The 107413-nt window shown below is 45.2% G+C and overlaps 5 protein-coding genes across 5 annotated transcripts; 3 read left to right on the top strand and 2 right to left on the bottom strand.

Moving 5' to 3' along the window:
* Positions 1 to 24798: 24798 nt before the first annotated feature.
* Positions 24799 to 35053, bottom strand: LOC132072087 (uncharacterized). Its single transcript, XM_059470085.1, has 2 exons — positions 34829 to 35053; positions 24799 to 28883 (listed from the first exon to the last, which is right to left on the bottom strand). Exon 2 carries the CDS (start codon positions 28871 to 28873, stop codon positions 26249 to 26251), a length of 2625 nt encoding a protein of 874 aa, XP_059326068.1. The 5' UTR covers positions 28874 to 28883; positions 34829 to 35053; the 3' UTR covers positions 24799 to 26248.
* Positions 35054 to 38140: 3087 nt separating this feature from the next.
* CD8B (CD8 subunit beta) lies at positions 38141 to 45243 on the top strand. The gene is made up of 5 exons (XM_059470843.1): positions 38141 to 38652; positions 41015 to 41365; positions 43248 to 43337; positions 44317 to 44406; positions 44525 to 45243. The coding sequence occupies exons 1-5, from the start codon at positions 38607 to 38609 to the stop codon at positions 44563 to 44565; spliced, it is 618 nt and encodes a 205-aa protein (XP_059326826.1). The 5' UTR covers positions 38141 to 38606; the 3' UTR covers positions 44566 to 45243.
* Positions 45244 to 58595: 13352 nt separating this feature from the next.
* Positions 58596 to 64731, top strand: LOC132072263 (T-cell surface glycoprotein CD8 alpha chain-like). The gene is made up of 6 exons (XM_059470429.1): positions 58596 to 58641; positions 59196 to 59558; positions 60104 to 60190; positions 60560 to 60676; positions 61719 to 61749; positions 64289 to 64731. The coding sequence occupies exons 1-6, from the start codon at positions 58596 to 58598 to the stop codon at positions 64332 to 64334; spliced, it is 690 nt and encodes a 229-aa protein (XP_059326412.1). The 3' UTR covers positions 64335 to 64731.
* Positions 64732 to 68161: 3430 nt separating this feature from the next.
* Positions 68162 to 70488, top strand: LOC132072082 (T-cell surface glycoprotein CD8 alpha chain-like). Its single transcript, XM_059470079.1, has 4 exons — positions 68162 to 68289; positions 68844 to 69206; positions 69771 to 69857; positions 70310 to 70488. Exons 1-4 carry the CDS (start codon positions 68244 to 68246, stop codon positions 70486 to 70488), a joined length of 675 nt encoding a protein of 224 aa, XP_059326062.1. The 5' UTR covers positions 68162 to 68243.
* A 5457-nt stretch (positions 70489 to 75945) lies between these two features.
* Positions 75946 to 103669, bottom strand: RMND5A (required for meiotic nuclear division 5 homolog A). Its single transcript, XM_059471440.1, has 9 exons — positions 103447 to 103669; positions 98412 to 98554; positions 90338 to 90472; positions 90081 to 90181; positions 84794 to 84960; positions 83971 to 84136; positions 81266 to 81368; positions 79136 to 79290; positions 75946 to 77682 (listed from the first exon to the last, which is right to left on the bottom strand). The coding sequence occupies exons 1-9, from the start codon at positions 103586 to 103588 to the stop codon at positions 77619 to 77621; spliced, it is 1176 nt and encodes a 391-aa protein (XP_059327423.1). The 5' UTR covers positions 103589 to 103669; the 3' UTR covers positions 75946 to 77618.
* Positions 103670 to 107413: the final 3744 nt, after the last annotated feature.

Raw genomic sequence — 107413 nt, 5'->3', positions numbered from 1 at the left:
TCTAGAAATCAAACAAAGCTGCTTTATTTTTACCCTCCAAGAGATGGACAGCGATTTCAGAGGCAGGGATAACAGAGAAACACGTGCCTTGACATTCTCAGCATCCTGTCAGCACCAGGAAAAGGGGAATTCACATCCCAAATGCCAGGGCCAGTGGGGAAGGAGCTGGAAGGACACCAAGAGTTCAGCACAGACTGCAGGACAAGCAGGACATCCTGACGCTCTCACCATCTTGGATGCACTAAACCTCTTTGAACCAGCACCTGAGAGCTGTGGAGGAGAATCTGAGCCTCCTGAGAGGAAAAGGATGGTCCAACAGAGAGCCCGAACTCAGGAGCAGCACGGCCCTTGCTTCACTTCCTGCACCAGTGCGAGCTCAGTGAGACACAAGGAAAGGCCCTCATGTGTAAGAGCGAACTCATTGTGGAAACTGAACCCAGCCCACACTGCCCTTCAGTGTGTTGAATGATGATTTCTCTATCATTTAACAGCATTCCCAGGGCTGCTTCCTGCTAATCTCACCCTCCACTGAGGAAACCTGATGCTGTGTCCTGCTCTAAGCACTGTGCAGATAACAGTGATTCAGTGCTCTTCCCACATCCCTGTGCTGCACAGGAAAATCTGCCTGGTCAACAGCAAAACTGAGTGCAGAGAAATAAGGAGGGCAAATCCTGTGCATCCTGTGGCAGCAAAATGAATCCTTTACATTTCCAAGGCGGTGGGAAGTATCACTGGGCCCTTTGAGACACAGAAGTGCTCAGCATCTCCTGCTAAAAGCCTCTGGCAGTGTTTCTTGCCTGCAGATGAAGTCTGGTGTCATAACAAATCCCTGCCTGAGAGCCTGCCTGTGCCAAGCACAAACAGCATCAATCTGCAGCTCCATAAATTCAGGGTGATCTGGCTACTCATGTGGCTGTGAGCAGTATTTCCACACCAACCAGACACCTGCACTGCTCCTGAGGAGGGCCAGAGCTGTCCCAGAGCCACCAGCACCAGGCTCCCAGCTCACCCTGTGCAGCCCAGCAAAGTCACTACAGGCAATTAAATCCTACCAGCAATTGCAATTTTAGCTGCAATGCTCTGCATGTGTGGTAGGTGATGGCAGGATGCTCAGGTCCCATCTCTTGTTCAGAGGTTATTCCCTTGGCTCTAGGCATCTTTTGGAAGGAATTCAGCACCTCAAAATCACTGCTGATTGGTTTTTTCCTCCCAAACTCACACAGCTTGGAGTGTGGCTGTATTGAACATAAGTCATTAATCACTCCAAGCACTGTTTCTGGTTCCCAAATAACAAATAATACAGAACAGAATAATAAAATTACAACAAAGAATCTGTATTTTCAAAGCAGGTGCTGGATATCAGGGATTCCTTCTTTATCAATCCATATTTAGGGCAGGGAACCTACTCTGAGCCCCTTGAAAAAACCATTGAATTTCAGAGACAGCTGGAGAAGAGCGCCAGTTTTGGAGCATGGAGCAGGGCTGAGCCCTGAGCAGGAGAATATTCTGGGCTTTGGGTCTGTCTGGATTCTGGGCTGGAGGGGTGAGTGGCCCCATCGTCCCCACAGGGGAACTAACAGCACCCTCTGCTGCCCTCTAAAAATTACCCAACGCGTGATTTTATCAAATTTAATGGCAGCAGCTTTGGACTGTTGTGAGCAGAGCTCAGATGAGCCATGAATTAGAGAGGAAGAAAAGGAAAAACCAGGAGGAAAAAAAATCCCAGGGCCAAGCAGGAGCTGCTGAGACTCCTCCAGCCACTGCAATCCAGCTTTGGCCACCCAATGTGACCCCTCACGGGTGAGGGGAGGCCCTGATCTCCATGAAGCCCCTTTTTGGGGAAAAGTGGGGGGAAAATCACTCTGCTCCTTCTCCTTGGGGTGGGAACAATGGGAATTCAGCTCTGAAAAGGGCTGGGATTAGGCATTCTATTAACTAGGCAGTTACAAGGCAGTTCTAGTAATTATTAGGCAGGTATTAAGTAGCTACTAGGAGCTCTTAGGCAGTAACTGTTATTTACCAGGCAGTTACAAGGCAGTAATTGGTAATTAGTAATTGTTAGATATTAGATTAGTAAATGTTAGATATATATTAGTAATTGTTAGGTATTAGATTAAAATATTAGATATTAGACACTACAAAGTCGTTACTAGTGGTTGTTAGGTACTAAGATGTTACCAGCAGTTACCACAAGTAATATTATATTATATTATATTATATTATATTATATTATATTATATTATATTATATTATATTATATTATATTATATTATATTATATTATATTATATTATATTATATTATTATAATGTTATTATTATTAAGTTATTGCAATAGACTCTTCCTCATAGTTACTGAGAAACTCTTCTTGCAGTTACTGAGCAGTTCCTAGGGACTTACTAGCTCCAGTAGTTACTGGGAATGACTAGACAGGTTCTACTAATTCTGAGGTAATTACAAGGCAGTTACTAACTAATTACTAGCAGTGATTGAATGGCTTTGGTCAGTGGTTTATAAGCACTGACTGATAAGTTGTATAATGAAAGTCAAGTTAAAAAACTTAAAACCCACACACTTAGCAACAAAAAAATGTGGGATTTATTTAAAATATGTGAGACATCCATTAGCAGCAGCTTTGCCCATTGTCTGTTAAGTTTATTAGTATTCTTGGGAGCAGAAATAACTCCAGTGGAATTAATCACTGCCTTTAGAAAGCTGACAGCTATTTTAAGCAGACAGCTTTCTGGAGGAAAGTATGAGAGCTCTCCAAAGGAATATACTTGGGGAAAGTTCCAATATGGCCTTGCTATGTTTAGGTTTAAATTCCTACTTTCGCACATATTTCCTAAATTGAATTGCCATGTTTCTGAACTCCAAAATCTGCTTTGGTATACATTTACAACTTCAGGAGCACTCTGAGCTCCTGGAAATTGCAAGGGTTTAGGAGTCTGAGGGTTGTGGGTTTTAACCTTTAGAGGTAGCTCACACTCTTATTTTTAGTGCAGGGCTGGTCCAGGTTTTGTCATGAGGCAGACACAGCAAGGATTGTTGGTTCTGTTTGTCAGTTCCTACCTCTGCCAAACAGAGGTGTGGAACTGCATTTTGTGGGCACTTTCTGGTCTGAGAATCTGCGAGAACAGAGGGTATCCTTTTCTTCAATGCAAAATCAGCAGTAACTTTCAGCTTTGTAAAGATTCAATGGCACAATTCTTAATGATTCTATCGCACAACACACACATCCTCCCTTTGGAGCATGTGTGTGTTATTTGATTAAATGATAAAGAATTTATAATTTTTGTTTCTTTTTGTTTGTTTTTGTGTAAGGAATTTCTTTTGACTCGGTGTTAACAAGCTAAAACCCCTTGGTGCCTGTAGGAATGCAGTCAAGCTGTAGTTAAAGTCATGCATCCTTTTTCAAGACTCAATAAATAGCTCTCAGATGTCAGAAATTACTCATTTTCCCCTCTCCCTTCTTCAGCACATCTTATTCACTCACTGGAGAGGAGAAAGAGTTTGGCTACCAATTTACTGATTGTGTTTCTCACCCAATATTCCACAAACCCCTCTGAAAGGGCACTGAGAAGAGCCTGGGAAATAGCACAGCACAAAATGCTCTCTTACAATCAAATGGGAGCATTTGTATGGCAGCAAGGAGCTGGGCAGAAGGACAAGAACCTTGTCTTGACCTGCCCCAGAGAGCCTGCAAAGTGAGGTGTATTTCTGACTGTGTTCTTAGGGCACAAGGAGCAATAAAACATGCCAGTGTGGAAAGGGAAAAGAGTCTATTATCCTAAGGATTCTTCTTTGGAAAGAATCAACCACTCAGCATAGACTTAATCAGCTTTCTGCTGCACCCTTGTCAAGTTTTTTGGTGTATTTCAAGAAGTAAAGCACAGCTGGATCAAACCATACTCACAGAAACTGAAACAAAAAAATCAAATACTTGTTTTCTGAAATCCTGAGCTACTGGTTTCAATGAAAATCTTTTTGACACTTTAAAAAAGTGCAACTTTTTTTCTTTATTTTTGCTTCTGATAGAATCAGAATAGCTGATTTCTGTCTGCTGCAGCACTGATAACCTGGCCCAGTTCTCATGGGTGTGATAGAAAGGAGGAAGCAGAGGACAGGCTTAGTCCTGGGTTGTAGCCAAATTAATGCTAATGTAGTGTTCAAAGACACCCATGAAAATTTGTAAATTAACTCTTGTTTCAATATTCTGTGGGGGAAAATTCTTAGGGTTTGAGTGATGAAACTAGTTTATGGAAACACGCAGTGCCAGCATTAACAGCATTCATTTCCAAGCAGAAACCAGTCTGGTGTTTCATTTTTGTGCATTCCCGTGAGCATTGAAAAGAAAACAAAAATCACTCACAATATATTCAGAGAGTAAACTCACCGAGAAAATGAAAATTTAATGCTACTACAATATTGTTTCCTTGGAGAAAAGTCTTTCACCTAACTGCAGAAATGGAAATCTCCCTGGGAGAGCCTCCCCTCCTCATTTGGAATACAGAGCTGTAACAGCACAGTCCAGTGTACTTGATAGGGGATTTAAAGTCTGTTAGCTTTGCCTGCCCTTTCTAAGATGAATTTCTGTGGGTATCTGAGTGAATTTCCATGTTTGCTGTCTGACTCCTCCTGTGCACTGCCCGCGCTTCCTGCTGCCCACAGCCAAAAGGGATTTCAGTGCTGCCCTTTGCCCGCAGCCTGACACATCTAATGGTCTCAGCATCCAAGATTTTGCTCATCTTTCCTCCCTTTATGGATGGCCCGATGACAAGCAATGGCGTTTTACCATCATGTGGATCTGCACGCAGCCGGCTGAGACAGGGGCAGCCTGCAGGCGCCTGCCTTTGCTGCTTGCGGGGTGAAACGAACGGGTGTGGATTAACGAGGTGCACGCGATGCAGATGGACTGCTCCGTGTGCTGCTGGGGCAGGCTGGAGCGTGCACAGCTCCAGTGGGGCTGCCAGGTGGTCCTGGCGGGGTTGGTAACCCCAGGATTGCCGGACAGGGGTCTATGTACAAACCACAGGCTGGACAGGGCTGCTGTGGGACACATCTCCAGCTGTTTTATTTTCCAGCATCAGCCTCATCCCATGGGTATGACAATGGGAAGATGCCAGCAGCTCACATCTCAGGTAGCAGACAAAGAACTCAATGTTACGACTCACTTTAGAATTTTTTTGACCAATCACACAAAGCAAAAGCAGATTGACAGTAGATTTACCCAACCACCACAAGCGCATGTATGTAGCCTCGTTTCTCTTCACAGAGAAAAGCAAGGCACAGCTTCCCAAGAATATTTCTGGGATTCACATTCTCTGAACCTCAGAGAAAGGAAAAAAATCAATTCTTACCTCATTTGCTGCTCCTGTGTTTGTTCACAAGTGGAATGCATCATGGAAGATTGTTCACCTGAAGGGAATTGGTGATTGGATTCTGGTGTGAGTGTTTTGATTCACTGACCAATTGAATCCAGGTGTGTGTGTCAGGACTGTGGGCTGACAGTCACAAGATTCTGTTCAGTGCAGTGGAGTTGGGTGCTTGTGCAGATTCAGATTATATGTAGTGTAATATAATATTATATATAGTATAATATAGTATAATATAGTATATATAGTATAGTATATACTATATATATAGTATATAGTATAATAAAGTAATATAATATAATATAGTAATAATGTAGTATAACGAAGTAATATATATATAGTATAATAAAGTAATATATAGTATAATAGTATAATATATTATAATAAAGTAATAGTATAGTATAATATAATATATATAGTATAATAAAGTAATAATTAGTCCTCTGATATTCATGGAGTCCTCATCAATTCTCTCCCCTCGTCGGGGTTGCCCTGCTTTCCGATACACCTACTTTATTAAAACAATTTAAAGCAATTGCTTATTTTGAATACAATACCTGCTTGTAACCTTAAAATACAATGCACAGAGTTCCATTATGAAGCTTAGAACTTCCTAACATCTTCGAAAATGTACTTTTCTGTAGTTTAGGGAGTTATTCTAGCCAAGCGTTAATACACAGACCAATGTTCTATTTGTCCTTACTTTCCACATCTCATATAACTTATCTGCTGACAAATCTTGTGGCTGCTGCTTAGCTCCAATCACAGCTCTCTGAGGCTGCCTTTTGCAGCTTTCCCAAAACCCTCTGATTTTAAGGATTCCCACAGCCATGGCTTGTGAGGCTGTGGAAGGGCTCACAAACTGAGTCAGTGTTTGCTCTTGAGGAACTGCAGTGATTGTTGTGCCTGGTTCATGCACATCCACCCACTTCTCATTGAAATGCTGAGTTTGCTCTTGGTGTCTGAAGGTACAATTTGGCTGGGTCATTTTGTGGGTTCAGTACCTTGAACTTGAAACTTTTTGCCTTTGCCTTAAGGGGTTTGTCCAGCTTAGACATTTTCTTTACTCCATTATTCTGTTTTCTGTCTTCTTCGCCCTGAAGTACTGGGAAAGAAAAGTTAATAATAGGCTAAAGCTGGGAGCATTTCCTTTTTAATCAAGAGGTAGAAAATCCTGGGGTGAACAGACTTTTTAAAATTACCTGGTTTCTGACATTTTAATTAATGTTAGTATTTTTCCTACCATGTTTATATTGCCCCCAGGGAACACTTTTTTCCTTGCCTTTCCTACATGGAATTCTACAAAGATTCCTCTACAATTAATGCAGCAAAAGTAAGGAAACAGACAGCAAAGGTTTAAAGTTGGAAAGACATTCTCAAACTTCTCTCAAGTGGTAAAATTTGCAACTATAATAATGCTAAAATGTCCTTAAGTGTTCTCATATCAAAGTTTTAGTGGCTTTATGGAATTGCTGTAACAATGAGGAAAAAAAACTTTTCAAAAAGCTGGGTTTGATTCTAAGATCACAATGAAGAATAGAGAAACAGTAAGCAAATCATTATCTTTCAATTCACACAGCAAGAGTCTGATTCATTATTATTAGGTAACTTGTTTGGTTTCAGGTTTTCAGAATCCACCTCAGTTACTTTAATTCTTTTTATTTATTTAAAGGGCTTCAGGTTTTTTGTTAAGAGAACCTTAAGAGAATCAGGTTTTTTGTTAAGTTCTCACTGCCTACTCAATATCCATAATTTCTGTATCTGAACATTGAAACAATGAAGTTGTTCTCTGTCTTCACTGTTATTCACTATTATCTCAGACTGCTTTTGATTTCACTTCATCTGATGTATTAGGTGCTGTGTCCTTCCTTCAGAATGCACAAGTCAGAAAATTACACCAATAAATAGCATGCTGGCTTTCAAGCATGCATTTATTGTTGTGATTTATTCTGTTTTAATATCAGTTTCTTTCTATTTATTCATGTCATTTTTAAGTCACATTGGAGATAAGAATGAGAAGTCATTTTTATGAGAGTAAAAGTGGATGTGTTTAAGAAAGTCTTCATCTACCAGTCTTGGTAAAGTTTGAGTGGTTTTTGGTAATTAATAAATTTTCAGTGACCCACAGCTTGTTTTAAGCTGGAGAACTTGTAAAACTGAGACCAACTCACTAAAACATTAGTTTTGAATCAAATTATTTCTTTACAAACCTCTGTCTCGAGCTTTTAAAATGGCATTGTAAAAAGTTAAACACTGGCTCAGAGGGACCAGTGATGCAGCAAAAACACTGACTGTGTTTGCTCAAAGGAGTCCAGCACTTTGAGCAGTTTTGAAACACCTGTTTTCTGATAAAACCAGTAATTCAAGCAAAGATTGTTCATACCCCAACTGAAAACAGTCATTTAAAGTGATGCTGCTTATGCCAGTGCTGCTGATTAGGGTAATAGTGAAAGGTCCATCAAAATTACACTCATATCTAAGAATTAAGTTTTAACTCATCCCTTTGCAGTAACTCATTGCTCCCGTGCTACCTTTGCAGGATCCAGAGATGCACAGAAGTGAAAACCAGATTTCAGACTTAAAAGCCTAAATACAAAAGTACCTACATGTGAGAATGTGTAGTGAAGGGTGTTGAGCAAGTGTTGTCCCCTGTCTCTGTGCAGAGCCATGAACCAACCTTCCAGCCTTCTTCTTTCCCACCTCCTCCCTCCTCTCTTTCTTCTCTGCTAGGGCTCCATAGCCTCCGGAGTACATTTGGAATTTAAGTCTGATTGTAAAGCAGCCCTTTATTAAAATACCCAAGTATCTCAGATGAGTGCTATAAATGAACAGTGTTACACACCCAGGAAGGAATACAGATTGACTTCTGCTTTTTTAGCATTTTGCAGGCATTTTGAGAGATAAAATCTTTTTGGCACCCATTCTTTGTCCTAGACTTTAAGTTCTTGAATCATCAAAGAGCTAAAGTAATCACGGGAAATACTTTATGGCTGCTGAGAGTTGGTAGTGAAAAGAATCATGTCATTCTGGGCAGCAGTAGTCTCCAGGGTCTGCTTTCCTTGGCCTTGACAATCCAACAACAATAATATTCTGGGGTTTTTGGCACAAATATCTGCTATTTAAAGGACAGCTTTTAGGTAGTACATTCATGGAGGCCTGGGCTGTATTCCACATTTACTTTCTGGGCACACAAGTGAAGCATGACAGAACAGGAAGATGTTGCCAGTTTTATTGCTGGATTTTCCCTTTATGCCTGGATGGTGCCTGAACACTCATCTCCCATTCTGTCTAATCAGCTTTGACAGGTGCTTTCTGCAGCCCAGTTCCCTCTGAAAAGAATTATTTCTGTAGTGCTTGGGAAGGATGGTGGGGCAAAGCCAATGGTACAGGCGAGGCAGGTGGTGTGAAACTGAAAACAGGGCCATAACTGCAGGGGGACCAATCTGTTCAGTGGGATTCTCACCCCAGGAGCCACAGGGAATTGTTACAGCTCCACACTTCCCGTGAACGTGAAATTAAATCTTGGAGGGATCTTTGCAATTCTCTTCATGGAATCCCATGCGTGTCTGAGGCTAAATATCTTGTGCTAAAATCACCTGCCAAGCCCTTCTTAGCATTCCAGTGGGATCAGATTCATAATTTGTTCTCTAGAAACTCCTTCTGTTTGCTGCTTCATTAATGCATTCCTTTGAGGTGCTTAAACTGCTGTTAATATTTGCTGTAGCCATGGTATGTCAGTGGACTTCTCGAGCCATGAACCCTCACAGCATGTTCAAATTCCAAAACACAGCTGAGGAACCTGTGGCAAGGACAGACCATAGGATTTACTAAAAATCACATGAGGAGGTATTGCCATTGGGTCCTGGTAAAAAGGAGATGTGGGCTGGATCCATGTCTCCAGTCTGGAAATCTGGTTTCCCCTCTGAAATTTGGCTGTTGACAAACAAATTGTTTAGACTAAAAATAAAGGGAAGGAAACACTGAAAATTGTTTGTTGACTTCATCATGTGTTATGAATGTTTGTATCTTTTATTAAAAAAATTAATATCTCATCTTACATTTCATAAGCATTTTTATCAATAACTTTTTATTAAAGAGCTGCACCTTTGTGACAATCAGTAGTTGGTCTGCTCTGCAGTGAACCATTTCTTAATGTCAGAAATGTGTTCCACTCCAAATTCACACCACCAGCACCATTAAATATTTTGGAGGCATATAAATGACAATGTCAGTTTGGCAGTTCTGCAGGGGCACAGCTTTTGATTGATTCTCTCAAAAGTTTCTGATGACGTGGTTACAAACTGTCAGGTAGCCTTGTAAAGAAGTTTTTCTTCATTGCCAGGAAAGATGTCTTGTGAATCTGAAAGCAAAAAAACCTAAAATTTTGCTTAATATTTCTAGAACTGCTTGCACACAGGCAGTGGGAGCATAGATGTCCCCATGCTCTGCCAATTTTGTGTATAGCAAATGGCCTTGAGGCAGAGTTAGAAGGAGAAAGGCCAGACTTGTTCATAGCCCCTCTCTGGGAGTGAGCAGGGATGTGTCATTTAGCAGCTGTGGATGTGTGTGGTGCCCTTGGGAAGTGTCCCAGAGCAAACTGAAGGCCATTTACAGCTCACTGCCTGGTTGGGATTTAAGTGAGAGACACATCAGTTCATTCCTGAGCTTGCCTCGTGCAGGTTTGTCAGAATAACACGTAGAAAAACCCTGCCCAGGTATTACATATATATATATATATATATATATATATATATATATATATATATATATATATATATGTATGTATGTATGTATGTATATGTATGTATGTATGTATGTATATGTATGTATATATATGTGTATATATACGTATATATGCATATATGTGTGAATATGTATATATATGTGTGTATATGTGTGTATATATGTGTATATATATGTATGTATATGTATATATATATGTATATGTATGTGTGTATATATATATTTGTGTATATGTCTGTATAAATATATATATATATGATAGATAAGATAGATATATATGATAGATATATATGATAGATATATATATGTCTATATACATAGCTATATGTACACATATATGTACATTTATTTATTTATTTATTTATATGCAACCATGTTTTTGCCTAAAGATCTGATAACTTATAAAAGTTGTTGGTTTTTCTGGGTCGGGATTAAAGGCACTTGAGACAGTAGCTCATGTTCAGACTCAGGTGTTCATTATTTCCTATCAGTAAAACAGTCTCACTGCTGTGAGTTCTGCAGCTTTTCATTAGAAGGCACAAAATGGCCAACAATCTCTTGGTACAAGGGCTTTTAACACTAAACCACCCAATTAAGAACTGACACCTGGATTATTTTCCCTTTTAACCCAATAACTGGTCCCACAGAGCCCACAATGCAGACTTTTCTGCCCAATTACAAAATGCCACCCAAACCCATGGAGAAGAAGAAGCAAGAAGAAGCATGAAGAACAAACCCAGGAAAACACCCTGTGCCCTGCATCTTGCTGCCATCCACAACATCCTAAAAATCCCAAACCCTCAATTTCTCACCCAGTGACACACCTACACTGCTCTCTATAATCGATTTCACACTTTTGTGCATTCCAGTCTATTCTGGAGTCTGGGAAACTTTCTCCATGGATGAGGGTCAGAGTCAGAGCTGCCCTGGGTGTCAGGGCACCCCAGAGCAGACACAGAAATATTCCCTGTGAGCCCTGGGTTTCCACAGGTTCCAAAACAGAGACAAATGTTTTGAATTCTGTGTATTTTGGTTTTGAGGCTGTTTCTCTCGTGGGACAAATGAATTAACAGCACTACAAGTGTTACACTGAGGTAAGAGGTCGTTGTAGCTCTGCATTCATCACTGCTGACTCAGCTGTAGCAGCTTAATTTTATATTGGCAAAGATTGAGCACAAACAGAGGCACTACATTGTTAAGAGGTGGGAAATTGACTCAACGAGCACGAGAAAAGACAGTAATATGAAAAGAGAACTAAAATACGATGAATTTACAAAGAAGAAAGAATCTTAAGTCCTGACAGCCTTTTTACAACACTGAGGATTGAAAATGGATCTTGTAATAACAAAGGGTAATACTTGAAGCTGTCCCTAGATTATATTTCTGTGCAATTCATCAGCTACTGTAAAATATTGAGGACAAGGTCACAGCAGGGTTCAGGATTGCTCCAGGAGGCACAGTAGATGCTACTTGGCCAACCAGCCTGTTACTCCCTGTAATCCAATCTTTCCAGTACAGTGGTCAGGAAGAAAAGGGTGAACTGAACCTCATTTTAAATTTTACTTTATAAAATTTTAGGGCTTTTTGTAGTGTGTTCTTGGGTAGGTTATGTCTGCCAAGAAGGCTGTGCAGTTCACTGCTAATTCAAGGAAAATACACAGAAACTACTGTCGTTAATTCATTCATCAAGAAGTCTGTCTTTGAAACAAATACATGTTTTCCAGTGAGAAGTTATGCAAATTGAAATAGAGTGAATACTGCCCTTGATAGTAACATTTCACAGACTTGTGCCTAACTGCAATTGGCCTTTTTTTAACCGGGTGGGAGTTTTTTAGTAGAGAATATTGTTCCTTCTATCTTTCTCTAGGTAGCTGTTTTTACAGGTCAGTACACTTGAGCAAATTGCAATTTTCCTCTGTAAATGCCTTTTCTGCTACAAACACTGGCAATTCATGTTTTTTGTGTGCAAGAAGGGGCTTTTATCTAATATTCAGAACTTAATCACTGGATTTCCATGTGTGAATCAACTCAAGTTGTTGTGTCCATCTTTCACTCCTCTGCTTGAAGGGGTTAAGCAGCATAAATCAGTAACAGTAGAATATTGAACTTTTATGGATGACTTACACCACAGCATACAGAATCTTTAAAACATGAGTCACCAGGCCCATTGTATGTCATGAAAATGAAGTTTTAATTGGAAAATTAATTCCTATATTGGAAACTAATGGCCCTCCATGCCACTCAGCAGCATTTTGATACTCAGTTTGTCATTCCTTGTTGGGGCCCCACTCCTGGGGTGATACTGTCTCACATAATTTTAAACTGATCTTATTTTAATTAAATCTGGACTGGCTAGATTGGTATCTACTGGTGCTTGCTTTGGGTTGAGTATCTATAATACTGTTTAAGTTTTCAGAATGGTTTATTCTCATCAGCACTTGACAACATTTTGCTGGAATTATCTTGCATCGCTTCAGACATCAGAAATACTCTTTGTTAATGTTTAAGCCATGGTTACACTGCAACAGGACACCTCAGCAGCTCCATTCATAAATACGAGTGTAAAATTCATCAATTCTGGTGCAAAACTGCAGCAGAGCTGTGTTATCTATAAATCATGTCATTGTGTCAGGACTCCTGCATTGGATGGGATCATGGTGTGTTTTGAGTTTTGTGCCTCTTTTACAGTCTCTAACCTACAGATTCCTTTTTTCCAGCACTTTGGGCTGGTTGTTCCTTGTGCCCTGTCTATAATGTCACACTTACTTCCATAGTAAATCCATTTCATAACTCCATTCTCACATGGAATGAAATAAACACCAGACTAAGTAAGTGAGTAACTCTTCTGTTATTATTCCTCTGCAGTTTGCACTTTCAGACTTTTTCATGAGCCCTGATGTCTGCTATTAACTGACTTGAATAAGTTCTTGGGGATTTTTTTTTCTGTTTGGTTTTGGATTGGGTTTTTTGTTGTTGTTTGGTTTAATGGTTTTAAGAGGCACTGTCTACTTAAACTGAGATGCAGTCCTAGACTTTTCATAGTTACATCTTCAGTGATAGCCCCAGAGAAGGTCCTTCAACCTCTGCAGATTTCCCACTGATTTCCCACTCTCTGGGGGTAGCAGCACCTATTTTGGCACAGCATCTGCAGTGCTCAGTCTAGAAGGAAGTGGGCTGAACTTTAAGATTCCCTTTGACAAGGCAAAAGTGACCTTAATCCTGAAAAGTGCCAACTCTGCATCAATTCTGTTGCTTTCAGGGTTCATTTTACATTTGGCATAAGAAATTTATTGAATTGAATTGAATTGAATTGAATTGAATTGAATTGAATTGAATTGAATTGAATTGAATTGAATTGAATTGAATTGAAGTGAATTGAATTGAAGCTCTTGTACCTTCCCTTTTACCCAGGAGAGGGCTGCTGAGTGTTAACTGCAAAATGGATTTTGTGGTGATTTCAGATGTACTTCTTAGAGAGTGCTGTGCAACTGGGCTAAATGTCAAAATTGCTTACATATTAAGCATTTTGATAAAACATTTTATAGAATTGTTGAGGTTGGAAAAGACTTCAAAGATCATCAACTCTGGCCAGTAAAAATTTTAAGTGAAGGCACAATAATAATAAAAGTACAAAAGACTGATGTAAAACTGATGTGAGTTTAATTATTTGTTTAGAACAGAATTAGAATTCCCAAAACAGGAGTATAGGAAACTGCTATAGGCCTATCTGCAGTTTAACAAAATTGTTACTCATGTTATTTGCTATTGGGGTTTTGGTTTGCTTTGCTTTTTTGGTTACCAGTTCTATGTGGAAAATGAGTCCATTAAACACGGAAATGGTTGTAATGTACACAATGCCTAGGAGATTTTCCTCCTGTATTCCTGATTTTTAAGGAATGAGAGCAGCCCTGCTGAAAACTGATCATTTAAAAGCAATATCATGAGAGGCTGTTTGGTGTCTCTCTTGTTGGAACCCAGGACATTCCTCTGGCTGCCCTGGAGGACTCCAGACCCTGGCAAGGGGCTCAGAGACCTTGGCACACAGTCACAAACACCTGTACCTTCAATTTTAGCCCATGGAAACAATTACCAACTTTGTGTGAAGATTTACAAGCCACAAGAGTTTGAGTAGAATGATAGTTAATTTATCACAGGGTGAAAAAGTAGAATTTTGGGGATTTAGAATGGGGTTTCAAGAGGCAAGATGGAGGATTTTGGGTGTGTCCTGTCTTTCTTCTGCTTCTTGTCCTCCATTTTCTTCTGTGATGGTGACACTTCTGGTTTGGTTTAGGATAGAGACAGATTGTCTAACATAGGTGATAGGTATTGGATAATTATTGTAAATAAAGTACACGTAGTTTTTAGTATAAAAAATAACACTGCCCCAAGGATGGTCAGTGTGCCACAACCCGACCTGCCAGACAGACCTCAGCAGGTCAGAGAAAGAATGTAATAGATAATAGAAAGCAAACAACCTTGAAAACTAGATCTGAGGAATCTCAACTTCTTCCTCGAGCACGGGGCTGGGGAAAAAAGACTTTTTAATACCTCAGGAGCCATTTCAGCAACAACAAACCCAAGATCTCTCATTGTCCTCAGGTCACAGGAGAGCTTCTGTAGGCCTTGATGTGGGCCCTGAAAGCCATCACTGTGTTGGTGTGCAGCACTCCAAGTGTGCTTTCCCCAGGGTGGGTCTGTTTGAAGAGCCACCTGTGCTGAGCTGCTGTGCTCAGTGAATCTGCCCAACTGAAGCCTTCTGTTGTGGGTTATTGTGCTGTGGGATAGAGTACAGACCAGGGCCCTCAAAACCTTGAATTCTGACTGATTTCTCTTAGTTTTGGTTTTGTGAGTATGAGAGGAGGGTTGAAAAGCCCTGAAAAATAATGTAGTCTGCTTTTTCTTTCTCATTTCTTTTTGAATTTGTATTTTGTTGTTGATTGCAATCTTGGCTCTAGATCTTTCCTGCTACTGCTAAATTATAAATCTGGGTAGTCAGAACCTGAGCTGTCAAGTAGTTTAGTCCATCCTCTAACAGACAAACTGAACTAAGCTAAGCTGAGCAGGGACTTGTAGGTGCCATTAACAATTCATTGGGCAGAAATCCCAGGAACCTCAACCCAAGGTCCGTGAGGATTCAGTTTCGAGTTCAAGGTGTCCATGGGGTTCTTGTTTCAGTCCCCTTTCCTCTTTCAGTCTTTATTTGAGACTGATGATGCCTCCGCTTTCTTCAATGTCTCTTTTCTCACTCAGATCTGATCTTCCCTCTGGATTTCTGCCACTCTGTCACAGAGGGCTGTGCAAATTTGGCCAGTGTCATTTATTACTAGGGAACCCTTGCTCCATGTGCTCCATAGACCTCCTTTGCTTAGGAAAAAGTCTGTAAAACTTCCCAGGAGATGGAAAGGCCATGATGGAGTACTCCACTTGAACACTGTGAACACACTAATTGAAGGGGAATAAGTGCCATTTGACTCACTTTTGAAAAAAGAGTGGCACTTCTGGAAGTCAGGAGGAGGAGATTAACGTCTCTGAAAATATGGAAAAGGTGTGATTGGGCAGAACAAGTAAATGGTTTTAGTTTGGTCATTCCCAAATGTGAACTCTGCTCACCCACCCACTGGACAGCGGTTGCAGAAACTGTGCTCTAAACTAAGGTTCTTGGTGTCAAACATGAAAGATAAGATCCCAAATGAAGTGTTCTTTTCACATTTCCATTAAAAAATGATGCATCTCTGACGTAAATGCTGCAAATGAGATGCAACATCTAGCAGAAATGACTTACAGCTTTAATTTAGGTAAGCAATAACCAATTTTCTATGTAATAAATAATGGTTATTGTTGGTGTGTTTCCTGCTCTCCTTGTTCCTGGCCTTTCGCATTTGTGCCAGTAGTTCTTTACTTTTAAAGTACTAAGCACAGAGACTGATGATGTTATTTACTCTTTACTTAAACACATCTTTTTTCACTTCTTAGAGACACATGTCAGTAATGAAACCTAATTCTGCTCATCTGTTCCTCCCATTTAAGCCAAGAAAGCATTACAATTCTGATTTGAGAAACAAATGGAGCCACAGATCTTTGTCACATGCAAGCAGAAAATCTTTCAGATCTTCCTGGAGACCCCTTGGAGACCACAGTGTCCAGGGCAGGTACAATCATTCCTCTCTGCAGCACTGAATTAGATCTGTTCCTGGTCTGGAAAACCTGTGTGCTGCTTGTCTCTGTGAGAGAACTGCTCTGTACATAAAGGACAAGGTAAAATTCTGTACATGTAGAGCACAAAACCAAGGTTAGAGCTGCTGTTTAAAACTCAGCTTGAATGGAAGACTCCTGCATTTCAATTTTCAGTTTTGCTCTGTCCCTGGTTCACCAGGTCACCTGGATTAAGTAGCTCTTCCAAGGCCTCTTGTTTCAGCTACAAATGGTGCAAAAATATTCTGGCAGATTTCTCCTGGCCATACTATGCCCCTGAAGCAGATTTTCTTCCCTTCCTTTCTCCTGAAGGAATTCCATTCCAATTCCTTGGACATCCTTATGTCCCTGTGTCTGCTGCTCTCCCTCTCAGGCAAACAGATCTGCTGGAAGTCTCCAAGAAGGGCAGCCAACACCAGAGGGAGGCAAGACACCCTTCTGAGGGAGCAGGAGTAACAGCAAATGCCTGCAAGCAGTGGAATTGCTTGTTCAGTGAACACAGTGGAGCCCAGATAGCTGTGTTCATCTCTGAACACAGCTGTCACACTCATTGCACTGTGAAGAGTGCAATGAATTGCAAAATACTGTCACTATTTTATAGTTTGTTCTCCCTTTTATGACTTTTTGTGCGTTGATTTCGTGACTGGCTGCAGAATGTGAATAATTTGTGGCAAGATGCTGGTTCACAGTCTGCCTGAAAAAGTGAAACAGAACATCTCAGAGTGAAGTGAGCAAAAAGTTCTTTCCACAGTGGAAGGTTCTCACCAAAGGAAGGGAGAGCCACTGAATCACCTGAATTACCTTGTGTGCCCTGAACTTGGGCTGTGGTTTCAGAGAGGCACAGGGAGCACCAACACCTGCCAAGTGAACCCCACTGCTGGCTCATGAGCCACATCCCTGTCATATTTAACCTTTCAGCTTTTCCAAGCATGTCTCCTTAAAGGTTGAGAGGCGTTCAACCAAAATCACTACAAATTACCCAATACAACACCTTGTACTGCATCTCAAATGTGCCATTTATATATGGCACATTTGACCACAGTGTAGAACACCTGCAGCTTTTTTAACCACAACCTGTGGTAACTGATGGTTCTTCTGGACCTGCAGTGGTGGAAATGGCTGAGGGAGGAGGTCAGAGCCCTGCCAGGTCTGCTTGTGTCTCTCCAGCTGTATGTACCTTTTTCCCATCCTGCTTCTGTTTTCAGAGCAAGGTGTTGGGCAGCCAAGGATGGCATCTTCTTAACCCTGACCAGCTGTAAGAGTTCTTGAGTGTACCCTAAAACAGGTGTCAAAAAAAATCCCCAATGAATAGGAAACTATAAATAAGTGCAGTGCCATAAACCTGTGGGACAGCTTTGGAAAAGGAGCACCAAGGGCTCTTCATTTCCCTTTCAGAGCTCAATTTACAGTTGAAAGCAATGATTTCAACCGGGTTGTGCTGGTTTTTGGGGTTTTTTTTTCTGGCAAAATGAAGGTTTAGGCATTGATTCATATTGAATTTAAGAAAATCCTGCTTTGATTTCAGAGGGCTGCAGAAAACTGCCTGCCCAGATTTGCTCCTAGGGGTGTGCTGCCAGTCACTCCTGCTCCAGGGTGGAACACAGAGAGTGGGCATAAAACTTAAATCAAAGTTTCCACAGGGGACTGACATAGCCACAAGTCCTGAACACCTGTGGGAGAGCACCTTGCACAAGTTGGGCTTCATTGCAGAATTGATGCTTAGCAACACCTGGCAAAACCACAGATCCTCAGGTCCCCGACCTTTTCTTCCTGCATTGGCAGGCTCAGGTCCTTGCTGCTTCTGTACTTGAGATATAAAAGTTTGAAAGAAAACTAGATTCTCAGTGGGGGGATTGTGAAAGAAGTAGTACATTGTGGGGTTTTTCTCTGTGAGAGCTGTGGAGAAAACTGAAAATCTGTTTGTGTGGGAGAGGGGAGATTTAAAAGACACCTTTAAAGCGAAGTAGGATTCCTTAGAATTAAGGAGGAAACAGTTCCAAGCACTAACCTAACAAAGAGTTGAAATGAAGTTGTTTTCCCCAAAGCTAAGTGCTAGATGTTTCCAAACCATCTGCATTATAAATTCAAGCTCAAAAACTGAGCCACAGTTATCAATAATATCATGATATGTGAGAAATACATTGGCTGTGATACCTCTTGCATTTTGGTAAGCTTTTTCCCTCAAAATGTTTATTTTGGAACTGTATTATGTCAGCCTAAGTGTGTAGCTTCTTTAGGTGATAGAAGATGCCAGAAGGTCTCCCTGGAGCCTTCTCCAAGCTGAACATCCCCAATTCTCTCATCCTGTCTCCACAGCAGAGGAGCTCCAGCCCTCTGAGCATCTTCACGGCCTCCTCTGGACTCCCTTCAGCAGATCCACATCCTTCTTCTGCTGGGGGCATAGCCAGCTGCTGTGCTTAAAAAACCACAACAAATCGCTCTGCCTTGCTCAGCTGCACCCCACTAATGCCCCCTCTCTTGCTTTGCACTCCCCCTGTTGCTGCAGCACCAGGAAACTGCATTTCTGCCTGGACAAATGAGTCAGGCTGGGCAAAGTGATGTGGTGTGTCACCACTGAACATGAGACTTCTCAGCAGCTTGCAAGGTTTGGCTCTTTTGCCCATTTCTTAGAGGCCAATAGAAGTTTTGGTGCTGTAGTTTCATGCAAGAACAGATCAGGGCACCGTGGGCAGAGATTTTGTGGGTTTCTCTCAAGCAACACCTGGGCTCCACTTCAGGAGCAACATCTGGGCATGCACAGGGTCTCAGGGCCTTAAGCTCATGTCAGTGGTGCTTGTGGTGCAGAGAGCTCAGAGCCCCCTGGGAAGGCACCTTTTTCACCTGTATTGTGTGAACTGTTCCAATTTGAGTGTGCACCAGCAGCTTCTTCACATGTGAGCTCCATCCCTGCTCCATGCTGCCATACTCAGCGTGGAAAAGGATAACTGGGAAGCTGATGTGAAATCAGCACCCTGAAAGCAGAGTTGTATCCTGCAAAGCAGCATAAGGTCCCATCAGATATAAATAAATATGAATTTATAAAACAATGTAAATCAATATATATAAATATAAATTAATATGAATAGATATAAATTTATAATTATAATATAAATAAAGTCTGCATTTTGGAGCTGTCTGTGAATGGCCAACAACATGGCATTGCTGGCATTTGTGTCTGTTCAAGCCCTTACAATTCTGTGATATTTTTTAAAAACTCTTGGGATGAACATCTCTTTCCTGCTCAGTTATTCCATGTCACTCTCTGAGGGTATCATAGCCTAAAGAAGGAGATGGACTCATTTCCTTAGAATTGCCCTTAAAATTAGGAGATTTTATACAAGTGCTCTGCTTTAAGAAAACTCCCTCTCAAATCAAATGGAGAAGGTGATGCCAGCTGTTCACTGCCTGCCGTCAGGTTTGTTTACAGCTCTTTTTAATCTCTTCTTTGTTTGTTTTTTTTTTTTTTTTTCCTGAGCTCAACAAGTGCAGAAATCTGACCGCATGTGTTTGGGGTGTCTGTGGTGGAGGTGTTGTGGCACCAGCCCCTGCCTGCCCTGCCCTGTGAGCAGGGGGGTTCACAGCCTGCCTTCCATCTCTGCACCCTGCTCCAAGCAGAGAGAAGCAGCTGCTGGCGAAGGAAAGGAGCTGAGCGACCCCCAAGGTCTGTCCATCTGTCTCACCCTGTGTGGCATTATCTGCTCCCAGCGCCCATCTCACAGCTCCCTGCTCCCAGCACCCATCTCACAGCTCCCTGCTCCCAGCACCCATCTCACAGCTCCCTGCCCATCCCACAGCTCCCTGTCCATCTCACAGCTCCCAGCACCCATCTCACAGCTCCCTGCTCCCAGCACCCATCTCACAGCTCCCTGCCCATCTCACAGCTCCCTGCCCATCCCACAGCTCCCTGCCCATCTCACAGCTCCCAGCACCCATCTCACAGCTCCCAGCACCCATCTCACAGCTCCCAGCACCCATCTCACAGCTCCCTGCCCATCCCACAGCTCCCTGCCCATCTCACAGCTCCCTGCTCCCAGCACCCATCTCACAGCTCCCTGCCCATCCCACATCTCCCTGCCCATCCCACAGCTCCCTGCTCCCCAGCACCATCTCACAGCTCCCTGCCCATCTCACAGCTCCCTGCCCATCTCACAGCTCCCTGCCCATCTCACAGCTCGCTCACCTCCCAGTGTGATTTCACTGCTCTGGCAGCTCGCTGGGTTAAGGTTACAGACGAGGTTTCAGATGAAGTGTGGAGGAAGTGGGGACACACACACCGCTGCTGTTGTGGTGGTGCTCTCTTGTTCACTGGTGGGTGGGCTGTTAAAACAAATGAACCTTTGTTTCTTTCTCTTTTTTTAGCAATTTTTAATAGATTTCCTGCCATTTGCTTAGGCAAGCATAGGCAAGCAGGCATCTTTGCAGCCTTACAACAACATTTGTTCATGGAGAGCAAGGATAACTTAAAGGTTGTTAAGGCAGATATTTTCCCCCCATATCTTCTAGCCTGCACTATTTCAAGTAACTTCATGATTTTCTATTCTCTTTCCAGATACCTATGACTCTTCTCCACTGGTGAGGATGCTGAGAGCAGCAAGAGGAACGAGAACACTTTGTCCCATGCTGTAGAAGGCCTAATTCTTAATTACACTCTTTTGTTAGCTATGCCAAATCCAACAGTCACATTAGTGATAGGCATCTCTCAAAATTGGAATTTGTTTCAGTTGTGTTTTATTTTTAAGAAGATGAGTGAGCCCACAAGAATGCCCTCTGCAGGATACATCTTCAGTCATTTCAGCACTCCTAAGAGTAAACTAACTCCCTGCTGAGTTATTCATGACCCTTCTCAGCCAGCCTGATGCAGATCTGATCACTTCCTGAGGCTCTTGTGAGGAATAAACCAAGCATCTCCCTTCATGCTGAGTGCTGGCACATCACAGAATTTCTCTGAGACTCTATGAAAGAATACAAAATCAACACAAACCATAATCTGTCCCACATCCCAGATAAGCTATCCAGCATTTTAGCTCTCAAACCAAATCTCCTTATTGTGCTTCTCAGTCCTGATGCTCTTCCTAAAGCTCATTTCTTCCATCATGCCCATAAGCTGTGGTCAGCCAGGTTGTATCACTGCCCTTTTATCACTGTCCCTGGGGCTTTCTCACTCCTGAGGGATGATCTGGAGTGACAGTCACACTTGAGAAGCACGAAAAATGGTATTAAGGAAGGTGGAAAGCAGCTGGTGCAGGGAGAGGTAAAAGTTGGAGATGGGAAAGAGGGAAGAGAGAGAAGGAAAAAGGGCCATGGCCAAGCCTCAAGTCTGAAAAGCAAAGTTCACAGCAGAGGGTGGCTGTGGTTAAAATGCTGATGACGGATTTGAGAGGCAGCTCTGACAGAGAAATTTAGCCAGCTGGCCCTGCCCAAAGAGATATGAAATTAACCTCGATGGTCTTTAGGGCTTTGCAGGCAGAACCCCCCCAAAAAGCTCCAAGCTTTGTTGAACATTTTTTGTGAAAATACAATGCTGTAATCTGTTTGGGGATGGGAAATCCAAGTCTGAGCTTTTTCTGAGCCATGTGCTCAGGTACCAGCCCAGCCAGGGAAGGACCCAGGTGCAAATCCCTTCTGCACTGGACTGGAGCCCATGTGGGAGGTTTGGGCTCAGGGTATCTGCCAGGTCCTTACCCCAGGGTGGCTCTGCACATGGCCCCATGCAGCCATGATCTGATATCTCAGATATCTATCTCCACTCACCTGTGCTTTGGAGGGGGTGGAGACTCTGTGTCTGCCCAAATGGAGTGAGGAGCTGCTGTGGCACCTCTGTGTGGTGGATGGATGGATGGATGATGGATGGATGGATGGATGGATGGATGATGGATGGATGGATGGATGATGGATGGATGGATGGATGGATGGATGGATGGATGGATGGATGGATGGATGGATGGATGGATGGATGGATGGATGGATGGATTGATGGATGGATGGATGGATGGATAGATGGATGGATGGATGGATGATGGATGGATGGATGATGGATGGATGGATGGATGGATGGATGATGGATGGATGGATGGATGGATGGATGGATGGATGGATGATGGATGGATGGATGGATGGATGGATGGATGGATGGATGGATGGATTGATGGATGGATGATGGATGGATGGATGGATGGATGATGAATGGATGGATGGATGATGGATGGAGGGATGGATGGATGGATGGATGGATGGATGATGGATGGATGGATGGATGGATGGATGGATGGATGGATGATGGATGGATGGATGGATGGATGATGGATGGATGATGGATGGATGGATGGATGGATGGATGGATGGATGGATGATGGATGGATGATGGATGGATGGATGGATGGATGGATGGATGGATGGATGGATGATGGATGGAGGGATGGATGATGGATGGATGATGGATGGATGGATGGATGGATGATGGATGGAGGGATGGATGGATGGATGGATGGATGGATGATGGATGGATGGATGGATGGATGGATGGATGATGGATGGATGGATGGATGGATGATGGATGGATGGATGGATGATGGATGGATGGATGATGGATGGATGGATGGATGGATGGATGGATGGATGGATGATGGATGGATGGATAGATGGATAGATGGATGGATGGATGGATGATGGATGGATGGATGATGGATGGATGGATGGATGGATGGATGATGGATGGATGGATGGATGGATGGATGGATGATGGATGGATGGATGGATGGATGGATGATGGATGGATGGATGGATGGATGGATGATGGATGGATGGATGGATGATGGATGGATGATGGATGGATGGATGATGGATGGATGATGGATGGATGATGGATGGATGGATGGATGGATGGATGGATGGATGGATGGATGGATGATGGATGGATGGATGATGGATGGATGGATGGATGGATGGATGGATGGATGGATGGATGATGGATGGATGGATGGAGGGCTTCCACAGCCCACTGCTCACAGGTGCTGCACAGAGTCCACTCTGCCCCAAATCAGAGAGGATAGGGACACAAAGACCAGGGAATAAATCCAGTTGTGTTACCCACTTGACTCAGAAGAGCAGGCAGGTTTGGGTAGAATCTTTTCTGGCATCTACTGAAACTGCTGGCAGAGCAGACAGATCCTGAAGGCCTGTCCCCAGGCTGCACCCCCAAGTGTGTCACAGCCACAGCAGTGGGGCTGCTGCTGTGAAAACAGCCCTCCTTGGTTTGTGGTGATAAACAAATGGCAGTTAAGGGGGGAAACTTCATCATTTTTCTGAACTTTCCCAACCCACATGCACACACGAGCTGGCTGTGCAGAGGGAGCAGCTCGGTGCAGCTGCAGAGGATGCACGTGCAGGGCTCTGTGCTCAGCCAAAAGCTGTGTGTAGCTGTAGGAACCCTTTCCCTATGGCTATACCCTCATCCCAGGGCTCATGTGTGGGACTGAAGAGTGGATAATGGGAATTTTCTGTGGTGTAAGGGGTAAAGGCTTTGTGTAAAAGGGTAATTAATCACTGGGAAATTAGTTCTCATGAAACATGTGAGGTGCAAGCAAGTAAGAAAGTTGCTTTAACCAAAATAGCTCTGTGCTTTCTGTGAGGCTTTGGGATGGGGAAACTGAAGGGAGCAGCAAAGCATAGAGGGGATCAGGTTATGACCCTTTCCCAGCCAGGTGCGAGGGGTGAAGGGAGAGCTCAAACTCGCATCCCAATTGTGAAAAGGGTGTATTTGTGGTTCTTGGAGGGAAAAAAATAGATTTCTGTGGGTTTAAACCATGATTTATTTATTTATATTTTCATGAGCTCAGTTATAATGTATATTTTTAAGGGGAAGTGTCTTTATGAAAGTTTTGCATTTCTTTAAAACACCTATGCTGCAGCACCATGAAATTTCTCTGCAACTCTCAGCCCAGTGATTGTGAAAAGTGGGTTTTAAATTTATTTCTCAGTTTTCATTTGGTTTCTGCTGGATTAAAGGATTTTATCTATTTATTTCAACCTAAATTGCAAAGGGTTTTTTGTCTGTGTAACCCGCCACCCCCTGCCCCATTCTCAGAGAGTGCAGCACCTCTGAGATTAAATTGAACATGGCCTGGAAATGACGTGGTTGATCTAATTCTTGAAATTGCCCATGTTTTAAAATTGTTTGAGACCCCCTATGTGCATTTTAAGGCTCTTTCTGTATTCATAGGCAGGGGAGAGATGCAGGTGAGGAGGGGCAGAGTGAGAGATAGGGGTGAGTTTGTGCATCAGCTCAGAGCCCCATCCTGCAGGCCAAGGCTGAAATCTTTGTGTTTGAGTGAATATTCTGCAGACAAAAAAGCAAGTGAGAGATCTGGGCTTATAAAAGAGGGGGGGAAAACCCACATTTCTTTCTTTTAACCAGGATTTCTCTTTCCCAGGGTAGCCAAGGGTACAAGCCTGGGTAGTGAGTGAGAGGCAGTGATGGAACAGACAGCCCATTCTCTAACAGACAGATTTATTGAGTACATGCACAACTAAGCAAAGCAAAGCAGTGAAGTCCGGGCTCCAAAAACAAGATCTCACCAATCCGCTGGCCAGGCGTGCTGGGAGTCTTGGGAACCTGGAGGTGATGCTGCAAAGGTCCATGTGGATTCAGCTCCTTAAAGTCCATGGTGACTACAGGGTCTTCTGTTCTGCTCATCTTTTATCATCTTTGCAAGTCTTTGAGGCTGCTCACACCCCTGCTGTCTTCCATGGGTGCTTTTCCAAGTTCAGGTGTTAAATTTCCTTCTCTTTCCTTCCAAAGACAGTGTCCTGTTGGAACTCAGTGCATCTCTCTGGGTGTCCAGGATGGCCAGGACCCCTGCCAGGGGGCTCAGAGACCCTGGCACACAGCCCAGAACACCTGTGGGTTTGATTATGACCCCTGGAGCAAATTACCAGCTTTGTATGAAGACCTGAAAGCCACAGAAGTTGAAGTAGTGTAATAATAAAATTATCACTAATTGAAAAAGTAGATTTTGGGGGTTTTAGAATAGAGGTTTTGGGGACAAGATGCAAGGACTTGGGTGTGAACAGCCTTTGTTCTTCTTCTTCTTTACCTCCATCTTCTGCTGTGATGTTGGCACTTTTAGATTTAGAGTAGAAGTAGGTTTAGAGTAGAAGCTCACTGTTTAACATAGGTGATAGGTATTGGGAAGTTATTGTAAACATTGTAAATGTAGTTTGTAGCATAAAGAGACAGCACTGCCCCGGGGGCAGGCAGAGTGCCTGGAACTGTCCTGCTGGACGGGCCTCAGCAAGGCAGGAGAAAAATTTTATAGATAAGATACAATAAACCTTGAGACAAGAAATGAAGAACTCCAACTCATTCTTTGAACGTGCGGGCCGAAACAGAGACTTTTAATATGTCTCGGGCTGCAATAGACCACAACCTTCCAAGAGTGTCCATGGCTTTCCTTACCCCTATCTCCCTGGTTTAAGGACTCTTAAATCACACAAGAGCAGCATCTTAACATTACTATTTGGGGATGGGAAGTTCAAAAACAAGCTACTTATGCTAACTTTTGCTTCTTTGCTATGAGGGTGATCAAACAATGAAACAGGTTTGCCCAGAGAAGTTGTGGAGTCTCCATCCATGGAGGTGGTCAAAACCCAGCTGAACACAGTCCTGGGCAATATGCTTGAGCAGGTGGGTTCAGACTAAATGAAATCTCTCTAGAGGTCCCTTCCAACCTCAGCCATTCTGTGACTCATGCCATCTGCAGGCTGCTTGGCCTGTCCTCCCCTCCTAGGTGGCCCTCTGGTAACAGAGAAGGCCATCCCTGTCATCAAGGTCTGGCATGGCGTGTGTCCCCACCGCTCAACGCCTACTGGGTTGCAGCCAACAGCGGAGCCAAAAGATCTTCTTGGTGGCAAACACAGAGGCCAACCCAGTCTTGCCCTTGACTATTTCAGGAGGCTCTTGGCCAGCCCTGCTCCTTTCACCTGGTTATCAAAGCAGAGCTTCACCTGCCTCATCCGGTAACAAGTGGCTACCATGGCAAAGCACACACAGATTTGCATCAGCAGGATGACTACAATGGGGTGCAGCAGCGTGTTGAAAATGCCAGTGGCCGTGGGGGACCAGCCAAAAAAAACTTCCCACCAGTGGTGCTCTCCCGCCCTCTTAATTCGTTCCATGACCTGTTTTATAACTTTACCATCATGGTGAACCGTTATTAGGATCTTTTTAGCTTGGGCCTTGGCATTTTCTAGCAGCTGCTGCAAATCTGCATGCTCTAACATTTCTTTTACAAGTGATAAATCCATACCGATGGGGGTCGGGGTTATACTACGATACAAGGTATAGTTTCTGATTAGCAACTGGCTAGTAAACACGGGTGGTTTATACACAAAATCACAGCCTCTAATAGTAGCTACATTGCAAGCACACATATTTGAGTCACTAAATACAGTCTGGTTATAAGCTTCATTAATCTGCACGTATTTACATGTCGTTCTGAAGCACACGCAGCCTTTCCCTACGTACACTAACATGGTTCTGTTACTGCTCTGGGGGTTGATCTCAAAGTGGCACACCCCTTCTTTGGTGTCAAAGCACACATCACTCGCCTTAAGGGCATCATCTTCGCATATGAATCCCAGCCCCCTCTCCAAAATGCAGGCTTCCAAATCCACCGTCTCCCACCTCCCGTCAGACACCCTGGCCCACATGCGGTGCTCCAGGGGGTAGACCACAGACCCGTTGGTGTTCACCCCCAGGGCCACGATGGGGTAAACCTTTTCAATGCGAGCCTCTGCCACAGTGAGGACGTGGGCAATGACCGCGTTGAGGGCCTGGTCGTGGGTGAAGTTGACGAGCCTCCACCAGGCCTGGAGCTGCCGCTCCTTCTCTGTGGCCGCGTCCCACACGATCTTTCGGATCTCGGTGGGCAGGACACCGTTGTCGCCGTCTCTCAGGATGCCTGCAACAACACTCTGCACCCACATCTGGGCCTGGATGCAGCTAAGAGCAAGAGAGACGTTACTTTGTTCCACGCCCAGGGCTCGCAACAGCACCTGATGGTCTTTCTCACTTATTTGTTCCCAGGTGGGAAGCACCTCTGACACAAGCCACTGCCCCATCCCAAGGCTGGACAGGGATGAGTTCAGGGGTTTGAGGAGGCCCTGCACGCCCGAGGTGACAGTCTCCAGCTTGTTTGCCAAGACTTCAGCGTCCATGCTGTTGAGGACTCCCAGGCCAGCAGCTCCTCCTCCCAGGGCTGTGGCCAGCAGGTCCCTCCTGGCCCGGGCGGCCTGGAGGGAGCGGCTGTGGAGCCAGGCCAGCCAGCCAGTGTGCAGAGTGGACAGGAAGGGGGCACAGTGTGGGCTGACAGAGGAAATGTTAACAGTGGAGAGAGACAGCACCACCTTCTTTAGTGACCGGACAGGCCCTGTCAACAGCTCCTGGATGTGATTTTTCTTCACTACGTAAGGACCTATTTTGGAAACGAAAGGGGGCAAGACAGCAATGATGGCAAATTCTTTTTTAAATCCTTCAGGGCCTCCTATCCACCACTTTCCACCGAGTTTGGGGGACATTTCTATGCTCAGGTTTCCTTGACACCACACCTGGAGGGTTATGATCAGGTGTGGGCAGCGTCCATAATCCTGATTATACCATGAAGCCTCCATATCTAATTCAGATCTATCAAGGCTTTTGGTCTCACAGAGGCAGGTCAGTGGAATGATCCACTTGTGGCTGTCAGGGGCTGTGACAGTCACGGTGGTGCCATTAATTTGCATTGGGTCAGCAACACTTTCTTGGGAGTATTTAATTTCCAGTTTTACCTGGTTGCCAATTTCAACATAACGGGGTGCATGCCAGGCCAAAAAATGGCACTTTGAGATCTTAATGGCAGCAAATGAGGGTGCTGTGGTGCTGATCTTAAATTTAAAGGACAGCCCCACACTGTTGTGTGCCCAAAGGCAAACCACAAAGACTGGCTGGACCAAAGTAAAATTGTACCAGCAGTCCAAATTCTCCACAGCACAGATTTTGTTCTGATTCTTCTTAGTTTTTATTTCAATGACAGAGATTTGAGTTACTCGCTGGTGAGTGGATCCGTTAATTACCCTGCACCCCACCTTTATTTGCTGTCCCACCTTTCCCAGCAGCTGTGGAAGTCTGTTTGTGCTATCCCAGCCCCACTCATTTTCCAAGTACACCTCTGCCCCATGCATAACCACTGTTGACAAATTTAAGCCTTTGTTAGAATTTAATCCCATGATTCCTGTGTGTTTTATGTAAGCTTGGGACCAGGGCCAATCAGTCCCAGTTTTTGTGTGCCTCCTAAGCCTGTGCTGGGCTTTGGCCTGTGTGTCAAGGTGCCTTTCTAAGTGAGAATGAGTGACATTTTTACCAAGATGCTGATGGGTCAGTTGGACACAGTGGGTGCTCAGCACTATGCACATACCAGAAAGCAAAGTAAATACTGCAATCACAAATTTGAAAGCATTTTCCCCGCAGCACAAACAGGGCTGGTGATGCCACGAAGATCGCCCTTCCCGCTGGTCACAATCGCCTTCCATTTTCCTTTATCTGCAAAACATAAGCAAGGAGGCCTCTCCAGCCCCGTTAGTTTCCCTTCCATGCTTTTAATTGTGAAGAATGGAACCATTTCTCCTGCCTTTTTGCCCCTTTTCTGATTTCTACCTGGTACACAGAGGGGCTGGCCTTGTTCACAACCCTAACAGGCCCCAGCCACTGGGGTTCCAGCACCTGGTTCTTCTCCCTAACCCCTCTGTATATGACCAGGTCCCCTGTGTTCCACTCCACAGGGCGCAGGAGCACTCCCAGCTGCTTATCCATCTTAGGGATGCTGGTCTCCTGCACTGAGGCAAGCTGGTGGTAGGTGGCTGACACCGTCCTCAGCATGTCCTGGACCCACCTGTCCATCAGCACGCGGGGCTGCATTTCATCTGGGGGCTCCCCTCCTTGCCACCAGTGTTCCAGAAACTTCGGGTCTCTTGCAGGAGGAAATTTTGTGGGGGAAAGTGTTTGAGATGCCAGAGACCCCCTCAGTGCCAGCAAGGTCAGTGGGAGCTTATGATCCCAGTCTTTCCTTTGCTGGCTCACAAGCTTCCTCAGGGCTGTCTTCAGTGGCTGGTTGGGCCCCTCTGCTGAGATTGGCTTCTGGAAATGCCCTGTGATGTGGAGCTTTTGCTTGATTCCCAGGGCCTGGCACACCCCCTTTGTGACTTCCCCGATGAAGCGCTGGCCATGATCCGAGTGGATCTCCTTTGGGGTGCCCCACTGTGAGAAGATGTGCTCTACCAGGATCTTTGCAGTTGCACTGGCTGAGTTGTTCCGGGCTGGGAATGCTTCCACCCATTTGGTGAAGATATCACTGACCACTAGGCAGTACTTATTGCCTTGGGCTGTTTGGGGCAGAGGGCCAATAAACTCCATCTGCAACTTGCTCCATGGCCCAGAAGCCCTCTGGTGGCCCAGGATGGCTTTGGCTGTTTTGGCATCGGGATTGTTGGCTGCACAGGTCAGGCAGTTGCTGACATACCTCTCCACATCCTCTCTCATTTCTGGCCACCACCCAGCGCCCTGCAGCCTCACCATGGTCTTGTCTGTCCCCAGATGCCCCTGCTCATGAGCCAGGGCCACCAGCTCTGTCCGGACAAGCTCAGGCACCACCCAGACTGGGAAATCTGCCCCCTCCCTCCGTGCCAGGATCAGCCCTGAGATGTCTTTCCACACCTTGCACCCTTTGTACTCCTTGCCCTGCACTAAATCCCTGAGCCTGGGGTCCTGTGCCTGCAAGCCCACCAGATCCACGCTCTCCCAATGCCTGCTGGGAGTCACCAATATTGGGCCATTCTCTGATACCTTGCTGGCCTTCCACATCAGCCCTTCCTTGGCACCCTGCTTGGCTTTGGCATCTGCCTCCTTGTTCCACTTGGCTTCCTCTGTTCCCTTCTTGTGGGCCTTGACCTTGATGATCTGTGCCGGGCACGCCCTCTGCTCTGCCAGCCTGGCAAGGTACAGCAGCTTTTTGGCATAGGTGACAGGCTTGCCATCAGCAGACTGCATGTCCCTCTCCCTCCAGAGGGGCAGCCACTCCAGTGCCACACGCACCACCCAACCCGAGTCTGAAAATATGGCCAGTGGCTTGTCTGAGGGGGTGTTTTCCAGGGCAGCCATCACGGCCACCAGCTCGGCGGCCTGGATGGAGTGTGGCAGGCACCTCCCCTTCACCACCTCCCCCGTGCCCCTGTTGACAGCGGCATAGCCCGTGTAGGGCACCCCTTCCTCGTGGTAGTTGGACCCATCCACGAACCACACAACGTAGCCTCTCTCCTTGGCCTCCTCCAGGCTGAGGCTGCTCTCAAAGAGGGGTGCCCTCCGTGGCTTGGGGTCAGTAAGGGACACTCCCAGCTCCTCCTCATCCCTCTCTGCACTGATTAGCACCCTGTAGGCACCAGGGGAGAGGTCCCCGGGGACCTCCTTGTTGGTCAGTGCCAGCGCCCAGTTGGCCATCCTGGGGCAGCACAGGGGACCTTCATCCCCCTTTCCCAACAAGAGGTACCTCACCGGAGTGCAGGAGGTCCTCAGCAGCACTGGGGCCGAGCCCAGCAGGTACTCCCAGTGCTGCAGGGCCCAGGTTAAGGCTAGAACCTCCCTCTCATAGTCACTGAACTGTTGCTCAGCTGGCGTCAGGAGACGCGAGGCGTGGGCCACAGGGAGCAGCTTGGCACTGTGCTGCTGGCCCAGGGTGGCCTGCAGCCCCATGCCCGTGCTGGCCAGCTGCAGAACATAGGGCCTGTCCCCCCAGGGATGTGCCAGCATGGGGGCTTGTGCCACACTCTCCTTCAAGGTCTTCACTGCCTCTTCCTGCTCTGGCCCCCATTCCCAGGGGGTGTTCTTTTTCAGGAGGTGGCAAAGGGGGGCTGTTTTCTCTGCATAGCTCTCAATGAACTCACGGCACAACCTCAGGAGGAACAGGAAGGACCTCAGAGTGGTGACATCAGACGGGGCTGACATCTTCTGTATTAGCTCAACCCTCTGCTTTTCCAGTGAGCACCCTTCCTCCCCCAGGGTCACCCCCACAAAGGAAACCTCCTTCCAGCACAGCTGGGCCTTTGTGGGGCTGATCTTGAAGCCTGTCTTCTGGACAGCCCCCAGCACCTCTGCCAGCACCTCCAGGTTCTTCTCTTTGGTCCGGGTGTGGATGAGGATATCCCCAGCACAGGAGAGCACGCTCTCCCTATGGCTGACCTGCTCCCACATCCTCACCACGCGGGCGTGGCAGATGGCAGGGGCACTGTGGAAACCTGGGGGAACTCTGGTGAAAGCAAATTGCCGCCCACGAATTGTGAAGGCAAACTTGTGCCAGGACTCGGGGTGCAAGGGGATGGCAAAGGATGGGCTGGTCAGGCTGAGCACCGAGAACCACTCGGAGCCCCGGGAGATGGCTGCCATGATGTTGGGGTACCTGACCACTGTGGAGGTCTGCATTGGGGTGACCTGGTTTAGGGTGCTGAAATCAACTGTCAGCTTCCACGTTTTCCCATCAGCTTTCCTCAGGGGCCACACTGGGGCGTTGCTGGTGCTCTGCTGCTCCACCAGCACGCCCTGGTTCAGCAAGGTTTTGACTGTGTCCCACAAGCTGTCCTCAGCCTCAGTCGGGTACCAGGGCTGAAGCTGAGGAGGCGGATCTGGCCCTTTGATGGACACAGCAGCATCAGTCTGCCCACAGTCCAGCTTGCTCCTTGCCCAAACCTGGGGGAACTGCTCTGTGACCCGTTTCACCCGGGGCTCCCACTCAGGATGGACCAGGATCTCAGGGGCTTTCACTGACATCACCCTGTGGCTTGCCGGGATGACAGGCAAATCAATTTGTGGGCAATGTAGCAACGCTTGGTTTGCCAGGTCCACCACCACCCCCATCTTTGTCAGTGTGGAGATGGCTAAAATTCCTGGCTTTCCTTTCATTTCTATTTTCCCAAATTTTTCAGACCCTTTGGTAGCCCCAATTTCAAAGGGTATGGGCCCTGTGAAGGGCACTGAGGATTTCTGGCCGTTGGGCCCTGTCAGTTCAATAATTTCAGAGGTTTGGAAGATCCCGGCTCTGCCAGGGGCCATGTTCAGAATTGAATAAGAGGCACCAGTATCAATTAACATCACTTGTCCAAGCACCCCCCCTCCAATAGTTGTATCAACTATCAGGCGCCCCCACAAATCGGTCTTAATCGGTGCCACAAAAAGGGGCGATGCGGGTGCCTGGCAGCCCTATTGCTGAGCCTTAGCCCCTGGGTCAATCAGGTGGGAGCTGCTGGTTTTTTTGGCCTCGTGCAGGGCCAGTTTTTTGAAGAGCTCCGCTTCCGGCAAGCCATCAATGTCCTCCGGTTTCTCATATTTTAGCAAGCGCTTCCTCAGCTCAGCCCGCCAAGCGTTAGACTTCTGAAACCTGAGCCCTTGCTGGTTCTCCTTCCCCATCCCCCCCTTGCTGTCAGGATCTTTTCGGTTGTCTCCTTGCATCTTTCTCATCCCTGCATTTTGGAAAGGCATGCCCAAGGTTTTCCCTTTCTTCCCCCCCGACATGTACCCTGGGAATGCCTGCTTTTGCAGCTCAAAATTCTGGTTCAGGATCTGCTCCAGCTCTGACAGAGGCTTTTTGGCTGCATCCCCACCAGCAATCACCCGCAGTGGGGGTGTCAGCCCCACCACCAGAGGCTGCTTGAATTCAGGCCTGTCAAAATCAGGGGGGGAGTTCTTTGAGCCAGGCAGCCCAGCTATCTGGTAGAGCATCTTTTTACGGTTAACATAGGCATCGGGCCTCTCCTCAGGGTTTTGCTTCTCCTGGTGGAAGAGCACTAAGGGGTTGACCTCTGGGAAGAACACCTTCAGCACGGCCAGCTGGACATCCCCAATGTCCGGGACATTGCCCATCTGCACATCCCCCGGCAGTGATGCAAAATCATCTGGTTTCATGGACTTTCTCACAATGTCTATCAGGTCACTCACAAAGCTGCCACTCTGGCACTTGGGCAGACGCTGGACTCTGGACAGCCAGTTAATTGCTGTCTCCTTTGTCAGTGGCCCCAGCATCTTCCCCACTGTCTTAAGCTGCTCAGGGGTAAACCAGAGCACAGCCCTGTTGGTGTCTATGGGTTGGAGTGGAACATGGCTGACTGGCTCATCGTGGGGGACCTTTTTATCTTTGGAAGCCTCTGCCTCCCCTACTTGCAGCTGGCACACCTCCTCCCGCAGAGGAGCATAGGGGGACGGCCTGGTGGGGCTGTTAGCACCCCACACATCATCCTCATAATCATAGTGGGGTGGGTGCAGGTCCAGGGAGTCCTCCCCATCACCAGTCCCAATCTGAGTCCTCTTGCCTTTAATGGCAGCCACAATGCCCCTTGACACCCCCAGCTCTGCCTCCAGCTCCTGGATCTTGGCGTGGCACACCTTGTGATCGGGGCCAGTGCCCCGGTCCCGTTGGACGTCCTGCAGGACCGCCCTCACCGCGCTCTGCGCGTCGTGGGTCTCCCCAATCCACTTGCCAACCTCCTTTTTCAGCTCCTCCGTTTTCAGCTTCTCATAGCCCAGCTTGTTTTCCAGCCGGGTGATCTCCACCGCGCTCCGCAGAGAGTCCCCACACAGACCCTGCACCTCCGCCCGCAGGTTGTCCACCTGGACCTTAAGCTCCTCCTTGGCCTGCTCCAAGGTCTGCACATTCTCAAGAGCCTCCTTCAGCAATTTGGACAACTCCCTTCCTACCATCAGCAAACCCTGCAAAGCCGCTCGCTTCTTACACTTGTTAGTGGGTTTGGGCTTTTTGTTCTCCTCCGACCAGCTCTCCCACTGCTGGCACAGCTGCTGGTAAGCATCTGGGCCCTGGAAAGACCCTGGTGACCAAATTGGGGGTAGACACTTCTGGAGCACAAACTGCTCCAGCTTCCAACTGCTAACAATGTCACTCATCATAGCAAAGGGAACAAGATCTGAGACCACTCCGACTCAGGGCAAAACTACCATAACACACCAGCACTGACAACTCCTTCAGCCCCTCCACAGAGCAAGGCCACAACCCTACAACCCCACAACCCACCTCTCCAGAAAGGCCCCCGGGGGGACACCGAGCCTGGGCACAAGGGAAGGGGAAGGTGGGAACACCGAGCCTGGGCACAAGGGAAAGGGAAGGTGGGAATACCGAGCCTGGGCACAAGGGAAAGGGAAGGTGGGAACACCGAGCCTGGGCACAAGGGAAAGGGAAAGTGGGAATACCGAGCCTGGGCACAAGGGAAGGGGAAGGTGGGAACACCGAGCCTGGGCACAAGGGAAAGGGAAGGTGGGAACACTGAGCCTGGGCACAAGGGAAGGGGAAGGTGGAACAGGAGGCCGCGGCCGGGCCGGCAGCTGCCGCGAGCCGCCGGATCCCGGGAGGAACGGGGAAGGGATGTGGGATGTGGGATGTGGGAGCGGGTGAAGCAAAGGAGAGACAGAGTAGGAGCCCAATAATGAGATCTCACCAATCCTCGGCTGAGCGTTCCAGCAGTCCCAGGAGTCTGGAGATGGTCTCTGCAGAGGTCCAGCAGATCCAGCACCCTTAAGGTAAAGGTGGTGACGAGGTGGCAGCCTGGTGATTTTTATAGCCATGGCAGGTCGTTGTTTGGGGCTGGTGACACCTGTGTTTACTTCCTTGGTGGCTTTTCCTCCTCCGGGTGCTGCCTTCCCAAGGACACTTTCCTTGTCTTTCCTTATCCTCTTCGACACTGATTAGGGAAGCTGAGATCACACGGCAGCACCTGCACTGCCCCTTATCTGTTAGGGGAGGTCCAGGATTATCCTGGCTCACACTAAACTCCTGCTTGCACCAAATGTCCTGAAGAGGGAGAGCTGGAGCCTGTCCTCTGGCTGTCCATCCTTCCGGATCCCCCCATGGCCCCCTCATTTACTGCACACCCCATTAGCACCTGGGGTTTGTGAGGAGATCACACATGAAGCTCACACCTGACACTTGTAACAAACACAGTCCAGCCAAACCACCCTCAAGCATAGATCTATTTGCCAGGGAGGGATGAAATGACAGGAAAATGCACACAAATCATCATTTAGATCCATTTTGGCCTCTCTCTTTAAAAGCAGCATTTTTCTGTGCCACAGCCCAGGTCATCATACACTGACATGGACCTTGGGGTTACCCCATGAGATGTCAGGAGCCTCAGCTGTGATATTGCATCAGCTGAATTGCAGCAGTAAATCTGCACCTGCAAAAGCAGATGGACCCCCCCCCCCCCCCACCTCACCATAAAAACCACATATTAGCTTGGAGAAGTTTAGAAAATTTGGCCCACTTGTTTTGGGGTTTTGGGGGGATTTTTTTCTGCTATTACACTCAGAAAAAGGTACCAATCATCTCACTCGGTGAAAATGCTATAATTTTCATTACTGCTTTTACCTCTAATTAAATACTCCAGAAACTAAACTCTCCACTACAATAAAACCATTTAAAAAAAAAAATTTAAAAGGAAAAAAAAAAAGTGTTCACAGCTGCTGGAGCCCCAGGGAGTTTCAACCCCTTTACCCCCAGAGCAGCCCCTATTTCTACATACTGCACACCCAGCTTGTATTGGACTGGCCTGGAGGCTGAGCAGCCTACCCTGACCCCCAAAATCAGTCCTTCTAACTTCAAAAGCACAGAGAGAATGAATTTTTTCTCTATTTTTGTGGTAGCTGTTTTCTCTAGCCAGGCATTTACAGCTCAGCTGCAGTTAACCTCCTCTGCAGCATGGGAGTTTAACAGACATGAAACCCCAGCCAGGTCCTGCTTCTTGGCTCTAAACCCTGTTCTTCTACACCAATGCTTTGCTCTATCCCCCCAAAACAAACATTTTATTGTAGGAAATTCATAAAAGGGGGGGGAAAGAAAGAGTAAAAAGTGCAGAAAACTGGTGAAAGCACCAGAAATTAATCTCAGCATGGTGAGGTGGGCAGGATGCAAGATGGAAAAAATAAGAGGGGCTGTTTCCCACTAGGATGAGTTCACAGGGGACATAACTGGGGTGGGGACAGAGATGGTTGTCTTTAATTTCAGAAAAAGGACAAAATTCCCCTGGGAATTGTGCAGCTACATAGTACAAATACACCAAAATTCAACAATTCCCCCCCAGCACTGCCCAGCCGTTAGCCAAACACTGGTGATTAGAGGAGCTGCTATTCCTCAGCAAGGTCACCAGCAAATCTTGCTTGTGTGAACAGATAAGATCAACTTACACCCTTCTTTCCTCCCCTTTTCTTCCCAGGACAGCAGCCCCAAACAATGTGGGGATGTTACAAACAGCAGCTGCCTCCTGCACGTTCACACAGTGCTTTGATTTTTGTCAGAGCTTTGCTGCCAGACAAAGATTTCCCTCCTCCAAGATGTTTTCTTGTAGGAGCAACAGCCAGTCCTGAGAACAGCCTGGCCACCGGTAAACAGCTCCACTGAGTATAAACAGCAATTTTTAAAATTTATATTTAATCTATATTCCAGTACAAGATGCTTTTACATTTCATATATTGTGCTTTCTCAAAAGTTGCTGTAATGTCCTGGGGAGTCATCCCAGTGTAACACCCCCATATCCAAGGCTGTAATGATGGCAGAAGCCACCTCTGGGAAAAACTCTTGTCCTGGCCAGGCAGCCAGAAGTTGCTCCAGGTGACAGCAGCAGTGGGAAAAGAGCGATTTATCCTTTGCAGCAGCTGGGGATTTGGGGCTCACCTCACTGACTTCACCACAGGGATGAAGGGAAAATTCCCTTGCAGTGGCATTTCTCATAACAAGCACTCCCTGCCACCCCACCTCAATAAAAAAGAAGTGTTTCACCTCATTTTAGGGAGGGCCCAATCTCAGGGTGATGTGAAACAAAAGGGGACAGGTGAGCAGAAGGTGAGGGCAGCAGAGGCAGGTGTTGCTGCAACCCACATCAAGGGCTCAGCTCTGGAAACAAGAGCTTAAAGCACTGAAATGGGTTTGAAAACTCTAAAATTGCCTTCTCCTGCCAGGAAAGAGTTAAGGAGCCATTCAGCCCACCCTGAAGTTTAGCAGATGAGTGTTTTGTGGCAAGGGTTTTGCAGCTAGCGACCCGCTCTGAGCAGGAAATTAATTTAAACAGAAATGGGGAGAGGATGTGTTACAGCAGCACTGAAAAATCTGGTATAAAACAGACCAAAAGCTCACAGTGTACAAGATGCAATATTGGTTTTCCTATTCATCTGCCAGCTCAACCCTGGGGGAGGTTTCTAAGTGCCCCCATGTGAAATTTCCTTTTCTGAGGAGATGCTGGGCACTGTAAGGACCACAAGTATCTGCATGAGAGGGACAGAAAAGAAAACTGAATGTCACTTTGCAGCCAAGATGGCAGCAAATAAAAATAATTTCAATTTTTTTCCCAAACAGGAAAATATTGAAGTCTGCTGACACCAGTTCATCTCTGTAATTTCACCTCATGTACTTGTCTTTGAATCCTAAACCCCAAGTGCTTCAGACCTCTTCCTCCCAGACATTTCAAAGTCATTCTGATACTTTATCATTTAAATATTTCTGCCTATGAGCTGCATGCTGTCACAGCTACCGAAGCAGCACATGCTCTGAGGTGGAAAGCCCCAGCAGAATTTCCTCATTTTTGTGGTTTTTCAGCCACAAATTTGTTTGAGGTTTCTTGCTCTTGATTTCAAAGCTTTCCGTGATGCTTCACATCTCTGCTTTATGTTGGGTTGGTCTGGTGTTCAGCATTTTTCAGAGAAAAACACCTGCTATAAATTCTGCTGTAGAAAAAACTCCACAGATCAAACTGCATCTTTTCCTTGTCTTGAATGCTTTTTTATTTCAACAGGGAGAAAACCAGCCAAAATTCACGCTTTCCTTCTTTTATCTTTAAGGCCATGGTCCTACATTTGTAAATTTTTGATAGAAGTAGATTAAAAGAAGGAGGAATAACTAAGTGGTGAAATATGAAGAAATCTGAAGAAATTAAAAATCAGTGAGTTTTTGGGGTTTTATTTTTCTGAAGGGGATTTAAGGTACCCTGAGAAGTGCTGGAGGAGAGCAAAGGGTGCTGCCCTGATGGACTCTTGGGTTTGGGGCTCGGCACAGAAGAAGCTGCCAGGCTGAGGCTCCAGGTGCTGCTCTTTGGCAGCTGCTGCTGAGAGATCTGCACAGAGAGGGGCAAGGACTTCCTGAGGGGAAGCCAGCCCTGCCACCAAGAGGTGACAGCGAGGGGAAAGGGGGAGCTGGCACTAAACCCCTCTGTCACCGAGTCCGCCACCATGGCCTGGCCATGGCTCCATCTCTGCATCTGCCTCCAGATCCCAGGTAAGAGCAACATATCTCCTAGGGGTTGAGGGCACCTAAAATCCTGCTGGAGCCTCTCCTCCATCACACTCCAGCAGCTGGATGATGGCAGATTAAATATACCATCACAGTAGAGATCTACAGGGTATTATTGCCTATTTCAAATCACTTTGGATCATGCTATTAATGACATGTTTTAGGTTTTGGTCAGCCCTGAACTGGTCAGAAAGTGGGACCAGTTGGTTGCTGTGGTTCCCTTCCAACTGAAATAGTTCTATTCTATTCTATTCTATTCCATCCCATCCCATCCCATCCCATTCCATTCCACTCTATTCTATATTCTGTTCATATTTCCACACATAGTGGTATAGACACCACAGAGTTTTTACTCCTCAGTGCAGATGAAGCTGCTAATGGAGAAGTTAAAACAGATCCTCTCTCCACGGCCTGTTTAACACAAAGATGACAAACATCCCAAATTTTCTAAATCATCCAAAGACTGAGTATTTCCAAGGAACACAGCTGGAATTAGTGTGTTGTAAAACCATTCTGCCTTACAGGTTCTGGTATCCTATAGATCTGTGAGGTGGGGAGCTCACTGAGAAAACCTCAATAAATGGGAGTTTGCTTTGCCCATGCAAAAGGAAAAGGGGTAATCTTTATGTTGCTGCAGGCTGCTCTGGCCAAGCACTGTGATTCCCCATGGTGCCCCTGAATATTCACCAGGAAAGGGAACAGAGAGGTTTTGGGGTTGAAGGTATGACTGAGGATGAGTTTTCTTCTCTGTCTCCATCCCAGCTCACTCCTGGCTGACCACTGCCACTGAGTTGAGATCTTGCAGAATCTCTTCTTATCTTTTCTGACTTACATAACAATGTCTCCAACAGGTCAAAGATAAGTTTTTCGTGGAGAGTTATGTTTCCCATGCCCAGCAGAGCCCGACCTCAGGGCACTCAAGGAGGCCCTGAAGCCCCCATGTGCCATGGCCACACACATTTCATCCCCTGAAAAACCACACAGGTGTTTGCCATGACAAAATCTGAGAGAACTTAAACCCTAAATTTAATTCTTTCTTAATCTGAGAGAACTTAAACCTCTCTAAAGCCTTAAGATGATATAATTTAATAAAAAGAGACATTAATGCTGTCACAGAGCCAGAGGATGTGGTGAAATGCTGCAGCTGCTGTGCAACACTGGAATATTGTCATTACAATGTTAGTGTTCTGCAGCACTGGGGTCCTTGGTGGGGGGAACAGAGAAAGGCTCTGGACCCCTGTCAGCCACCAGAGCCCTCTCCTCTGCCTGTCCCATTGGGAACATGGGAGACATCAGGACCTTGTACCACTTTAATGCCTTTAGATGTTCTTGGGTCGTGCCCATCCATCCCCACACCACAGGGCTGCATGAGGCTGAAAAAACTGCTGTAAGCAACTTCAGATTTTGAAGAAAAAGGAACATTTTAAAGTTAAAAAAAAAAGACAAGAAACATATTATTGAGCTTTTTGCACAACTTTAAAACAAGCCTGGGAAAGAGATGGGGGCAGCAGGAGTGCCCTTATCTGCAGAGAGCTGTTTTCCACTAGGGCTCAGAGTATCTGCAGCTTTGCAGGACTGTTTGCTGAACAGCAAGGATCACAAGTTACCTGTTATCCTTTCCACAAGGACACCCCTCACATCTGCCTGGGCCAAACAAGACTCTGATAATTTCCACAAAGCTGCAAAGCCCAAACAGGGAGATGTGATGCCAAAGCAAAGCTTTGAACCCCACCGCTGCCCCTCACTCCCTCTCCTTCCCCATGTCTCAAAATTCCTTTGAAAAATATTATTGTCTGAAGACTAATATCAAATTGGCTCATTTTGACATGTTTTGCATGTTTTTTGGTCTCTTTTTCTGCCCCTGAAATGTTTATCCGTGTTGTATCTGTAAGAAGAAAAATATGGCAAATCTGTTAAGAGGCACTAAAATTTGTTGGAAAAGGAGTAAAATGTCTGAAAAATGAGAAAGGTAAGGAGGGCAGGAGAGGGGCATTCACAGGGGCAGGCAGGGATGCTCTTCCCTGCACATACAGCCCCCAGGAGACCCTCAAAACCATCCCTCCCATCCCTCTCCCTGTCAGTCTGCCTCCTTCCTATAGAAATGTTTACAGAGAAAATCTGCCTGTATAATTTGGCCTGGCCAAAACAATAACTGGGGAACCCAAAAAGGCCTCTGAGGAAATATGGGAACATCCTGATAAAAAATGCTCCTGTTTCTCACTTGTGTGACTCCCCTGGTCTGTGTGTCTACTGTGATTTTATTAAGCCCATAAAGAAAATCTGTATTTTGCACAGAAGAAAAACAATGAAATTAAAATAATAACTGTATATTTCTCTTTTCCCTTAGGTTTTTATACAACTCTGCTACTAGCCCAAACTCCAGGGCATATTCTAACCCAAACCAGCAATAAAACTGAAATCCTCTGTGACCTGAAGAAGGAGCACACCGGGGTCTACTGGTACCGCTGGAGCCAGGAGAGGCAACAATTCCAGTTCTTGTTGTTCTCCAACACAATGGGCAGAGCCACCTATGGCCCTGGTGTGAGCCAGGACAAGTTCAGTGTCCATGAGGCGAGGTCCCAGAGCTCCTACAGCCTGCACATCAGCCACCTGCAGCCCTCAGACAGCGGCATCTACTACTGCTCCGCGTTCCAGTCCTCCCAGCTGCTCCTGGGCACTGGCACACAGCTCTCTGTGGGTAAGCTGCACCCTCGGGCTTCCAAAATGTGCCACCAGTAGCTGTGATGAGCCTGGCAAAGGGGTGATTTGATTCTTCCCAATTTTTGAGTTGCAAGGTTGGGGCTCTGGGTTTTGTCTCTGAGATCGGATAAAGCAGAAAATGCAGAAAATACAGAAAATGGCTAAAATTTAGGTCAGCTTTGTGTGATGATCCTTTTGCCATCAGCAGTTGCAGAAAATACAGAAAATGGCTAAAATTTAGTCAGCTTTGTGTGATAGTCCTTCTGCCATCAGCAGTTGCTTTGCTGTGGGCATGCCTTGAGCACAGCATTGCTCCCAGTGCTCGAGCATTTCCTTGGGAAGTCCTGGTACTGCCATGCCCTGTGTTTTCCTCATTCCCTGCTGTACTCTGGATGGGAGGCTGGATGTGTGCCCTGCTCAGCTCACAGGTCCTTCCATGCCATAATTCTCCCTCACCCTCACTCCAAGTGACAAGAGCAGCATTGAGGCCAGAAAGCATCACCCCTCACATCTCTGGGGTGGATCTGATGGCAACTTTCAAGATCACCCCTTCAAAAAAAATATTGAAATGGGGTTTATTCCTCAAAGCTCACAGCCCACTATTCCTGGGGAGATCCCAACAGGAATAACATTTTTCTGCAGGTGTTGTGGGAGGAGAGAGGCTTTACAGACGTCTGGGGCATACAGAAGCCCTTTTCAGCCCATTTTCCCTTTGACCACAAAACAGTAGTTGATGCAGAAAAAAGAATGCATTTGAAGTGGGATTCAGCCTCTATTTTTGCAGACTTTTAGGGAGACAAATAACTTATTTAACCAAAATGCCACTTCTGGCTCTAAAGCGGACCCAGTGTCCCAGTTTTTCTGGGGTTTTTTTGCAAATACACTCTGTACCTTGAACTGCATGAGAAATCCCTTTTGGATTCTTGCTGGCTCAGAGAAAAGCTGGTTTAAGATAAAGGAGAATTGTTTTTTAGCAGCTGGGCACATATCTCTGTGCAAAGCATGAAAAACAGGCTTAACATGCAGCTTGATCAAGGACACCAATTAAAAAGTAAACAGCAGCAGGTGCTCTGGGAAGACAGGCTTGGCTGGATATTTTCTTTTTTTCCTTTTAGTTCTCATGATAAAACAATTTGTCTTTAAGTTTCTTTTCCCTACGTTTATTATCATTTAAGGGAGAAGTTGTCCAGATAAATCCCAGAGCCCTGATGTCTCATCTTCTCATGTAAAAGAATGGTAGTTTCTGTAAGAATCTACATCCTGGATAGAAACAGGAGAAAAAAATATTTTTCAGTCACCTAAATTTTTGAATAAAATTTTGAATTAAAAAATAGTTTTCAATCACCTAAAATTTTGAATAAGTATGGTTTGAGGAGTCAGACATGCAGCTATTTAATGACATTACTGGCATATTTTCCTGGCCAACTTTATTCTGAAACAAATATGTTCTGTTTGAATTTAGATACACTATAATAAATCCTACCCTCATTTTATCAGAAAAAAAAATCAAATCTTGAGCAAAGATTAGAGCAATGTGAATAAGGAAAAAAATCCAGGGATCCCTTAAAACATTCCAGTGCTGCTGAAATGGTTTCACCGATGGTTTTGTGCAATTCTGGTGAGATGATGCTTGGCAGCAAATGTCACTGAAGCAAATTTGGGGGTTTTTCCTGCATTAGCCTTTGTTACCTGGTGCATTATTTGATTAACACTTTTAAAAGCTCTTGGTAACTTCTGTGAGCCCAAGAGGCTCAGGTGAGGTGAAGCTCACCCCTCTGAGTGAGGGGGTCACTGCTGGGGGCTGGTTCAAGGCTGGTTCTCTTGGCTGCTGTTGGAGATGTCTCTGCCACACTCACAGCCTCCTTTTCTCCTTTCCCCAGTTGATGTTTTGCCTCCAAAGACCACGCAGACACCAGTGTCCAAAAAGCCTCCGCCGCGCACAACCAAAAGGAAAGCTGCCAGCAGGGAAGGTATGGCACTGTGCCAGCTCCTGGAAAAAAGGGCTTTGCTGAGCTCCTGGGTCCTCAGGGCTCAGCTGGGTTTGTCCTGGGGTGGGGCCACCACAGGGTCACCCTGCAGGAGCGGCTGTCTGGGTGCACATGGACACACTGCTCTGGACAGACTTCTGCCTCTAGGAGGGATTCCCTGGCACATCCACAGGTTTAGGGGCAGGATGGATTTCAGTTTAGGGTCTCATGACCTCAGAGTCAAGTTCCCTGCAGTGCCTTTTTCACCGTGAGGGGGACTGAGCACCAGAACAGGCTGTCCAGAAAGGTTGTGGAGTCTCCCTTGTCACAGACAACTTTCATGAAAAATCCTTTCCTCGGGATTTTTCCTTCTGAGAACCTGAGAGGCCTCAGGAACAAAATGTAAATATTGATTATCTGCTGCTGTGGAATGCAACAGGTAGATCTGTGATTAATCCATGTAAGATGTTTGTAATTAATGGCCAATCACAGCCCAGCTGGCTTAGACACAGAGCCCGAGCCACAAACCTTTGTTATCATTCTTTGCTATACTATTCTTAGCTAGCCTCCTGATGAAACCTTTTCTTCTATTTTAGTATAGTTTTAATGTAATATATATCATAAAATAATAAATCAGCCTTCTGAAACATGGAGTCAAATCCTTGTCTCTTCCCCAATCTAAGAACCCCTGTGAACACCATCACACCCCTTATCAAAAATATGCAAAAGCCACCTGGACACAGTCCTGTGCCCTGTGCTCTGGGATGACCCTGCTTGAGCAGGGAGGTTGGCCCAGGTGACCCATTGTGCTCTCTTCCAGCTTTACCCATTCTGTGGTTGTGTGGTGCATCCTTCAAAGGTTACCCCAGCGTGATGGTCACATCCTCACCACCCCTCTGAGTGCCTTGCTTTCCTCCCTTCCCCAGCCCCAAGGCTGCTGGGGCAGGGTGGTGCCAGGTGCTGAGTGCTCTCCTGTCCCCAGGTCCCTGCAGTCCCCTGGTCTGGATCCCTCTGGCTGCTGCTGTCCTGCTGCTGCTGCTGAGCCTGGTGCCCACCGCCTACCGCCTGCACCGTGAGTTTGTTGCCACCACCCTGAGGGGCCAGCCCTGGCACAGCCCAGGAGGGCACGGACAGCTGGGAGAGGGGCCAGCACTGATGGACACTGTCTCTTGTCTCTTGTCTCTTCCCAGGTCTGCGGCGGAGGCTGCGGCTTCGCATCCACAGGCAGTAATTCCCCGTAAATCCCAGTAAATTCCCAGTAATTCCCAGTAAATCCCACTGCCCTCCCTGCCTCAGACAGACAGGAAGAAGCCACGGACCCTCCCCTGCAGGAGCCTGAGCATGGCCAGGAAGGACCTGGCAGGGGACAGATGCGAGCTTGTACCACAAAACAGACATTTCTTTCCTGCATGACTTCAACATTCTCCTGGACACAACCCTGGCAAAAGGACCAGGCTGGATTCTGCAGCATCCTGAGCACTTCCCAAAGGACACTGAGCAGGGCAAATGCCACGGCTGGCTCTGCACAGGGGAAAGGGGCTGGTACCAAAGTGTAGCCACATTTCTCTTCACAGAGAAAAGCAAGGCACAATTCTTCCCAAGAATATTTCTGGGTTTCATGTTTTCTGAACATCAGAGAAAGAAAACACAATTCTTATCCTATTTGCTGTGCCTGTGTTTCTGCAAAAGTGGAATGCAAAATGGAGATTGTTTACCCAGAGTGATGGAGTTTTGTTTCCTTGGCCTAGCAGGGCCAAGTGTGTGTGTTTGTGTCAGGACTGTGGGCTGACAGCCACGAGATTCTGGGCAGTTGAGTGCTTGGCAGATTCAGTTTAGATGTAATGTAATATAGTGTAATAAAATATAGAATAAGATAGTATAATAAAGTAATTAATGAGCCTTCTGATAAGATGGAGTCAGATGCATCATTCTCTCCCTCATCAGGGGCAAAAATATCCACGATACCAAAAGAACTCAGATGGGCTGGAAAGCTGTGACAAAGCTCCTTGGCACTCCTCTCCACAGCACAAAGGTGCTTTTTTAGCTCCTGTTAATACTGATTGATAAAAATCTGGTAATGAACACTTTGAGGGCAACCAGCAGGGATGGGGCAGAGGCAACCTTAAAGATTCTGTGCAGGTTTATTCAATACCAAAAGTGAAAATATCACTCAGTTATTCTGCAGGCTGGTGTCTTTTGGTCCACACAGTTGTGTGGCAAGCAAGGAACCATGGCCTCCAGCCAGGAAAGAGTTAAAGCATTGCAAAATCTCCAGGATGAGCAGATCTGGGAGGGTGTTTTCTCCCATGGGAGACTGCAAACAGCCAGGGCTGGGAGAGGAAAACCAGACAAAGCCATGCACACTAGGGCAAACACTTGGCACAGCCTGAAGGTCAGCACCACCTCTGAGAGCAGAGGCCCCCAGGGGCTGGCCCTGAGCCCAGCATGGCCAGTGGGAGCTGCCCTGAGGGATGCCTGGGGGTGCTGAGCCCCAGGTGACGACCCTCCTGTGCTCTGAACCCTGTGTGACACCCCTGTGTGACACCCCTGTGCCCTGAACCCTGAGTGACACCCCTGTGTGACACCCCTGTGTGACACCCCTGTGCCCTGAACCCTGTGTGACACCCCCGTATGATACCCCTGTGTGACACCCCTGTGTGACACCCCTGTGCCCTGAACCCTGTGTGACACCCCTGTGTGACACCCCTGTGTGACACTCCCGTGTGACAGCCCTGTGTGACACCCCTGCATGCTGAGCCCCAAGCAATGCCCATGGGTGCTGAGCCTTGAGGGATGCCAGAAGCAGGGAAGTCTCCCCAGGGATGGCTGCAAGGCTCAGCTACTGCCCAGGGTGCCAAGGCAGTTCTGGAAGTTTGGCATCCTGCTGGGCACAGGCAGTGAGCACTCACTCTTAAACGCACCCCCAGCCCCACATCTGCTCACACACAGGCACCAGCCCTGTGTCAGCTCCTGGGAGAGCAAGGGGAAGGTGGTACAGAGTCCCCAGGGCTGGGGCTAACACAGTCTTGGGATGAGATTTTGGGTGAAAGTATCACAGTGGCACAGCAGCACCACTGTGGCCTTCCCCTCCCTCCCCTCCCAGCCACAGGTGCTGCTGCTTTCCTCTCTAATACTGAATTTTCTGTAGAGCTTGGTCTCAAGCCCAGCTGTTGGTGCTTCCCCTAAATGATGCAGTGGATAAATAAAGCTGGCAGTGGATCGTGCTGAGCCAGCTTTGCCAGGCTGTGACACTCACCCAAGCTCTCAGGCCAGCCAGCTGTGGGGACACCACAGATCCCACCCCAGGTGCAGCAGGGAGGGGACCCTGAGCATCTCTGACCCCCACACATCACCATTTATCCTCTGGAAGAGCTCAGATTAACTAAAACCATCATTTTCCTGCCCTGCAAGTAGCGAGCACAGCTTTGCCTCAGAAAGGCATGTACATTTTTCATAACAGCTGTAAGAAAACCCCTTTGAAACTTCCCATGAGCAGAGGTTTATTTTTAAAAAAGCAGGGGCTTTCCCTCTGCCTGCAGCTGCTTTTGAAATCCCAGCTCCCTTTCTCACTCTTGAGGTGTCCTGACCTCACTGCCCACACCTTGCTCAGCTCTCCCATGGCCAAGCAGCAAATCCAGGCTGCACAGCCCAGCCCTCCTCTGCCTCAGGAAGGTGAGCAGCCTCGGGATAACCCTGCCCAGTCACTCCTGCTCCTTCTTCTCCACACTCAGGACATCCTCACAGTGTCAGACCTTGACTGAGACCCCTGCCCAGGACAGACTTCAGTCACTTATCCCAACTCCAACAACACAAGCACAAAGGAGAGGGATTTATTCCTTGGCTCTCTGCTCACCCACAGCAAAGAATTTGCTCGATGTCTGAATTCCCCAATTAGTCTTCACTTTTCCTTTGTATTTAGGAGGAAACAAAACCAAAACCAACGACAAAAACAACAAAACCACCCCAAAAATAACAACCCAAAACCCACCCAGACTCTCCATCACCTGTGTGCAGTGAAAACAGGAGGGGACAGTGACAAAGATGTTGTCTGGCCTGTTGAAACACAGATCTGGGCAGTTTACCTGTAGAAATTATGAAAAAATAACAGTAATTTCTATAATCATCAATAGAGTGCTTTAGACAGTAAAACTGGGAGAGATTTTAGCAGCAGGTTTCACGATTGTGAGAGCTGATAGATAAAAATAGATTCACATTTTGTAGACCTTTTTCCCCCAGAGCATAAATAAGCACAAAACAGAAACACCAATGCAAAGATGCTGAGAAAATTATCCCAATTCCCTGATATCCCAATTCCTGCAGCTTCTTAGCTGAGACACAATGATGATGCCAGCCAAGGGTCAGGGATGTTGTGGCACGACATTTCCAACTTGAAAATGAATGGGAAAGTGTTTCTGTCCCTCTCTGTAATATCATGATCCCTGGATCCATGGAGAGACAGAGATACAGGTGACAGCTTTGTCCATCACAGTGTCACACACGCCACCATGTCCTGGCACATGAGGGTCCCTAATTCATTCCTTGGCTCCTTCCAGTGATGGATCAGCCTTCTCCTGTGTCCCACTGTCACCATCCTGCCTGCAGTAAGGAGCAGCCATACCTAGAAGGAAAAATAACAGGATTTTATAGATATAACCCAAATATCTTGCCTCAAATGTAAATAAACTATTTCCTCTTAAATGACAAAAGGAGACACCACCAAATTTGGACAAAGAGAAAAGGACAAGAAGGGTTTTGCAGATGTATGGGTTCAAGAAAAAAAAAATTCACCTATGTTGTGCTCATCCCCACAAATCATTGGGCAAGCAATTGTAAAAGAGATCAAAAATTATATGTTGCAATAGTCTGGTTTATTATTACTATTATTTCTTTTATATTTTATAGTATATATTATATATTTTATATAGAACATGTTATAGAACAGATATTCTATATAGAATATAGAATATATAGACCATATACAAAGAATATATAGAATTCATATTCTATATTATAAAACTATAATCCAGTCATTCTCTCAATGAACAGTGCAGATCTTGAAACCATTAAAATATTCAAAGGATATTTTAGGATATTATATTTAGGATATAGATACAGAGCAGAAGCACAGGCACTTCAGGCATTACAGTAAATAGTCTTCATGGTTTTATTACAATTCTCTAAATGCATTTTTTAAAAATTGCCAGTCTTTACAGAATAGCTCAGTTGTTAATCTAATACTGGAAGTGCTCAGTATTTCTTTTTTTCTTTTGAACTGCTCAGTCATTTTTATGTGGGTGGTCTGTGTTTTTATGATACAGAAAAGCAAACCAAATCAGGTGCAGTTAAAAACATTCAGCTGAAAGCAAATTATTGACAGAAGAGTAAAGTTATCTCTGAGTTTAAAGCTCCTAATATATAAAAACCAATTTTTCAGTTAGAAACTGCTGGGTAAGGCACAGTAACGGAGAAAGGCTGAATAACGCCTCTATTAAATTATTCAACTTGAAATCTGTGCCAAAAAAAAAGGAGATACTTTATCCATGGGTGCTCTTTAAATTCCTTCAGATTTATCATCACCCAGAACAGCTCCATGCACTGCAGCTGTTTATTAAATATGTTGTCCTGGCAGGGGAAATGGATTCACACCAGGACTTCAAATCATTCAGGTCAGATCTGTTAAGTGGGAATTTCTAAATGTCTTTTTCTGTCACTGTATAAAATCAAAAAACCCTCTAGGAATAAAGAAACTACCTCCTGGTAGCATTAGTACTTTTTGCCTCTATTTTCTTGGACTTCAATAAGCCAAAAATAGCAATGTGTTAAATTTCTGGCTTATATAAACAAGAAATTGGTTTTTTTTAATATATGATTCTAATATTGTTTAATATAATTTCTGTATATTGAAGTATATATTATTTGCTGAAATAACAAGTACTTGTGTATATCAATATACCCATAATGAGTGCACTCAGGGTGAGATCTGCAGCTTCTGTGGGATTACAGATATTACATTATATATATTATATATTGTATATATTACGTTATTATAACAAATATATGTTATTCCAGCATTCATTTAAGCAGAACCCATATTGGACCAAGTCAAAAATGAATTTTATAAGGTTTGTATTTTGCTCCTCCACTACTTTGCTATGAGAAAGGTTAATTGGAGTTCATACACCAGAGGTTCTTCCACCTGAAGCAAAACTCTCCCATGTTTTAAATGTTTGCAAGATGACAGAAGCCTTTAACATTCCTCCCTTAGGCATTTGTGTTTTTCTACTAAAGTTCAACTTCTCATTTAGCCTGTAAGATGCACATGTGCCTGAAAGGGGGCTGCATCACACTTTTAAGAAAGAGAGAATCATTATTGCTATTTACACTTTCTGATCTAGGTAATAAATGAAAACCAGATATGAAACACTCCAAAAAAACACCCCAGTGATGACATCAAGCTCAATCTTTTCTCTGCCAGGCACAACAGCTCTAAGTGCTGTTGCAACAGGGATCTCACGCAGAAAAATTATTTAGTTTATTTAATTAAAACCCCCAAATCCCTAAGATGAATGGCTCAGCTGGAAGTCAATAAGCAAAGGAAACTTGTTCAGATGGCAAAGCCAGAGGTGTTTGTGAGGGTCCCCAGGATGAGGTGAGAGATGAGAATCTGACTCCATGTTCTCAGAAGGCTGATTTATATTATGTTATGTTATGTTATGTTATGTTATGTTATGTTATGTTATGTTATGTTATGTTATATTAGCTATACTAAAACTATGCTAAAGAGAAGGATACAGACAGAAGGCTTAACAAGAATGAATAATAAAAACTTGTGACACTCCTCAGAGTCCAACACAGCTGGCTGTGATTGATCATTAATTAAAAACAATTCACATGGAACCAATCAAAGATGCACCTGTTGGTAAGCAATGTCCAAACCACATTCCAAAGCAGCAAACACAGGAGAAGCAAATCAGATAATTCTTGTTTTCATTCTTTTCTGAGGCTTCTCAGCTTCCCAGGAGAAGAAATCCTGGCGAAGAGGATTTTTCAGAAAATATCATGGTGACAAAAGCCCTCTCCATGCTCTCCCTAAAGCTCCTTGGATTGGAGGGAGCTCTCAGGCCCCCAGGTTGATACAGCCACCTCAAATTTTGTCTCCTTGTCCCTTTTTGGCCCCAGCAATGAGTCAGGGCTAGGTTTTGTCTTGCCCAGGACTGAGTCTCTCCATCAGGCAGCAAAAAAAATTGATCCTGGAGAAATATGGAGAAGTTTTGCAATACTGATTTTATTCCCAAGGGCTTGAGCTTTGCTGAGAAACAGCAAAAAATTCTGGAATTCCCTCTGCAGAGCACTGGGAGCAATGGACACCTCCAAAGAAAAGCCAGGACAAGAGGAAATGGTTTGAAGTTGTGCCAGGGGAGTTTCAGATCAGATATGAGGAAAAATTTCTTCACTGAAAGAAGTGAAGGAATGTGGAAGGAGTGGTGGAGTCCCCATCCCTGGAGGGGTTTAAAAGACATGTAGATGTGGCACTTGGGGACATGCTTTGGTGGTGGCCTTGGCAGTGCTGGGCCAAGGATTAGACTCAATGACATTAAAGTTCTTCTCCAGCCTAAACAACTCTGAGATTCTGTGCTGAGCCCATCCCCAGGCTGGTGCCAAGCACCACGGGCACCCTGCCAGTGCCAGCCCCTCCTCAGTGCCCAGAGCAGCCAGCCTGACCCTGCTCCAGATGCAAACCACGCTGGCTTTGCTGCTCAGAGCATCCAGCCAGGAGGCCAGGCTCCAAAGTCTGGTGTGCAACCACCCTCCTTCCCTTCAGCAGGCCCCAAAGTCTGGTGTGCAACCACCCTCCTTCCCTTCAGCAGGCCTCAAAATCGGGTGTGCAAACAACCCCCCCTCAGCAGGCCCCAAAATCTGGTGAGCAGCCTCCCTCCTTCCCCTCAGCAGGCCCCAAAATCGGGTGTGCAAACACCCTCTCCTCAGCAGGCACCAAAATCTGGGGTGCAGCCACCCTCCTTCCCCTCAGGGCTCAGCAGGGAGGAAGGCTGTGGCTTCGGAGACGTCTCTGTGCCCAGAGCTGGGTGTTGATCTCACTCAGCACACATCCTGCTGGGCTGTGGGCTCTGCAGGCACCATGACATGCACACAAACCTTCCTGCTGGGCTCTGCAGGCACCATGACATGCACACAAACCCTTCCTGCTGGGCTGTGGGCTCTGCAGGCACCATGACATGCACACAAACCCTTCCTGCTGGGCTGTGGGCTCTGCAGGCACCATGACATGCACACAAACCCTTCCTGCTGGGCTCTGCAGGCACCATGACATGCACACAAACCCTTCCTGCTGGGCTCTGCAGGCACCATGACATGCACACAAACCCTTCCTGCTGGGCTCTGCAGGCACCATGACATGCACACAAACCCTTCCTGCTGGGCTCTGGGCCCTGCAGGCACCATGACATGCACACAAACCCTTCCTGCTGGGCTGTGGGCCCTGCAGGCACCATGACATGCACACAAACCCTTCCTGCTGGGCCCTGCAGGCACCATGAAATGCTGCACAAACCCTTCCTGCTGGGCTCTGGGGACAGGCACAGCATTCTCAGAGGTGCATGCTGCTCTTCCACATGGCAGCACCACAGCTGAGGGCCACCACAGCACAGAACCAGAGAATCATTTCAGTTGGGAATTACCTCCAAGATCATCAAGTCCAATCTTTGACCCAATGCCTCAATGCCAAAGTGCAATGTCTGCTTGTTTTTTGAGCACTCCCGGTGATGGTGACTCCACCACTGCCCTGGGCAGCCTGTTCCTGTTCTTAGCCTTCAGTGAGGAAATTTTTCCTAATATCCAACTGAACATCCTCTGGCTCAACCTGAGGCCAGCTCCCCTTGTTCTGTCAATATCTGACCCCTCTTCAGGCACAGCAGGGATGAGATTCTGAGTTCTGGGGACTCCTGGCCTGAAGAACTGCTGCCATTCTTCAACAAAGCCCAAGTGCAATCATCCAGCACAAGCACGAGGTAAGCTCACTGCCGGATGCCTTAGGGAGAGCTGGGCTGCACTGATGCCCAATTTCATGGGCTTCAAAACATGATGCCTTAACATCAACACTGAATGCAAAATTCAAGTTAGGGTATTTCCTACCAGTCACTTAAAAAAAAATTGACATGAAATTTTCCTGGGGGCTGGGATTGTATATTCCTGCCCTGAGCAATGAGCTGCAAATGACATTCCTGTTATTAAAGTACATGTCTCAAGTCACCTGGATGCAGGAGGAAATGAGTCAGAGCAGTGGTGGAACAGCCATTGCTATAATTGATGCCTTTCCTCAGGTCCTTTCATTTTGATCTGGCACCCATCACTGTCATAGCCAGGATAATTTTGACACAATTAAAAACATGGGTCACATCCCCCTGTGCAGAGCCCAAGGTGACATGCCCAAGGAAATGCCAGAAGATGCCTCTGTGCAAATTCTCCTGGTCCCCAAATTTGGGCAATCCTTACTTTCCTAAAGCTGGAACACAAACTGAGGTGGTTGCCCAGGGTCAAACATCTTTGCTGGCCATTATCCCTTTTCCAAGAGAGATAAATGTTCTCCTGAAAAACCACAGGATCTGTTGTTGGGATAATTGTCCTTGTGCAGGGTGAACAGCTAAGGAAGATTAAAGTGCCCAGCATTAAAGAATGAGATAATTGGAAAATTAATAGCATTTCAGAGGAAATGAATGTGGGGTTTTGTAACAAATGGCTTCCTTAAAATGACACATTGTAATGAGATCTCACATTTAAGAATATAAAAATGACAGGTTTGGTTCAAAGCAAAGGTTCCTGCAGACAACCATCCTGTCTCCAGCACTGGCTGTGAGCACATGGCTAAGTAATAATGACAAGAAAATCACATATGACACTCTCCCTTAATGTTCAGTGTATTTTTAACTAACTAGATTTCCTGAGCCTGTTGCTGTCTATGAGTAACCCACAATGAGCCTCTCTCCCAAGCATTTGTCCAGGCCCTGCATTCACAGTGTCCTTTGTCAGGGACATCCCAGGGTGAAGGAATTATTTTGCTTTCAGCCTCATCCAGCATCAGCTTCACCTGCTGCCCCTTCCTTTCTGTATTGAAAAAAGCAGGAAATATTCTCCACTCCTTCCCAGCCACTCCTTACCCTGGAGACCTTTAGTGTAAATCCATTTAAATCAGCTTTTCAGGGTAAAGAGTCTTAGCTTGACACACAAAATCCATCCCAGACCTCTGACCCCACATTTTGTTCTGCTCTGAACCTTCTCTTGCTCTACTATTCTTATTTGAGTCCCCTCTGTGAGATGAGGGGTGAGAGGAACACAGCATTCAGGATTTATGCAGTGCATTGGGCCATGCCTTGGCTGTGGTCCATTGGACCACACAATGGCAAAGCTGTGCTCTCTGGTTTAAATCTAATTTCCTTCCTACCTGCTGACATCCAATTTGCTTCTCCTGCTGGGAAAAGAGCTGGTATTCCCATGGTAGTACCCGTCTTAACCCAAATTTTATAACCAAGACTGGACTGATTTTCCTTTCATGCAACGCTTCACAACAACCTACTCCAAATTTCACCTTCCCCTGCATTGCCCACTCTCTATAAAATCCTTCTGCAGTTCTGTATTTGCAACACATAAATGAAAACAAATTAATGCGCATAAAAATAAAGTTTGCAGGATTTGTTTAGACATGATTTGCCATTTGCCCTCTGAGCCCAACACTCACAATCAGGGAGTGCAGTGGTGCCTGCAGGAGAACAGGCATGGGAAGAACAATCACACTCTTCTCTTGCAGTGCTGTTAAAAGTGAACTCAACACCAAATCCAGTTTGTGTTGTTGATGTAGGAGAGCATTAAACCAGCTGCTGCTTTTTGATGCCACCATCCCTCCCACCCTGCCCCTTTTGTACAGGGTGTTGTGGCTTAGGACTGCATCTTACAGGTCTAAATCAACAGAGGGGGTTGGGGTTTTTTCAAATAAATGCAAAATTGAGAAGAAATAATCTGTACAAGCTAGCGAACACTATTAATAGGACCACAAAATGGATGAAGCAAGTTGTCTCCAGCAAGCCATTGGTTTCCATCCTGCCAGCAGGAGAGGTGGAGAACAGAAGTGGGAACCTTTCTTCCATTTCCATTAGCTGTGACCTGCTGTGGAAATTAGTTCCCTTTCAAAGACTTTAACAGTAAAGATGCACAGCAATACCCTGCTCTGGGAAAGTCCTCCTGCACCACATAAATGGACCCAGAAACTCCCTGAGGGATCTCCACCAGGATTTCCTGCCCAGGGTGGCTGGGGAAGAAGGTCAGTGTGCAGCAAAGGAGACCAGACATGACAAGACTCTGGATTGGTGACAACAGAAGACATCAGCTGTGGGGATTGCACTAAGGCTGTGAGAGCCTGGAAAGGAGCTGGACTCAGAGGACAACAATCAAACAGTGCCTTGAACCCCGCAGAAATGTGATTGTGAGAACTGGAAATGAGAAAATGAGACCAGTTCATCTACTTGAACAGTTCAGACAAAAAAAAAACAAACATATATATATATATATATATATATATATATATATATATATATGTTAGAGCCAGTCAGAGAATTTACCTTTTCTTGAGTCTATATATAGACTTAGAAAAACATAAGGTTCTTTTTTAATTCTAGTATGAATCTGTGGTATTTAGATTAAAGAGGCAGAAAAACCAGCCTGCCCACTGTTAACTGGAGCTGGGGCACTGGCAGAGTACATTGTCACCAGCCCCCAAAAGATACCACCACAAATTGCTGATTTACTGAATGCCAGCACAAATGAGCTCTGCAGCATCAAGAGAGGAAGTTTCCCACAAGGAAAACTCACAACACATCCAGGTCTCCTATCAAACTTTCATCTGAGGTACCAACAAGCCTGGAGATTGTGGAGAGTTTCCACCCTGTGGTCAGTTAAAGGCTGCTCCAAGGAGAGGTGAGAGCACAGGAGGGTTTGTGGTTTGCATTCTGGATTTTAAGGTAAGTGACGTGCACACAGAGCACCCAGAGCAGTGGGCAGCACTGGCCACCAAACTGGAAACACTGGCTGCAGAGGAAAAACAGCATGAGTGCCTGGCTGGTGGCTGGTGCACTTGACATTCTGCAAAGCCCTTTGAGTGCTGCAGCTTTGCAAAGAAAGGGGGGCAGCAAGGGGCTCACAAACCACAGCTTCACACCGGAAAAGCTGCGTGCTACAGCCTCAACAGGGTCTTTTTCCCTTTGTTCAAAAAACAATGCTGGTAACTTGCCACTAAATTTTGAGGTCTTCATTGAAACTTTCCATTCTTGGTTATGAAAATGGAATGGAAAAATTTAATGCAATCCTCCAAGGGTTAGGAGCAGGAAGAGTCAGAGGTGCTGTGGAAAAATCTGGTGTCACCCCTCAGCTGGTATCACTGACCCCTCACAGGGATCCAAGAGCATCTGCTCATCCTCAGGAAGGTGGCATCACTGCCTGGCAGTGGGATGTCCTTGTGGAGCACTAGGAGATGCCACGGGCAGCAGAACAATGGGCACAGTCATTGCGGTGCTCCTTTGGTGCTCACCGACCACGGCAGCGCCACTGCCACGTCCCAGAGGAGCTCCAGCCTCTCAACACTGGGGCACATCCAGGCAGTGTCTGCTATGGTTGGCTCTGAGAAACTGGAGAGTTCTTACCCCTTGAAAAAGCCCCTGAGAGCTTTCCACAAAATCAAACATATCCAAAGCTCAGCATGTTCTGGTGCCTCAGCTCCCTCTTGTTTCCCGTTCCTTCTCTGTCAAATGGATGTAAGGAAACAGAGAAAATGAATTCTAAATTCACCTCCTGCTAGCCCTGATCAAAACCAGGTGAATCCTTGTTACTCTTCTCATCCTGCATGATTTTGTCTCTTGTCTCCTTGCTCCTGTCTTTCACTAATTATTTGACATTAATTAAATAGAGATCTAAGCTGGCCCTAGTATATAAATATAAACCTCAGTCATAAGCAACTTAGGTTGGAGTGCAAAGGAATAAGAGCCCTGTAACCTTAGCTGTGAGTAAAATAAAACTTATATGTAGGTTTGGGAGAAAAAAGAAACTACTTCTCCTTTCTAATCAACCTGTCTGGTCTCCTGACTTCTCTTATATGATGCTCTGCAGAGGTAACTGGTTGAGTATTTTTTGTTTTTCCTTAGTCATATCATACTAGTGACCCTACAACAGAATTTACTAACTAAATTACTAATAAAACAATGCTGGTGTTCATTGATTTGGCTTAGGTCCTCAAACAGTGACAGCCCATTCTAAAATCCTGTATAGAGGACAAACAGGCAAACCAGAACATAAAAAAATCAAGGAGATTCTTTAATTAATCTGATTTCCCACCTTCTCCCCCCAGTTTTAGAGTTGGTCATCAGTATTAAACTTACATTAACCAATCTAAATTATTTATACAAGTGTTGATTTTAAACCAGAGCTTTTTTCCTAGAGATCCTGTTTGTGTTCTGGAACTTTTCCTAATCAAATGATTGTCACTGCAACTTTATTTTTTCTTCTTTGTCGCTATGCAAAATAGAAATAGCTTTGTACTACACAACACCTTATCACAGAAATCAGTAAAAAAGCAATGTGTGCCAGCCCTCCTGCAGCCATATCTCCCAGTGACAATAAGGTTTTGCCTTGTCTTTATAGGATATATTCATTAGCAGGGGAAAAGGTGGCCTTGCCTGGAAATCAGCTCAGTCTGTGAGCAAAGAGGACTGAGATCAAGAACACCTCCACACAGAGGAGAGGAATATCTGGGCACCACTTTGGTACCCTGGGCTGATTCATGTAAAATTTACTGCTTGTCACAGACAAGAAAGAAATGAGATATCCCTGTTAAGAAAGGCAGCAGCCCTTCCTGGATGAGCCTGTAAATGCACAGGTTCTCCCAGCACATCCAGCACATCTCGAGGACACGCACTGCGCGCTCACTGCAGCACAGTGAGAACCCAGAACTGACGACATTTTTGTCCCATCCTCATTGGCCAGCACGTTCATTTCCATTTTACTTTTATTTGCTTTATTTAAGGTAGACATTACAAGCCTCCCAGCCTAACAAAAGCATGAGTTTCACATATCTCAGCAGGCCTAACATGAGCTTTCTTCACTCACCAACATAGAAGACCAGAGAAGTAAACCCAGTTCCTAAATTGTTTTCAGTGATTCAGCTCTGAGCCCCAACAGAAATGGCATCAAACTCAGCAGCACCTACTTTCTGACAGATCCAGGTAAAAGGGGCTTTCTTTGCAGAGGGGTAATGGAAAAAAAAATAGAAAAAAAATGAACAGGAAAGCCAGGAAGAAAGAAAGAAATCAGACACCAGCCCAGCCCCTTGCAGGCTGGTGAAATTGCTGTTACTGTGTGTTTTTAAAGCTCAAGGAAGCATCACCCATCCCTATGTGCCAGTGGTGACCTGGAGGCAGCAGCAAGGGCCATTGAGGCACACAAGGGGATTTTTTTGGCAGAGAGGAAACACTTGTGGTGAGAGAAGAAAACCACAAGTTGGTAAAACAAACAAAATGCAAAGCACATGCTGGACATTGGGTTCTCACACGAAGTTTCTGCTCACAGACCACCTGCCCTGCACGAAGAGTTTTGAAATTACAAGGAAGAATTAAACAAAGCAGAATTGCAGAGACAACAATCAGGCACCTGAAGGACCCAGCTGTGTGCTTGGAGATGAATGATCTGTGTCTCTGTGCCATGAAACACCTGTGTCCCACTTGCTGGGTGACAAAAACAGTCTGGGCTCTGCCATCCACGTGAGACCCCTTGAGTGTGCTAAGGAGGAGGCAGAATCCCTGCCAAGAAGAGCAAAGTGCAGCCTGCACCAAAAGCATGGGACTCATCCATAACTCCTGCAGAGCTGGAGCTGCTGTGGGTCCCCAGGGGGCTGGGGAGAGCAGCCTGTGCTGGCTGGTCCTACCTCAGCCATGAGCAGCACCACTGGATCTCCAGGGAACGCATCCAGGAGAAAACCTTGAGGCACCATTAAGAACTGATAAGGATGTATAAACTCTGGACAATTAATTTCTTCAGGAATCTTTTCAGTCCTCGTTACGCCGCAGATGCCGAGCATCACCTCCCTACCCAAGAGGGTCCTGGTGACATCACATCCTCCCCAAAGAGTGACACAGCCTCCCAAGCCAAGTGACAGAGATCTTCTCAGCTGCTCTGCAGCAGCCCCAAGCACAGGCACCCCAGGGGAAGATGGACACGTCTCCTGCCCCGCTTCTGCTGCTCGCTCTGGGATTCTGTGAGTACGGACACGGGGCTGTGCAGCCCCTTCACCGGCAGGGACAAGGAAAACCTTTCTATTGAATCCAAGACACTGGGGCAAATGATTAAGGGGGTAAAAAGCAAACCAAAAAGGCTGACCTTGAGGTGCGCTCAGTGAGTTTGGAAGGAAGGGTGGCATCACCTCAGGCAGCAAAGGGCAGCCAGAGGGGCAGCTGCAGCACCACCTGCACTGGGAACGGAGATGGATCCAATGAGTGCTTCCAGAGGGGAGGGAGAAGGGTGGGAATAAAAAGGCTTTGCAAGAAGTGTAAATGGAGTCACTTCAGAGAAGCTGGGAAGGTGTAACATCCCTGAGAAGACACTGGAAGGGCAGCACCCATCTCTCAAGCCCGGGATTGCTGAGCACCCTCCATGCACCCTTCCAGCAAGGACTCCAAGGAACCCTTCACATCCTCCAGACAGTGAGGTCTTCCCTCTCCATTTGAACTTCCAGCACATAGAAAGGGAGGTTTCCTCAGAGAACCCTTTGACTCTTCCCAAGTGGTTCCAGCAGGGATTTCTCTCCTGCAGGCTGCCCTGGCATCTACGGCCAGAAACTTGAGATGAAGGTCAGGTCTCCCAAGGACATCGGGCAGCTCCGGGTGGGACAGAGGCTGGAGCTGGAGTGTCACACTGACAGGAGCCATGGGGCATCCTGGATCCGCCAGGACAGCAGTGGGACCCTTCACTTCATTGCCTTCATCAATTCCATGTCCCGGCTCACGTTTGAGGGGGGGCAGAGAACGTCCACACTCTTTGAGGCGAGCAAAGACAGCACGATCTATCGGCTGGCAGTGACATCTTTCACACCACGGGACCAGGGCAGCTATTTCTGTGTGATGAATCTCAACCAAATGCTGCACTTCAGCCCTGGCCAGCGAGCCTTCCTCCCAGGTCAGCAACACCTTCCCCAGCCTCACCCAGCCCTGCCAAAATGCCCAGCACCTCCTGCCCGTGCCCTTCGTAAGCACCATCCCTCCACAAACCCCATTTCCCTGCTGGCTTGCCCAGGGCATCCTGTGAGCAACCCCTGCTCCTCCTGCCACAGCCTCCCTGCTTCCCACCTCTCCTCCTGCCCAAAGGCAAACATCATTGGGCTGCATCTCCCCATGCCCATCTTCCCCACCCCAGCCATGGCTCTGAGGGGAGAGCATTAAAGCAAAGTCCAGCACCACCCTCTCCCTCCTCAGCACACGCAGCTCCCAAAAGCTCAGGGGGCTCAGGCTTTGTGGGGGTGGTGTCACAAAGTGAGAAACAAGCAGGCTGCAGCTCCCTCCCTTGGGTTTTGGGAGTCCCCGTCCAGGATGGGCTCTGTGAAGTTCTCCTGGAGCTGAACTCAGGAGCACCCGTGCCCTGGCAGGGGTAAGAGAGTAGAAAGGCAGGAGAAATCTGTTTTATTGTATTTCTGTACATGCTGAATTAACCCATTTCACTTACAGCCCCCACCACAGTGGCACCCAGCACACCAGCACCCACCACCCAGGGCAGCACCACTGAGGAGCCCAACCTCACAACTGCAGATCCAGGTAACCTGAATGCAGGGAGGGAGAGGGGATGGGCTGCACCCTTGTTCACTGATGCCAAGGGGGATCCTGCAGGTATTTTGGGATTGGGAGGGAGAGAGAAGATCCACAGAGCTTCTTTAAGAATTAAATTCCAATATTTCCTTCAACCTAAGAATGGCTAAATATGATGTAAAATGTTTGAGCATGCCTGGACACAGCAGGGATATGGGGAGGGAGGGGAGAGCCTTGTTGGCTGGAGCTGCTTTTAGCCTCAGCAGGAAACAGGAGAAAACTTTTGCCCACATCTCCTCCCTCGAGTCCCCAGGAAAACGCTGACACCAGAAGTGTCTTGGGCACTTGGTGGACATTCCATCTTCTCTCTTCCTGCAGAGGGAAGAATGCAGGGAGATCTGAATTTCTTCTGCCACACCTTCATCTGGGTGCCCTTGGCAGGTGCCTGCCTCCTGCTCCTGCTTGCCCTGGTGATCACCATCGTGCTGTGCCAACGTAAGGCTCCCCACACCCCTCTCCAGACCCATCCCCACACCCCTCTCCAGACCCATCCCCACACCCCTCTCCAGACCCATCCCTGCTCTGAGCCCACAGGGACGTGGATGTTCTGGCACTCTGGGGAGGCAGCTGAAAATCAGAACACAGCCAATGCAAGACAAGGAGCACTGCTAAAATCAGTGTCTGCGTTTTAATCCTCATCACTAGGGTTAGGATGAGAAAGAATTATCAACTTAGAATCAGTCAGGAAATTATTTATGATGGAAAAGACTTTCAAGGAAGAAAAATAGATTAGAAAGAGACAGTACTTAACTCTACCAACTGTCTGGGCTTATCAATGGGTGTGTCAGAGGGTAAATTCCCCAGAGCCTGAAACATTCTGACCTAACAGAGTAAATCTGCTCCAGCACATGCTGAGAGTAGCATCTCAAGCTGGAACCAGATGAGAAACTTCATTACAATATGATCAGTGAAAAGCCCTCAGCTGCAGGTAATTTCTGCAGCAATTGCCAAGCCCTTCAGGACGGATTTTTACCTTAGTCTAAAATTAATGGCCGGGCCATAATTAAATAATTAAATAATCAAATAAAATAATTAAATAATTAATTTATTTGGCTTAATCTACCCCAATGTAACAACACAGAGGCTAGAATGGAGGAGAGCATTTTTACCTTGGGTGCACATGATGTGGCATCACTGCCCCTCACCTGCTGCAGAAATTATTGAGGGATTTTCAGCAATGCCCCAAAGTCACTGGAGACAGAAAACAGAACTAATTCACCCTCAGTGAATTCTCAGGCTGACCCTGCTGCTGCTACTCACCTCAAAGATTAATTCATGAAAATATTTAAGTGGATTACTGGGGTGACACGAGCTGCAGCACCTCTCCCTGGCATGGATTTCCTCAAAAATAGGCCTGGTTTATCTGTTATTAAAGATATCAGCTGCAGGGGAGCACCAGCCCTGCCTCACTGGAGTGTTTCTTTCATGAGCTGTCCCTTGGCACCTTTGAACTAAAACATTTTCTCTCTTTTCTTAGAAACCAGAAGACGAAGATGCAGGTGCAAGAGGTGAGTGACAGGCCCTGGCATTTTCCTCTTCAACTTGGCAACATCTCATCCCCAAGAGATAAAGGAGGCAGGTGCCAAAAAGCAACCTAAAAATGCTTCATCTGATAGAAGATGGCTGGGAGGAGCCTGAGCAATGACTTAAGGGCAAAAACAGAACAGAAGGTTCTCCTGTTCTCTGTTTTTGGTTTTGCTTGGGGTTTTTTATCTGTTTAGGTTTTTTCTTTGGTTTTACAACTATTAAGTCATTCAAATCATTGAGCTCTCACCCAGCAGCAGGTACAAAACAGAAGGACAGGAGGTGTTTGTGGCAGCCCAGAAGCTTTGTGCATCACCCAGTGCTCATAACTCACCACATTTCTGTGCTTCCAATGCACCATTCCCAGCTCGAGCTTGGGGGTGACCATATTCCATCCCTTCCCCAAACCATGGCTGCCTATTCAGATGTGCCCATGGTTCCCATGTAAGTTCCTGCACCCCAAATCCCCCTCTGCACCATGCTGCACCAGGGCTCCTGCCTCAGTTTCCCCCAGGCACTGAGGAGCAGCTGCTGCAGCCTCACAGGAAACACCAGTGCAGACAGGGATAGACTGAGGGGTAACCCAGTTTCTAGGGCACACAGGAACCTTTTCTTTATGCTTTCCCTCCTGCCTGCCCAGCTCACCCTGGGTGACCAGGAAAACACCATCAGAATGAGAATTGCAATGTCTTGGTTTGGGACAGGAAATGCTTTTTGCCCACACACATTTTGCTTCTGCAAATCGACCTCCCTGCAGCTGGTTTGTCACTCCTGCTGCTCTGAACAAAACCACTTCTGCAGGTTTTGTGTGTTGTCATTATAGCACAAGAGTTCTATTGTCGTTACATTGCAAGGGTTCCATATTGCTGGAGTTTTGTACTCCTTGATGTTTCTTGTAGGCAGCTCCTCTGGGCACTGACTCTTCCTTGTCTTCACAGCAGCCAACTGACTGCAGTTCCCACCAACCCACTCTTTTATAACACTCTTCTGATTTGCTACAGGTGTGGCCTGTTAACATCAGGCCTGCTCCTGATCCTTAATAATTAACCCAGCTGCAACTCTTTAGGGGATAAGATTACTTTCTAAACTACCTTTGTTTACCTATACTCTATTCCCCTACATTTGTGCACCCTGGGGCTTGTGGCAAGAGAGACACCAGGAAATCCCCATTACTGCCCAAAGGCAACCAGGGCTGGGCTGGTGCTTGGCACAGCTGGGTGCCCAAGAAGCTTTGGAACAGCATTTTCACACCTCTGGAGCCTCATTCTTTGCCAATCAAAGCATCTTTTAAACCAGATAATTCCTGTTCCCTGTTATACATCCATGGGCTTTTTAGTACAAGAGGTAATTGCCATTTAGTTCTCCAAATTAATACAGTCCCTCCCCAGCATTAGTAGGAAATGGATCCCTACAAATTTATTTTTCTTTCAAAGGCAGGTGGCATTTTTTAAACTGTCTGTAGAATGGAACAGACTGTCATTTTCACAGGGGATATTTATCACACCCAGAGCTTTCCTGATCCTTCTCTGCCTTTCCAGGGGAGAAATGATAAGGAAGAGCTCTTCATGCAGCCTTGTTTAGGAGAATGTTTGCAGTTTTCCCTTATCTCAAGCCCTGTTGCCAGCTCTGTGCAAGGATGTTCTGTCTCTGTGGGGAGAAAAACACCCAGCAGAGCTCTCCCACTCTGCCCTGATGCAGAGGAGCCTCAGGAAATCATCTCCTCAAGGATGGCTCTCCTTCAGCAGCCCTCAACTTGACAGAGCTCTCGTTTTTGCTATTGTACCATATTGCAGTTTTAGCTCTTGTACCATATTTCGGGTTTGATTTAGAGAGGAATTTTCTGCTGCTCTGAGCAGCTCCTGCTCAGTGCAAGGAAGCTCTGTAGAAGGTAACACTGCAATTCATCCCTCACAAAGCTCCCCAGCATCTGCCCTGCCATCCTTGCTGCCAGCACAAGGATTCATTTCCCACCACCAATTAATATCCCCCTGAAAAGGGGTGCCCAATCCCCAACTCATCAGATCAGCATCAAACTCTCAGTTGATGGAGAGCAGTCATTTTTATCATTTTGGGTGTAATTTGGCCGTCTGGAAAGCCTCCTTTAAACTTCTCTGCAGGCAACACGTTCCAACAAGAAAAAATCTCTCTGAAATTGTAACACCCTGTCTAACTCAAAAAGCCCCCACAAACCCTTAGCTCTTCCTTCTTCATTCTTTTCTGAATGTAGAGAAAAGCTTAATGAGAGGACAGGAGCGTGCAGAAGTTTGAGGTAAATTTATAAAGCCCAATTTATTTATTTATTAATATAAGAATTGACCATCAGTGTATCTTGAGAATACCCTTCTGTTATCTGTCACTGCTTGAAATGGAGGCAGACCTTTGACCTGCACAAAGAGGATTTAGGAACACTTTGCAGCCTCCTCTTGGAGGTCCCTGGCTGCAGCCCAAGGCTCAAGGAGTCTTAATTGCCTTCTTGCTCCTCTCTCTTTATATCTGAATAAACATCCCCTCTTCTCCCTCCAGACCTGCAAACGGGAAACCTCCCACGAAACCCAGGACACCAAACTAGCACAGATCAGCATCTGCTCCTCCTGGCTGCTGGGTCTTCTCCTGGGAGCTGTCAGCACAGAAATCCATCTCCTACCTAATCCACGAGGCCACAGCACCTCAGCCACTCTGCCCTTGCAGGTCTGAGGAGACAAGAGGGAGCACGGACACACGGACAGGGAGCAGCAGTTCCTGTGAGCTGCAGGGTCAAGCACAGCTCCTTCCACACCCTGAGCTCCCCTGGGCAATGCCAGGGGTGAAGCACAGCTCCTTCCACACCCTGAGCTTCCCTGGGCAATGCCAGGGATCAAGCACAGCTCCTTCCACACCCTGAGCTCTTCCAGGCAATGCCAGGGGTGAAGCACAGCTCCTTCCAGACCCTGAGCTCCCCTGGGCAATGCCAGGGGTCAAGCACAGCTCCTTCCACACCCTGAGCTCCCCTGGGCAATGCCAGGGGTGAAGCACAGCTCCTTCCACACCCTGAGCTCCCCTGGGCAATGCCAGGGGTCAAGCACAGCTCCTTCCACACCCTGAGCTCCCCTGGGCAATGCCAGGGGTGAAGCACAGCTCCTTCCACACCCTGAGCTCCCCTGGGCAATGCCAGGGATCAAGCACAGCTCCTTCCACACCCTGAGCTCCCCTGGGCAATGCCAGGGGTGAAGCACAGCTCCTTCCACACCCTGAGCTCCCCTGGGCAATGCCAAGGCCCAAAAGCCACCTCTGCTCCCAGGGACAGGGCTCAGCACTAGAGCCAGGCCAATCCTGGTGCTGACACACCTCAGTGATGAGAAATAAGGACATGAGCTGGACCTTTGCTCAAAGCTCTGTGTGATTTCCTCCCAAAATGCAGCCAGAGATGGCATTTGCTACACAAAGCCATAGAAATAATTTTCCTTACTCAACACATCTTGTTGTGGTCCCTCTCTCCTAGGGCTTTTGTTGTTTCATGTAATGGAATACAAGACTGCTTTGAGAAGCTAAATATGGATTCATTGCCTTACTTTTGAGGTTTTTACAGTCCTGGGGGCTAAGGTTCACTCCTCCCCTCACATTTGTTCTGCTGCTACCTCTGATCCTATTTCTGCAGGAGTTTGGCCTGAGTAAGGAAAGTCAGATTTGCTTTCTTGCTGTGGGAAATGCCTGAGTGATTTTAAAAAAACCAATTTTGTCACTTGTTTTGGTTAAGCAGATTGTTTGCCATGTTGATATTTTAGGGATATGTTATGGACTACTGTAAGTTCTGTCTTTTTCAGATCTGTATTTCATGTAAATATTTCCTTAGTATACTTGCAATTTAAGAACTGAGATATAAAATAAAATAAAATTATTCTAGTCAGATTCATGTTCATGGCCATTATTTATTTCTTTCTTTCTTCGGTTCCTAGTCTCAGAAAAGATAAAATCCTTCAGGGAGGTAATAAACAAGGGGTTGAAAAAGTCTTGGCTAAGGGAAAAGCCAGTGATTAATGCACCATCCTGAGCATTAGGGAGCAGACTTCAGCTTCCAGCTTTCCACAGCCTAAAATCATCTGAAGTTGTCTTCCCAGGGATTTGTGATGGGCCCAGTAACACTCCCACATCCCAGGAAACTGCCAAGAAGGTGACTGAGATAAAGAGTCTGTGGGTTCTCTGGAATTCTTGTCACGGGGCTGATAAAAACCTGGCCAAAAGAGGAGTGGAAGAAACCCTTTGATAGTCTCCTCCTCTGTAAACAAGATGGGAAGGAGAGAAAATCAAAGAAAAACAAAGTTCTTCCAAACTTACTTGTTTGTAAGAAAGAAAAAAAAGAAAAAAATCAGGATTAGATAAGTGTACCTAAACAATAGCGAGCAAATACTGAATGGCAATTCCACAGAGCTACACACACTGTGAAAATAAAAATAACAGAAAAGCCCCAACATTGAGGCTGTGAGATCAATTTAATTATTGGGTGGTTTCTTATTGAATTAGTGTGAGCTAAAAATTTTCCCTTAAAAAGTTATAACTCCAAGTGTTTCTGCCAAAAAGCTTTAGGTCTTTCCTCATTTTCTCATATCCACTTTTTCACATCACACATCACACCACGTTCCTACAGCCCAGGCAGAAGGGCAGTGAGCTCCTGCTCTGGTACTGACCCCCACACCCAAATCCTCTTCCAACAGATGAAGGAACAGAAGCAGGATCTGTTTGCTCTGGGAATTGTTATTTGTTTCAGAGGGGTTGTTTGTTATTTCAGAACACACCTGAGCCCAGCTCGGGAGGCTCTGGGATGGCTCTGGGATGGCTCTGGGATGGCTCAGCACATCTGCACGCTGATCCTCCAACCCAGCTCTGCAGGCACAGCTCACACAGCCCCAGTGACCCTGACACATCCCAGCAGCAGCTTCCTCCACTCATTATCACACTTTGATGCCCAGTGATACAACCACAGCTCCCAAAGCACTTTCCATAACTCAGCTGTCGGCAGCAGCGCAAAGAGCGGCGCCTGTTTTCTGTTTTCTGACAGAGCCAGGAACCAAGAGGCTTCTTGGCAAAGGGTTAGCAAAAAAAAAAAAAAATTAATAAAAAACCCTACACAGAAAGATAATCAACAAGAAAGCCTGTGTGCAAAGCTCCAGGAAATGCAGCCATTGCCCTGTGCCAGTGGTCACCCAGAGGCAGCAGCAAGGGACACCAGAGCACACAGTGGGCTTGGGGCAGGACAGAAGGAACCCGTGCTGAGACCAAAGAACCACAAGCAGATAAAACAAAGAATAAGCAAGTCACAAATTCTGGACTAGAAATTAATTTTTTCAGAAATTCTTTTTTCCCTCAACGTTTTGTCACAGAGGCCAAGCACTGTCACTTTACCCAAGAGGGTCCTGATGATATCACATTCCCCAAAGAGCGGTGCAGCCTCCCAAGCCAAGTGACAAAGTGACAGAGTGACAAAGTTCATCTCAGCTGTGCTGCACTGTCCCCAAGGACAGACACTCCAGGAGAAGATGGCTGGGTCATCTCATGGCTGGGTCATCTCATGCTCTGAGTATCAGCCCAACAGTAACTGCATCAAACTCAGCAGCACCTGGCTTCTGACAGATGAGGGAAAACAGAGCTTCTTTGCAAAGGTGTAATAAAAAAAAACTCACACAGAAAAGCAATTAACAGGAAAGTTCAATCAAACACCAGCCCAGCCCCTTGCACTCAGGTGAAATGATTCTTTCTAAGCATGCAAAGGTTCAGGAAACATCACCCATCCCCATGTGCAAGTGGTCACCTGGAGGCAGCAGCAAGAGCCCTCTCTGGTGAACCATAACGGTTTTTTTGAAGAGCAGAAGACCCTGTGGTTAAAGAAGAGAGCCACGAGTTTTAAAAACAAAGAAAAGGCAGAACACTCACTTGTGCAAGGAGCAATGTCAACAGGTTCCAGTGCCAAAACCAACTACCTTTGGCTGAGCAATAGCAAAGAAGAACTGAACAAAGTGCAACAAGAACAGAGAAGTACCCAGCAGTGTGCCAGAAACCTGTGCTTGGAGATAAACAACACACATGGATCTACACCAGGAGCACCTGAGTCACTGTGGGCTCTGCAGGCACACGGGACTCCATGAATGTGCTCAGGAGAAGGAGGCAGAATCCCCACCAAGAAAAGCGTTCCAGGGTCTGCACCAAAGGATGGGGCAGCTCTGTGCCTTCTGCACAGAATCTGTGGGGAGGGAAGTGATCCCACCTCAGCCATGAGCAGCATCACTGGATCTCTAGGAAGATCATCCAGAAAAAATCCCTGAGGCACTTCTAAGAAATGATGAGGTTAAAGGGACCCAGACTCTGGACTTGAACTGAATGCATCCTGGTGTTGGGGTCCTGGTGACATCACATCCTCCCCAAAGAGCGGCAGAACCTCCCAAGCCAAGTGAGAAAAACCATCTGAGCTGCTCTGCAGCAGCCCCAAGCACAGGCACCCCGGGGGAAGATGGACACGTCTCCTGCCCCGCTCCTGCTGCTCGCTCTGGGATTCTGTGAGTACGGACACGGGGCTGTGCAGCCCCTTCACCGGCAGGGACAAGGAAAACCTTTCTATTGAATCCAAGACACTGGGGCAAATGATTAAGGGGGTAAAATGCAAACCAAAAAGGCTGACCTTGAGGTGCGCTCAGTGAGTTTGGAAGGAAGGGTGGCATCACCTCAGGCAGCAAAGGGCAGCCAGAGGGGCAGCTGCAGCACCACCTGCACTGGGAACGGAGATGGATCCAATGAGTGCTTCCAGAGGGGAGGGAGAAGGGTGGGAATAAAAAGGCTTTGCAAGAAGTGTAAATGGAGTCACTTCAGAGAAGCTGGGAAGGTGTAACGTCCCTGAGAAGACACTGGAAGGGCAGCACCCATCTCTCAAGCCTGGGATTGCTGAGCACCCTCCATGCACCATCCCAGCAAGGACTCCAAGGAAACCTTCACATCCTCCAGACAGTGAGGTCTTCCCTCTCCATTTGAACTTCCAGCACATAGAAAGGGAGGTTTCCTCAGAGAACCCTTTGACTCTTCCCAAGTGGTTCCAGCAGGGATTTCTCTCCTGCAGGCTGCCCTGGCATCTACGGCCAGAAACTTGAGATGAAGGTCAGGTCTCCCAAGGACATCGGGCAGCTCCGGGTGGGACAGAGGCTGGAGCTGGAGTGTCACACTGACAGGAGCCATGGGGCATCCTGGATCCGCCAGGACAGCAGTGGGACCCTTCACTTCATTGCCTTCATCAATTCCATGTCCCGGCTCACGTTTGAGGAGGGGCAGAGAACGTCCACACGCTTTGAGGCGAGCAAAGACAGCACGATCTATCGGCTGGCAGTGACATCTTTCACACCACGGGACCAGGGCAGCTATTTCTGTGTGATGAATCTCAACCAAATGCTGCACTTCAGCCCTGGCCAGCGAGCCTTCCTCCCAGGTCAGCAACACCTTCCCCAGCCTCACCCAGCCCTGCCAAAATGCCCAGCACCTCCTGCCCGTGCCCTTCGTAAGCACCATCCCTCCACAAACCCCATTTCCCTGCTGGCTTGCCCAGGGCATCCTGTGAGCAACCCCTGCTCCTCCTGCCACAGCCTCCCTGCTTCCCACCTCTCCTCCTGCCCAAAGGCAAACATCATTGGGCTGCATCTCCCCATGCCCATCTTCCCCACCCCAGCCATGGCTCTGAGGGGAGAGCATTAAAGCAAAGTCCAGCACCACCCTCTCCCTCCTCAGCACACGCAGCTCCCAAAAGCTCAGGGGGCTCAGGCTTTGTGGGGGTGGTGTCACAAAGTGAGAAACAAGCAGGCTGCAGCTTCTTCTTGGTTTTTGAGTGACCCTCCTTGGGGAGACCCCATCCACACTTGGCTCTATGAAGTTCCCCCAGAGCTGAGACCTTTGCTGTGCACAGGATCAGCCCTGCCCAGGCTGGAGAGCAGAAGGGCAGAAGAAATCTGTTTTATTTTATTTCCCTACATGCTGACTTCATCCATTTCACTTACAGCCACCACTGTACTGGCACCCAGCACTCCAGGACCCACCACCCAGGGGGGCACCACTGAGGAGCCCAACCTCACAACTGCAGATCCAGGTAACCTGAATGCAGGGAGGGAGAGGGGATGGGCTGCACCCTTGTCCACTGATACCAAGGGGGATCCTGCAGATATTTTGGGATGGGGGGAAGAGTGAAAACCCATACAGCTTTAACAGAGCTGGATGGAATAAATTCCATCATTTCATCCCCCACAGGAAAGGCTAAGGACGATGTAAAAAGCATGAGCATACCCCATGCCTGGGACACCAGGAGCAGGGGGAGGGAAGCAAGAGCCTCAGGTCTGTTTTTAGTCTCATCAAAGGACACAGGAAAACTTTTGGCCACGTGTCCCCCCTCCAGGTGCCAGGAAAATGCTGAGAGCAGCAGACCACCACTGCAGGCCCAGGGAAGCTCTGTGCCTCCCTGGCAGCTCCCCTGGCTCCACCAGAGCTGGCTGTAACACCAGCTCTGAGCACCTGGTGGACCTTCCCTCTTCTCTATCCCTGCAGACAGCAGAATGCAGGAAGACCTGGATTCCTTCTGCCTTTTCTTCCTGTGGCTCCCCTCAGCAGGGCTCTGCCTCCTGCTCCTCCAGCTCCTGGCCACCACCATCGTGCTGCATCAACATAAGGTTGCACCTACCCCCTCTAGGTGCACCTCAGGCCTGAAACCACAGCCCTGCCCCTGAGGATGTGCTGGCTGCTTTGGGAGGTGTGGGATAACAGGACACAGTGCAGGAGAAGGATCCCTGCAATAGTCACTGCCTGGACATCCTCCAACCAATCATCCTGACACTTCCTGAGTGCCCTTCCCCTCCCAGTCCAGCCCTTTCCCATGATTTTGTAGGAAGCAGGTGCAATGATCTGATTGCAGCATCAGGGGTTCTTCCCCAACAAAAGGCCATGTGTTTTGCATGGGAAGCATTGCCTTGAAAATATATTTTCTCTATTCAATGTTGCTGAATGTGATATGTGACACACACCAAAATTAAATGCATGAACATTGAACAGAAAGCTGTTCAGAAAACTGAGCAAAAGCATTCTTCTGTATTGCAATCCCTGTAAACTCTGTTATTCTTCCAAATTAAATTATTACCTCCTGACCCAGAGATTAATTATTTATTGCCTGTTCTACTGCTTGGGAGCCTACAGAGGACAGTCCTGTGGGAAGAAACAGGGTATTTAAATTCAAGAAAGCATTTCAATAAGATAAACACGTGTACAACAAAGTCCTTGCTACTCCATGGAATGCTAACACAGGATAAACAGAGAAAAATAAAACCCCAAGCAATAAAAAAAATATTTGGGCATTAATACCTGACATTACTAATAGTGATGCTCCACTGTGCAGTGCTGCACTAAGATCCCAATCCTGAAGCAATATTGATCCAGACAAGACTGATGCAGTGAAGAACTGGGAGAAGGGAATCTTTGGGTTTGGGGTTTTTTTGTCATTTTGTCAGGTTTGCTTGTTGGTGCTTTTTCTACAGTCTTTCATTTGCACAGGAAATCAACCTCTAAAAAAGAATGACAATGCTGACAGTGGTAATTACCCCCCTGAACACAGCTCCAAATCCACTGCACAGTGAAATCTTCCCATTTTTGACCTCTAGTAGCACTGCAACAGACACCATGAGTTAGCATAAGCCTGTAAGGGAAGGGAGTTGAAAAGCAAATGCAGCTCTCCACCTGTGGATTTTCAGGGAGATCCTGCATGTTTGTGGACTGCTGTCCATCTCAAGATACCCAGGGGGCAAAACTTGTCCTTCTGTCTCTTACACAAGGCTTTCTATCACTGAGCTCCTTATATTTTAGTATGTTTTACAAATACATCCAGTACACTGCACTGAACTGCTGTGATTCCACCTTGGCTACAAAAGGCACAATCCTCTTTGCAGCAGGGCAGAAGGCTGAGAGGAGCAGAAGAGCTTGGGGTGAGCACCAAAACAAACCCTTTGGTAGCCACTGCCCCAGTTTCTCACTGAATACCCCAAAAATGACAGACTTCACCACAGAAGCCTCCAGCAGAGGCAGTGACCCAGCACAGCTCTCCAAAGCAACACTGAATTTCCTTTAGCTCTTCCTTCCACACAGTCCCTTGATCAGCTTGTGTTCCAGCTCAGCTCAGCTGCACCCAGCACTGCACCTTGCATTTAACAGAGCCTGTAAAGTTTTCCACCAACAGGTAGACCTGATGAACAATATTCTCTATAATCCACCTACAACCTGGATTTTCTTTAGAAGACTTTGCACCCCTACTAATAAGGTACCAGTAGAAGGCAAAGCCAAAACATCTCTTGCACTAAAATGTTAAGAAGCAATTGCAAGTATGAGTGCAGCAGTGAGAAGGGAAAGTGCCAAGAGCAACCCCAGCCCTGCATGCACACTCCTCTAGCAAATCATGCAAGTCCAGGGCAAACTGGCTGGGTTTGTGCTTGGGTGGCAATGTCTGGGCAAGGAGCCTGGACTGCTGCTTGCACTAATAAAAAGAGGAGAACTGGCTGAGCTGGAGTGCAGAGAAGCAGCTCAAGGGTGCTTGTTAGTGCATGCAGGACAGGCCCTACACATCTGACAGCTTTTGGTCACAGCACATGGAAGAGGCTCCAGTTCCAGCGAGCTGACAGAGCAGGGTGCAGGCTGGAAGCTGTCACAGGGCAAACTGGAGTCTGGCATGGAGAGTGACATTCAAACAGGAGAAGGAATGCATTTGTTCAGAGGTCAAGGTTACCCAGCTGCACACTTGCTCCAAACTAACAATGGAGTAGCTCATAACTCAGGATCTGAGGGGCTAAAGACAAGCCAGGAGTTAACACTTCATGGTGCACAATTTAAGCATAACCTCAACTAATAAAGAAAAAGAAAAAAAAGAGTACAAAATGATTGCTGAAAAAGCCTATGAACATGAAAAAGGCATCAGATGCTCCCAAAACACAGAGTATCCAGAATTTGTTGACAGACCCCTGCTTTTAGACCAGAGCTTTAATTATTCAGTGAACTTTTCTGAGTGAGAAATGATTTTGATAAATAAACTCCAGATATATAATACAGCCAAGATTACCCCACCAGAACCAGTAACTGGACTGGTCAGTTAAAGTCAAAAAGCTTTGTCTGTCCAAGTATTTGACAGATGACATGTCACAGGAAAGTAACCTAAGCTCCTCCCAGACTGCTCAGACTAATTCTGTGGTGCATTTTGTGCAAGTGCTTGGAATCCACCCCCAAAACCATGCCCTTGCTGCTGCTTCTGCAGCATTCAACACGGAACAGCAAAATAAGGCAGGGAAAAAAAGTACAGAAACCTCTGGAAGAGCAGTAAATAGGCAGTGAAACAACCTCCCTGTAAGTAGCTTTCTTCCTTCATCAGAACATGCAGGGTCAGCACTACCTATCCATCACCACATTCCCATCCTGAGCTGTGCTGAATAAATTGAATGCGTGTAAATTTTTGTCATGGGAGATTGACCACATCTGTTTGTGTTCCATATTCCTGGAAACCTCCCACATAACTCAGAAAGCTTGGAAAATAGTGGATTTGCTCTCAGTTCTGAGGGGAAAGAATTGTCAGCAAAAATAGCTACATTCATGTATGTATTTCCTCTCCCCACAGGCAAATGTCCCATGGATGATGCTCAAGAACTGAACTGAAACATTATTTACACCTTCCCCATCCCCTTTTTCTCCAGCCAAAGAAAAAGTCCTAGCCATAACCTGACACTTAGTAAGAAGAAAGAAACCAACAGCAGTGTCACCAGGTCTGAAAATAAACACCAGGCAGAGGAAATGCAGGAGAAAAGGGCATCTCCTGTTAAAAGCCAAACTCAGGGAAGGTTTGCTCACTGCAGCCCAGGTCACAGCACCCACCAGTCTTTGTTCCAGTCTGCACTGCTGTTTTAAAACACCCTCTAGAAAGTGAAAAGTTTGAGGTGGAATAGGAACTGGACAATACTTCAGGGCTTTTGCATTTGAAAATACAGATACAACTGTCCTGTAAAAATTAGCATAAATCAGTGTGATCTGAAATCCCAGTTCCTACAAACAGACCCAGCAGGACTCAGTAAGAGCTCACGGGAGGCTGTGAACAGCTCCAGTTCCTGTATTTCTCTACAGGACTGCTAACTTAATGCAAACTTGGAGTCATGGAGAAAGATTAGGTCACTCTCATCTCACATAGGTACATTTTTGTAAAGCACTTATCCTTTTTACATATTAAGGCTTGAATTAAATTCAGAGTAGTGATGTAACACCACATTGCAGCTTTACTCACTACAAATCATTGCTGCCAGACTTTTTTAAAAATTTCATTTCAAAAGCCTCTTTCCCTACACTTCAGTCTCCTACTCACAAAAGGAAAGGAGCAAGGGTTGGGATGGATTAAGGACCAGGTTATCCCTCCCTGCCCAAGAGACACATCAACCTCTGAAGTGATAAGCACAGAAAGAAAAACTGTACCTTGCAGTGGGCAAACAAACCTTGCAAGCAAAATCTAACCCAAACTTACTGCCTTTACCTTGGCAAGCTGGCTCTGAGTGATAAGTAACTTCAACCTTGAATTTTAGCAGCAGCCATCCTATAAAGCAACAAGAAAGATTCAAAGCAACAGGATGGAGACAGGTCTAAGCTAACAGAGATCAGAGGCTCTGACTCATTACTGGGAACACACAGCATCCACTTCAGCTTCCCCACAGGAGACTGAAATCAGTGCTTCCACAGAGGAACACTGCTTTCAGGAGGAAGATTGTTAGTTCATCCATGCCTAGCTGCAATGTGCTGTGCTGAGGTCACAGCAGGAAAGGACTTAATTAAAAAATACTTCAGAGAGCAGATGAACATCCAGAGTACTAACAGGAGGTGAGGACATGAACTTTGTGTAAATGACAACCAAAAATGAACAATACCTGTGAAGTTTAAAAGGTGCTACTTTCCTTTCCTACTCTTTTGAAGATTTCATAATGCTTTATAACACAAGTTAGACCTGAAACACCACAAGAACACATCACAATACATTTCCTATTTAAGGCATTTGCCAAAATTCAAATCCAAGTCTATTAATAGACATTGAACTGACACTACAAACAAGCTGCTGGTATGAAAATCAAGTTATAAACATCCATTACTTTCAAAGCACCCATAAGTTAAACTTTATATAAGCATGGTCAAAAAATTCTTGACTGGCTGCCCACCCACACCACTAAGTTGGGTGCATTTGCTCAGGGCTGCTGTTGTGACAGCTTGCACAGGGAGGAGCAGCAGTGGCAGCCCAGCACAGCCCCAGGAGGACAGGCTGATCTGGACACAGATACAAACACACTGAGTGTCCTTACTCCCACCCTGCAGCACCAAAAGGCACCTGGGACACACAGGGCTACTTCAGGGACCAGTCCAAGGCTTCACAATCTGCTCCAAAAGTGAAATGGAGGCACATCACAGGTCCCACTGCAGCTTCAAAATAAAATACATTTCTACTGTGGATATTCCCACCCCACTAGGGACACTGCACACATACCAGATGCCCTCTATACTTTAGGTATGGAAACCACTGAGTTTTATTCACTCTTCCCCTGCAAGCCTGCTCTCCAGTTACCAGGAGCACAGCAGGCAGTAGCAGGAGAGAATCCACATCACTTCACAGGGCAAACCAGATTATTTGTGCCAACCAAAGTGCAGAACTGCTTCCAAATGCCCAGCACAGCCTCCTGTTAGGGTGAGCACACACACTCTCAGTACTGAACCGTGAGCAGCATCTGTTGGTGGAGCTGCACAACTGCAGGCAAGGATTTTTAAGTCAGACAGGGAAAGAATGGCAATGATCTGATGAGAATAGAGTTTCTGAGTAAGCTATGGATCCATAACATGATATTTAATAACCAAGGTGAATCTGTAGCCTATTTCCATTTAATAGCTGTTCCATCTTTGGGCTCTAAGCTACCAACATTTACTGGTGTTCACACCAGTGCTAAAATACCATCAGTGTAACACAGAAAGATGCAGCACTCATACTTCAGGCTGGCTGTGTGGGGGGTTGTTATTGTTGGGATTGTTGGGTTTTTAATTACTTCATGTGCCATTTCATATAGATCCAAAGCATTAAGCAATTCCAGTCAAAAGCAAATATTAGAAGCAATTTCAGCAAGACTAGGAAGCCTACATGGAAAATAATATCCTCACCCGTTTATTGTTGATTTCACCACTTGGTAACGCGGCTGTTTAGGACTCAGTGTGAATACAATGGAAGTTTTGCAGAAAATCACACACCTGCGTTTTTTCACATGTATCAAACACATCTGAAGTTTAAAATTTGTGTGCCTTGACTCGCTCCTCACTTTATAATGTCTCTGTAGGTTTGTCCATTGTCACTGATCCCACAAGAGTCCGACTCAGTCTCTCCAGTCAGGTGACAGACAAATTCAAAAGGTGTAGATTTCCCAAAGACGGTCTTCGGTCTGTAGTGCATTGTGCTAGTGCGTTCAACCAGTGTGTCAGTGTTCAACCACACGAGCGTGGGGTTGGTTGGTTGCTGTTTGTTTAACTACACAATACAGAAATATAATTTTACATGTAGCTTTGCATGCCTTATGGCTGCTTGCCCTACTATAGGACAGTGCAATAAATACAAATATATGCACACTAAAAAAGATTTAACTGCCGTGATCTACATCTCCTTTATGAGTACAAATTTACCTAGTCAACAATATGACAAATTTAGCAGAGAAAGTGGCAATGGCAGTAATATTCTACTACAAAAACAAGGCTAGAAGCAAAGTGTTCTCAAGCTACAGAAAACTTGCTACCTCCTAATATATGACGTAGGGCCCAGTTCTGCCAAGTGCAGAGTTGTGATCAGTAGACTGCATCAGAACATGCTTTTCCCCCCATTTAACAATGAATACTTCTACAATTTATTTGGTTTTGATAACTGTTTATAAATAGCACACTATAATGACTATTAAACTATACAGCAACATGACATTTATAGCCTAATCCTGAATACAAAGTTCAAAGAACATGACTACAAAGGCCAGAGAGCAAATGTCATCAACTAAAAGCATTTCCACTTCAGAATTTATTGAATGTTCTCTTACACAAACGCTTTTCAATCGTGAAACCAGAGGAACAGGATTTCCTATTCCCTCTCTGCCCCAGTAGCAGTTTAGCCACACATCACCCTTATAAATTAGTGATGGATTTCAACAGGTAGCCCCTTGGGGCTATATATTTTATATACTTTATATATATGCACATTTACTTTGAATTCTATGTAAAAGTTGAAAAAATGTTTGAAAGAAAAACTCAGAATATATCACAGCATTTTCAGCGAAAAAAATACAAATTAGTTTTATAACGACTATTCAATTTATCAAACTTTTTTTTTTCTGAAGTATTTACCTTTAATTATGTACACATTACAGGAAATAAAACTTTGTCCACAAACATTCTCTAAGATGACAGTTATCAATAAAATGATAGAATAATAGCAGGAAGAATATTAAACAAATGGGGGTGATCAATTTCTGCTTTTAAAAAGTAAAAAGTCACCATATAATTAAGTACAAAAACCTGCATTGAATGACAACTGCTGGTGTAGTAACTTGATCAGGTATGGAGACCAAGAGTATAGTAGAGCCCTATGGTAATAATATTTCTGTAGCATTTCCACTTGGTATGTATATACTAAATGTTGGCAAAGTTTCTGTAGCATTAGCTTATACAAACATAGGAGTCCTCAGTCTGCTGCATAAAAGGGAACAAGAGTGTTTTACTTCTCCTGAAATGCACCTGAAATCCAGAGTGTCACTTACAAACTGCATAATGTAACTTTTCTTCAGAAAAATATCTGTTTGGCATCTCCAGGGCTCTGTTCCATTGGACAATAGGGGCATTTTAACCTGGGGACAAAGACAATGTGTTAGAACTGGGGCAATGTGTGACAACAGAGCATTAAAGGCACTGAGCTGTCCCTCTGCAGCAGGAAACAATTGCACTCTTAAGCCACAACACTTTACCTGGCTCCATGAAAAGTCACCTTTAGCTGAGAGAGAACTTACCATGCTTCTCCTTCTAGTTATTAGTTATAGTCTCTCACCTGTCACCCTGAATTACTAGATTATCATAAAGAGCAATTTCTCTGTAGTTATTATTCCTACTTGTGGATTTGCTTGTTGCATTGTAGAATCACAGAATGGTTTGTGCTGGAAGGGACCTCAAGGACCATTCCAACCCTGCTGCCAAGGGCAGGGACACACTCCACCAGACCCACCCAGCCTGGCCTTGCAGAAATTTTAAATCAGCTGGTAGCTCTCACTGTGGCTTCGTCAATATCCAGTTCATTTTAGTGTCTGGTTCCCAAGATGCTGTGATTTTCCAACCCACTTAGATCACCTCCTGCAGGCTCTGACTGAAGGGTCAGCCTGGTCTCCCTGCTGAGGTCTCTCAGACAATCCCACCTACTTACAGTATTTCTTCTTTTTGAAGAAATTGATCCTGTTCTGAAGCATTGATCCATTTTGCCCCCCATCTCCTACATTTGGGCATTTTACCTTCTCCCCCCACCCACCCCTCCAGAGTTAATTTGTCAGAGCTGTGCTGTCAGTAAAACTGATCAATGAAAGCACCAGGAATGAGTGATCAGGGACAGGAGTGATGCAGCAGCAAGTTTACAGCTTCAAATGGCTAAAGTCACCCAAAGTCACCCACAAAGGCAGCCCTTAAGGCACAGAATGCAATCATCACTTGACATTTTCATTCACAGCCTCACTTATTTTCACACTGGATTTCCCAGAATGACTTAGAGCTCTAAATTAAGCTGACAGCCTCCACAGAAGCTGTATATTTAATCCAAACAACCACTGTTCTTCCTCAAGAAAATCTGTAGAGATTTGTCTCTCCCATTTCCTTCTCTCCAAAAGCCTGAAGGATCCCATGGATATCTAAGGAGGAGTATTTCCAGTTATAATTCCTCTCCCTGCTCAATTATTAAGCCATATTTCCCCTAGAGGTTTAATTTTAGTTTTCAATAGATTTTTCATGCATTACTAACCTTGCTCCCAAGGAAAAACTGTGTGTGTAAAGCCTTCCAGTTTGAATTTAAGACAACACAATGGTGGCAACAAAGTGAAAAATTACTCTGCTTGCTGCATTCCTTCATGCAAGCTCACTTTCAACAACATCAGAGGGTTTATTATGCTCTTCTCCAGTGCACCAACCCAGTTTATGCAGCTGTCAAGCCATTCTCCAAGATTAACAAGCTTCCACCAATCACTTAATTAAGAACTCAGTTTTCCCACAACACATTATTCTAGTCTTAAGATGTGTTCTTATCTGTATGTTGTTTGTACTTACTTGCTGCCATTAAACATTTTATTCAAAGCATCTCTGGATATAATATGACCACAGACTAATTTCATAGGTGGATTATTATCTGTTGTTTGCTGACGAAGAATGGGACAGGCAAATATTGAATGATACCAGCACTTTTTACCGAGGTCCACTTCAATCTGTGAAAGAAATGAACATAATTTATCTCAGGAAATTACATTTCTAGATAAAACCCCTTTAGGTCATGGCAGTTACTTAACAGATTTCACAATTCAACTGTGAAAGCAACAAAATCCATTGTGTGGATGCCTGACAATTTCCCAGACAAAAATACTTGATTGTGATCTTAAAATGGTGATTTATGTTGGGGATGGGGAGTAACAACAAAACAGCATATTCTGCCAAGGGACAAGTGCAAATTTTTTTGTAAATCTATGCTCTGGCAGGAAAACTGAGCTGGTGAACCATCAAGACTTTCTGGAACTCACGGGCTAGAAAATAAAAAGTAATTTATAGATTTCATTTTAGGGAGAAATTAAAAAAGAGAAAAACCCTTGGATTGACTATATTCATGTTCTACGGCTTCTTGAAAGGCTCTGCCAACACCTTGCTGTCATGTGAATAATGAAGCATATCACAATCACTAATTTTCAGTACCAACACAGAAGATACTTGTGCAGCACAACTCTTGCCATCAGTACAAAATTATTTCCAAAAGGGACATATAACAGAGAAGAACAGGTCTGTGACTTCAGTAATTAACTGAGAACTGCAAAAATCACACCAGAGCTCACCTGGCTCTGAGCAGTCCTCTGTTCAAAGGTTTAACCTTCAACAAAACCTGACAATGTGACCTTTTCATGCTACCTAATCTGTCTCTGCACAAGGAAAATAAGGTTTCCCACCCCCATACTGCATTAGCAGAGGACACTAGAGACCCTTCCATTTAAAATGCAAGGAGACACACGTGTATTATTAACTGATTTGCATCAGACAGGAATCTTTTTCCAAATGCTCCCTGGCTGGACAGCAAGGCAGGAATCTGTCACACTCAGAGGTTACACTCCCAGCATTACAGAAAACACAGCAGGGAGAAAACTCAGCACTCCTTACTCTGTAAATGAATCTCTTCCAGCTGCAGTGGAAGAGGCTAACTCAGTTCATGCCCAGTTTGCACTAAATAAGTTTCCTTTCCAAATCAGGAGCAGGTCCCTGGAGAGCTGCACACACTTGGCAAGAGCTATAAAGGGAAACTGGGGTTTCATAACAACTGAACTTCATTTCAACTGATCTAAATGAGATGTGCTGGAAGCATAATGCACTGGATCCCAGCTCCTGTGTCCCCAGATGCAGCAGTAATTCTTTCATCTCCTGTCTGCCTGATAAAGAGCCAGTGCAAAGCAAGCCCTGGACTGAGCTCAAGCCTAGCTAGGGGAAGTGAATGTGTCTCTGTGGGACCCATTTTCTTTCCAGTTATACAAAACATCTCTGGGAAAGTGGAAGGTGAGAGCATCAGTTTCTTCAAGGTCATTTGTCAAAGACCTTTCCAATCTGAAAGGGGATAACAAGTGAAAGGAGGGGCAACAAACAAAACAGAGGTACAAACCTGATGGACAAAAAATAATGGAGATAACAACAAGAAACAACCTTGACAGGTCATCAAGAAACTGCAACCAAACCTGGACTTTGCAACAGGCACAAATCTAACCCTGAGGAGAGGGGATCAGTAGAACTATATGAACTGTAGGAGGAAAGTGCAGGGGAAGGAGACTGAGGAGGAAAAGCTGGAAAAGGGGGCTAGGGGGTCGTGCTGTAATTGAGGATCCATGAGCACGTGTCTGCCTGTGAATCTGGAGTTTGTGCTTTCACTGCTGAATGGCAATCATTTCCAGCCAAGGAGCAGGAGGAGATCTTGGCTGCCTGTACTTTTGTTTCAGGTGAGTCCTGTGTGGGAGCTGCTGAGGGAGTGCTGTGTCTGGGGCAGCCTGTGTGGCTGCCTGGCTCAGTGTCTGGGGGTGTCTGTGAGCCCCAGGCCCCAGAGCTGCTGGAGGTGGTGGCCATGTAAAACATCCTGTAACATGCAGCACAAAACAAACCTGAAAACAGCATTTGCTGTCAGAAATCTGCCCCAGGGGTAGCTCAGCCCCCACTCACCGGGAGTTCATCCTTCTGGTTCCACACCCCTGTGCACTGCCTTTGCTCAATTACTGCCTTGATGTTGATTAGAGCTGGTAATGCTACACAACCTGCTGAAAAACTGCAGAAAAAGGACATGTTAATATGAGGTGCATGTTAGGAAAGCAACACTTCTCACATTTCTATTTTAAAGGTTAACTGGGAGACAAGGTTGTTGTATTTTTTCATTTACATCTTGTTATACCTGAAGGGAGCTTGGAAGTACAGACAAGCAAGAGTTTGGGGCAGGTTATCAGTTATCCATGTGTTTTAGGTACTACATTGTGGACAGAAAACAACAGTTAATCCCTCCTCTGAGATTCATATGGAATTGATTTCTTCTACCACCCACTCTGATTTTGAGCTGTACAGGAGGAAGACATCACATTAGTTTATACAGGAGGTTGCTCTCAGCTATGGTGGAGTATGTGCAGCACAAGAGTTTCCATGTAACCCACACACAACTCATAATCCTTTAATTATATATAATTATCATGTAAAGATAATTTCCACCCTCACCTTAAACCAAGAAAAGAAATGTAGAAAAAGCAGGTAGGTAAGGAAAGGCAGGAAAGCAGGGCCTGTGACAAGAACAGCAGTATAAAACTGCCCAAAGTCTGTGTCCCAACAAACAGTTCAGCCTCCTCTGGGATTTACCCACTACCAGAACTCAGCACATTATTTGGAAATATTTCAGTATTTTACAAAAGGAAGTATGACAGAGTTTGCCATGAATTAACAGATGACCTGATGGATTTAATTCAAATGACAGTACTGGAAACCACCAGCAACAGAAACAGGATTTGACCTTGCTATCAGCCTGCTCTGTTTGTTTGGCAGATTATTTTACTACTTGTGCAAGTTTTATTGTCTACATAAGTCATGCCTTTCCTCCATGTGAAACCTGTGGATCTCTTGCCTATGCTAAAATATATATACACACACACATATATATACATACATACATATACACACACACACAGATACATATATATATATATATATATATATATATATAAATAAATTCTATCCCTCACCTCCTGGCTGTTTTAACCCTTACACTTTGCTTTTTTATTAATTCAGCCCAGAGTATAACTTGTGTTAACCCTGTGAGAAGTCTAACAAATAGCATTAGTGTGAAAACATCTCTGAAGAGCTCTTTCAGAATATAAGAACTCAAGTCAATAGTAAATTCAAATTCCTGTAGTCCTTCAAGAGCCCAAACCACAACCTCCATAACACAGAAGTTTTTCTGCTGTCTCCACATAATAAGTTAGACCATGAGGTCTGTACAGGGAGAAGCCAATCAGCATTAAGAAAGTGCCCTCTACTCATGCTCAATAAAGCAAAATATTTTACAGCAGAGATTTCACTTCAAGCTTGTTTAGTTCCTAAAGGATCGGCAGCACTCCAAGCTCACACCAGATGAGAACAGTCCTGTTTATGACAAGAGCATCAACAGCACCTAAACAGTAAATACATTTCAGCACAATCAATTCCACACCAGGAGCAGAGCAGATGTCCCACCACTCCAAACATCAGAACAGGGACTTTCCACATCACCAAAAGTCTCTTGGCCATGTGCTGTGAAAACTGCATTGCAGCATCAGTGCATGAGCAATGAAATTCCAAGGCAGTGCTGGTTATTTGCATGAAACAAGAGGAAGATGAAAAAGAAAATTTAAGCTCTAAATACCTATAAAATACTCCAACTGAAACTTGAAAGATTATTGTAGAAAAATAATTAGTCTGAAGTGCTCCCTTTGTTGTTTCTGTTGTATTTTGTGACTGAGGTACAAACAGGAAAAGCAGAAGGCTTAACAATGTGAGAGCTCTGAACCAAGCACAGAAATCTAACAATAGTGAATGGAAAGAGTAAAAAAAAATAAAGCAAAAAAAAAAAAAAAAAAATTAAAAAAACCTGAAGCAGTGAAGCTTCTGCTAAGTACCAAATCCAGCCTAGAAAGACACATATCATTTATTTTCTGTTTAACATTTTAAATGAAAATGAGAACATCAGGGGAGTGTACTGGGGGAACTGACATGCAAAGGCTAAATAGCAGCTAATCTGTTTCATCTTCAAAGAAGCTAGAAGGAGATTGGGTTGGGTTTTCTTCATATTTCCAACAGCCTCCTACAGATTTGCATTTTGTCAGATTAGCTACTGAGTTTAAAAGTGCCTCTTTCTTCTTTGCAAAAGAGGCCCAGCAGACAATTTGGAAATTTTAGCAGCTGAAACCACAACATAAATGTTAAGCATTCTTTTAAGAAGATGACTAGTAATGTGTGGAAAAAAAAAACAAAAACAAAAACCAAACAAAATTATCAAATGCTGATGGAATCATGGCCACATTTTCAGGGTTATTTTTCAGCTGAACAGCAGGGACAGCTGTCACACATTTGTTGTGGGAATAACTGGCTGATTGCCATCCCCATCTTTAGCAGTTATGTCTAAGCTATGGAAGATAAATTCCACCCAGGAATGCTTCCTCTTGAGCTGCAGTGGTGCAGGGTAAAGTCCAGCACACAGGAACCTCTGGTTTTTAACCTTTGCAGGCTCGTTAATTGTAACTATACCCTGTATTTAAAGCAAGCTAGTCAAGAGTCATTTCTTTTGTCCTTAACAAAAAACAGGAACCAAACCATGAAGCACCTGTCTCAAAAGCAAGAGAAAAGCAGCATACCTAACACTGAGAGGGGATTCCACTGAGAGCCCCAGGAGAGCACAGGCATCCCTGGTGAAGATGTCACAGATGTCAGCCCACTGGTTGGCGTCCAGGAGGTGAACGTAGGGCGAGTTCTCGATGCCCTGCCGCAGGTACACCAGGCTGCCCATCAGAACCTGGATATCTGCCAGGGAGCAGCAACAGCAGAGTTTGTAAACAAACAAGAGATGAGGTCTCCAGCTGGAGCTTTCACATGGAAAACAGGCAGATACACACAAACAATGACAGCCAGGAGAGCTCCACTCCTGCTACTTTTTGGCTGGGGAGTTGCCAGGGTGTGCTGCCTGGGAATTTGCTTCTAGCAGGTTTACTTGTTTTTGTAAGCTTTCTGACACACACAGCACCCTAAAAAAATAGGATTTGTTGGATTCAGCTTGAGATGGTTCATTTAACTCACATGATCTCCATTTTTCAAAAGTTTAATTTCTCTTTGTATTACCCCACGCAGCAGAAAATAGCAGATGACTATTCCAAGAACATTGCTCTGCATTTTTAGCACTTTACTCTGGCAGCAGGCCTATTCTAGATGTAATCTACATTTTATTTAAAGAGTCAAAACCCTTAAATTTAAGCAAATGTGCAATCATTCAGGTATTATTTCTGAGCCCTCTCAAAAAAAGAAGAAAGAAGATCATTCTAATTGAAAGGATTTGGGTTATACATGATAAATCCAAAAAGAAGAAGCCTTTAACAAACTGAGAATAATGGAGTAAAACATATTTGGAACATGTTTTACTCCAAGGTGCTATATCCCAATGCTTTAATGTGACCAAAAATGTACCTTTCTGATGATTTAGGGCAAAGGGCTGGAAGTTTTTTGCATACTGCAGTGCTTCTCTTTGATTTGCAGTCCCACCCATCAATAAGCTGATGAAATACAATCTGTGCAGTTTGAATTCCAAGGAGCTGTTCTGTGCCATCAGCATCTCTCTGTTGGAGACCGCCCACCTGCAAGAACGAGGAGGCACAATGGGACGTGACACCAGAGCAATTAAATGTGAGCCCACAGCACATGAAATCACTGCAATTATCTATTATCCACATCTATTCCAAGGATAGTGGGACTGTTCCCTGAACTTCTGAGAGCCTCCACAGAGCACAGAAAATGGCAAGGCCCTTTACAAGTGATGGAGCACAAAATGTGGACGATGTTAATTCTGGTGCTGCTGTAGAGGCTCAGCACTGCAAAATTCAACGTTCACTGCTTGAAAGACATGACTAAATTAGGCACAATATAAGGCAGAAATAGCTCAAGTCTATTGTATTTCAATTAATAGCACTCTAAATCTTAACAATTACTGACAGCTCTTCAGCTGCATGTCAAGAAGTTTGACCAAGAACATTTTCCAACACCCTCATACACCAAACATGTCCAAGGCACTGTGTTTGTGTGTGTGCATCTGTTGCCCTGGAGAGGGAACTGCATCTATGGGACCACATGATCAAGATCTCACACTGGGGAAGGAAATCAGTTTAAATATTACACTTTACTCTGCTTAAACTTTGCTTTCTGTGTTATTTTCAACTTGGATAATAAAAATATTTCTCATTTTCTGTGTCTCTTTCACCATGACAACACTAATGTTTGGCTCCTAAATAACATGAAAGAATTCTTAAACATACAGAGAGAGTAAAATGAACTGAAATTGTCAAAGCATTTTATTCAAGTTTTTCTTAATTATTTAGGATTTATCCATCCCTTTCTTGGGTTTTTTTTTGGCGCTGGTTTATTTCTTTTTCCCTTGATTCCATTTAGTCAGGCCTAAATCAATCCAATCTTTCTCTTAAGAACCTCAAGTTTCAATGTCCTCCAGTACATCTGTTTCTCATTAGTGTTAATTAGTTCTACTATTTTCACTGTGGGGGCCCTATTAAGCAAAAAGCTTTTCACTTTTTAGCAAGGAAGTGAGGAAGTCTGTGTTCCTTAAAAAAAACAGGGTATGTGAGGCTACTTTTCAATCAATACTAACATGAGAAAATTAAGCATTCTCACTGTATTGGGAAGGCTTTCAAAGCAAGTCAGCCTCCTGCACTAGGATGTTGCATTAATGAGCAAGTATCCACTTTCAATTTGTTGTGGTGGAAGTATCAGGAGCCTGACTTCACTGGCAAGGCTTTGTAAAGACACAGTAACCTTTCAGTAGGAAACAGTGGAAAAGGGAGCCTTTGAACTACAAACAAGCCCTACTGTCCCCAGTTTCAGGCAGTTCCAGATTTTCCTGCATCTCCACCAGGAAGAGCACACTCACTAACCATGGGTGCTGAGTGGGTTTTGGGGTGGTCTCATAAGTTGGGGGGGTATAATTGCATTTTTATGATCAGTGTGCACAGTTTAAACAGGATATTACGGCAATAAAGTACAATGCCAGCTACAAAAACAAGAGCCTGAGGTTAACAACCATAGACTAATAAGCACATGAAGGACAAAATCTGTTATAAATAAACACTAAGACTAGTCCACAAAGAGATATTAATCTCTATTGCATCAAAAGAGCCTCCATCCTCTCCCTGCCAATATTTGCACCCACATGACAGAGTACTTCATCTTGCTGAGGTTGAGTCTATTTTTCCAAATTAGCTTTTAGGCAGGCTTTCCATTTTTAGGTCTTTGAGTGGCAGCACAAATTTATATCAGAAGAAAGCAACCACAGAGGCAAGGCCTGAGGTGCTCAGTCTGGGACATGCTGTTCCTATTTCCAACAGAAAAACAAAAAACCAGCAAGGGAGGTTTAAAACACTCAATCCACATATTCTCTACAAATGCCCAAAATTATTAGTAATCACATCACCTGTCTTCCTACCTCTTCTCAAAATGACACCCAGTCATTTTCACTTCTGAGACTCAAATCCATCTGATTTTTTTTAAAGTTTACACTGTGCTTTGCAAACCAGAGGTACACAGGATTCCCTTCAGCTCCCACATGGGATTTAGATGTTAAAATGAATTTAACAAAGCCTAAAGATTAAATTAAGTTTAAATCATACCCCAAAGGACCCAGCAAATACCAGGACCTGTGCAACTTGCTGTTTACAGGCAGAAGAGAAGAGAGCATCTCTTTTCCAAATTACAGCCAAATCTTTGAACCTCCAAGTCATTTCCACAGGAGGAAATCACACAGAGGCCCAACCTGGGCTCTGAAGGGCCAGAATACACCCTGAAAAATAACTGCATTTCTTTTCCCATCACCAAACCACGGTGAGAAATGTCACTGGAAGTTCATGGCATACAGAGATTACACAGCTCAGAGTGCAAGGCCAGACTAGGCCTCTACAAAAGTCAACTTCCACAGCCCACATGGGAAAACAAAAAAGTTATGGCCAGTCACATTCTATTTAAATCTGAAAGGTCCTATTTTTAAGTGTTGAAATTTGTATTAGAAAGAAAACCTGGATAACAAATACAGTTAGGATCTTTTTTTTTTTTTTTTTGAGACACAAATACTGATTTCCATCACCTCAGCAGGGTTTTGAAGTCCTTTTGAAAAGTCATTAATTTGACAACTCCCTTCCCATGGCAGTGACCAGGAGCCACCTGTGTCTGTTTTGTTTCCAGCCCTGAGTGAAGCTGAGCACAGACAGAAAGTGCTGGCAGAGCCAGAGAAACTGGTTGGCTTTTAATCCCAGCTTTTCACAATTTTGCATGGATAAAACCTGCTATACTCCATGTCCTGCTTCAGGAGACTGTAATTAATCATCCTTGTGTGACACTTTGCCTCAACACCACTGTCAGCAGCCTGACCCTGCAACGGGCCAGTCTGGGGCTGTTTCAGGCTGAACTTTTATTCACTGGTGCCAATTTTAGCCCAAGGAGCACAGTGCCACTTTCTGTCACATGGGGGCCATTCACACAGCACTGGTTTCTATCCCTCCTCCTGAACACTTGTGGAGGAAATGAAAGGGAAATACCTTCACAACATCAGCAGTTCTGTAAAATTGTGAAAAGCTGGGATTAAAAGCCAACCAGTTTCTCTGGCTCTGCCAGCACTTTCTGTCTGTGCTCAGCTTCACTCAGGGCTGGAAACAAAACAGACACAGGTGGCTCCTGGTCACTGCCATGGGAAGGGAGTTGTCAAATTAATGACTTTTCAAAAGGACTTCAAAACCCTGCTGAGGTGATGGAAATTAGTATTTGTGTCTCCAAAAAAAAAAAAAATCCTAACTGTATTTGTTATCCAGGTTTTCTTTCTAATACAAATTTCAACACTTAAAAAATAGGACCTTTCAGATTTAAATAGAATGTGACTGGCCATAACTTTTTTGTTTTCCCTTGTGGGCTGTGGAAGTTGACTTTTGTAGAGGCCTAGTCTGGCCTTGCACTCTGAGCTGTGTAATCTCTGTATGCCATGAACTTCCAGTGACATTTCTCACCGTGGTTTGGTGATGGGAAAAGAAATGCAGTTATTTTTCAGGGTGTATTCTGGCCCTTCAGAGCCCAGGTTGGGCCTCTGTGTGATTTCCTCCTGTGGAAATGACTTGGAGGTTCAAAGATTTGGCTGTAATTTGGGAACCCCCTCAGCCAGAGAGCTCAAACCATGACATTCTGTCACATGCTGATCTCCTCCCCAGAGCCATGGCTTCTACATCAGCAGCACCATTGTAAATAAGGCCCCTCTGTGCCCAGCAGCAGCCAAGAGAGGCAGACAGCTTTTGCACTGTCCAGTTGAAACAGAATAAACATTATACACAGAAATAAGATGGGGAGGGGTAAGCCTACACACAAACTGTGCTGACAATACACCCCATTGTCTGCCCATGCAGCTGGAAAATAAAAATTCCTTTGAGGGACGACCATGCCTTCTCCTTTGTTTGAAAAATATTTAACACGTTGCAGAAACTACATGATACAACTCAGTAGCAATGAGTAAGGCCTAAAGCACTGCAAACTGGAGCTGAAATGAATTTAGAGATTTCAAGGGAACACTCATAACAGCAAGTTACTGTTCCTCAGGGATTACCCTTCACAGCTCTGCTATTATTTGAACTACAAGATATATGTGGTGTAGCTGACAGTAAATCTTGTTTCAGCTGTAATGTCAGTGTTGCTTCCCTTCAATTAGCCAATTGAACAGCAATAAACCACCCCAGCTCTCCACCTGGGTAACTAGATTCAAAGCCCAACTATTTAGGTCAAACTCTGCATGACCCAGAGGCATTACCCAGGATTTGGTCAATGAACACCAGGGTTTGAATATCAGAGTGTCCTTGCACTCAGTTTAGATGCCAATAATGCTCAATTGACACACCTATGTTGGTTCATGTAAAAGGCAACAGAAAATGTTGTTAATATGAAAATGTGCTTAACTGAATAATGCAAAAAATTCTATCTTAAGTATATGATCTGTGCTCTGGAATGAAAGACAAATTTTGAATTTGTTTCAGTTTCACTGTTTTTATTTTTAAAAGGTCACTTTAAAGTTGGTTAGGTTGTTTTGTTTGTTTGGTTGTTTTCTATGTTTTGATTTTTCTTACTTTTGAGAGCAACCTAAGTTTAGAAAAGTTAAAAAAAAAAACAGGATGAGGGATTTCAGGGGGTTTCTTACTGTTTTTCAGGAGGAATCTCATTAACAACACTGCCACCCCAGGCTCTTCCCACCCTCTGGTCCCTTGTCTGGAGAGGGAGGGTGACTGAAGGACAAGAGAACTTTGATCCAAGTCATGTTCTGCTCACCCCAAAGGCTTCATGGTACACACACATTAAATAAGTCCTGGTATCCTTCACAATGGGACCTCTTAAAATAAGGTTACTAATGATCCAACAGAAAGTCAAGCATCATCATTGGCCAACAACTTTTCCTCCAAGTGATGTTTCTTCCTTAAAGCAGCACCACAAGTGATTCAAGTGAACCCTTAATCTAAGAAAGAGACCCTCAGTTAATCACTTCCCATGGGGAGTGACACAGAGGGGATGGAAAAGGAAAGATCCACTCAGTAAATTCACTCACTACCCCTGTCAAAGGACAAGCAGGGACACATCAGAATACACAAAGAGAGGACTGAAAGTGAAAAAACTAAAGAACTGTTAAGAGCATTCCTTAAAAAACATGGGGAAAATAAATGAGTGGACTCACTCTAGTGCAGGTCTCAAAACTCTAACTTTTAATGCTTCCAATATTCGATTTAACTCCACAAATGGCTCTTTTTGACTTTGATCTATTGACAGACCAGATTCCTGAAAAGACAAAAAAAAAGGGGACTTTTTCGTTAAAGCATAAAAAACAATGGGTTGGCTGACAGTTTAAATATTCATCTGGAACATTCAAATGAGGAAGCCAAGACAAAGCTTCATCTTCCTCAATGGACAACCTTCAACAGCCACACTTGTTACCTGACAGAGCTCCTCAGCTACATCCAGCATTCCCTGCCTGAAGAAGTGCTCCACCATCACCTCATTGAGGATCCTCTGGCTGTCAGCCTGCCAGCACCCATCTATCCCCACGCTGCTGATGTCCGAGTCAAAATTCTGAAAGACACAAATTAACAGTTAATAGGCTGCAACAAACCAGCCCACACCATTTCTCTTTAATCATGCAGGACACCTGTGGCTCCACCCTGATGCCTTCTGCCTATTACTCACTGGGCCCTCAATTATCTCCGAAGTGAAATAAATACATGGCAGCTTCCTTCATTACCTCCTGTGGAGGAAGAAAAAGAAATCTTTTAGGCTGCTCCTTTCAAGTCTGAATATTATTCACTACAAGGAATTACAGCAACAAGTTTAACTAGAAAGTTAGAAAACTAGTTAGCTAATAAAGGGGTTTGAGTCCATGATGGATTTCTGAAGGAAGTACCTGCAGAAATGGCTCTTTCCATATATGAAACCTGAAAATGTTTAGAGAACAGAACACAAAATCACCTACATTAGAATCAAGACAGAGTCATCAATGTATCTCTGTCAACTCAGCACACCAAATTGCAAGTAATGCTTTAACTTAAGGATTTTTACATATCTGGCTAAGCAATGCTGAAAGAGCAAGAAGTCACTTCTCCCCACATCCAAACAACAAAACCCAAATCTCTGATGACCCCAACATCCCAACAACAGGCTGAGCTTTGAAGATCCAAGAGATATTTTTTAGAACTAACCCAGCTGATCCCAGTGCCATGTATTTTTAGGCCAGTGGCCTAGGGACATATTCCAGCAATAACTGAAGACATTGTCACGCTGGCTCCTTGGTAACACTTGGCACTGCTTGGCACTTTGCCTCTTGGCAGCGGAGAGCAACATTTATTCTAATCCAAGATATAAACCAGGATTTTTAACTGCTAACACGTTTTATGGTCAGGGCAAGCAGGTTAATTTTAATAAAAATCCTCACCCACTGCTTAAAAAAAGCCTCTTGCAAAATAAAGAGTCTAGAAGCCAGTGCATTGCTTGCTGCCTGCTCTGGTGACTACAGCCCTCTCCCAAGAAGGAACTTCAGAGGAGCTGTGAGGATCCACAGCCCTGCACAACATGGGAACAGCAGCCTCTCACAAACACAGGTTTCTGTCACACAGGCAGGGCAGATAACACCCAGCTGGTACCAGCTGTCTTCCCATGCACAGCTCAACTTCACACTGCACCTTCCTGTTACTCACCACTTACTAATTTCCTTCATCAGCACCTCTACGTCCCCTTTGATGCTGCTCTGTGTCACCATGAAAAAGGGACAGCCTTTTCATCCCTGCCCACACAGCTCCAAAGCCACTGCTTCCTCAGGGCTCTCAGCAAGCTCTCAGTGAAACATTAACCTCAGCCTGGCAAACTGACTTTTCCACCTTTCTGAGATGGTGGAGCGAGGTGAGCATTTAAATTATTGCCACTGATTCATGTCACACATTTAATAACATTCTCACTTGGGTGTCTTAACCTGTAACTCCTTGTCATGCTGTTCACCTCTAAGCTGTATCTTGAAAAACTTAACATCTTGATAATACTGTTCTTATTTGTGCTGATCAGTCAAATCCTTAAAGGTTCATCAGCTTTGCTGACTCTGCTCTCAGTGTCCAACCACCACCAGTAGGTAACAAACAAATCCACTAACAAAGCACTAAGGATATAAGACAGGGTTCAGAATGCACAAACTCACATTTGTTACCTCATTTCCAGGGTGGAGATCATCTTTAATCTAAAAATAATTGACTAGAAGTTATTCTTCATGCAATTCCAAGTCCTAGCAATGACACAATCCCCTAAGCAGAAACTGGACAGTTCTGGGCAGTTACCAACCAGTGAAGCTGCACCTATGCCTCAAACATGATCACATCACTCTCACTGCTCAGGGGCAGAGATGCTGAAACCAATTACCTCAAAATGCTCATTTTCTTTTGAAACAGCAAACCTACCAGCCCTTACAAACCCCACCATTAGATCTTTCCAAGTCACATAACAAAGTTATCAAGTCCCATCATTCAACCTGAGGACCTCAGTCATTCTCTGACCAACTCAGTCTTGGTCAGGTTCTCATTCCAATAATCTTTTTTAGTTAGTTTTAAACGATTCTGAGGTCTGTATTAAATGTGGGATTCTACAGCTCTGCCTCCTCTGGGTGCCGAGGAGCTTTAGGAACTGATTGCACAGATTACAGTGAGTGACTGCCACATGTCAGAAAAAATTATCACTTGCCTTTGGCTTATATATTTCACAACTGTCAGGCATGAAGGATCTGCTGGTGACTACAACCCTCGGTTTTGTTTTGTAAATGCTAACAGTATGCTAACTGACAGCACGTGGGGTGTAGTAAGATTTCAACAGTTCAAAGCATTTCTGCAAGTTAAAAACTCCAGAAAGCTTAAAACCCAAAAAACACAAAGTAACCCATGTGTCAGTTAGTACTCCTGAGGAACACATCTTTTTTAAAAGCTTAATTTGCAAGCCTGGGGCCAAACTGTACAGAATTATGTGCTAAATACACTAATGATACAATGTACAGCACATTACCAATAAGTGCTAGAATGTGATGACTTCAAGATGCTCACAAACACAAGCTGGACCTTTTCAACCAACATACAACCCTCCATGTTACAACAACAGGATATGAAGAAGGATGATGATTAAGGACAGTTTTATTCCTCAGTTATTTAGTTTAGATTACTTTGTGCATTCCTCCTTTCTGAATTCTTACCCAAAATACAAATAAAACATTTGTTTATCTTCTCTGTTCAATCTGTTTACACATAATAGAAAGCTCAACTTGCAGAGACTCTGTATTTATGTAGCCCCATTCTTCACAGCAGCACAATTAAATGATGTTCAGTAAAGGTTTTTAGTGTGTTCCTACACAAGTTTTTACATGAAATGAACATTAACTTAGGCAAAAGGCTGCTGTCCCAAAACAAAGACTGGATTAAAATGTTTGCCTTATTACAGATATAAATTCAGGGGGTAAATGGAAGGAACTACCCTTTACTCCACCTACTTTCCTAAATGAAGGCATTTAACCACTACTCAGAGTGCTCCTAGAGGGAAAACATTTACCAGCCTATCAAACATGCTTGGAGATGAATTCAAACCGTTCCAAAGAGTGACTGATTTACAGGGACACTGAAGAATGAGCTACCTGATACAACTTGCTGAACAACAGTGACATGACGAGTTCTGGAAGCAGAGAAATTGCCAGTACAATACAGAAAAAAATGGATGCAAACATTTCCTTTCAAAGGAGAAAATGCTCTTTGGAAGACAGGGTAACCTTTCATGGATCAGAAGCTTGCAATCCACATAGGACTGCCCTGAAAAGAGGTTCAGCTTATTAGATAAACTTTCCAAACAACACACAAAGCTCTGGCATTTCAGAATTTAATGTATTTGATGCCAAATTTGAACTTCATTTTGCTCTAAGGGTTTCTGTTCTCAGAGGGAACTCTGCAGGCAGCCAAGTCTAGGGCCCAGCCAAGTTCACAAACCACAACTACAATAACTTAAAAACCGACCAGACTAAACTTTTTATGTATAACCCTGTCCCATATGGGAAAAAAGAAATTGAACCAGAAATTGCCAATGGCAGATAATAGTGCCAATGGCAGCAAGTTCTTTCACAATCCCAGCTATTACAACGACCTGTGTGGGCGCAGCTGGTGAGAGAGAGACGGTGAATTTTGTTTTTTGAATCAGAAGGCATATTTATTAATATATATAATACATTATTACTATACTAAATAGAATATAGAGAGAGGTTTGCAGAGCTGCTAGCTAAGCTAAGAATAGATAGAAAAGAATCTACAACAAAGTTGTGTCTAGGGACTCAGTCCCCTGGCTTGCATTGATGATTGGCCCTTAATTATAAACATAGAAAATGAGCTAATCAAGGTGAATCTTGTTGCATTCTACAGCAGCTGATAATAATTGTTTACCTTCTCTTCGGGGGCCTCTGGCCTCCCGAAGACGCAGAAATCTGAAAGAAAGGATTTCTGTGGAGAAATGTCTGCGACACCCAGCTTGCTAAATAGGAAGTCTATTGATTCTACATGCAACAGCAGCTGCCATGTGGCTGTGTCACATGGAATGAGCAGCAGTATTAGCAATTTCCCAACCTCAAACCAGGCCATGCACCTGGGCCTGAGCACACAGGCTCAGTAACACCATGAGCAGTGGTTGGAGATGTCAATCTGTCTGTAAAGTGAGTGAGGACTTACATGTGACACAAACAGAACTCCAGTCTCGTGAATCAAGGCAAGGGCTGTGCTGCCTTAAACTCTACTGAGTGTTTTATTTTGGAAGCAGCAGGTTTTGACCAGAATGTGTTGAGAATCAATTCACTACATCAATTACACAATTACTTCTAGTGCTTTAAGCTTAAGTACATGATGGTGGAGGGATGGGGGAGGGCAATTCCAGTTTGGGACTCTGGTGCCAACCAGGACTTTGCTGGCACGTTCCAAGTGTAGCTTCCAGCAGCTCAGGGAAATTGCATTAGGTACATATGGAAGATTTGCTTCAAATGTTACAGTTCAGGGAAATGCTGAATTTCACCTGCATTTAAACATTACACACATTCATCTGACAAAAAGGCCCAGACCTTGGGGTATATTTTAAAGCAGGCCCTTTAAGATACTACCATATTTGGGAAAATTTTAAAAAAATCTTTTATATTTATATTGATATTTATATTTTATATATCTATATGGCTATGTTTATATTTATTCCCAGCAGCACAGGGAAATTGCACTGGGTACATATGGTAGATTTGCTTCCATTGTTACAGTTCAAGGAAATGTTGAATTTCACCTGGATTTAAACATTACACACATTCATCTGACAAAAATGCCCAGACCTTGGGGTATATTTTAAAGTAGGCCCTTTAAGATACTACCATATTTGGGAAAATTAAAAAAAAAATCTTTTATATTTATATTGATATTTATATTTTATATGTAATTTATATTTTATATATCTATATGGCTATGTTTATATTTATTCCCAGCAGCACAGGGAAATTGTATTAGGTACATATGGTAGATTTGCTTCCATTGTTACAGTTCAAGAAAATGTTGATTTTCACCTGGATTTAAACATGACACACATTCATCTGACAAAAAGGCCCAGACCTTGGGGTATATTTTAAAGCAGGCCCTTTAAGATACTACCATATTTGGAAAAATCAAAATTATTTCTTTAATATTTATATTTATTTTATATTTATATAATTCATATATTTATATCTTTATATGATTATGTTTATATTTATTCCCAGCAGCACAGGGAAATTGCATTAGGTACATATGGAAGATTTGCTCCAAATGTTACAGTTCAGGGAAATGCTGAATTTCACCTGGATTTAAACATTACACACATTCATCTGGCAAAAACGCCCAGACCTTGGGGTATATTTTAAAGCAGGCCCTTTAAGATACTACCATATTTGGAAAAATCAAAATTATTTCTTTAATATTTATATTTATTTTATATTTGTATAATTCATATATTTATATCTTTATATGATTATGTTTATATTTATTCCCAGCAGCACAGGGAAATTGTATTAGGTACATATGGTACATTTGCTCCAAATGTTACAGTTCAGGGAAATGCTGAATTTCACCTGGATTTAAACATTACACACATTCATCTGACAAAAATACCCAGACTTTAAGGTATATTTTAAAGTAGGCCCTTTAAGATACTACCATATTTGTGAAAATAAAAAAAATCTTTTATATTTATATTGATATTTATATTTTATATATAATCTATATTTTTATCTCTTTATATGGTTATGTTTATATTTATTCCCAGCAGCACAGGGAAATTGCACTGGGTACATATGGTAGATTTGCTCCAAATGTTACAGTTCAAGGAAATGCTGAATTTCACCTGCATTTAAACATTACACACATTCATCTGACAAAAATACCCAGACTTTAAGGTATATTTTAAAGTAGGCCCTTTAAGATACTACAGCTGGGGAAAATCAAAAAAATTCCACCAAGGACATATTTAAGGAGGCAATCCTAACTTGTGCTCTGAACTTCCCAGAACAACATCCTTTGTTACAAGCAGAACTGGGGACTTGTGCAGCTCCCACTGCTTTTAATATTTTAATGCAAACACCACAGACAAAAAGTGAGAGTGAAAATCCAGAGGAACAAGCACACTGCACAGAGCCAGCTGAGCTCATCTTTGAAGACCTCACTGAAAAAGCCCTTCTGACACTCAACAGGAACAGAGCAGATTAATGAGATCCTTTCTACTATTTTACCAAGCAACATATCTGAAATTTTACAAAATGCTTTTATTTACATCTCTTATTTTTCAAATAAAAACACTACATAAACTTAAAACATCAGAACAGAACACTGGAAAAACTATTCCCATGACAAGTGAAGCAGTAATTTGGAGATTAGACTCAAGCCTAAGCTTCATTATGCTTGTAAGCATTTTCTTTGGCTTCTAAGAAATACCATCACAATTTCCACTGAACACTGACACCCTCTCCATACAACCTGGGGCTGTTCTACCTCAGAGGATTCAAATGAAAGTATGGCTAAACCTGGAGGTGTATTTGTACACAGTCCACCTGCTAAGGCTGAATTGGAAAGTTTAAAAACTTAGGACAAGATTACATAGATTTATTTCAGGCTTCAAGCTGGTAATAAGGATGGAATTTTACTCTAGTTAATTGGTTTAGATACTGCAGCAAGGATTTGAGACAGATGAATCCTTAAGCTTTGGATAACAGTGATGTGTGGATTAAAGCTTTTAGTACAAAGTTTGAACTCTCCAGGATGGTCAGTCAGACATAAACAAAAAACACAAGTTTCATGGACATTCTGCCTAATAATGCAGCATTGTGTACTTTGTTTCTTCATCTCATTATTGTTACATTGTGCTTTAGCAGATTATCATCACTACCAAAGTTGAAATGAGATTCCCAAAGGATAAATCAGTGCTGTGTACTGAACAAATGTTTAGATCCTGTCAGAGACACAATCTGATGTGAGGCTACCACAAAATGTGCATAATAGCAAGTATCAGACTCCCTGCACACAGAACTAATAATTTATATATTATACATAATATATAGCATATAGCATATATAATATACAATCTATAATATGCAATATACAATATATATAATAGAAGTAATTTATATATTACTTTTATATAAAAGAAGAGAGAGAAAAAAGCATGGCCTGAAAGTATACATGTAGCACCATTTCAGTATAATTTCAAAGAATTGTTAATATTTACCTACAAAACCAGGTACAATAATATTCACATCCCAGTTATTACTGAACCTGGAATTCAGATGTCTCACATGTAAAGCACCAAAGATAAGCTGCCCTATCTTATTTAGACACAGAGACTGTGAGATGCTGAATCTCCTCTATTGCACATTAAGAGCACTGCTGTAAAATTCAGCTCCCAAAACCAGTAACACCCCTGAAAGAGGTACAAAATGCCTTTCATAAAAAATTCTCTGGTCTTACAGGATCACAGAAGGTTTTAGGTTAGACCTTAAAGATATCTTGTTCAAACCCCTGCCATGGCAGGGTCTTCCCATTGGACCAGACTGCTCAAAGTTGCTTTGAACACTTCCAGGGATGGGGCAGCCACAGCAAAATGGCACTTCAGAGTTACCTGCTGCTGACAATCAGCTAGAAATACATATATACACATTTATAAAAACTAACAGTATTTCTTACTGAGGCACACATTGAAGAAAACATTTTGCTAAACTGATAAAACACAAAATATTTCTACATGCTGTAAGATCTATAGGGTCTATTCTGTAAGAAATCAGATTTGAGCTGTCCCAGAGGGAACAGGCTGGCTGCAGAGTTCTCAAAGCAAGTACTGGCTGCCCACTGGCTTGCCTTTGCTTCTGCAGCTGACAGAATATTTAGTTCAGATTAACTGTAGGAAAAATCTAAATTTTGTGTTATATTGTGATAATGCAGTCAAAGCAGAAAACAAATACCTTATCAATGGCTTTTCCAACCCTGGATACACTGCTGTGGATGTCCTTGTGGTCTGAGGCCAGCTTCTGGACTGTGTCTTTTATTCTCTTACAACACTGGGTCATAACAAGTGAAATCGTCCCCGACAAGTCCCCATCTTGATCTGGATAAAAGAGAGGAAAATCACCAACTTTGCTACAGAAAAACTGGAATATCAAATCTCTCAATACGCAACAACATCAACAGACAAAAAGTGGCATTAAAGAAATGCAATCTAGGGAGTATTTGCAAAGCAAGATCAGCTTAACTGCAGGCAGATGTACAGGAATTCACCTGTATGAAAACTCTCCTGTGGAATTAGGAATCCAGCTGGGTGCACAGTAACACTGAACAAGTACAACAGTTTAAAAATTCAATGTAAAGGTTTCCTGTGTCCCAGTCACAGCAGATGAATAAACATCTCAAAGTCACACTCAGTTCCCAAATCTCTAAGCACAGAACAGAAGGACACTGATCAGGATCATTTTCTTTAGACAGCCCCTAGAGGTACATGAGAACACCAGGTTTAACTTCAGGATGCAAGCAAAAGTGGATTAATGATGGCCCAATAATGAATTCCTGCCCCACAAGCCCCCACTGCTACTGGCCTGTGTGTCTGAGCTGTGTGAAACTTCTGCTCCCTGACTTGTGGCAGAAGCTCTGAACAGTTCCCAGTTCCCCTCAGTGGGTGAGAAGCTGTCCTTGGAGGACCTGTGGACCTTGTTACGAGATTTATTCTCTAGAAATATTCTCTGTGACATTTCTTAGCTGATGTCCAACAGGTTCACTGCTGTATGACCCACTCTGTGAAGAAAATAACAAACAGGACAGGCTTACAGGCCCTGATCACATCACAGCTTCCACCCTTTGTGCCTTGATTCAAGCATCACTCAGAAGCTTGAGTCAGAAAAAAAATTACCTTTTTTTGGTGCTTTACTTCAGTTCTTTCTTCCTGCTTTTGATTTAAAAATACAAGAAAAAATTTCCCTTCCAGTCTTACCTCTGAAGGTCTCTCCTTTCTCAAAGTTTAAGAATTTTTCCTTCAGGGACACAGACTTAGCAGCCTTCCTGCATGGGAAGGTTAATTTAAGTGGGAGAGGAGCTCAGAAATGTCTCCCTAATATTCCAGACCCAGAGCCTTCATGTGAAAAAACAAAATCACCAAAATATCTCTTCAGAAGAAGGATTTTATGGAAAACGTGTTCACTTTTTAAGTTTGTTCCTTTTTGATTTCATGTTTTAACACATCTTTGCTTTCAGCAGCGTGTTAAGAGCCCAGTTTCTGCAGAGAGCAAAGAAATCCAGAAAAAACTGCAATCATAGGGAGCAGATAATAATTTCACAGCCGTTTTTCTAGGCCCCTTCCTTCTTGCACCCTCTGAAAGCTGCTCTGGCACTGTCACACACTGAGCCACCCCCTGGGAGCAGCAACAGCTCCTGCCCAGCCCCACCAGGGCAAATTTCCACAGCATTTCTGCATTAGCCATGGGTTCTAAGAACAAAAATAACCTTTACCATGCTTTTTCCTCCCTGCAGCCCCATGAAGCCAAGGATCATCTCCTGGGCAAAAGGCTAATGGGGTTCTGTGGCTTTTTTCCTAGGGGATGAGTGAGGAGAAATAAGATTGAAATAGTCACTTCAGTGATTCTGTGCATCCCAAATTAAAACTGAAAATTCCACTCGACTATTCCAAAAAGTTCATCACCCAAAATTATTTCAAGAATAATCATTGCTATTTAAATTTTATTACAAACACTTGAAATAACATGAAGGATCTGTAACTGTCTCATGAATTTTGCCATGGCCAAATGACCAGCCAGAGATTATGCACCAAGTAAAATGGAAATACTCATTCCCCAGGAAACAGAGAGGCTGAAATGCACTTTCTTCAAGCCATTAAGCTAAAATCCAACCAACCCACATGGGTGCCTGCTCTTACCACAAGCAAAGAAGTGAATTTTTGGTCCCTGACATCGTAGCACAAAGCCAACTGCAGCAAAGCAATGAAAATGTCTGCAGAGGAAAAGCCATCAGAGCTGCAGAAGGTTTTCTCTCTGCTCCAACCAAACTCTGAGCTACTTGCACTAAATCAGGAGAAAATCTGCAGCCATCCCATCCCTGCTGCTAATTCAGGGTTCACAGGACTGAGAGCTTCTCTCTGTGACGTGTGCACAGTCACAATTTAAAAAATTCAATGTATTGGCCCACAAGCAGCAAGCACAGGGCAGAGGGCAGTGCCAAGTTTACTCAGGCACACACTTACACCACCCAAGAACATGCAATCCTTGGCCACTCCAGAAGACAGATTTATTAAGAGAACAGAGAAGGAAAACAAATTTGTCCTCCCATTCACAGGCCTGAGCACAGGGATGGTCTGCCCTTAGGCTGCAACATGAAATCAGCCCAAGACATTTTAATACACTTGTGGTGGGGGAGAAGGAAACCAGTTTAGAGGTTTAGGCAGTTTCTAATAGTTTCTTCTTCTCCACCCACTTCCTTTTTTATCCAGCGCCTATTTAAGGTCCTTTCATGCATCTCTGCTCTCAGATCTTGTCCTAACCTCTTCTTCAGCACTCAGGGCTTTCATTTCTCTTTCCTTTTTCCTTTGAAATTACATCCAGGAGCCTATTTCTGCAGTTCATAGCCCTGAAATAGACTTCCACATTGAGGTGGCTGGCTGCTTTCAATTCCAGCCATTTTCAGAAATCCTCAAGATAGTGGGTAAAAGCTGAAAATACCTGTTCTTTTCAGAAAGTTACAAATAACATGTTAAAGAAAAGAGAAAATAGCAAGAATTTTGACCCCTATGAATCCAGCTCACCCTCAGATGCCAAAATTGGAGTCCCTAGATGTCTGAGGGTGCATTAGCAAAGTACTGGCTTCATTCTAGAGCACTCACTGAAAGAAAGCTCAATTTGGGATATGCTCTCTGGGACAGCATCACTTGGTAAGTGCTGAAATTATTCACTGGACAGTGCCAAATCCAACTTGGATGGAAACCCAATGAGGATCCTGAAGGAATCACACACGGGAACCTTCTAAATTCATTACAAAGGGAGTAAAAGCTCTGGGGCTGCCACAGGAACGTCACAGCCAAACCTTTAGAGCCCAACAAAGACCAACACGAGCGTGAGGGTGACACACACAGCTCTCCAGCAAGGTCAGCACCTCACTTTGTGAACACACATATTTTAGTGACTGTCCTCAATGGCCAAGCCCAGGCTGTTCCAAACAGCACAAACAATAGTTACTGAAACACAGGTCAAAACAATGCCAAAAAGACCAAGCCTTATTTCATCCCAAATAAACCCCTCACAATGAGAATTCCATGTCTGCTCTCTACAGAAACTTCTGGGTACACACAGAGCGGCTCCAGCACACTGGTGCTTGTGTTCCTGGAATTATCCACACTCCCGAGCGAGCTCTGCACCTGTATTTGCACAGGCAAACAACAGCAACCACGACCTCCCCCATCCAAACAAAAACAAAAGCAGAGCAGCAGCACAGTTGGTCACAGTTTGCTCTCACAGTTCCTATTTTTAATCCCCGAGCCATCACCCGCTTCCTGCATGGCCTTGGTAAATCACTTCAGCTGCCTCTCCACTCCCTCCCACTCCAGCGAACACGGCCCTACCTCCGTGCCCGGGATTTCGCAAGCCTGAAACGCCCCGTGTTTACAGCTCTGCAAGCGCCCAGCATCAGCTGTGACACACACACGAGCCTTGTTTACCTCTGCTTCACCGCCAAAGCCGGCCCAGCAAAGGAACACAGCTCAGGGACACAGGAAAAGAGACAAAAACAGAAAAGAAACGGGGGCGGGGAGTGGAGGGGGGAAGCAAACAGGTCAGCTCTGCCCTATTTCCTCCGTATCCCCCCGGGACGACCAAGCCGCCTGTCACCCAACAGAGGCACGCCAGAGCTGCTGACCGGGAACAAACAAACCCCTCCAGGAGGCCCGGGAGGGTGAGATTGATCACAGAAATCTGGAATATGCTGAGCTGGAAGGGACCCACCAGAACCAGCGAGTCCGGCTGCTGGCCCTGCACAGGACAGCGCCAACAATGCCACCACGGGGCTCAGAGCATTGTCCCAACACTCCCTAAACTCTGCTGTGCCCACTGCCCTGGGCAGCCTGCTCAGTGCCCAGCCACCCTCTGGGTGAAAAACCTTGTTGTGATAGCCAACATAAACCTGCCCTGCTCCCACCTTTTAAATGTTCCCTGTCAACAACGCCCCAAAGCTCCGGGGGCTGCGGGGGAAGATCCCTGGTACAGAGCCCTTGGGATGGGGGGCCCCGGAGCCCGGGCTCCCCTCAGGATGGGGGTCCCCGGAGTCGGGCTCCCCTCAGGATGGGGGTCCCTGGAGCACAGGCTCCCCTCAGGATGGGGGTCCCTGGAGCACAGGCTCTTCTCAGTATGGGGGTCCCCGGAGCCCGGGCTCCCCTCAGGATGGGGGTCCCCGAAACACAGGCTCCCCTCAGGATGGGGGTCCCCGGAGTCGGGCTCCCCTCAGGATGGGGGTCCCTGGAGCACAGGCTCCCCTCAGGATGGGGGTCCCTGGAGCACAGGCTCCCCTCAGGATGGGGGTCCCCGAAACACAGGCTCCCCTCAGGATGGGGGTCCCCGGAGCCCGGGCTCCCCTCAGGATGGGGGTCCCCGAAGCACAGGCTCCCCTCAGGATGGGGGTCCCCGGAGCACAGGCTCTTCTCAGGATGGGGGTCCCCGGAGCACAGGCTCTTCTCAGGATGGGGGTCCCCGGAGCACAGGCTCTTCTCAGGATGGGGGTCCCCGGAGCCCGGGCTCCCCTCAGGATGGGGGTCCCCGGAGCACAGGCTCTTCTCAGGATGGGGGTCCCTGGAGCCCGGGCTCTCCTCAGGGGGGCTCCCAGCCCACAAAGCCCGAAGTTTTCAGGGGTGTCCAGCCCATAACGCCCCCAATCTCGGGCTTCCCCTCGCCGGAGGGAGGAGCGGGGCCGCGTCCCCTGGGCAGAGGGGGTTGCGGGGGGGTTTGCACGTACTCTCGGTCTGCAGGATCTCCCTGCGCAGCCCTCCCGCGTACTGGATCAGCTCCTCCAGGCTGCGCTCGCACAGCTGCCCGTATCCCGAGAACTTCTGCAGCACCTTCTCCAGCTCCCGCTCCACCGTCACGCACTGGTCCATCGCGCCCGGGCCGCGCTGCTCCTCCTCCTCGTCGTCCTGCTCCTCCTGCTGCCCCGCGGCCGGGCCCCCCGCGCCGCCCGGGCCCCCCGCCAGCCCCGGCCCCCGGCCGGCCCCGGCCCCGCTGCCCCGCGGCACCGTCACCCCGGGCCGCCGCACTTCCGCGCAGGCAGCGCCGCGGACACGCGGGGACCTCACGGCGCTCCGCGCAGGCAGCGCCGCGGACGCCTCGGCGAGGGGCCTTGGCGCAATGCAGGGCGGAGCGGGGATTTTCGGTCAGGCGGCGCGGCGGGCAGCTCGGGCGCGCCGCCGGCGACGGGGGAGGGAGGGCGGGCGGGCGGTGTTTTCCGGTGTCCCGGGGGGAGCGGGAAGCGCTTCCCGGTCAGGTGGCGCGTAGGAGTCAGCCTGGGGAACGGGGATGCCGTTGCGGTCAGGCAGGGAGATGGGCAGCTCAGCGCGGGGGCCTGAGGGGCGCTGTTGCCATGGCGACGCCGAGGCCTGAGGGGCGCCGGGCCCCGGACGGTCCCTCTGGATCTTGGGTGTGAAAAATGCGGATTTTATGATTGGCTTTTCACAAATATTAAAATGAATATGATATGTTTTATGTTGGAAAGTTATGCTGTATTAATTTTTGAAGTAGTTTGTTAAGTATAGTTTTAGGTTATAACATAATGTTAAAATAGAAAGTATGTATGTGGGATATTTTTTTAAAGAAAGGAATGAGGAACTCGCACCAGATAGCAGGCACAGGACACCTAAATCTTTCAGAGAAAAAGAATTTATTGCTCTCTTATCAGAAGAAATGAACTTCGTCCCACCTTGCTCAGCCCTGACGATGCTGTCAGGGTTCAGAGGAAGAAGCTGACACCAGACAGAATCCTGTGTTTGAATGGAATTTATGCACCATGTAGGAGGTGTATGAATATGCAACAGGTTGTTGTTTTTAAGGGTTAATCCTGTGTTAACGTGTGTCCTTTTTCAGGCTTATTTTGCCCAGAAAGAGGCACCTGGACTGTCCATAACTCTTTGTTTCTATTGTCTCATATTGTCCAAATTATTATTACTCTAATTGTATTCCTATTTTTATAACCATTTTATTACTATTAAACTTTGAAAATTTTAAAAACAAATGATTGGTGTTTTTCACAGGGCTGAAGTGCATTGGACTGGCAGCAGCTTTTAAAAATGTGCTCAAAGAGATGGCTCAGATGGAATTGCACTTGGTTAACAGCAGCTCCAGGCAAATTCAGAGGAGATCACCAAGATGAGAGGGATGAAGCACTTCTCCTGCGAAGGCTGAGAGAATGGGGATTGTTCAGCCTGGAAGAGAGAAGAAGGCATTGAGTGACCCAGCTGAGGCCTTCCTGGGAACTTACAGAAAAGATGGGGCAAGACTTGACAAGGGCAGGTAGTGACAGGACAAAGGGGAATGGCTACAAAGTGAAACAGAAAGGGTTTAGGTTGGATATTAGGAAAAAATTCTTTACTGTGGGGGTGGTGAGGCCCTGGCACGGGCTGCCCAGGGAAGCTGTGGATGCCCCATCCCTGGAAGTGTTTGAGGATGAAGCTCTGAGTGACCTGGGCTAGTGGAAGGTGTCCCTGCCCATGGCAGGGGCTTGGAACTGAATGGTCTTCAAGGTTTCTTCCAAGCCAAACCATTCTGTGATTTTATGCTGATGGCTCTGTGAGCTTTGGGGTCTGGAGGCAGCAGCCCAGGACACACAGGACTCTGTGTTTTGTGCAGCACACTACAAACAAAGCTCCTGATAAATTTGGACAAAGTTAACTGGAAAACCAGCATTTGGTCTGAGCCTGGGGTAGTGTTGCTTCATCTGTGTCCACAGTGCTGGGCAGGACAGGAAAGTCAGGAATTCAGTATTCTCACAAGCACAGAGCACTTGTGTGATGTGCAGTGTCAGTAATTGGCCACATTTTGGCCCAAACCCCTGCTTTTCTATGTTTTTGCTCTTCATTTAATCACAAATCATGCTTAAACACAAGCACTATCTTCTGGTTTTTTAGGTCATCAGCACAGGGGGTTTAATTTGTGAAGTTCTCCACTGCTGTGGAGAACTCAGCACACTCAAGCAAGGCCTCCTTACTTATTTATTTATTTTGGATGTTAAACAGAGCTGGTCTTTTTCAAGGGGGCAACAAATAGCTTTTCACTGGTACAAAACCAGAAAATGCACACTGGCTAGGAAAAAAAAGTGTCTTTATTTGTAGCTTTAATAATTTTATTCTGCTCCTGTAAGTTGGTTTGCCCTGACTGACGTTAATCACTGCGTGTTTACAGCAGGGGGTGACCATCAGCTCCAGCTGTGGCTGCAGAAAGTCCTGATCACCTGCAGGGTGTCAGAGCTGGCCCTGAGCAGGGCGCTGGGCTTACACCCAACCCGGATTGCTGTGTGAATCACCGCCAGATCGCGGGACTGCCTCACCCATGGCACGGGCTGGGACTGGCCGGTCCCTGAGCTCCCTCCCGGCCCGAGGCACGCCAGGGTTCCACGGCTCCACAGCCGAGCTCTCGGGAGCGGTCACTGTTACACACTCACACCTCTGCTAAATCTGCTTCTCCTACAAAGCAGGGAACATCTGATTTAAAATTCCTCTGCCCACAGCACAATAATAAATAAATAAAACTGCCTCCCCAGCAGTCTGGGCTGCTGCAATCTTGCTTTGAGATTCTCATAGAAGCTTTTGTTATTCAGTATCAATTACAAAGAGGCACAGTTTCCTATCACGCTTAAAACATGTCAAGATGCACCCATGTTGATAAAGAAGCACATCAAGAATTTCTGTGCTGGGGAATTCTCAGAAATTCACAGAATTGTAGAATATCCTGAGTTGTAAGGAACCCACAAGGATCATCAAGGTCCAATTTCTGTCATCCAAGTAAATTGTAATGCAGAGGTGGCTCTTGGGAAAACTCTTTCACGTTGTTTGAATATTAGTTTGCTAAACTGTTATCTTTATAAACTCATTTAAAAATTGTGTGATATTAACATGGTAAAGGATTGAATTAAGATGTTTAATCCCCTGTTTTATGGTCAATCCTCTCCTTTACTATTTCAAAATGACAATACTTTTCTTATGTTCCCCCCAGAAGTCTGGATTACTGTGTGTATTCCCAGGCTGCACAGTCAGCAACTGCCCGTAGGAGAGGATGGGGGAGGAGAGGGAATCCTTGCCATTTACCAAGGGACAGCAGATAAAAACACTGCAGATTTAGCTGTCTGACAAGGAAAGGTGGCTGTCCCAGTTCTCAGGATTTCAGCTCATTAGCTCCTAAATGATAGCAAAATTTTTGTGCTGCCAAAATTATTTAAAAGCAGATCCTTGCTTTAAGCTTTTGTTTAAAGGTGGAATTTATATTCTCCATTCTCTTCACATTTGTAATATTTGCTCTGTGAGCATAGGACTGACTGACTGATGACTGTTTAATGATGTTAATTAAGTAGTGTTAACCCTGGGGTCTTTAAAAATGCCAGCGTGTCTCATCCTTGTGCTCAGCCCCAATGAATTTCAATTCACTCTTAAGATATTTAGATTTTCCAGATAATTAAAACTCCCTGAAAGATTGTTTGCAGGTGACATGTCAAAGACATTCTGAGCTGGAACTGGAAACCAAATGACAGCTACATCTAGAAAATGGAACATTTTCTGGTAGGGTCAGCTTAGTGCATCAGGGATGCAGAGGTGGGGAGGGAAGAGAGGATCAGAGAGCCTGGGGGAGGCACTGGATCCATTTAGGTTTGCCCTGCCAGACCTTTGGTTAACTCCTCACCTGCTGTTCTTGGTTGTATCCTCCCTCATCTGGGTGCTTCA

Source organism: Ammospiza nelsoni, chromosome 4 (genome assembly GCF_027579445.1).
Source record: "Ammospiza nelsoni isolate bAmmNel1 chromosome 4, bAmmNel1.pri, whole genome shotgun sequence".
In the NCBI taxonomy this organism is placed as follows: domain Eukaryota; kingdom Metazoa; phylum Chordata; class Aves; order Passeriformes; family Passerellidae; genus Ammospiza; species Ammospiza nelsoni.
Note: the sequence above shows the minus strand (reverse complement) of the source record. Positions and strands in the feature narration are given on the sequence as shown.

Bases quoted from the DNA above. Each gene is read 5' to 3' on its own strand.
- LOC132072087 (XM_059470085.1), bottom strand. From the start codon at position 28,873: ATGGAAGGCGATTGTGACCAGCGGGAAGGGCGATCTTCGTGGCATCAC.
- CD8B (XM_059470843.1), top strand. From the start codon at position 38,607: ATGGCCTGGCCATGGCTCCATCTCTGCATCTGCCTCCAGATCCCAG. The intron at 38,653-41,014 runs GTAAGAGCAACA...CTTTTCCCTTAG, and splicing joins CATCTGCCTCCAGATCCCAG to GTTTTTATACAACTCTGCTA. The intron at 43,338-44,316 runs GTATGGCACTGT...TCCTGTCCCCAG, and splicing joins GAAAGCTGCCAGCAGGGAAG to GTCCCTGCAGTCCCCTGGTC.
- LOC132072263 (XM_059470429.1), top strand. From the start codon at position 58,596: ATGGACACGTCTCCTGCCCCGCTTCTGCTGCTCGCTCTGGGATTCT. The intron at 59,559-60,103 runs GTCAGCAACACC...TTTCACTTACAG, and splicing joins CCAGCGAGCCTTCCTCCCAG to CCCCCACCACAGTGGCACCC. The intron at 60,677-61,718 runs GTAAGGCTCCCC...CTCTTTTCTTAG, and splicing joins CACCATCGTGCTGTGCCAAC to AAACCAGAAGACGAAGATGC.
- LOC132072082 (XM_059470079.1), top strand. From the start codon at position 68,244: ATGGACACGTCTCCTGCCCCGCTCCTGCTGCTCGCTCTGGGATTCT. The intron at 68,290-68,843 runs GTGAGTACGGAC...TCTCTCCTGCAG, and splicing joins GCTGCTCGCTCTGGGATTCT to GCTGCCCTGGCATCTACGGC. The intron at 69,207-69,770 runs GTCAGCAACACC...TTTCACTTACAG, and splicing joins CCAGCGAGCCTTCCTCCCAG to CCACCACTGTACTGGCACCC.
- RMND5A (XM_059471440.1), bottom strand. From the start codon at position 103,588: ATGGACCAGTGCGTGACGGTGGAGCGGGAGCTGGAGAAGGTGCTGCAG. The intron at 90,473-98,411 runs GTATTTGTTTTC...TGTGTCTTTCAG, and splicing joins TTGGAAAAGCCATTGATAAG to AATTTTGACTCGGACATCAG. The intron at 84,961-90,080 runs GTGAGTCCACTC...TCGTTCTTGCAG, and splicing joins GTTTTGAGACCTGCACTAGA to GTGGGCGGTCTCCAACAGAG.